At 44.9% G+C, this 143,436-nt stretch overlaps 2 protein-coding genes and 1 pseudogene across 2 annotated transcripts; all 3 read right to left on the reverse strand.

Annotated features, from left to right (window-relative positions):
* Window positions 1–20,785: 20,785 nt before the first annotated feature.
* LOC118836293 (leukocyte immunoglobulin-like receptor subfamily A member 6) lies at window positions 20,786–26,291 on the reverse strand. Its single transcript, XM_036743624.1, has 6 exons — window positions 26,225–26,291; window positions 25,877–25,912; window positions 23,722–24,015; window positions 22,274–22,461; window positions 21,851–21,908; window positions 20,786–20,928 (listed from the first exon to the last, which is right to left on the reverse strand). The coding sequence occupies exons 1-6, from the start codon at window positions 26,256–26,258 to the stop codon at window positions 20,786–20,788; spliced, it is 753 nt and encodes a 250-aa protein (XP_036599519.1). The 5' UTR covers window positions 26,259–26,291.
* An 18,646-nt stretch (window positions 26,292–44,937) lies between these two features.
* On the reverse strand, window positions 44,938–109,891 carry LOC118836294 (leukocyte immunoglobulin-like receptor subfamily B member 3). The gene is made up of 27 exons (XM_036743625.1): window positions 109,781–109,891; window positions 109,434–109,469; window positions 108,983–109,267; window positions 106,442–106,735; window positions 105,984–106,052; window positions 105,132–105,173; window positions 104,187–104,294; window positions 104,053–104,095; window positions 103,914–103,951; window positions 103,762–103,802; window positions 103,493–103,617; window positions 73,546–73,667; window positions 73,213–73,248; window positions 72,757–73,041; window positions 71,142–71,435; window positions 70,457–70,498; window positions 67,220–67,271; window positions 50,710–50,831; window positions 50,375–50,410; window positions 49,919–50,203; window positions 48,291–48,584; window positions 47,604–47,645; window positions 46,647–46,754; window positions 46,513–46,555; window positions 46,374–46,411; window positions 46,225–46,265; window positions 44,938–46,080 (listed from the first exon to the last, which is right to left on the reverse strand). The coding sequence occupies exons 1-27, from the start codon at window positions 109,812–109,814 to the stop codon at window positions 45,952–45,954; spliced, it is 3,084 nt and encodes a 1,027-aa protein (XP_036599520.1). The 5' UTR covers window positions 109,815–109,891; the 3' UTR covers window positions 44,938–45,951.
* A 29,128-nt stretch (window positions 109,892–139,019) lies between these two features.
* The window catches only part of LOC118835347, a 5,764-nt pseudogene continuing 1,347 nt past the window's right edge, over window positions 139,020–143,436 (reverse strand).

Below are 143,436 nucleotides of genomic sequence, written 5' to 3' on the forward strand. Positions count from 1 at the left end.
TAGCACAAGAAAATTGTATAAGATAGTGGTACAAGTGAAAATATATCTCCTTTGTAAAGTATCTGTAAGTTATATTAAGTTAGAATTGTCTGAGAATTTCTAGATCTGAACCAGAGAAGCAGAACTCTCTTTTACTATCAAGGGACTGGATAACTGCAATCAAGCATCTGGGATTTAAAAGTGCTGCTTTAAATGGACATTGTGAATATGTAACTGTAATTTAAAGATACCTTGTATACAAAATGTGCAATTAAGTGCTGGAGTTAAATTAGATACATTTTTAGTTCTGTTAAGAATGGTTTGTGGATTATTTGTAAATGCCATCAAAGGGACATGGCATGGCTAAAGAGTTTATAATGTTATATGTACTGTGCTACTGGGATACGAGGAATTTAATGCTAGTCAACATTGTTAATGATTGCATTACTTTGTATGGTTTATGTTTAAGCTTTCTTGGTTATCTAATGTGTAAATGTAAAACACGTGACATGCAAATTTCCCCCTCTATTGTGCACCATCTAAGTGGTTTGGTCTGTACCTGACTTTACGTAATTGTGCAGTTTTGTGAATTATGGAAAAAAAAAACTGTATTGTAATTGTTCGAACTCAGCCCTGTGTGGCTGGGATACTGAGCCATTTGTTTTATTTGTTTGAACTCCGCCCTGCGTGGCTGGGACCTATGTTGCACCTTTTTTCTCTCAATCATCAAATCATATGTGTGTCGCATCTGAGGACTGCCCCTGCTCCCGGGTGGATATCTGAGCCTATAGGAGACCTTGCCCTGCGGTTCCAAAGAGCCTGAGAGGGACAGCATCAGACGCAGACGGCTTTCTCACAGGATCCAGAACCAGAACCTGAGCAAGGACCTGCTTTTTCCCTTTCTGAGTCCTTGTATTCCCAAGACTGTTTTCCTGAGTTTTTAGTATTTTTAGCAATTATGTTCCCTCTGCTTGCTTACAATTAGTTTACAATTTCTGCCCAACCCTGGGTATATCCAAACATAGAAAAGGGAAAAACCTGACTCCACCTAGATAAGCATTTTTAGAACTTCACCCCTGAGGAAGATAGAGGTTTTTCCATACCTTAGTTGGTCTTCGGGTGAAACCTTCAGTTTGCCTTTGACCAAAAGGGGGAAATGTGGAACATTTTATACCATTTTGTATCATTTTTTAATTTCAACCAGACCCAGAGCCTGAATTAATGAGTAACTGGAAGAAGATCCAGGACCTGGGCTTCTTTGCTCAGACTCTGTAGCCCCTGAACTGAACCCATCAAGGCAGGGACAGCTCTACACCCCCTGCCAGCAGGGAGCAGTTTCAGAAGCTGAGATCTTCGTCCCTGACCCCAAAAGAATTTGGGTCCTATTTGTTTGAGGGAATATGATGAGGGCACGGTCTCTGGGAACCCCCTTGAATCTGGAGTGCAGTCCCCGGGAGGCTCCTTGGGCTCTCCTTGAGTCTTCCAACTAGGTCTGGCCTTCTCTTGGGGCCACTGGCCTAGCATTATCATTGGGCCAGGATCTCTGCCTGAGCCTTGCCCTTTATTGTTACTATCAAAATGCATGCCTTCCCCAGGCTTACCCCTGCTTAGCGTTTTGGTTGGCTCCCTCATTTTATTGCTATGCCCCATCAGGTCGTTCCTGTTTCAAAGGTTTGAATAGCTCCATAAAAAGAAGTGGGGAATGTGGTACTGGAAAAATCAGTTATCGCTAAGGAAACCCCTGAGAAACCCCAGTTTGCATAATAAAGAATGGACTCAGACCTTTTGGCATTTAGCAAATGTTCCTGGGGCTCCGTGACTCCACCAAGGAATGTCAATAAGATTATCCCAGTTAAGGATAACCTGTCAGAATCCTTGATCTGTCCCTGTGCCACCCCGCACCCTGTGACCTGGCCTGTAAGTTCCAAGAGATAATTAACCTCTATACCCTGTATTTTCTATTTAAGCTACTGCTTAACCCCAACCTAAGGTCATTTTGATTTGGGTAGCAAACCCTGAATGGTCGCCGGCTAATAAATTCTCCATTTAAAACTTATACTCTGTGGCGTGTCTCACTCGCTTTTGGTACAACACAAGTAAGTCAAATTAAGCAAAACCAATCCACGAAATGAGTGTGACCCAAAGTATGTCCTTTTCTGTACTCGGTGTCTACCACCTCTCTACCAGCACGTAGTCATAGCCTTCATCTGACCTCTTCTGAAGTCAAGCTTAGTCATTGCCCTGCTCAGAATTCTTTGGTCTTCCGTTGTTATTTTCCTTTATAATTTTAGTGTCCTGGTGCACATCATTCTCCTGGTTCTGATCGCTTTGCCCTGTGTCAGTTCATGCTACCCAGAATTCTCCAAAATCACTTTTTGTGTCATTTCTCATGGTGTAATAAGGTTCCATTATGCACATCCCTATCCCACTGTTTGCTCAGCCATTGCCCCATTGATGGGAATGCCCTTACAGACTCCCTTCCTCCCCCACCCCTCCTCTCCTGTCCTCTCCTGTCTGCTTCCTTAACCTCTATCTGCCTCTGTTTCCCAAACTGTAAAATGTTGCTAACGATAGCAGGTGTCTCCCAAGATAGTTGTGAGGATCATATGGGATCGTCTTTGTAAAGTGCTCAGCACAGAGCCTGGCACGTAGTAGGTGCCTCATAAGAACCTGTTTCATTCCTCCTCTTCCTCCTCCTCTCCTTCCCTCTCCTCCTCTGGAGGTAGGGGGGCTCTCTGGCCTCTACTACACAGCATCTCTGCCCCTCAGTGTACTGATAGACCCATCGTGGGCAGGACCCAGAGAACTCCTAGTCAGTGTTCAATGACTGGTGTGCCCCTGGGCTGGTGGCCTGGCATTGCAGGGTACATATTCTACCTGAAACAAAGGCTTCTCTGTGCCAGAGCTCAAGAGGGAGGGCCCCTATTCCCAGCAGCTTGCAGTCCTATATGCCTTTCCCCTTGGGGTCCTAACATCTGGATGTCTGGTTGACTGGGTAGGACAGGTTCTGCCCTCTGAAAGCATAGGCTGAATGGGGAGGGGCTGCCTCCTTCTGGGATTCCCTGGGCTCAGGCTGAGCTCATTGCAGGGCAGCATAAAGGCTGGGCTCCACTGGTCCAGAGTGGGGAGAGGCAGCCTCCTCTTGCGGTCCCCTGGGCTCAGGTTGAGCTCACCGCATGGCAGCATAGAGGCTGGACTCCCTTGGTCCAGAGGAGGGAGGGTCTTCGGGCCCAGCCTGGAGGCTGTGGAGGTTCAGCTGGGCATAGGTCACTTCCTAAGGGTCTTCCCTTTTGGGGTCTTGGCAGGAAGTGATGGAGGGATAGAGTGGGACATGGGGCAGGAGGGCTGAGGAGGGGAAGGACCCTGAACCCTCCCAGCTGTGTGTCCCTGGGGAAGCTTCTCCCTCCCTGCTCCCTCCAGGAGAGATCTGTGAGTGACTCACAGCCATGTGCTCTCTCTGTCTGTCTGCCATCATTCACAGCAGCATCTGGAGACAAGAGGAGAAGGCGTGAGGGGCCCGGACCCTGGCTCTGCTCAGGATCCTGGCTCCGCTCAGGACCAGGCTCTTCCCTTTGACACCCCAGGACCCCCTGCCCCTGCCCCTCTCACTCACATGGTATCTTCTCCAGGGGTGTCCCCTCTGGTTCAGAGCTGGGAGCAAGAAGGCATAGAAAGTTGAGGGGGAAGGTCTGGGAAGGTGGGCAGGTGAGGCAGGGGAGGGTCTAGGGGGAATCGGGGTGTGTCTGGGGCCCTACCTCCTGGTGGTCTTCTTGACCTCGGCCTCTCTGCCCCCATTCCCTAAGGAGAGACAGAGTCAGGATTTAGTGAGGCTCAGCTCAGCCTCCATTGGGCCCTCAGCCCAGGAGGCCCTGGTGAGGTGTTTGTGCTTGGACCCTAAATTCTAACAGCCTCTGCTTGGGTGCCTGCACCTGAACCCCAAGTTCCAAATACATCCAGTTCTCATAAACACATCTTGCTCCCAAAACATTCTAACCCAGGTTATCTCTCTCTAGCTAAAGGGCAGCATTACCCAACTTATCCCTGCTTCTTCCTCAGTAAGCAACTATGTGCACCTATAGATTGAATTCTGGATGCTGATAATTGACTGAACACTGAGTCATAACCATATTTACTATTCACTGACCTTTCTAAGGTGTATCTTAGAGATAGTATTTTGTCTAACAAGACCCTAGATAAGAAACCACATAGACATTCCCCTTTAGCCTCAACTGAGAGTGAACTTAGTGATGTTTTACAGTAAAGACCACACCCCCAGTAACCCCACTGTGGGCTATTTCTTAGAGAACTCTGGGTTCTAATAAATACTAAATGTGCATGTTCCTTTAAGAAATAACCACTCCTTGAACCCACCTTAAACCACTCCTGAATCCCACCCCAAACACCTGACATGTTCCCCCTCCCCCTTAATCCCCTATTAGCTTCTATAAAGATTCCTCCTGCACCTCTGTATGGCTGCAGGTTCCCTAAGAACTCTTGCCCTCTGTAAAAGCTTAATAAATCTTTGCCTCCTTGACTTAAAGAATGCTTGTGTCCGTGAATTCATTCCAGTTGGCCTCGCCCTGGGAACTTTGGTTTGGGATCCCTGTATCCCTGGGTTTCTTCTCCCCCTCTACATTTGTTTCTCCCTCTACAGCCCCAGCCCCAAGAAGTCACTGAGTCTGGCCTGATGCCGACAGCATCGATGGCAGAAGAGGAGGAAGAGGAAGAGGAAGAAGAGGATGAAGAAGACTGAGATGCCTGTCAGGATGCCTGCTGTGAGACGTGGGGAAGCCAAGCATGAAGCCCAAGGTGGGGGAAGAGTTAACAGGACACTGGTCTTTGGGGACCCCCCCATCCAAGGGGAAGGAGACAGAGCCCTGTGCTCAGGGAGCCTCCAACCTTACTCAGTAATTCAGTTCTCTTGTTGTTCAGTCATTTTTTAGTCCTGTCTGACTCTTCATGGCCCTATCTTGGGTTTTCTTGACAGAGATAATGGAGGGACGTGCCACTTCCTTCTCCAGCTCATTTTACAGGTGAGGAAACTGAGGTAAAAAAGGTTAAGCGACTTGCCCAGGGTCACACAGCTAGTGAGTGTCTGAGGCTGGATTTGAAGTTAGGAAGGTAAGTCTTCCTGACTCCAGGTCTGGTGCTCTGGGTCTGCACCACCTGGCTGCCCACAATTCAGGTCCGCAGGCTGTTATTAAGCTGTCTACCTGTCCCAGGCCCTGTGCTAGGCCATACCCACAGGACATAGGACAAAACAAAGCTAGCTCCTGCCCTCCCAGGGGTGACATTTTCCTGGAATGCTCTGGTACCATGTACACAAATAAATCAATGGGATCTCAACTGAGGAGTGCGATCACTAACAACTGGGGTGGGGGACAGGAAAGGCTTGTTTAGGAGGAGGCTCCTAAGCTCAGCTTGGGAGGGATCTTTGCATGTAAGAAGGAAGGGAGGAGGGAGAGCATGACAGGCAGGGGGATAACCTGGGCAAAGGCCCAGAGGTGGGAAAAAGAGAATAACAAGGTGCTGTGGGAGGAGTGGTTGGAAATGAGGGGACCCTGGATGGAGCTGGACATCCAGCCCCTGCCTCCCTCTACTCTCTGCTGGGAATGCTCCAGTTACTCACCGAATAGCATGTTCGAAGATTTAGGGCTTGGAGAGAGGGTCCCTAGGGGTGAGGAAGGGAACAGTGTTGGGGGCTGGGGAGGGGAGCCCAGAGAGGCCTGGAGGGCTGGAGGGAGTCCCAGGTGTGAGCACCAGCTCTGCCCAGACTTTCTGGGTGAGGGATATCCGGTAAGTCCCTCCTTTCTCTGGGCCTCACTTTTCCATCTGTTAAATGGATTTGTGTGTGCTGAGTGACCTCTCCTGGCCTGTCCACTTGTGAGATTTGGTGATTCTAGGATTCTCATTGTGGAAAATATTATACTATTTTATATCATTTTTGTAATTTCAATAAGACTCAGGGCCTGAACTACTTAACCAGAAGAAAAGCCTGATCCTAACAGTCTCTTTGTTCTCTGAGTAAGCTCAGAGACATCTTTATCTTGTATCAACAAATCCAGATGGAGCATTTCTTGCTCTGTCCATGGCCATTAAGGGTGAAAACCTTGACCCCAGACACTATCTTGAATTATGTGACTTTTCCTTTTCAGAATATTTTATGGGCATATACTATGTTGTGGAATGTTAATGGCCAATTAAACACAGAGATCCTGGGGTTGTAAATCCAATTGACACTTTGACAACTATCTAATTTGTTGTATTTACAATCTATTCCATTAAGGAAAATCCTCTTCTTGTATCATGGTTAAACATACATGGGGGTCATAAAAATGAGGTCATACAGGCTTGCTAGCTCTGCTAAAATAACGTATATAAGTTTTCTCATTGCTTTGTTCAGGCAGCCAGAGTTTATACTCTGACTCCTTGTACGTACAAGTAAGCTAGCTCCGCTATGCTTTAAGGGAAAATAATAAACAACATGGATTTTTCTATCACCTAGCTCTGTTGTTTCCTTCAACCAAATTTTCAGGTTTAACATCATGATCTCTCTTTTACCTCCTGTTTGGGATTTGGGGGCAGGGGAGGGAAGCAGGGAGAGGAGAAGGGTGAGGGGCTTGGGGATATTTAATCTCCCCCTTCCCTGCTGACTACACTTCTGTCATGGTTTGGCTTCCTCTTGGCTCCCCCTCTGACCTCAACCCTAGTAGATACATTGTCTGTCTGTGGGACCCACAGACCTGGACAGGTGGCAGATGGTGAGGGTGTCTAGAAGGGCCAGGGAGGAGAGTCTTCACTTTCTGCCTTCTCTGAGCAGGACCCATTGCCCAGACTCTCCATCTCCTCCCTCTGAGCCTCTTGGCTCCTGGGGTCCCCTGGGGCAGGGACCTGAGCAGGTAGGGTGGTACCTCAGGGCCAGTGATGGAGCTTAGGAGACATGGGGGAGGGGGGCGGGGCTGGGGCTCCCTCACCTGTTACCCTGAGCACCAGGGGGTCACTGGGGGCTGACCACACATGAGGGTAGTCGTGGTAAAAGCTGTAGCATCGGTAAGTCCCTTTGTGGGTAGAGTTCACAGCTGGGATGAGGAAATTGGCCTGGGAACCGCTTCCACGGGCCTGGGTCAGGTCCCTGCTGATCTCTTCTCCATCCTTGTACAGGGCATAGATGCCATACCATTGTTGTGACTGACACTGGAGGGTCATACTGTGTCCTGAGGCCACCACGGGGCTGGGCACGGCTGAGAGGGAGGGTGGAGCATACTGGCCTGAGGGAGGAGGAGGAGAGCCTGGAGTTAGGGCTGTGACCCTCCTTCTTTCAGGAGAGGGGGCAGACTTGGCTGGTGGGAGGACTTGCCTGGGCCTGCCTGGACCCTTGCCTGGGGGTGGAGATTTAGCTCATCTCTACAAAAATGAAAATATTGTAGCTTCGGAAGGAGAGGAAGGACCTTGGGTAGCTCAGGGGGGCAATGGAAAGTAGTTGGGTCAATAAGGAGAGACGGAGAGAGAGAGAAAGGGAGAGAATGAGAGAGAGAGAGAAAGACAGAGAGAGAGAGAGAGAGACACAGAGACACAGAGACAGAGACAAAGACAGAGAGACAAAGACAGAGAGAGACAGAGACAGAGAGACAGAGGCAGAGAAAAGGAAGGAAGGAGGGAGGGAGGGAGGGAGAGAGAGAGGGTGGGAGGCAGGGGGAGACAGAGAGAAGAGATAAACCAATGAGGACTGGTTGGGGGAGGGGGGAGGGGGGAGGGCAAGCACAGGGCATCTTCCTCCCAGGTCAGGGGCTGGGAGCCACATTCCTTGGTCCTTTGTCACAGAATCTCTCTCCATGGAAGTTGTGGTAGGGGTGTATTTAAGACCCATCTGTGTAATTCTGGCCAGTTATTAGCTCTCTAAAGCAGATCCTGGGGCTGGGGCAGGGCGGGGGGGGGGGGGGGGGGGGGGATTCCTCATCTGTTACCACCAGCTCCAGAGGGTCACTGGCCTCTGATCAGAAGGATGAGTGTCTGTAGAGGCAGTAGTAGGTCCCTGAATGGCTTGCTGTCACTGACGGGATGTGAAACTTGCCCTCTATTCCAGAGGGTTTCACATCCATTATCACTATCCTTCTAGACCTTTGGTCTTTCTCCAGACGGTAGTTATCAGCCTCTAAAGACCCCCGGCACCTGAGGGTCACACTTCTCCCTTGGAGCACCAAAGAACCATTCTCTGCCCTGAGGGAGGGTTTGGGGAATGCGTCTGGAAGGGAATGAGAGCTGTCAGTTGCAGGGGATCCTCTTTCTCCGTTCCCCCCCACCCCATACTGGGTCCCCTCACTTTAAGCCCTGTCAGCCCAGCCCAGATCTCCCCCTCCCTCTCCTAGGGCAGCTGTCTGCTCTGGGCAGGGAGAGTGAGGGGGGAAGTACTCACCTGCCTGTGCCCTCATCCTCTGGCTCAGACACAGCCCTGGCAGAGAAGACCCTGGTTACTCCCAGCTCCCCACATCCTCCCCACCCAACACCCCCAGACGAAGGAGACAGAACGATCAGAGCTTGGGCTTAGGGCTGGTGTGAGTGAAAGGGGCTGGATGGTGGAAGACTCTCTAAGAGCTCCAGCTTCTCCCCCCTCCTCCCCACTTTTCTGGGTGACCTCAGACTGGCCCCTCCTTCTGGGACAGCATTTCTTCCTCAACAAGATGGTGGTGGGATCGGGCTGGAGTTGATGGTGCGTACAGTCGCCTCCAATATGGGACTTTTTAGGACTCACCAAGGTACAGCAGGACAGAGAGGCTGTAGGTCATTGTGGTCCCAGTAGCTGGTGGGAGAGGGGACTGCCGACTGCCTAGGACAGTGTCTGAGTTAGAGTGGAACCAGATTGGGCTCTGCTCTGAGTTGGCCAAACCCTGAAAAGGTTCACTTTTCCTTCCTCTCTGTGGTTGCTACTTCACTGATGTCTCCATACTATGTATGAGTGAGGGGGGAGGAGGGGGTGGAGAGTCCTCTACTGCCAGAATGATGGAACAATTCTTGCTTTTATGGTGATAATTCAGGCTCCACAGCCCAGGAAAGATCCTCAAGCAAGCCTTAGCTGTCAGCTTCACAGTCCCCCTCCCCAACTTGGGAGGTGTGGGTCTCATTAGGGGCCCATGAATCTGAATCTGGTCCCCAAACCAAATCCTGCCCTGAGCTAGATTCCTGCTCCTGAGTCCTGCTGCTTTAAAATATTTTTTCTTAGTTAATTTACTTATTTTTAGTTTTCAACATTCACTTCCATAAGTTTTAAATTTTCTCCCCCTCCCCCTCCAAGATGGCCTGCAATCTGATATAGGCGCTACATATACGTTCCTATTAAACATATTTTCACATTAGTTATGTTGTATTGAAGAATTATACTGAATGGGAGAAACCATGAGAAAGAAAACAAAACAAAATAAAGCAAAAGAAAGGAAATCATTTGCTTCTCTCTGCATTCAGACTGCATATTTCTTTCTCCGGATGTGGAGGGCATTTTCCATCACGAGCCTTTTGGAAGTTAGGTCCTTGCATTGCTGAGAAGGGCTAATTCTGTCAAAGTCAGTCATCAATCAATGCGGCTGTGACTCTGTACAGTGTTCTCTTGGTCCTGCTTCCTTCACTCAGCATCAGTTCATACAAGTTTTTCCAGATTTTTCTGAAGTCTACGTGATCCTCATTTCTTACAGCACAATAGTATTCCATTACATTTGTATACCACAACTTGTTCAGCCATTCCTCAATTGATGGGCATCCCCTCAATTTCCAGTTCTTGGTCACCACAAAGAGAGCGGCTATAAATATTTTTGTACATGTGGGTCCTCAGCTCTGCTGCTTTTTACATGGGCTCAATCCCTCACCAAGCAGACAGGGATTCCTGTGTTGTGATAATGAATGAGTGAAAGCCACTCCACAGAAGAAGGGGCTGATGGGTGGGCTGCTTGGGAGCTGCTGCCTCAGGGCCCAGGGTGGTCTCTTCTGCAGTTTTCCAAGTCACCTTGCTAGCTTCAGCCCATCCTCAGCACTGCTGAGACCTCTGCCTTCTGTAGCCTGAAGGCCCTGGGACTTCCCTTCCCAAATTGCACTCAGGTTGGCAGTTCTGGCTCCCAGAACAAGGTTACTAATTCTTTAATCCCATTGCTTATGAGCCCGTCCCACCCCTCAGTGTGTTCGCACAAGTCATTTAGCAAGTTGCTGTCCCCCCCAATATCAATTAACCAAGTGACATCAGTTAGCTCCTATAGATTTCACAAGCATATATTTAGCTTTTATAAAAGGATATTTGCAGAGAATGTGTAGCAAAGCACCAAGTACAAAAAAATGCCATCCCTACTCCCAACTGGTAGGCCACTGTCTCCTCTGCACACCTACTTGGTCCTTAGAGACCCTGGCTTCAGACATAAAGTGGTTACTGGGAAAACGGTGAGCCATCTTTATTACTGTTTACATCTGGTGCTTCTGGATCCCAATGTGAGGAATGCTCACCCCTTTTCTGGTACTGAAATCCTTCTGAGTGGGCTGCCCTCTTGTCCCCATCATGGCTGATGTGAGACTCTACACCCTGTGCTTCTGGGTTAGCTGTTGGAGACACAGCTCAAGTCACAGACTAGAACCAAGGAGAGGGCGCGCGCGCGTGTGTGTGTGTGTGTGTGTGTGTGTGTGTGTGTGACTGTGTGTGAATATGTGTATATGTGTGAGACTGTGTGTGTGTGTGTGTGTGTATTAGTAAGGCAAAATTCACAATATTGATGGTGATCATGAATATGCCTGTATAGTTCAGAATGGCAAAATATGAGACTCTCTATATAAAAGGCAGAAGGAGTAAAATATTTATTCAGACACCAGAGGATCAAATCCCTAAACCAATAATTCCAATTTGACGTAGAAACAATTGTACCCCAAAACCAGTAAGTCCACTTCGATGTAACAGTAAGGAGATTAAAACACACTGTAATGGCAAGGTGCCAAGCCATCCGGTAACCTTCCCCTCTGCTAGGACCTTCAGGTAAACACTTACAATCTTAACTGTCTGCTTGCCTACATCTTCTCCTTCCACAGTTCTGAAAGCCCTTGTAGTTCTTGGAGCCCTTCCAGTTCTCCATCTGTCTTGCAGTTCTGTCTTCTTCACATCTCTCTACTCTGAGCTTAATGGCTACCCTCAGGGTATATAAACCCCTTTTAGGGCCTGTAAAGCTTCATACCTAATCAGCAAAAAGGTGCAGGCCTGGGACTTAGCACCTACCTAGAAAAAGGGTGTAGGCCTTCCTATAAACCAGCCTCCCCTAATCAAGCTTCTCTTAACTAGCTCCACCTGAGGCCTATTAAATGGGTGGGGGAAGATCTTTGATCACATTAACACCTCAGTGTAACTGTGAGTATGTATGTATGTGTGTATGTGTGTGTGTGTATGTCTGTGTATGTTTGTGTGAATGTGTGTGTGCACTGTGTGGTATGTGTTTGTGTGTAAGGGTGTGTATGTTTGTATACATGTGTGTATGTGCATGTGTGTATGTATATGTGTGAACGTGTGTATATATGTGTGTATGTACATGTGTGTCAATGTGTATGTGTAAGTGTGTGTATATATGTGTGTATGTATAAGAGTCTTTGTGTATATGTGTGTGCATGTATGTGCGTGTGTATGTATATGTGTGAATGTGTGTATATGTGTGTATGTACATGTGTGTCAATGTGTATGTGTAAGTGTGTATATATATGTGTGTATGTATACGTGAGTCTTTGTGTATGTGTGTGTGCATGTATGTGCGTGTGTATGTGTGTGTGAATGTGTGTATATATGTATATGTGTATATTTGTGTCAATGTGTATGTGTAAGTGTGTGTATATATATGAGTGTGCATATGTGAGTTTTTGTGTAACATGTGTGTGTGTGCATGTGGGGTATCTTTGTGTGTGTGTGTGTGTTCACTGTCAAACGTGTGAAAAAGGAGTCAGGAGCTCTTCCATTCCTGGACATTTCCTAAATCGTAGGGGTTATAGCATCAGTGCCTTATCTGGAGCCTTACCTCAGAAACTTACCAGAAGGGGTAATGCCCTCCCCTGCCTCAGACCTAGGATATCACCAGCCTCTTCATGGTAATCCCTCAGGGACCTAACACCCCCTGAAAGGCAGTCCCTGGAGACCCGCCTGAATAGACCCCCCTCAATGAACCAGTGAGGAATATCTCCTCTAAGCCTGGCCACAAGCAGCCCAGACCTGCCAAACCTTGGCCTGGAAAGGGCTGGGCAAGAAGGGAGTGGCCATTGGTCCAGCCCCAGAATCTGAGGGGATGCTGTAGAACAGGCTCTCAAATCAGCTACATGTTTGGCCTCTGGTCACGTTAAGCCCTGTCAGTCTATCCCAGGCCTCCCTGTTCCTTCTCCTGGGGCAGCTGTCTGCTCTGGGCAGAGGGAGTGAGGGAGGAAGGACTCAGCTGCCTGTACCCTCAACCTCTGGCTCAGACGCAGTCCTGGCAGAGAGGACCCTGGTTACTCCCAGCTCCCCACATCCTCCCCACCCAACATCCCCAGAGGAAGGACACAGAGGATCAGAGCCTGGGCTTAGTGCTGGTGTGAGTGAAAGGGGCTTGATGCCAGAAGACCCCTCTAAGAGCTTCAGCTTCTCCCACCTCCCTCCCCACATTGCTGGGTGACTTCAGACTGTCCCCTTCTCTGGGCCAAAGTTGTATATACTTGGTGTGTATCTGGCATTAGTGATATGTAAAGTCCCTTTGAGTTTGGGAGTCCCCTCTCCCCACGACCCACTGAGGTGCGGCAGGGCAGAGAGGATGGGGCTCATAATTGTGCCTGTAGATAGTGGGAGGGTAGCCCAGTGGTATATCAGGCACAGTGTGAGGCTGAGGATGTGACCGGGGTCTGCTGTGCTCTGAGTCCCTCAGGGTCCAGTTTCACTGAGAAGGTTTCCCAGCTCCTTGCTCACTGTGGTTTCCTATTGATTGCTTCATAGTGGGGGTGGTTTGGGTGCCTTGGGTGTAGAATCATGTGTCAGCATCAGGGAGGTAGGTCAGAGCAGAGCTGGGGAAGTGACTTTTGGTGACAGGTCCCACCCCATAGGACTTTGTCTGGGAGAGACCCCAGATCAGGCTCAGCCTTCCCTGACTTTCCCAGCCATGCACGACGGATGGTAGTTGGTCTCAGGGAAATCACAGCTGGCATTCACATGGTGCTGCAAGGTTTGCCAAAGTCTTTACAAAGAAGAGCTCATTGTACCATTGTAGCCAATGCTGAGAGAGGCAGGAGTTATCAATATCCTCATTTTCTAGATAAGGAAACTGAGGCAGAAGAAGTGACTTGCCCAGGGTCACATAGCTAGTGTCTGAAGTAGGATTTGAACTCAGGTCTTCTTACTCCATGTCCAGCACCATTTAGTTGTCCTAAAAGGACCTGAAAAGTCGAGGAAGAAGCTCCCCAGCACAGGGGCAGGATAGAAAAAGTCCTGTGGAGATCAGTCAACTTTTACAGTTTCTATGATGACATTTCATTGGGGGTCTGGGCTGTCATTTTTTATTTTTTTTCTAGCTTTTCAGTTGCATTCCAATTCATTGATCTATTTCTCCTTTTCTTGATGAAAGCATTTAGATATATAACGTTTTCCCTAATTTCATCCCACCAGTTTTGGACCGTCATTACCTCGGTTGTTTAGCCTGGTTGTTCTGGCTCCAGTCTCTGTCAGGGTTGTTACATTTCCTCCCTCCCTCCCTTCTTTTCTCTCTTGGTCTCTCCCTTCCTCTCTCTCTTTCTCCCTCCCTTCCTCCTTTCCTTTTTTGCCCTCTGCCTCCTTCCTTCCCTCCATCCCTCCCTCCATTTTTTCTTCTCTCCCTCTCTTTCTTCAGGTATTTTGAGGAGGTCTGGGATCCTCCCTTCTCTGCCATTAGCTTGATTCCCCACAGGCTGTCTTCCCTCCCTCCCTTCCTCTCTCCCTCTTTCTCTCCCCTCTTCCCTCTATATGTCTCCGTCTACCTCCCTCCCTTCCCCTCTCTTTGAGATCTTCCCTCCCTTCCTTTCTTCCTCTCTTTCCATCTCCCTTCTTCCCTCCCTCTCTTTCTATTCCTCCCTCAGTCTCATTTCCTTCTCATGGGTCTTGAAAAGGTTGGGGATCCTCCCTTTTCTGTCATCAACCTGATTCCCCACAGGCTGTCTTCCCTCCCTCCTTCCCTCTCTCCCTCTTTCTCTCCCCTCTTCCCTCTATATGTCTCCGTCTACCTCCCTCCTTTCCCCTCTCTTTGAGATCTTCCCTCCCTTCCTTTCTTCCTCTCTTTCCATCTCCCTTCTTCCCTCCCTCTCTTTCTATTCCTCCCACAGTCTCATTTCCTTCTCATGGGTCTTGAAAAGGTTGGGGATCCTCCCTTTTCTGTCATCAACCTGAATCCCCACAGGCTGTCTCCCTTTCCTCCCACTCTTTCACTCTCTGCTTCCCTCTCTTTCTCTTCCTCCCTCCCACTCTCTCTTTTTCCATCTGTCTCTTTCTCTCTCTCTTCCCCTTCCTCTCTATTCCTCTTTTCTTCCCACTTTCCTTTTCTACTCCTTTTTGCCTTTCTTTTCTTCTCTGTTAAGATCCTCCTAACCTGGGACTTTGGACCCTGGTGCTTTCTGTGCAGAGGCAGACCACCCAGTTCTCATGCATCTATTTCACCAAAACCCCCGGACTTCTCGTTATGCTAAGAAATGCTCAAGAAATACAAGGACAGGCTCCAATGAGTGACTTTGTCCACCCCAAAAGTGCACCAGAAGTCAGCCACCAGGTTGTTGACCCCAGGAAAGGGGGCCAGTCATTTGAGAACCAGTGATGTTGCCTGCATCATCATGAGTTCAGCCTATACTTAGATGAAATGAACTTACAGACGAAAAACGAAGTGAAGTCACTGGAGTGAAAATTTGAAAGGAGAATAAACCATCAAGAAGACAAAGTGGTGATCCTCATCTCATCAATGCACTCTGAAAACTAGCAGAGGCCAAACAAATTAACAACCCCATGTGACAGCCAGAAGTATTAGAACAAAACTGGAAGATCAAAAAAGGGAAGAAAATGTCAGATATAAAAAATTGGAAAAGAGACTAAGGAGTAAGAAAACTAGAAAAAATAGAAGAGAATCTGAAACATCTCATTAGAAAAACATCTGATCTGGAGAACAGATCAAGAAGAGACAGTAGAAGAAGTGTCAGGCTACCTGAATGTTGTGATTAAAAGTGGAATCTAGATACAATATTACAAGAAATTATTACCGAAAATTTCCCCGAAGTTCTAGAACAAGAGGGTGAAGTAGTGCAAAGGAAAATCTGTAGGTATCCTGCAAGAAGCAATTCCATTGTCCAGAAACTAAAGTCAGTATCCCCCTAGACCTGACAACTTGTATTTTAAATGAGAGAAGATCTTGGAATAAGGTATTTTAAAAGGTTGACTACCAAAAATAACATTATCTTTCAAAGCTGATAAGGAAAATGCCCCATGGATCTCTGATGGAACAGAGGACTTTCAAGTTATTTTGATGAAAAGACCAGAGATGAGTAGAAGACTGAAACAGAATCACAGAGAACTTAGTAACTGTACTGGAGCAAATTCAAATGATAAGGTAATGCTAACATTTTAATAGGAGAAGAGGAAACAAGTGTCCCTTCAGAAACTTTATGCATTCAAAGGGTTTTGAGCACATTAATAAGGAAAAGAAAACTAGAGGTTGGGATGGCAGTAGCCTGGTTCTGTTCTTAGGGTCTGAAGACGGAAAAGGAAAGGGAGGGCACAAAGAGGAATACACTGGTAAAAGAAGGAGGAAGAAGGGGGTGGACCTGGACATTTCTCATCATTGGGATATGGGAGAAGAATATGCAAAGATGGAGGAAGGAGCAGGGAGAATGGGCACCAAATGAACTTTAATCTTTTCTGAAATGAATAAAGAAGGGTGAGATACACAAATTATGGTGTAGAAATACATTAAATTTAACAGGACAAATGGGGAGTGGAAAGCAGTTAAGAGAATGGGACAAAATCACTGTAAGCAAACCATACTTGAAAGACTGAATCTGAAAGAATACATTCTCTTTCAAAACATACTGGGAAGAACACATAACCTGGAGAGGTGATTCAAAGGAAAAAAGGAAAAGCATAGCCACTAGAACCAAAGGAAGTAGAATGTGAGGAGACAGCCATCAATTGGGGGATGGCTGAAAACACTGTGATATGTATGTAAATGCAATGTGATATTATTGTGTCAAAGGAAACAAAAAAAATGATTTCAGAGAAGTGTGTAGTATGAGCTGAAGTAGAGAGAAGTGTGGAGAATGAGAACCCTTTATACCAGGGCAACAATATTTGAAACAAAAGAACTCTGGAAGATTTAGGAACTCTGATAAACGTAATGGTCAATCATGTGTCCAGAGGACGGATGATGAAACATGTTTCTCACTTCCTCACAGAGAGGCAATGGGCACAAAGCGTAAAGACATACGTTTTAGGACCTATCCATGGGGTGTGTATTTTTTATTGTCTTAGTTTATTTATTAAAAGGTATTTTTTTTCCTATTTCTGTATCTAGCTTTTTAGTTGGGAGGGAGAGGGAGTGTCAGGAAGAGAAAGAGTCAGTGAGGATGAAGCTGCAAAAAAGAGAGTCATGGTCACATTTGTACAAATGCCCAGGAGAGAAGAGAAAGAAGTTCAGAAGGAAGCACAAACAGGACGATTAGGAGGTAAAGTGTGTAAGTGACTATATTCTTAAAATAAAAAGCAAGCTCTGTGAAATGGAAGCTCATGGTTTCACATACATTCCTCTTTTGTTAACTTTAGTCACTAGGAATGTATTAGGTGTATGATAGGGAGATGCTCTTTTTTAATGCCTCAGTTCAGTTTAAAAATACATACTTATGTACACTTCCACTTACATGTGTGCATATTTACGTCCGTACACCTATGCATATACGTATATGTACATACACACGTACATGCTAACACTAAAATTCATTGATCAGGACTTTTGAGCCAGTAGGAGCAGGCTCCAGCTGCAATACTAAATCTTTTGCCTTTTGGAATATCATATTCCAATCTCTCTTTTCCTTCAGGGTTAGGAGCTGTAAATCTTGGGAGATTTTCCAGAGTTTCTGCTGTGTGGTACAGCAGAATGGAGGCTGGTTTTGGAATGGGAGGACGTGGGTTCAAATCCCAGCCTTCTCACGTATTGCCTGTGTGATCTTGGACAAGGCACTTAACCTTTCTGGGCCTCACTTTTTTCTTTTGTGTAAACTGAGGTGAATAGCATAATCAACACATTACACATGCAAGTAGAAAACAAAACATTCTACATGGTTTCTTGATATCCTAACTAACATTGCCATTGACATTGGAAATAGTCTTCATGCTGATCATTGGGAGGTGGGGGGAAATGGGGAACCTTTGCTAAAAAGAGTTTCCAAGATTTCCTGGGGATTCTTTTATTGAAAGGCATAAGCTTCACTGTAGTCACTGCAAACGTCAATTATTTGGCCTTCTGCATCTCATAGAGTATATTGGGGATACTATCAGCCCATTCATAAATGTGTTGGGAAATTTTTGGGGTGAAATCTCCTATATCTGATTTGGTATTTGGGTCTTATCACTTAAGACCTGGGTTAACTTTCATCTCAATTCCTAGTACAAATTAGGTTGGATGACAAGGCAACAAGTTTTGGCAGGGGCAGGCATAGTTAGAAAGCTTGCTAACCCTGGATAAATGAATCCTGGGACTCCACTCTGCTGGGGGACAACTTGAAATCATTGCATGTAGGAAGTCACATCCTGGAGGGGCTAATTAGGCCCCCAATACTTTCTGAAGCACGCATCTTTCCATCCCAATAAGCGTATTGCCTAGCTAAAAATAACCTCACAGTTGTCTGAAGATTCATACTGTGGAATAATCCCCTATGTAGCTTTTACAGGTAATGAAGTGGTTTGTTTTTGGGTAACGCAAAAAAAAAAATCAGCATACAATGGACATGGTTTTATCTATTGTCTTGTCAACCGAATTTGTCTTTTTCTCTGAAAGATGCCGATGTCCAGAGACCCAAGGCCCTCTTTGGATTAATCCACAAAACTCCAGCCTTCCAAGGAGACTGCAGGCAGTGTTCACTGGGCTTTGCTGAAAGACTTTATGGGCCAGGATTTCACTTTTTCATTGAGACAATAAGAAGCCTGATTCAATCAGCACCTTCTCCTTAATTTCTCCTGAGGTTCTTTCTTGTGCCAGATAGTTGCTGACCCAGTGGATAGAACTCTGGGCCTGGAGTCAGGAGCACTGGTGTCCAAATCTTGTCTTAGTTACTTCTGAGCTGTGTGAGCTTGGTCATGTCACTTAAGCTCCATCTGCCTCAGTGTGCTCATTTCTAAAATGGGGATGGTAATAGTACCTCCCCCTGGGGTTGTTCTGAGGATCAAATGAGAGCCTGTTTGTCAAATTCTTTGCCAGTCTTAAAGTGCTCTGTAAATTCTGGCTACTACTTTTATTATCTACCTGTCTGAGGCGCCAGTCTGGAGCTCGGTATTGCTCCAGTTTGGCTGGCATTGGCAACATGAAATTATGTAGCCCTACTGTGCACTGAGTCATCTTACACACAAATTCTGCCATGGACATCTGGCCTCTACGGATCTTTCTCAATGACATGCGTGAGGGGTGTACAGGACTCATTCCCGAACATCTGCTCTGTGGCTTATGAGAATCTTTCCTCTAAAATCTCATCAAAACTGTTGTCAGATGAAGTAATATGATTTCAATCATGCTGTGTAATTTTCAGTTTTCGCTGCTCCTCAACACCTTTCATTTCATGATCCCCCTAATGCTAATTCCTTTCCCCGAGATGATCTCCCCTTTATTCTTTGCACAGTTTGCTTGGACATCATTTTTTTCTTGGCCCCTGATTTTTTCCTTTGGCATTCCTAGGTCCTGGAATCCATTTTGCACTTTGGAAGCAGAAGGACCAGGTGCTAGGGCCATGATGGCAGATGAGAAAAGAACCCTGGGGATGCTTCATAGGGACATTGTCCTATGGAATGATTTGGTGTGTGCTATTGGGTTTTCATCCAAGCAGATTGTGTATATCCATAAGAATTTGTCTATCTGTGGCTCATAAGGAGGCATCTCCTTCCTTTTTCCAAGGGTGACTTTGTTTCCTTCCATGAGAGGAAGAAGGAGGTTGGGGCCAGAGGCTACTCTGGTCTCCTCAGAGAGATGGGAAAGTGGGCTAGAATTATATCTCTCCCTTCCTTTAAACATTATTAGTCTAGAGGAAATGACTTCATTTCAGGTACCCCTGGTCTCTGTCCCTCAATGGGGAAGAAAGGCCCTAAGCCTTCTACCTGAGGCTTGGCTCCCTTTCCACCAGATACCAATTCCACAATGAACAGACACAGCCAATAGCAAAGAAACTCATTTATCCAGGTGTATATAAAACAGTACTCAGAGAAGGGATCTATGGGAGAATATATGGCAGAAACAGAGTGAAGAAGTTCTTTCTCCCCTTGAGAATGAGGAACCTCAGCTCCACCAGAAGAAAGAGTCTTAGGCCTGACCCAAGGAGAAATTCCCCATAGCCCCCAGGGTAGTAAGCTTGGGATAGGGATATGATGGCGATGGTCTGATCCTCTCCTGTTGGCTTCTTCTCTGAGTCTTTCTCTTCTTTCAGGAACATGAACAGAGATTGGAATGGTACACCTTTTCTCCAGAAGCTGGACACCAGAAGAGTTGATGTCTCTTCTCTCCCCATCTCACTAACACATAGTTGACATAGGCAAGAGGCATGGAGCAAAATGTTGACCTCTGAGGAAAGAGTCTGTATGGTTGGCCCTTGGAGTCCAGGGTACCCCTCTAGGGGCAGTGTGGTGGTGATGGCCTAGGGGGACTTTTAGTGTCTGAGAGATGGAGCCCCAAGTTATGATGATGGCCAGGTATATACAGGTGTCTATGCAGATGAGTGTTCCCTAGCAAGCAACATTGATTCATTTACATTCCCAAAGGAAGGTTGACTCTGGTAGCCTCAGGAACTCTATGGAGCAAACATGCTCTTGTATACCTTAGGAAGCAGGGACTAGACATGAGAAAAGCCTGGTATCATATAGTGTTTGTAGGCCCTGCCATCTCAGGGGAAGGTGGTCCTGGGATGTGGGGAGTCTGATTTGGGAGAGGACCTGGGGGAGAAGAAAGCAGGGGGCCTGGTGTAGGTAAGGTTGTGCTTCCAGGCCTGAGAACCTGATGGCCAAAGGTCTGCAGAGGGAGGCCCAGGGAGATAGTTTCTGCCATGTTTTCTACTTACAGACATAGAAATACACACACGAACTCACATGCACACACACATACATATACAGACACATTAACACACATTTACACAGACACACATATACACACACATAGACACACAGACACAAAGATACACATACAATGGCCACTGATGGTGAAAATCACAAAACCTACAGGTGTCTATGACTTCTGAGGTGCTTTAGTATTCTGGGGGACTATTTTTTCCTGTCTCATTAGCGAGAGGTATTGTCACTGATCATCCCTTCTGGGAGGGAGAGATGGGACTGGAGTGGGGAGGAGAGAGTCAGTGTGTGTGGGGTCAGAGCAGGAGTAGTGGGGAATAGGGGGAGGCCTGGGGGAAAGGCTGGGGATCATCAGGTTGGGCCTGGGGGGAGGGCTGGGCATGATCAGCTTGGGCCAGGGGTAGGTTGCAGGGATGGTATGGTCCTTCCCTCTGTCTGGAGCTGGGCAGAAGCCCAGGCCTCAATGAGTCTTTGGGATGCACACATTCAGTGAACCCCACACTGTCTTCCCATCTGTCAGGGATTCCTGGAGCTCCTGCTCAGTGGTCCCCTCTGGCTGTGCCAGGCTTCAGCCAGCAGGACCCCAAGGAGGAGGAGAACCAGCCCAGCCAGGCTGAGGCGGATGAGGTTGCCCACAGTGTAATCCTGGGGGGCAGGACCTGGGATGGGGAAAGGCAGTTACTGGGAGAGGGACAGGACTCCCAATCTCAGGCCCCATCAAGGGAGGCCCAGATTCCTCTGCTCCCCCTCCCAGTCTCCTCATCCTCGGCCCCAGCGCAGCCCTTGCACCTGGTGACTCACTGACTGGGAGCCTGGGGGTAGGTGTGAGGCCTGGGGCTCGGGGAGAGAAGCCACCATCCCCTTGCCCCTGCCCCCAGTGCTTCCTCTGCAGGGCCGTGAGGCAGCCCCAGGCCCTTTCCTGATACCTTCACTTTGCCCTCACTTCTTCTCCTCCTCCACATCTCCTGCAGTTTTGGCACCAGCTTAGGGGAGGGGATGGAGCAGAAACCTTGTGGTGAGGACAAGAAGAGTTCAGATCCCACCTCAGACCTGTCCTCTCTGGGTGACCCTGGTCAGGTCCCCTGCACTCTCTCAGCCTCAGTTTTCTCATCTGGAAAATGGGGTTAAAAACAGCACCTGCCTCCCAGGGCTCTTGTGAGGATCCTCTGACATAAGGAGTGTAAAGCATTTAAAGGCTTTATGTAACCTGGTTACTACTAATATTGCTATCAACAAGCATTTACTTACATTTAATTACATTTAATTTTGGTCCTGCCCTCAGGGAGCTGCCATTCTAACTGGGAGAAGATCCAAAAATGGCCAGCTGGGACAAAGTACCCAGAGAGCAGGTGGCAGGTAATGTCTGAGGGAGGCCCTGGGAGGAGTGAAGGATGGCACTAGGGAAAGGAGAATCTCCTCCCAGAAGGGGAAAGAGAGCAGAGTATTGGAGGGAGGTGAGAAATCAAGGGGTGGAGAATCGTAGGCAGGGGGCACAGCCTGTGCAAAGGCCTAGAGGTGGGAGATGATGTGAGTGCATGAGGAAGTAAGAACAGAGAGCCCTCAGTGTGAGGAGGGAGATACAGCTTATCCTCAGGGAGCCCCCCAGTGTGAAAGCGGGACCGAGTTTGTGCTGAGGGAACTGCCAGTGTGAGGGGGTGACACAACCTGTCCTGAGGGAGCCCTGAGTCTTATTCAGTAATTCTGGTCTACACTCTCTTGTTAAGCACTCCTCCTGGCCCAGGCCCTGTGCTAGGTCATTCCCACAGGAAACAGGACAAAACAAAGCTACCTCCTGCCCTCCAGGGGCTGACATTCTCCTGGAATGCTCTGATACCATATATACAAATAAATCAAAGGGGTCTCATCTGAGGAGTGGCATCACTAACAACTGGGGTGGGGACAGGAAAGGCTTCTTTAGGAGGAGGCTTCTAAGCTCAGCATGGGAGGGATCTTTTCAATACAAAAGGAAGAGGTGATGAGGGAGAGCATGCCAGGTAGGGGGACAGCCTGGGCAAAGGCCCAGAGTTGGGAAAAGGAGAATAATAAGGTGCTGCAGGAGGAGTGGTGGGAAACGAAGGGTCCCTGGATGGGGCTGAGCATCCAGTCCCTGCCTCCCTCCTGTCTCTGCTGGGAATCCTCCAGTGACTCACCAAACTGTGTTTTCCCAGATTCAGGGCTTGGAGAGAAGGTCCCTGGGGATGAGGAAGGGGGCAGTGTTAGGGGCTGGGGAGAGGAACCCAGAGAGGCCTTGGGGGCAGGAGGGAGCCCCAGGTATGAACCCCAGTTCTGCCCAGACTTGAAGGGTGTGGGATGTTGGGGAAGTCCCTCCCTTCTCTGGGCCTCACTTTTCCATCTGTTAAATGGACATGTGACCTCTCCTGGCCTGTCCACTTGTGAGATTTGGTGATTTCATGATTCTTCTGATCTCTCTTCTAGCCCCTGTCTGGGTGTTATTGGCAGTGGAGAGACACAGGGAGAAGGAGGGAGGAGTTGGTGTGGGAGGGAGGGTCCCTCTGAATCCTCACAGCCCCCTGTCTTGAATGTCCCCAGGGCCTTGAGGTTCCTTCTCTGCCCAAGGCAATGTTGACATAGGAGGGGTGAGGGGTGAGGGGGTCACTGTTTTGCTTCTAGCTTACAGGGATCAGGGTTAGGATATTTGGGGGGGCCCTCTCTCACTACTGGGGCAGCCAGGGATAGGGGAAGCAGAGCCCCCTTCCACACAGTCTGAAGTATGGCTGTATGGGTGAGGGGTGGGAGGCCGCAGGGGCTCCTGGGGAAGGATAGAGAAGGCAGAGGGCTGGGGGCTGCCCTGCCCATCTCTGCTCCCCACTTTCCCAGCCCCCTTCTTGGCCAGCCATGTTCTTCCTTCTTCCCCAAGCTGATGTTTCCCCTGCTCCTGTCCCTTCCCTCCACCTTCCTCATGTCTTGGTTCTTTCTGAGAAAGGGGAACTCAGCCCTGCCATAGACAGGTGGTGGTGAGTAATAGGGGAGAGAGACCCCCACCCTGTCCTGAGAGTACGTGGTTACTCACTGGGTGGGGAGGATGTTAGAGCCTGGGGATTGCCAGGGCTTTGGGGCAGGGGAGGATCCTTTGAGGTGCCTGGAACAGGGCGAGGGGCTTGGAGGTATTTAACCTCCCCCCTCCCCACTGTCTACACCTAGGCCTGCTCTGGCTTCCTCAACCCTAGTAGACACATTGTCTGTCTGTGGGAACCACATAACTGGAGAGGTGGCAGATGGTGAGGGTGTCTAGAGGGGCCGGGGAGGAGAGTCCTCACTGTCTGCAGTCTCTGAGCAGGACTCATTGCCCAGACTCTCCATCTCCTCCCTCTGAGCCTCTTGGCCCCTGGGGTTCCCTGGGGCAGGGCCCTGAGCAGGTAGGGTGGTGCCCCAGGGCCAGTGATGGAGCTTAGGAGACATGGGGGAGGGGGGCGGGGCTGGGGCTCCCTTACCTGTGACCCTGAGCACCAGGGGGTCACTGGGGGCTGACCACTTATAAGGATGGTAGCTGTGAAAGCTGTAGCATCGGTAAGTCCCTTCGTGGGTAGAGTTCACAGCTGGGATGAGGAAATTGGCCTGGGAACCCCTTCCACGGGCCTGGGTCAGGTCCCTGCTGATCTCTTCTCCATCCTTGTACAGGGCATACATGCCATACCATTGCTGTGACTGACACTGGAGGGTCACACTGTGTCCTGAGGCCACGACGGCGCTGGGCATGGCTGAGAGGGAGGGTGGATCATACCAGCCTGGGGGAGGAGGAGGAGAGCCTGGAGTTAGGGCTGTGACCCTCCTTCTTTCAGGAGAGGGGGCAGACTTGGCTGGTGGGAGGACTGGCCTAGGCCTGTGTAGACCTCCGCCTAGAGGTGGAGGTTTAGCTCATCTCCAGTAGAAAGGGCATATCAGGGGCAGCCAGGTGGTACAGTGAGTAGAGCACCAGCCTTGGAGTGAGTAGGACCTGGGTTCAAATCTGCCCTCAGACACTTGACACACTTACTAGCTCTGTGACCTTGGGCAAGTCACTTAACCCTAATTGCCCTGTCTGCCCCCCTCCAAAAAAAAAAGAAAGGACATATCAGGACTTTGGGGGGAAAGGAAGGATGTTGGGCATCTGTGGGAGAGGGGAAGGGGAGTGGGTGAGCAAGGTGGGACAAGAGAGAGAGAATGAAAGAGAAAAAGAAGAGAGTGACACTGGGAAGGGGGAGGGGAAAACAGGGACAGAGGAAGGCAGAGTCAGAGAGGTGATAAACCAATGGGGACTGGTTGGGGGAGGCGGAAGGGCAAGGACATGGCATCTTCCTCTCTGGTCTGGGGCTGGGAGCCACAATCCTTGGTCCTTTGTTATAGAATCTCTCTCCATGGGAGTTGGGGGTGGGTGAGTATTTAAGACCCATCTCTGCAGTTCCGGCCAGGTATTAGCTCCCCAAAGCTCATCTTGGCCCCTGGGGTAGGTGTGGAAAGGACAGTAAGAAGCTTGGTTGTGACTCCTGGTTCACGTCCATCCTGGCCTCCTAAACCTTCCTGTACAAAGATCCCTTCGGATACCCAGAGGAGATTCCCCCTTTTCTCCCTGTGCCTAGGCCTGAGCTGGGGGAGGGGCAGAGCAGCAGCAGGGCCACCCTGTACTCCCTCTCTGTGCTGGGAGGGAGAGATGGCCCACCAGCCTTGTGTCCCTTCCCCAGGAGCCACCAGCTCTGTCTGGTGTCCTGAGATCCAGGCTGAGCCTCCTGCCTCCTCTCTGGCCCCAAGATGGAATCTGACTGTGGTGGTGCAGTGGATAGAGCCCTGGGCCTGGGGTCAGGAAGACCTGAGTTCAAATCCAGCCTTAGACACTTCTCAGCTATGTGATCCTGGGCAAGTCACTTCTTGTCTGTTTGACTCAGTTTCCTCAGCTGTAAGATGGAGATCATAACAGTACCTACCTCACAGGGATAATAACTGTAAAGTGGTTGGCACATAGTAGATGCTGTATAAATGCTGATTCCCCTCCCCCACCTCTGGCCCCAGAGGGAGAGCAGAGGCAGAGACAGGGGAGAAGACAGGAAGGGCAGAGGCAGAGGGATGCTTGGGGCCAGGCTGGGCTGAGGAGGAACTTAGGGGCTTCTGGGACCCAGAGCCAGCCCTGCCTGAGGGGTCTGGGGCACAGGGAGGGTCCTCACCTGTCACCACCAGCTCCAGGGCGTTACTGGGCTCTGACCAGTTAGATGAGTGTCTGTAGAGGCAGTAGTAGGTCCCTGAATTGTTTGCTGTCACTGATGGGATGTGAAACTCAACCTCCATTCCATCTGAGTTCATTGCCATGATCCTTTTCCTCTCAGATCCCTCCTTTTTGTCCAGAATGTACATATCACCCTCCCATGACCCTCTGCACCTGAATGTCACACTTTTCCCTTGGGGCACCAAAGAGCCATTCTCTGCCCTGAGAGAGGGTCCGGGGAGTGTGTCTGGAAGGAATGAGAGCTGTAAGTACCAGGGGATCCGCCTTCTCTCTGCCCCCCATACTGGGTCCCCTCACTTTAAATCCTGTCAGCCCTGCTCAGACCTCCCCCCTCCCTTTCCTGGGGGCAGTTGTCTGCTCTGGGCAGGGGGAGAAAGGAGGGAAGGACTCACCTGCCTGTGTTCTCATCCTCTGGCTCAGACACAGCCCTGGCAGAGAGGACCCTGGTTAGTCCCAGATCCCCATATCCCCCCACCCAACACTCCCAGAGGAAGGAGACAGAGGGATCAGAGCCTGGACTTAGGGCTGGTGTGAGTGAATGGGGCTGGATGGCAGAAGATCTTCTAAAAGTTCCAGCTTACCCCGCTTCTGTCACCGCCCCCCCCCCACCTTGCTGGATGACCTCAGACTGGCCCCTCCTCTGTGGGGGAGAGTTTCTTCCTCAACAAAATGGTGGTGGGCATGGGCTGGAGTTGATGGTGTGTACAGTTCCCTCCAATATGGGGCTTCTTAGGACTTACCAACGCACAGCAGGACAGAGAGGGTGTGGGTCATGGTGGTCCCAGCAGCTGGTGGGAGAAGGGACTGCTGGCTGCCCAGGACAGACCCAGTGTCTGAGGCACAGGGTGGGACCAGGGCAGGCTCTACTCTGAGTTTGTCAGACCCTGAGAAGGTTCACTTCTCCTTCCTCTCTGTGGTTGCTACTTCACTGATGTCCCCATGCTGTGTATGTGTGAAGGGGTGGGGGGACTGGAGAGTCCTCTAGTGTCACAATGGTGGAATAATTCTTGCTTTTATGGTCATAATTCAGACCCCACAGCCCAGGATAGATCCCCAGGTAAACCTTAGGTGTCAGTCTCACAGCTGCGGCCCACACTTCAGAGGTGTTGGTCTTACTAGGGGCCCATGAATCTGATCCTGGTCCCCAAACCAGATCCTGCCCTCAGCCTGAACACCACCCCCAGCTCTGCCCCTTTTTAAACTGGTCTCAATCCCTCACCAAGGAGACAGGGATTCCTGGTAATGAAGAGGTCAAAGCCACCCCATGGAAGAAGGGGCTGATGGTTGGGCTGCTTGGGGACCTGCTGCCTCAGGGCCTAGGGTGGTCTCTTCTGAAGTTGTTCAAGTCACCTTGCTAGCCTTAGCCCATCCTCAGGGCTGGTGAGGCCTCTGCCTTCTGCAGACTTAAGGCCTTGGGACTCATCCTCTCAATTATTAGTATAAACACAGCATGATGTGTTAACAAGAGCACAGACTCCCCCTTCATAACTGAACAAGGGGGGCTTGAAACCCCTGGTGTCCTCCATCATGATGCCTCCTAGCTTTCTATACCTTTGTTGATCGACTTTCAAATCAAGCTACATAATTATCATGGTCAACCTTTCTTCTTAAAATAAACTTCCTCACACCCTCTGGACGTGCTTAAACCACCTGAAACACAAGGGTAGCCAGAACAACTATCCAGGGACAGGAGGGCCTTGGATGTCCCCCATTTGTCCCCAAACTTTCTTATCTATTTTCCATATTTTCCATTAAGCCTTTATTTCTCTTTCTAATTCTTTCCAACCCACTACTCAGACTACCCAACATTACATTTCAACCATATTCCAGACTGCCCCTACTGTTGTTAAACCCTACTTTCCCAAGCTATGGGGTTAATTTCAATCCAGGGGATTCTCTTCATTATTCTGTATAAATCTGCATTGTCTATTCCCAGTCCCAATATAGGAAGAAGTTTGTGAAAAAATACCAGAGCACGCCCAGCCTCGGGGGATCCAGACAAATGTATCTGTCTCCATCCAAGATTGAGTAGAATGTGGTGGCTTCCCTCCTTTAGATTACATTATTTGCAAACTTGGGTGGAGGCTATCCAGGGTAAGGAGCTAGGCCAAATAACTCAAGTCTTGTACTTGCGTCTTATTACAGAAACTCAGAGATGTTCCAGTGTCAGTCTATTACTTAAGAGATTTAATATTCCACTGACAAAACTTATTGACCATAGAAATTTGGTATAAAAAATACATTGCCTAACTTCATGTCAATTCTAGGCATTGTGTAGATGGCCAATTACATTGGTCCAGGTTTAAAGTCAAGCAGGTGGGATATTCATACTGGAGAAATGAGTCATGAAAATCCTACCTCAGCTCATGCAAATAATCATCCTCCCAGCCTTTCCCATGAGAATACCCCCTTCACTGGCACAAATAGCAAGTTCCAAAAATCAGAGCTTTAGGTGAGTTCAGCTCTCAAGGATCATAGATCTTAGATAATAAATAGAGACTATAATCTCCCATTGGTAACAGTAAGAGAGCCAGCACAACTTGATATAACAAACATAAGTAAAATCAGATTTCCCATTAAGATAATGCAAGATAGCTCATAAATTACTACTCTTCACTAACACAACTGTATGTAAATCCTATTCTTTAAAACAAAAACAAAAGAGGTTCCTGACTTTAACCTCACAACTTAATAGGAGAATGTGGCAAGTTTATAAAACCTGGGGAATCACAGGGACCAAGGGGCTGATTGGCCTGTCCACCCTGTGATATTAACTGATATAAACTGATGTAAACCACATACTTTCTGGAACTAAGACTAATGTTTATGAGGTTGAAACAGCAACAAATCATGTATTTGAAACTTGAAACAAACCCATGACCAGTTAGGTGACTTCAGTCTTGTTTAGTGCATGAACCAGCATTTCCAAATTGCTTTGTGAAGTAAGCCATGCATTTCATCATTAACATGTTGAAATTGTGACTTTGACAATTTTCAAATCGTCTCTTTTTTTTTTATCACATCCTTTTAAAAGCTCAATTCAGATGCAACAAGATTCAGCAGAAAAATTACTTTGTCTAACACCATTTCTGGCTCACAGTGGTCACTCAAATTTTATAATATAGGAGAATTTTACAGTATGATATAGAAATATAATAATAACACAAACAATAAACCTCAGATGACATCAACTGTATTTCCAAATCATCACCCATAAAGATCATTAATAGAAGGGTAGGCTTACCAAATGCAGAGCCTGGCTGGCTTCTGTAAGGTTAATGAGATATCTGATCTTCCCTGCCCATTAAGAAGCCTCACATAGAGTCCTAATGCAGAGCCAATCAGGCTCTGGGGTACGGAGATTTTCCAATTAAGTACTGATTCCAAGCTTCTCAGCACCAATGAAGTGCTGAGTCTTTGATTGGAAACAGTATATATTGTATTGCTTGGAGGGAGAGTTGTGGGCCGAGGGAGAAGTGGAAGGAAGGAGGAACTTGTTTAGGGTAACTTAAAGAATGCTTGAGATGCAGGCACTCCCTGGTTGGTGATGAGTACCCTGCTAAATCTTACCTTCTGGTATCCTAATAGTAATGTTCCAATACATATTTTGATTTAATCTGGGATGAAGAGAGTTTTTTGGTATTTTGTGAACTGACCCAGCAGCTGCTATGGGTATTGTATTGACATTACAGCTTCTTACCTTGTACTGCCAGCTGGGCATTGCCTAGGGGCTGGGGTGTCTGATGCTAGGCCCAGTTGTGAATTCCTGTCGGCAGGGCCCAGGGTGGAGGGCAACCCAAGCCCCCCACAACTCTATAGCACCACTGTCCCCCAATCCAATCCTGGGTGGGAGGAGTCAACAAGAAAACATGGGTCTGTTTGCAATCCCCACAGTGAGATACCCTCTTGACTCAGGGGAAGGGAGTGGGTCAATGCTTGAGTGATCAGGATGGTGAAAAAATGTTTCAGAAGGAGGTGAACTCCCAAAATTACCCAAAGTCTCAGGAGTTTTCTCCTGCAATTTTAAAAATGGTCAATTTACAGACTCCTTAGTGATTAGTCTCACAACCTCCAGAATCTGTTGAGACATTTTCTGCTCTTCTAACTTTTTGCTGTAACTTCAGCCTGGCCAGAGCTGGGAGCACAGGGAGAAGAGTCTTAAGAATTTTTCTAATAAACTTCAATTCTACATGTACCCCTTAAAAACTTAGAGTGGGACATTCTATGGGGGAGTCTTGTGGCGTGGAAGGAAAGTGCCCCATTGTTCCTGTAACAACAATGTTGCTTGCTGCTACTGCGTCTGTGCAAGACCAACAAGAAGAGCACACAAAAGGGCTGCCAGCCCAGATTCTTTGGTCTGCTTTTCTAAGGAAAGCAACTTTAAGGGGTTAACAATCTTACTTTAATTAAACACACACACACACACACACACATATAATTACATATATATGTAGTATTCACTTAGTTCAGGGGAAAAGCCAGCACCCTGAACTTCAGAGCAAATGCAAACAGAAATTACAGAGGCAACATAAACAGATCAACATTTCTGCCTAACCAAATCACAATACATGGTTACCAGAGAAGCACCAACATCTGGGTTTCAAAGCTGGGAGTGGGGGGGCGGCGCTGCTTTGGCTACCCAGAGTCCCATCTGGCCAAATCACCAACACTCTTCCAATGAATGTGCCCTCAAAGGGAAACACCAACTTCAGATGTCATATACATGTCTCAGGGTCAAAGGGTGTCACAGCCATGGGACTCAAACTCATGTGAACTAGGCCTTCCCTTGCAGAAGTAGGTCATCAAAGACTCCTGATTCAATCAAAGATTCCTTAGTGCTGAGAAGAGCTCCCAAACAAAAAGTTCACTTTGATGGTCATTACATTTGAAAGGCAAGGTGCTTGATGACCTCAGCATTCCAAAAGAGAAAACAGAAAGATAGTCCCACCCTGATTACCATTACATCTTCAACCCTTTCCAGGATCCTTGGCCTTACAATCTAAATGGCCATGGATTCTGGAACAAATAGAGGCATTATAAATTGTGATCCCATCAGGGAACTAAAGCATAACATTCACAACAACATAACAAAACATATCATTCAGTATCATTCCCCAAAACACTTGTTTACAATACAAACACCATCCATCCCTAGGTTACAGCAAGTTACAATGTCTTTAGTTAATACAGAGTCTCCAAGTGAAGTCCTTCTTGAGGGTGTGTCCTTTTCCCCATACTGCCGTTGCTGGCTTCCTCCTGGCACCCTCAGGTATCATCATGCTTTAATTAGCAAAGTCCCAATGCAAACAAAGAGTCCAAATAAAGTTCTCTTGGGGCTGTGTCCTTCTCCCCACGTTGCTCCAGCTCCCTGCTTCCGAGTGCTGGCGGGCAGCTGGGCAACAAAGGCAACAGTGTGGGGTCCTTGGGGGTCCACAGCACTTCCCCCCATCCACCATAGGCAGCTTTACTCTCCCCCTGTGTCATAACCTGTCCCAGGAGAAGGCAGTAAAAAAGCACACTCAGCACCTTGCTGCAAAGTTTTTATCTTGTCTCAGGGCTGAACTCAGAGCTCCCGGGTTCCTTGTTGTCCAGCAGGAGCCTGACACTCCTGGCCTCTGCCCAGATCCCAATGCAGGCAGCTCTCTGCCTTTGCTCTCATCTCACCAAAGGAGGCTCTAAGGCAGTTCTCCTCTCTTGCTGGGTTGGTATGTGGGCAGCTCACCTCTCTTTGTCTCACTGCACCAACTTCTCTTGTCCAGTCTGTGTGAAGGCAGTTCTCCGCTCCTGTTTCAAGGCTCCACATACATACAATTACACAATCTCAGGACATTCACCCTTCCAGCACAGCCCAGAGTTGGGTTAATCCGCTCAAGCCCTGGCTCTGGCCATCCCTGCCTCCCTCAAGCCTCTGCTTGTTTTCCTCCCACAGCCTCTGCTCTGGCCCATCTCCTCTGGAATTCTAGTGAGGTAGGGAGGGGGAAGGAGAGGTTATCTCCCAGGGGCCTTGCTCTGGGCACCCAGGAAACCACTCCCCTTACTGTTACTTGTCTGTTTTCCCTCAGGCTGCTGCTCCTGGAGCTCCACAGGACCATGGCCAGCACAACTTAGACTTAGTGAGTCTCTCAGAAGTACATTCTCTCCTCACCCTGGTAACCTCACCCTTCACCCACATTGCAGAGAAACTAAAGTTCAAGCCTTTATTTTGTGATTGACTGCACCTTTTACTCAGGCAGTTTCAGGCCCTTTGAGTCTCAGGTCTATTATTTTAGTTTGTATCTCCACTCTTGGCTGCTAGGTGGCACCGCGGTGCACAGAGTATGGAGCCAGGAGTCAGAAGACTCATCTCTCTGAATTCACATCTGGCCTCAGACACTTAACTTACTACCCTTAGAAAACTGGACCCCCACAGGCTCCCAAATACCTGTGCCCCTCTCTTTCCAAACCCTGTCTCTTCCTGGGCCCTCACTGCTGCCCGATTAAGTCCATTTTTCAGAAGAGTGAGCTGGGGAGTAAAGTTTGGACCCTTCCTTTCCTCCCCCAAATCTTTCCCTGCCCATCCCCCCAGCTGCATACCCCTGAAATGCCCTCTGTCCTCCCCTCCCCAGGGCCCTCAGCTCTGTCGTCACCTTCCATGGGAGGCTTTTCCTGACTGTTATAAGCAGCTGGCAGTGAAGTGGATAGAGTCAGGAAGGCCTGGCTGTGTGCCCCTGGGCAAATCACTGCCCTTTTGTTTGCCTGTTTGCTCAATTGTAAAATGAGGTTCATAATAACATCTACTGATGTGGTTTGGGGTGTTGGGAACCCCAAAGTGTCAGGGTAGAGGGAAGGCTTCCTGGGAAGAATCAAAGCACTCAGTCTTCTTTCAGTCAAAAGAGCAAGGTTTATTGTAACACCAACAGAGCAGGCTAGATTCCTAATGATTCTGTGCCGTGACTGGGTAATATTGGTACTGACATACAAAGACAGACTGTGATAAGATCTGGATGGGATTCAGAAGTGGTAAATAGCCTGGGCTGGGCCATGTGGGCCAGAGAAAAGAGTTAAGTGATTTAGGGTGGGCTGAGAGCCACCTTGTAAGGACTGCTGAGGATCTAGGTGGGCTGGGCTGGCCCAGATGCCTCTGGGTGAGACACCAGTGATCTGGCTGCTGAAATGTATGGGGAAATTCAGGGTCCAGGTCCCATTACCCCATCACCACCACCCAGGGCTGTTGTGAAGCTCAAATGAGAGAGAAATACAGATGCTTAATGATGCCCCTTTCCCTCAGTTCCCCCCCTCACCCCAAGCCATTAGTGGCTTCTACCTCATGCTTCCATTTTATAGCTATGTATGGGGGAGCTGGGAGAGGGGGGACAGTGTCAAGGTCTCTCTTAAGACATTTGGCATTTGGTGTTTGCAGCAGTTGCCTCTGTAGCTCTCCAGCTCTGGGGCCCCTCTGGCTCTCCCAGCCCAAGCCGAAAGAGAATGGGGTGTATAAGGAGAACTTTTCAGGAACATTTCTGGCACCAAGCAAACTGCCCGTAAATGCACCCTGAGTAAAGCCCCCTGGGAAGCAGATCGATACAAAAGCCTCTCTCAAGAGTCCGCCCTCTGCTGGCAGAGTCAAGACAACTCATTACCATAGGGTGGGGTCTGTGGCTTTCCATGAAATCAGACATTATCAGAAGTCCATTGAACTTCTGATTTGCAAACTGCCCTTCCAGAGTCTGGTGCGTGCAGTTGCTCGGGACTTCCAAACAGATGTATGCTTCCAGAGTGCAGCAGTTGGTGGTTTGCAGGAGCCAAGTGAAGCCTGTTAGCCATGGCCTATGGGTCACAATCATACCCAAAGACATCCAGGTAGCGCGTGGCACACTCGAAGGCCGTGCTTCGGCTCTGCTATGATGGGAAACATTCTTCATTCTCAAAACAGGGAAAAAAAAACCCTCTTCTTCCTGTTATTGGTAGTTCTGAATGTTAGATCTTTTTTTCCCCATGAGGTTGAAAGGTACTGAAGTATATGATTGCTAATTGAAAACTAGGGGACCGAATCAGGTATTGGCAAGTTGTTTTTTTCCATTTTCATTTGTGTGTGAATTTTGAATATAAATGTGAGGGCATAAAGCATTCGTGTGGTCCAAAATGTTCCTATGAACAAGTTTCAAACATTCAGCTTTATGACAATTACAAATAAACCTGTTAAATTTTTCTGTCCAATGCCAGCATTTGGATTTTTTTAAAAAGTAACTTTCCTATTGACAGCCACTAAATGGTGTTTGTAGTATTTGTATCATACTGTAGATTCCATCCATTCACTATGCTTTTCTAACTGAGTTGTCTTACATGCAAGTACATGTTGTTAATGTCGGTCTTTTGTGCTGTTCCTCTAAGTTTGCTATTAAAATATATTAAACTAGGGGCTGCTAGGCGGTGCACCGGCCCTGGAGTCAGGAGGACCTGAGTTGAAATCTGGCCTCAGACACTTGACACACTTGCTAGCTGTGTGGCCTTGGGCAAGTCACTTAACCCCAATTGCCCTGCCTTTCCATTTCTAAAAAATATATATTAAACTAAAAAAAAATTTGGAATTGATTGTGTGACATGGGAGACACTGGCACAGGCCCCCTTAGCATGGTGTGCCCACATCAGAGAAGGTGCTGTGCTCTATCAGCAGAGCAGCATAAAAACAGCTCAAAGGAAACATGAGATGTGCCAATTTGGAGAGTTCACCCCAAATGTTCACATGGACTATTTGTGCCCGACCAGTGGGAGAGCATTTCTAGCTTGGTCTGATTTGGTCTGATCAGCCACAATCAGACACCCTGAAACTTGACTCTAGCATGGTGATGTCATTTTGGTCCTCTTAGAGATGGAAGGACAATAACCTACCATATATGGGGGAAGGGTGGCACCAGCCAGGGGGCCCCCATCGGCGGGGGGGATCTCTCTCCAGCCCAATTGAACTAATCATAGGAAGTCACTAAAAGGAACAGAGACAAGCACTGGGAAGATCTTTAAAGGAGCCTAGGCAGGACTTTGGTGAAATGTGGCTCTCTCAGTCTTGCCCCCTGGTGGCCCTTTTCAAGGCCAGGTGCCCTGAAAAAATCAAATCTGCGGGAGTAGAGTTGATTTGAGCAGTAGAGGAGAAGGTCCTGGGAGGTGGTCCTGCAGTTGCCCTGAGGTGAGAGGTGCCTTGTCCTCCTCTCTTCAGTCAGGGGTCTCTCCACTGTATTGTCTGTGTGGGGCTTCCCTCCTTACTCACTTAGAAGTTGGCTTCCCCAGGAGGCAGCTACCCCATCCTAGGAATTTGTGGAAGAGAGGAGAGGGCTGCCCTATGCATTGGCAAAGAACCATTGGAGCGATTCCCACTGGGGTTTATTGGATTCCCTGGGGCAGAACTTTCCAGTAGAAGAAAAAGGTATGATTCTTTTTTGTGGGGGAGGGTATGGAGGACCAGTATTTATGTGCTTTCCTTTTTATCCATCTTACAGTTTTCTGTAATATCACCTGTTGAATATTTCAACACCAATATATATTAATTTACCATATTGATAATTAAATGTGGAGGGAAATATGCATAATCTCAATGTCAGAAAGCTGGTGCTTAGCAGGAAGGACACCAGTATTTATTGAGTCTACTATGCGCCAGGCACTTTAGAAATATTGTCTTGTGATCCTTACAACCACTCTGGGAGGAAGGTGCTATTATGATCTCCACTTTACAGTTGAGGAAACTGCAGCAGCCCCAAGAGTTGAAGTGACTTGCCCAGGGTCACACAGTGAAGAAGTGACTGAGGCTGGATTTAAATTCTAGTCTTGATTCCAGGCCTGATGCTCCATACATTGAGCCACCTGCTGCCTTAGTGGGATAGATAGGACCACAGAGAGGGGGGATCATTAAGAGAATGCCGTTGGACTTAACCGAGAGAGTGAGGATATTTTGAAAGATAATGCAGGTAAATGTGAATTGTATGAAAACAAAAATAAAAGCCTATCTGTTTTCTGCCAATTAGTTGTGAATGTAGGCCAATGAGGAATTCCTTATGGTATAAGGGGTTGCTGGAAGTGTTTAGAGTCTAAATGCAAAACTTTTCATGGTGGAATCAGTCATGAACAGAGGGACAAATTCTTGGAATTAACCATAAAGAAAAGGCCATTTTACAAGCCAATGGTCTTCCCTGCTTCCTTCACTTCCAACCTCAAGCCCCACATTCTGCAAGAAGCCTTTCACATCCTCTTTAATGCCAACACCTTCCCTGGAGATTGCCCCCAATTTACCCTGTCTGCATCTTGTATGTACATAATCACTTGACTGTTGCCTTCCCCATTAGACTGGGTGCTGCCTTGGGGCTGGCACCAGTTCTTTGCCTTTCTTTGTATCCCAAGAAACCAGCACGGTGTCAGGCATACAGTAGGCACTTAATGACTGCTTCTTGACCTCCTGATTAGAAGTGCTTCTCCACTCCACAGCCTAAGATGTAACTTTGCAGTGCAGCCAGAGGTCCAAGTTTGGAATTTGCCTCAGGAAGGATTCATGTCCCTCTGGGGAAGAAATATGGGAGCACAACCTAGGTGTGCAGAATCCATTAAGCAACTTATTTTAGGGGCTTTTTGAAAGGGGGTATTTCCCAGGGTGGTGGAACCAGATCATCTAGGTCCCAGTTAGGCTCAGAAAACTACAGGCAAGGACCTGCCACTCCTAGGTACATCCTCCGCCCTAGGCCACCATGGACAGCTCCTGAGAGGAGGAGATGGCCCGCAGGTACAGGATTCCCTCTGCTCCCTCCCTACCCAGCCCAGTCCCTCAAGAGGAGAGCTCCACTCTGCTCTCCTCTGGTCTGCCTTCTGAATAGAGAAAGGTGAAAAGGGAAGCTCAGATGGCTGACAGTAGGTGATTATTCTCATGTACAGACTGTCACAAAACTGGCTCCACTGACAAGAGTCAGTCCTCTTGAGTTCCCTCCTGACAGCAGCCTCCACCAGCCCCCCTCTCTAGAAACCAGTCAGCAACTGCCTGTTCTCTCTTCCTTTCCTCAGTTTTCCCACGCAGGGATGAACTTTTTCCTTGCCAATGCCAACCCCCTATGTAGATCACACCCCCTTCCATCTCCTCTAGACAATTTCCTGCCAAGTCATTCCCTCCCTTCAGGAATTAATCCCTCCACATCTCCTGGCTCCTTCCCTGTTGCCCAGAAACACACCCAACTCTTTCCCAATCCTCAAAAAACAAATCCAAATCTCCCCTGATCCTACTCTCCCCTTCAGCTGTCCTCCTTTTAGAGGCAAAGTCCTGGAAAAGGCTCTTTGTGTTTATGGCTTTTCCTTCATTTTACTCTTTTTCCACCTCCTGTCTGGCTCCTGACATCATCATGCCATTGAAACTCTTCTCTCCAAAGTTGTCAGTTATCTCTCATTTGCTCAATAGAATCTCTTTTCTTGACCCTCACCCTTCTTGAACTCTCTCCTGCAATAGATGCTGTTGACCAACCTCTCCTCCCAGATGGTCTTTCCTCCCTGGGTTTCAGTGATACTGTTGCTTCTTGGTTCTCCTCTCACCCACCTCCCCATTCCTCCTCAGTCATTTTTGCAGGATCCTCATCCATATCATGTTCTTGGACTCTGTCCTTGGCTCCTTCTCTTCTCTCTCTGCACTCTCAGTGATCTCCTCAGCTCCAAGTGTTCATTTGGCATCTCAATGCCTATGCCCCCCAGGTCTATATGTCTAGCCTCATTCTCTTTCTCGAGCCCCAGAGCCTCATTACCAGCTGCCTTTGGACATTTCTATCTGCATGTCTGTGACCATCTCCAACTGAACCTGGACAAAACAGAGCTCATTGTCTCACCTCCAGACAAAGGGCCTTATTTCCGTGGAGGGCACCACCATGCTCCCAGTCGCCCAGGTTGACCACCTCAGGGTCTTTCTCCATGTCTCACTCCCCCTGGCCCTCGATGTCCAGTAGTTTACTTAGGTTTTTTTTTTCCAATTCTCATTCCATTACATCTCTCTCCTCCACCCCTACCCACCCCCATTCTTGGCAGTCACAATTCACATTCAGTGCAGGTCCTGATCTCTTCTCACCTGGATGATTTCAATAGCCTCCTAATTGCTCTCCATGCCTCATGTGCACACCCTCTCCAATCCATTCTCTGCACAGCTTCTCAAGTGGCTTTCCTATAGCTGAGGTTTGTCTAAGGTATTCTTCAAGGTTTTTTTATTTTTCAGGCTTGGAACTTTATTTTGTTTCTAGTTTCAAATCCTCTCCCTTCTGTGCTCTTCTTTCTGTACCCAGTGGAAAAGCAAGAAAAAGAAAGCCCATTATAATATGTACAGTCATATGAAACAAATCCCCATTTTGACCATGTTCAAAAAAAAACAAGTTGAGAAAATCCCTTTTGAGTTGTTCTCTGAGCCCATCAGCTATCTCTAGAAGGGAATAGCATGATCCCTTACAAGTCCTTTGGAATTGTGGTTGGAGTTGGTTGTTTATGCAAGTTCCTGGCTTTCTCCTAGCTTTCTTCATCTTCTGTCTCCCATTAGTTGCTGCTGCTCTAGAATCCAAGACAAACTCCTCCGTTTGGCATTTAAAGCCCTTCAAGCCCTGGCTGTTATTGACTTTTCCCTCCTTGTTGGAATTCTCTCTCCACCTTAAATACTGTAGATCAGTCAGATTGTCTCTCTTGCTGTTCACACACCAAATTCCATTTCCCTTCTCTGCCCCTTTGCACAAGACACTTTGGGAGGTAAATTCAATAAAGGTAAACTGAGGTAATAATCCAAGCAAAATCAGTTTTTTTAACCAGTGATGTGTATAACTGTTATCAAAGCTGGTCATATTGGCCAGTAACCCTAATGAGAAGGGAGGACTCGCTTTATTGACTCACAGAAAAGAAGAGTGTCTTGTGGAATATGACAACTGGTTATAGCTGCACTAGGAAAAGTGGGTTGGGACTCAGGCGTGGTTAGTCTTTCTGACAATGAAGGAATATGGGACCCATCTACCACTTGCAATCTTTGCTAGAGGATCAGAACTATCAGACTCCCTGTTCCCTTGGAAGAGATAAAAATCTCCCCCAATTGCATGAGGACAGGTAAGGACAGGTGCCTTGTCTTTTTGGGGAGGGCCCCAGATGAGCTGCTTGGAGCTTATAGACAATAAGCAGGTGTCCCAAGGGCTAAAGGCATGAATGATAACAACTTTCTTTTAAACTAACTGGGGGAAGGGCTTGGGAGCTGCATTCCAGAGCTTAACTCAAGGACAGAGAAATGTGTTTGAGAAGTCATCCAGAATGAGGCAGTAATACACAATAAGGTTAATTACAAAATAGAATCAAGTATTAAATGATAAATGATAAATATGATAAATACTATAAATGATATAAAATATAAAAATGATAAAATGATAACTAATTTGAATTTCCTTACTGGGCTCCATCTATGGAAGGCACTCTGTCCACACCTCATTTCTCCCCTGCCCCCGAATTTCTAGTTTCCATCAAAGCTCATCACAAATTGTATTTCTTCTATGGGGTATTTCATGGTCCTACCAGCTGCTGAAACATATCTGGATTTGTTTTATATACAGTGTGTATGTAAAGGAGTATCCGTTTGGATCTCAGCAAAGCTGAGAATTGGAAGGGACAAAAGATACAGACATGGAAACAGAAGAGAGAATCCCTTACCACAGTCCCTAGGACATAGTAAGCACTTAAGAAGTGTTTATTGATTGATCAATTGTCAGATATAAAGGAGACACTATATGTTTTAAGGAAAAAAATCCTCATCCCCATGAATTGTGATCAAGAACAAGCTTTCACTGCAATATACCTGGAGAGATTGAAAATGAAAGTCAAGTCACAGCTAGGTGGCACAGTGAGTAGAACACCGGCCCTGGAGTCAGGAGGACCTGAGTTCGAATACTGCGTCAGACACTTGACACATGCACTAGTGGCGTGACCTTGGGCAAGTCACTTAACCCCAATTGCCCTGCCAAAAACAAAAGAAAAGAAAATGAAAATCAAACTAGACTTCCCCCCCCTCAAGGAATAAGTTTTATACAGAGATTTATATACAGGCACATGGATAGAGATGGAGGGGGAATCAGCATTTGAATAGTGCCCACTATGTGCCAGGCATTGTGCCTAGCATTCATGATAAAAAAAGAAATAAAGGCAATCCTTGCCCTCAAGGAGCTTACAATCTAATGGGGGAAAGGACATGCAAACCAAATGATACCAATTAGCATTAATGGGAAATAATCAACAGAGGGAAGGCACTAGAATTAAGAGGGGTTAGAGAAGGCTTCCTGTCAACGATGGAATTTTAATTGGGACTTAAAGGAAACCAGGGAGCAGTAGGCAGAGAGGAGAAAGGAGAGCCTTCTGGGTGTGGGAGATCTGCCAGAGAAAGTGAAGAAAGATGGAGGGCCTTGTTTGTGGAATAACCAGGAGGTCAGTGTCACTGGGTGAAAGAGTCTGTGGGTGGAGAGGTGGAAGAAGACTATAGAGAAAGGAGGGACTAGGTTAGCAAGGGCTTTGAATGCCAGAGGATTTTGTGTTTGATCCTGGAGGCAATAGGGAGCCACTGGAGATAATTGAGTAGGAGGGTGACATAATCCCTTTGGTGGTGGAGTAGAAGATGGATTGGAGAGGGCAGGGACTTGATTCAGGGAGATTCCCCAGTGAGCTATTTCACCATTTATCCCCATTTTTCATTTGAGGTGATGGAGGTAGGCAGAAGTAAAGTGACTTTCCCAGGGTCAGAGAGGTAATAAGTGTCTGAGACTGGATTTGAACTCAAGTTTTCTTGACTCCAGGCCCAGTGGTCTAACCCCTGTGCCACCTGGCTGGCACAGATGTGCTATTGCTATCAGTTTAGGAGATGAATTTATAGCTTTGAGATGAATGAAAAGCCCAAGAGACAGGGTATTAATTATGCCTAGCAAATAATTAATAAATTGAAGTCAGTGGTTCCTTCAGAAACCAAAGATGAATCATTGAGATTATCCAATGCTTAAGTACCCTTGGAAGAGTGGGTGTGCTTGACAAGCAGAAGTCAACTCTGATTGGTCAACAATTAATGAGAGAATCAATATTGTAATGGAGTTGGGCTTATTCTAATGTGGGGCTGGGAGATGGGACTCTGAGCCTGTCACTCTTGGACAAAGAGACTCATGTCAAACCAGATGGCGTCTACCTCAGCAATCTCGACACAAGGATCTATCTCCACCTAGAATGCTTAGGTTGAACATAATGGGCCAGAATTCACCTAGATTAGATTCTTTTTACCCTTTAATCAGAAATAAGCTCTCCTAGTTGTGAGGAGTCTCCCCCAAGATTGAGAAGAATGTCTCATTTTCAGCCCTGTCCTTCGCAAGCACTGTACTTTGAAAAAGAAAATAAAAAGGGAAAAAACCTGAATTTCCCCACTATTAATAAGTGGTTATTGACTTCTCCATCTTGTGTACCTATCCTATTCCACGGAGCCACAACTCTGTTTCTTAGCCAGTACCAGGTAGTTTTGGTGACTGCTACTCTATAATACAGTTTAATATCTGGTATGGCTAGGCCACCTTCTCTAGCATTTCTTTTCATTAATACCCTAGATATTCTAGACCTCTTGTTCTTCCAGATGAATTTTGTTATTATTTTATCCAGCTCTGTAAAATAATTTTTTGGTAGTTCAATTGGTATGGCACTGAATAGATAGATTAATTTAGGTAAAATTGTCATTTTTATTATATTAGCTCGGCCTAACCATGAACAACCAATATGTTTCCATTTATTTAGATCTGACTTTATTTGCATGAAAATTGTTTCATAATTATGCTCATATAGGCCCTGGGTTTGTCTTGGCAGATAGACTCCCAAATATTTTATAGTGTCTACAGTAACTTTGAATGGAATTTCTCTTTCTATCTCTTGCTGTTGGGCTTTGTTAGTAATGTATAGGAATGCTGAGGATTTCTGTGGGTTTATTTTATATCCTACAACTTTGCTAAAGTTGTTTATTATTTCAAGTAGTTTTTTACTTGATTCTCTAGGATTCTCTAAGTAAATCATCATATCATCTGCAAAAAGTGATAATTTAGCTTCTTCTTTTCCTATTCTAATTCCTTCAATTTCTTTTTCTTCTCTTATTGCTACAGCTAATGTTTCACCCCTGATCTTATTGGGAATGCATCTAGCTTATTCCCATTACAAATAATGCTTGTTGATGGTTTTAGGTAGATGCTATTTATAATTTTAAGGAAGGCTCCATTTATTCCTATGCTTTCTAGTGTTTTTAATGGGAATGGGTGTTGTATTTTGTCAAAGGCTTTTTTCTGCATCTATTGAGATGATCATATGGTTTTTGCTAGTTTTGTTGTTGATATGGTCAATTATGATAATAGTTTTCCTAATATTGAACCAGCTTTGCATTCCTGGAATAAATCCTACCTGGTCATAGTGTATTATTCTGGTGATAAGTTGCTGCAATCTTTTTGCTAATATTTTATTTAAAATTTTTTCATCAATATTCATTAGGGAAATTGGTCTATAATTTTCTTTCTCTGTTTTGACTCTACCTGGTTTGGGTATTAGTACCATATTTATGTCATAAAAAGAATTTGGTAGGACTCCTTCACCTATTTTCCCAAATAGACTGCAAAGTATAGGAATTAGTTGTTCTTTAAATGTTTGATAGAATTCACACGTCAAACCATCTGGCCCTGGAGATGTGGATCAGTGGAATAGGATAGGTACACAAGATGGAGAAGTCAACGACTATAGCAATCTACTCTTTGATAAACCCAAAGAGGTCAGCTTCTGGGCTAAGAATTCACTATTTCACAAAAACTGCTGGGAAAATTGGAAGATGGTAGGGCAGAAACTGGGCATAGACCAGTATCTTACACCACATACCAAAATAAAGTCAAAATGGGTTCATGATTTAGGAGTAAAGGCCGATACTATAAGTAATTTGGGAGAGCAAGGAATAGTTTACTTATCAGATTTATGGAAAAGAAAAGAATTCATGACACAACAAGAGATAGAGAGCATTACAAAATGCAAAATGGATAATTTTGATTATGTTAAATTGAAATGTTTTTGTACAAAAAAAGCCAATGCAACAAAAATTAGGAGGGAAGCAGAAAATTGGGAGAAAATCTTTACAACTAGTCTCTGATAAAGGCCTCATTTCTAAAATATACAGGGAACTGAGCCAAATATATAGGAATACAAGTCATTCCCCAATTGAGAAATGGTCAAAGGATATGAACAGGCAGTTTTTAGAGGAAGAAATTAAAGCTATCTATAGGCATATGAAAAAATGCTCTAAATCACTACTGATTAGAGAAATGCAAATCAAAACAACTCTTAGATACCACATCTTTCCTGTCAGATTGGCTAAAATAACAAAACAGGAAAATGATAAATGCTGGAGAGGGTGTGGGAAAATTGGAACATTGTTACATTGCTGGTGGAGTTGTGAGATGATCCAGCCATTTTGGAGAGCAATTTGGAACTATGCCCAAAGGGCTATAAAAATGTTCATGCCCTTTGACCCAGCAATCCTACTTCTAGAGTTGTATCCCAAAGAGATCACACAAGTGGGAAAAGAACCCATATGTACAAAAATATTTATAGCGGCTCTTTTTGTGGTAGCTAAGAACTGGAAATCAAAGGGATACCCATCAATTGGGGAATGGCTGAACAAGCTGTGGTATATGAAGGTAATGGAATACTATTGTGCCATAAGAAATGGGGATGATACAGACTTCATAACAACCTGGAAAAACCTACACGACATAATGCTGAGTGAGCAGAGCAGAGCCAGGAGAACATTATACACAACCAGAGATATATGGATTCTGTGAGGACAAACCCTGACAGACTTTGCTCTTTTCAGCAACACAAGGTACAAAGACAACTCCAAAGGACTCACGATGGAGAATGCTATCTACATCCAGAGAAAGAACTATGAAGTATGAATGCAGATTGAGGCACACTTCACGCTAGCCCTACCCCCCCCCCCTTTTTTTTCTTTTTCTCTCTTTTGTTTTTGTTTTTGGGTTGGTTTTTTTTTTTGGTCCTGTTTCTTCTTTCACATGATTCATTTCATTGATCATAGTTCTTCTCCATAACTTGACTAGTGTGTAAATTAATTCAATGTGAAATTATATGTGGAAGGTATATGGGACTCCATGCCGTCTTCGGGAGGGAGGGGGGGAGGGAAGGAAAAAAATCTGGAACTCAAAATTATGTAGAATCGAATGTTGTATACTAAAAATAAAAAAATTAATAAATAAAAAATAAGTGGTTGTTAATTATAATTTCTCTCACTTTGTAGAAAAAAACCAAGCCCAGGGTATCTATCACCAGAGGAAAGGAATATTAAAGAGAGTACAGTTATACTGACTTCCTTGAATTATGTTCTATTCTGGTTCTGAGCAAGTTGTAGCATGGTTAGGGCAAAGAACCTCTTGAAAGATACACACACATACCTACATATACATACAGATACACACAGATGCATATACATAAACACACACACACATAGGTACATACATACATATTTATAGACAAACACACATGTACATTAATTATTTTTCCATGAAGCTTTCTGCTACCTTTCCAATGTATAAATTTTCTTGCATAATCCAGAATTTGAGGTCCTGAGTTCCAGAGATGTGAGTTCCCTTGGCCCTGTGTCCTGTACACATATGACTCACTACCATTGTGTCCTAAGCTTATTTCCACTCTTCCACTCCCCCCACGAGACCCCTCCCAACACCCCATGGACTCTGTGTGTATTTGTGAGAGAGTGAGTCCCTACCTGTTTTTGAGAAATACTCCATAAAGACTGTTCATGCTCTGCATTTGAGTAAATGCCTCTCCTAAAAAGCCAGAAGAATCTGTTGTCTGATTTTGAAGGGAAAGCACACTGGTGGGGGCTTTTAAGCTCTAATGGTGGGGGGATAGCTCCCCTCAGGGTCATCCATTGAACCAGAGGTAACAGTCCTCCCTCTGGGGATCTAACCAGCCAGTTCTAGTGTGAGATGGGAGAGTAAGGCAAGAGATACAGGGGGGGCTTTGGTTTCATGACCAGAACTCAGTTGACATAGTCACCAAATATACCAGATAATAAAGTATCAATAGGTTTTTGACAAATCTATTTTATTTTTTAAATTTCGAACTTAAAGACTAAAGGGAAGAACATTTGCATATTCCCAGCAGAACCAAAAAAGAGGTTCCTTTGTGAAATTGTGAATCTCCATTTTATTGTTTTCTTTGAAAAAAATGCAATCAGTTCCACACATTGTTTGCAAAGCTGACCTGCCTGCCTAGCTTACTTCAGATCTGCTCACTCTGTTTTTCTATACGTTTTGAACAATGGGCTCTATTTTTTTTTGTAGTGTCTCTATTGCAGTAATGATGTGCCCCTCCCCCACCCACCCCTTCTTCCCAAAGCCCCTCCCAAATAGAAAAGACAGAGAAAGAAAAAAGTTACAACTTTGTATCAAGTAAGTCAAATTAAGCAAAACCAATCCATGAAATGAGTGTGACCCAAAGTATGTCCTTTTCTGTACTCGGTGTCTACCACCTCTCTACCAGCACGTAGTCATAGCCTTCATCTGACCTCTTCTGAAGTCATGCTTAGTCATTGCCCTGCTCAGAATTCTTTGGTCTTTCGTTGTTATTTTCCTTTATAATTTTATTGTCCTGGTGCACATCATTCTCCTGATTCTGCTCGCTTTGCCCTGTGTCAGTTCATGCTACCCAGAATTCTCTGAAATCACTTTTTGCATCATTTCTCATGGTGTAATAAGGTTCCATTATGCACATCCCTATCCCACTGTTTGCTCAGCCATCGCCCCATTGATGGAAATGCCCTTACAGACTCCCTTCCTCCCCCACCCCTCCTCTCCTGTCCTCTCCTGTCTCCTTCCTTAACCTCTATCTGCCTCTGTTTCCCAAACTGTAAAACGGTGGTGACGATAGCAGGTGTCTCCCAAGGTAGCTGTGAGGATCATATGGGATCATCTTTGTAAAGTGCTTAGCACAGAGCCTGGCACATAGTAGGTGCCTCGTAAGAACCTGTTTCATTCCTCCTCTTCCTCCTCCTCTCCTTCCCTCTCCTCCTCTGGAGGTAGGGGGGCTCTCTGGCCTCTACTAAACAGCATCTCTGCCCCTTAGTGTACTGATAGACCCATCATGGGCAGGACCTAGAGAACTCCTAATCAGTGTTCAATGACTGGTGTGCCCCTGGGCTGGTGGCCTGGCATTGCAAGGTACATATTCTACCCGGAACAAAGGCCTCTCTGTGCCAGAGGTCAGGAGAGAGGGCCCTTATTCCTAGAAGTTTGGAGTCCTATATGCCTTTCTCCTTGGGGTCCTAACATCTGGGTATCTGCCTGACTGGATAGGACAGGTTCTGCCCTCAGAAAGCAGAGGCTGAATGGGGAGGGGCTGCTTCCTTCTGGGGTCCCCTGGGCTCAGGCTGAGATCACTGCAGGGGAGCATAGAGGCTGGACTCCCCTGGTCCAGAGCGGGGAGTGTCTCCAGCCCCGGCCTGGAGGCTCTGGAGATTCAGCTGGGCGTAGGTCACTTCCTGAGGGTCTTCCCTTTTGGGAGCCTGGCAGGAGGAGATGGAGGGTTGGAGTGGGACATGGGGTAGGAGGGCTGAGGAGGGGAAGGACCCTGAACCCTCCCAGCTGTGTGGCCCTGGGGATGCCTCTCCCTCCCTGCTCCCTCCAGGAGGGATCTGTGAGTGACTCACAACCATGTGCTCTGTCTGTTTGCCATCATTCACAGCAGCATCTGGAGACAAGAGGAGAAGGCATGAGGGGCCAGGACCCTGGCTCTGCTTAGGACCAGACTCTTCCCTCTGACACCCCAGGCCCCTCTGCCCCTGCCCCTGTCACTCACAAGGTGTCTCCTCCAGGGGGATCTCCTCTGGGTCAGAGCTGGGGAGCAAGAGGGCACAGAAAGTTGGTGAAGGTCTGGGAAGGTGGGCAGGTAAGTTGGGAGAGGGTCTAGGAGGAATTCAGGTGTGTCTAGACCCTACCTCCTGTTGGTCTTCTTGACCTCGGCCTCTCTACTGCCATTTCCTGTAAGGAGAGATAGAGTCAGGCTTTAGTGGGGCTCAGCTCAGCCTCCACTGGGCCCTCAGTCCATGTGGCCCCAGCCCCAAGAACTCACTGAGTCTGGCCTGATGCCGACGGCGTCTCTGGCAGAGGAAGAGGAAGAGGAAGAGGAAGAAGAGGATGAGGAAGACTGAGATGCCCGTCAGGATGCCTGCTGTGAGACCTGGGGAAGCAAAGGATGAAGCCCAAGGTAGGGGGAAGAGTTAACAGGACATTGGTCTTTGGGGACCCCCCATCCAAGGAGAAGGAGACAGAGCCCTGTGCTTAGGGAACCTCCAGACTTACTCAATAATTAAGTTCTTTTTTTGCTCAGTCATTTTTAGTTATGTCTGACTCTTCATTGCCCCATTTAGGGTTTTCTTGGCAGAGATACTAGAGTGTTTTGCCATTTCCTTCTCCACCTCACTTTACAGATGAGGAAGCTGAGGTAAAAAAGGTTAAGTGACTTGCCAAGGTCACACAGCTAGTGAGTGTGTGAGGCTGGATTTGAAGTCAGGAAGATGAGTCTTCCTGAGTCCAGGTCTGGTGCTCTGGGCCCTGCACCACCTGGCCGCCCACAATTCAGGTCCACAGCCTGTTATTAAGCTGTCTACCTGGCCCAGGACCTGTGCTAAGTCATACCCACAGGACATAGGACAAAACAAAGCTAGCTCCTGCCCTCCTGGGGCTGACATTCTCCTGGAATACTCTGGTACCATGTATACAAGTAAATCAATAGGGTTTCATCTGAGGTGTAGGATTGCTAATACCTGGGGTGGAGGACAGGCAAGGCTTCTTTAGGAGGAGGCTCCTAAGCTCAGCCTGGAAGGGATCTTTGCATTGTAAGAGAAGGAAGTGAGGAGAGAGAGTATGCCAGGCAGGGGGACAACCTGGGCAAAGGCACGTAGGTGGGAAAAGGAGAATAACAAGGTACTGTGGGAGGAGTGATGGGAAATGAGAGGACCCTGGGTGGGGCTGGACATCCAGCTCCTGCCTCCCTCCACTCTCTGCTGGGAATCCTCCAGTTACTCACCAAATAACATGTTTGAAGATTTAGGGCTTGGAGAGAAGGTCCCTGGGGATGAGGAAGGGGGCAGTGTTAGGGGCTGGAGGCCTGGAGGGAGCCCCAGGTGTGATCCCCAGGTCTGCCCAGACTTGCTGGGTGAGAGATGTTGGGCAAGTCCCCTCCCTTCTCTGCGCCTCACTTTTCCATCTGTTAAATGGATGTATGTGTGCTGAGTGACCTCTCCTGGCCTGTCTATTTGTGAGATTTGGTGATTCTATGATTCTTCTGGCCTCTCTTCTAGCTCCTGTCTGGGATTTGGGGGAAGGGGAGGGAAACAGGGAGAGGAGAAGGGTGAGAGGCTTGGGGATATTTAACCTCCCCCTGCCCTGCTGACTACACCTCTGTCATGGTTTGGCTTCCTCTTGGCTCCCCCTCTGACCTCAACCGTAGTAGACACATTGTCTGTCTGTGAGACCCACATACCTGGACAGGTGGCAGATAGCGAGGGTGTCTAGAAGGGCTAGGGAGGAGAGTCTTCACTTTCTGCCTTCTCTGAGCAGGACCCATTGCCCAGACTCTCCATTTCCTCCCTCTGAGCCTGTTGGCCCCTGGGGTCCCCTGGGGCACGGACCTGAGCAGGTAGGGTGGTACCCCAGGGCCAGTGATGGAGCTTAGGAGACATGGGGTAGGGGGGCAGGGCTGGGGCTCCCTCACCTGTGACCCTGAGCACCAGGGGGTCACTGGGGGCTGACCACACATAAGGGTAGTCATGGTAAAAGCTGTAGCATCGGTAAGTCCCTTCGTGGGTGGAGTTCACAGCTGGGATGAGGAAATTGGCTTGTAAACCCCTTCCATGGGCCTGGGTCAGGTCCCTGCTGATCTCTTCTCCATCCTTGTACAGGGCATACATGCCATACCATTGCTGTGACTGACACTGGAGGGTCACATTGTGTCCTGAGGCCACCACGGGGCTGGGCATGGCTGAGAGGGAGGGTGGAACATACTGGCCTGAGGGAGGAGGAGAGCCTGGAGTTAGGGCTGTGACCCTCCTTCTTTCAGGAGAGGGGGCAGACTTGGCTGGTGGGAGGCCTTGCCTGGGCCTGCCTGGACCCTTGCCTGGGGGTGGAGGTTTAGCTCATTTCTACAAAAATGAAAATATCGTAGCTTTGGGGGGAGAGGAAGGACTTTGGACAGTTCTGGGGGAGCAATGGAAAGTAGTTGGGTCAATAAGGAGAGACACAGAAAGAGAGAGAGAAAGGGAGAGAGAAAGGGAGAGAGGAGAGAGGGAGGGAGACAGAGAGGGACAGAGAGACAGAGCGAGACAGAGAGACAGAGAGAGAGAAAGAGAGAGAGAGAGAGAGAGAGGCAGAGGGAGATAGAGGACAGAGACAGAGAGAAAAGATGAGCCAATGGGGACTGGTTGGGGGAAGGGGAAGGGCAAGGACAGAGCTTCTTCCTACCTGGTTGGGGCCTGGGAGCCCCAATGCCTGGTGCTTTGTAACAGGATCTCTCTCCATGGGAGTTAGGAGTGGGGGTGTATTTAAGACCCATCTCAGCAGTTCTGATCAGTTATTAGCTCCTTAGCTAAGGCAGAGCCTGGCTCTCATTTTAGCCCCTGGGCTGGTCCCTGGGCAGGGGTGGGAAGGACAGTAAGAGGCTTGGTTGTGACTCCTGGTTCACTTCCATCCTGGCCTCCTAAACCTTCCTGTACAAAGATCCCTTCAGATACCCAGAGGAGATTCCCCCTTTTCTCCCTGTGGCTAGGCCTGAGCTGGGGGAGGGGCAGAGCAGCAGGGCCACCCTGCATTCCCTCTCCTGGCTGAGAGGGAGAGAGTCTCCACCAGCCCTGTGCCCCCTCCTCAGGAGCCACCAGCTCTGTTTGGTGTCCCGAGACCCAGGCTGAGCCTCCTACTTCCTCTCTGGCCTCAAGATGTGATCTGACTATGGTGGTGCAATGGACAGAGGCCTGGGCTTGGGGTCAGGAAGACCTGAGTTCAAATCCAGCCTTAGACACTTCTCAGTTATGTGATCCTGGGCAAGGCACTTTCTGTCTGTTTGCCTCAGTTTCCTCAGCTGTAAGATGGGGATCATAACAGCACCTACCTCACAGGGATAATAACTGTAAAGTGCTTGTCATATATTAGGAACTGTATAAATGCTGATTTCCTCCCCCCACCTCTAGCCCCAGAGGGAGAGCAGAGGCAGAGACAGGGGAGAGGACAGGAAGGGCAGAGGCAGAGTGATGCTTGGGGCCAGGCTGGGCTGGTGAGGAACTTAGTTGTTTCTAGGACCTGGAGCCAACCCTGCCTGAGGGGCTTAGGGCTTGGAGGGGGATTCCTCACCTGTCACCACCAGCTCCAGGGGGTCACTGCGCTCTGACCAGAAGGATGAGTGTTTGTAGTGGCAGTAGTAGGTCCCTGCATCATTCATTGTCACTACTGGGATGTGAAACTTGCCCTCTATTCCAGAGGGTTTCACATCCATTGTCACTATCCTTGTAGACCTTTGGTCTTTCTCCAGACGGTAGTTATCAGCCTCTAAAGACCCCCGGCACCTGAGGGTCACACTTCTCCCTTGGGGCACCAAAGAACCATTCTCTGCCCTGAGGGAGGGCTTCGGGAATGTGTCTGGAAGGGAATGAGAGCTGTCAGTTGCAGGGGATCCTCTTTCTCCGTTCCCCCCCACCCCATACTGGGTCCCCTCACTTTAAGCCCTGTCAGCCCAGCCCAGATCTCCCCCTTCCTCTCCTAGGGCAGCTGTCTGCTCTGGGCAGGGAGAGTGAGGGGGGAAGTACTCACCTGCCTGTGCCCTCATCCTCTGGCTCAGACACAGCCCTGGCAGAGAAGACCCTGGTTACTCCCAGCTCCCCACATCCTCCCCACCCAACACCCCCAGACGAAGGAGACAGAACGATCAGAGCTTGGGCTTAGGGCTGGTGTGAGTGAAAGGGGAGGATGGTGGAAGACCCTCTAAGAACTCCGGTTTCTCCTCCCTCCTCCCCACTTTTCTGGGTGACCTCAGACTGGCCCCTCCTTCTGGGACAGCATTTCTTCCTCAACAAGATGGTGGTGGGATCGGGTTGGAGTTGGTGGTGCGTACAGTCCCCTCCAATATGGGGCTTTTTAGGACTCACCAAGGTACAGCAGGACAGAGAGGCTGTGGGTCATGGTGGTCCCAGTAGGTGGTGGGAGAAGGGACTGCCGACTGCCCAGGACAGTGTCTGAGGCACAGGGTGGGACCAGGGCGGGCTCTGCTCTGAGTTGGCCAAATCCTGAGAAGGTTCACTTCTCCTTCCTCTCTGTGGTTGCTACTTCACTGATGTCTCCATACTATGTATGTGTGAGGGGGGAGGGGGGTGGAGAGTCCTCTACTGTCAGAATGATGGAACAATTCTCGCTTTTATGGTGATAATTCAGGCTCCACAGCCTAGGAAAGATCCTCAAGCAAGCCTTAGATGTCAGCTTCACAGTCCCCCTCCTCAACTGGGGAGGTGTGGATTTCACTGGGGGCCCATGAATCTGACCCTGGTACCCAAACCAAATCCTGCCCCTCAGTCGTACTGCTTTTTATTTTTTTTATTAGTTAATTTATTTGTTTTTAGTTTTCAACATTCACTTCCATATGTTTTAAATTTTCTCCCCCTCCCCCTCCAAGATGGCCTGCAATCTGATATAGGCTCTACATATATGTTCCTGTTAAACATATTTTCACATTAGTTATATTGTATCGAAGAATTATACTGAATGGGAGAAACCATGAGAAAGAAAATAAACAAAATAAAGCAAAACAAAGAAAATAGTTTGCTTTTCTCTGCGCTCAGACTCCATATTTCTTTTCCTGGATGTGGAGGGCATTTTCCATCACGAGCCTTTAGGAAGTCAGGCCCTTTCATTGCTGAGAAGGGCTAATTCTGTCAAAGTCAGTCATCAATCAATGTGGCTGTGACTGTGTACAGTGTTCTCCTGGTCCTGCTCCCTTCACTCAGCATCAGTTCATATATGTCTTTCCAGATTTTTCTGAAGTGTGCCTGCTCCTCATTTCTTATAGCACAACAGTATTCCATTACATTTGTACACCGCAACTTGTTCAGCCATTCCTCAATTGATGGGCATCCCCTCAATTTTCAGGTCTTGGTCACCACAAAGAGAGCTGCTATAAATATTTTTGTATTTGTGGGTCCTTATGTGGTACTGGAAAATCAGTTACTGTTAGGAACCCCTGAGAAACCCCTAGCTACTGACAAGAACCCCCAGAAAGAATGGACTCAGATATCTTTGGCATTTAGCAAATCCCCTGGGATCTGGTGGCTCCTCCAAGGAATGTCAATAGATAGGACCATCCCACTGAGAGATAACCTGGCAGATCCTTACTAGCAGATATCCCTGGGACTCTGTGACTCCACCAAGGAATGTAAATGAAATTATCCCACTAGTACGATAACCTGACCTAATCTTTTGATCAGCCAGGACCTTTGTTCCTCTTCCCCCCACTCTGTACCCCCATATCCTATATAAACTACCCTTTGCTTCAACACATTTGCCATTGATTTGTGGTGCCGTACCCTGATGGCCGCCGGCTAATAAATTCTCCACTTAAAACTTATACTCTGTGGTGTGTCTCGCTCGCTTCTGGTACAACACTTAGCCCCGCTGCTTTTTACGTGGGCTCAATCCCTCACCAAGCAGACAGGGATTTCTTTGTCCTGATAATGAATGAGTGAAAGCCACCCCACAGAAGAAGGGGCTGATGGGTGGGCTGCTTGGGAGATGCTACCTCAGGGCCCAGGGTGGTCTCTTCTGGAGTTTTCCAGGTCACCTTGCTAGCTTCAGCCCATCCTCAGCACTGCTGAGGCCTCTGCCTTCTGTAGCCTGACGGCCCTGGACTTCCCCTCCCAAACTGTACTCAGGTTGGCAGGTCAGGCCCCTAGGACTCGGTTACCAATTCTTTAATCACATTGCTTATCCCTCCCCCCCCACCAGTGTGTTCCCACAAGTCATTTGGCCAGTTGCTGTGCCCCCAATGTCAATTAATGAGATGATATCAGTTAACTCCTATAGATTCCACAAGCATTTATTTAACTTTTACAAAAGGACTGAGAATGTGTAGCAAAGCACCAAGTGCAAAAAAATCCTGGTTCCCCACCCCCAACTGGTAGACCACTGTCTCTTCTGCACTTGTACTTTGGCCTTAGAGACACTGGCTTCAGACATAAAGTGGTTACTAGGAAAATGGTGAGCCATCTTTATTACTGTTTGCACCTGGTGCTTTTGGATCACAACATGAGGGATGCTCACCCTTTCTCTGGTACTGAGTGGGCTGCCCTCTTGTCCCCATCATGGCTGATATGAGACCTCACACCTCTGTGCTGCTGAGTTAGCTGCAACTCTTGTCACAGGCTTGGGGAGTTAGAGCCAAAGAGGGTGTGTGTGTGTGTGTGTGTGTGTGTGTGTGTGTGTGTTCACTCTCAAACGTGTGAAAAAGGAGTCAGAAGTTCTTCCATTCCTGGACACTTCCTAAATCGTAGGGATTATAGCATCAGTGACTTATCTGGAGCCTTACCTCAGAAACTTACCAGAAGGGGTAATGCCCTCCCCTGCCTCAGACCTAGGATATCACCAGCCTCTTCATGGGAATCTCTCAGGGACCTAACACCCCCTGAAAGGCAGTCCCTGGAGTACCCGCCTGAATAGACCTCCCTTAATGGACCAGTGAGGAATATCTCCTCTAAGCCTGGCCACAAGCAGCCCAGACCTGCCAAACCTTGGCCTGGAAAGGGCTGGGCAGGAAGGGAGTGGCCACTGGTCCAGCCCCAGAATCTGAGGGGATGCTGCAGAACAGGCTCTCAAATCAGCTACATGTTTGGCCTCTGGTCACGTTAAGCCCTGTCAGTCTATCCCAGGCCTCCCTGTTCCCTCTCCTGGGGCAGCTGTCTGCTCTGGGCAGGGGGAGTGAGGGGGGAAGGACTCACTTGCCTGTACCCTCATCCTCTGGCTCAGAAACAGCCCTGGCAGAGAGGACCCTGGTTACTCCCAGCTCCCCACATCCTCCTCACCCAACATCCCTAGAGGTAGGAGACAGAGGATCAGAGTCTGGGCTTAGTGCTGGTTTGAGTGAAAGGGGCTTGATGCCAGAAGGCCCCTCTAAGAGCTCCAGCTTCTCCCACCTCCCTCCCCACATTGCTGGGTGACTTCAGACTGTCCCCTTCTGTGGGACAAAGGTGTATGTACATGGTGTGTATCTGGCATTAGTGATATGTAAAGTCCCTTTGAGTTTGGGGATCCCCCACCCCATGACCCACTGAGGTGTGGCAGGGCAGAGAGGATGGGGAGTATTATGGGGAGAGGATTATGAGTAATTGTGCCTGTAGATAGTGGGAGGGTAGCCTAGTGGTATATCAGGCACAGTGTGAGGCTGAGGATGTGACCGAGGTCTGCTGTGCTCTGAGTCCCTCAGGGTCCAGTTTCACTGGAAGGTTTCCCAGCTTCTTGCTCACTGTGGTTTCCTATTGATTGCTTCATAGCGGAGGTGGTTTGGGTGCCTTGGGTGTAGACTCATGTGTCAGCATCAGGGAGGAAGGTCAGAACAGAGCTGGGGAAGTGACTTTTGGTGACAGGTCCCACCCCATAGGACTTTGTCTGGGAGAGACCCCAGATCAGGCTCAGCCTTCCCTGAGTTCCCCAGCCATGCACAATGGATGGTAGTTGGTCTCAGGGAAATCACAGCTGGCATTCGCATGGTGCTGTAAGGTTTGCCAAAGTCTTTACAAAGAAGAGCTCACTGTACCATTGTAGCCAATGCTGAGAGAGGCAGGAGTTATCAATATCCTCATTTTCTAGATAAGGAAACTGAGGCAGAAGAAGTGACTTGCCCAGGGTCACATAGCTAGTGTCTGAAGTAGAATTTGAACTCCGGTCTTCTTACTCCATGTCCAGCACCATTTAGTTGTCTTAAAAGGAACTGAAAAGTCGAGGAAGAAGCTCCCTAGCACAGGGGCAGGATAGAAAAAGTCCTGTGGAGATCAGTCAATTTTTATAGTTTCTATGATGACATTTAATTGTTGGTGTGGGGTGTCATTTTTTTGTTTTTTTTTTCTAGCTTTTTCAGTTGCATTCCAATTCATTGATTTATTCCTCCTTTTCTTGATGAAAGCATTTTGATATATAACGTTTTCCCTAATTTCATCCCACCAGTTTTGGACCATCATTCCCTTGGTTGTTTAGCCTGGTTGTTCTGGCTCCAGTCTGTGTCAGGGCTGTTACATTTCCTCCCTCCCTCCCTTCTTTTCTCTCTTGGTCTCTCCCTTCCTCTCTCTCTTTCTCCCTCCCTTCCTCCTTTCCTTTTTTGCCCTCTGCCTCCTCCCTTCCCATCCCTCCCTCCATTTTTTCTTCTCTCCCTCTCTTTCTTCAGGTATTTTGAGAAGGTCTGGGATCCTCCCTTCTCTGCCATTAGCTTGATTCCCTATAGGCTGTGTTCCCTCCCTCCCTCCCTCTCTCCCTCTTTCTCTCCCCTCTTCTCTCTATATATCTCCCTCTACCTCCCTCCCCCTCTCTTTGACATCTTCCCTTTCCCTCTTCCCCTTCCTTCCTCCCTCCCTTCCTTTCTTCCTCTCTTTCCATCTCCCTTCTTCCTTCCCTCTCTTTCTGTTCTTCCCTCAGTCTCATTTCCTTCTCATGGGTCTTGAAAAGGTTGGGGATCCTCCCTTTTCTGTCATCAACTTGAATCCCCACAGGCTGTCTCCCTTTCCTCCCATTCTTTCTCTCTCTGCTTCCCTCTCTTTTTCTTCCTCCCACTCTCTCTTTTTCCATCTGTCTCTTTCTCTCTCTCTTCCCCTTCCTCTTTCTCCCTCTTTTCTTCCCACTTTCCTTTTCTATTCCTTTTTGCCTTGCTTTTCTTCTCTGTTAAGATCATCCTAACCTGGGACTTTTGACCCTAATGGCTCCCGCACAGAGGCAGACCACCCAGTTCTCATGCATCTATTCCACCAAAACCCCCAGACTTCTCATTATGCTAAGAAATGCTCAAGAAATACAAGGATAAGGTCCAATAAGTGGCTTTGTCCGCCCCAAAAGTGCACCAGAAGTCAACCATCAGGTTGTTGACCCAAGGAAAGGGGGCCAGTCATTTGAGAACCAGTGATGTTGCCTGCATCATCATGAGTTCAGCCTATACTTAGATGAAATGAATTTACAGATGAAAAATGAAGTGAAGTCACTGGAGTGAAAATTTGGAAGGAGAATAAACCACTGAGAAGCCAAAGTGGTGATCCTTATCTCATCAATGCACTCTGAAAACTAGCAGAGGGCAAACAAATTAACAACTCCATGTGACAGCCATAGAACAAAACTGGAAGATTGAAAAAGAGAAGAAAATGTCAGATATCTATAAAAAATTGTAAAAAAGATCAAGGCATAATGAAACTAAAAAAAATAATAGAAGAGAATCTGAAACATCTCATTAGAAAAACATCTGATCTGGAGACAATAGAAAAATTGTCAGGCTACCTGAATGTTGTGATTAAAAATGGAATCTAGATACAATATTACAAGAAATTATTACCGAAAATTTCCCCGGAGTTCTAGAACAAGAGGGTGAAGTAGTGCAAAGGAAAATCTGTAGGTATCCTGCAAGAAGCAATTCCATTGTCCAGAAACTAAAGTCAGTATCCCACTAGACCTGACAACTTGTATTTTAAATGAGAGAAGATCTTGGAATAAGGTATTTTAAAAGGTTGACTACCAAAAATAACATTATCTTTCAAAGCTGATAAGGAAAATGCCCCATGGATCTCTGATGGAACAGAGGACTTTCAAGTTATTTTGATGAAAAGACCAGAGATGAGTAGAAGACTGAAACAGAATCACAGAGAACTTAATAACTGTACTGGAGCAAATTCAAATGATAAGGTAACGCTAACATTTTAATAGGAGAAGAGGAAACAAGTGTCCCTTCAGAAACTTCATGCATTCAAAGGGTTTTGAGCACATTAATAAGGAAAAGAAAACTAGAGGTTGGGATGGCAGTAGCCTGGTTCTGTTCTTAGGGTCTGAAGAGGGAAAAGGGAAGGGAGGGTACAAAGAGGAATACACTGGTAAAAGAAGGAGGAAGAAGGGGGTGGACCTAGACATTTCTCATCATTGGGATATGGGAGAAGAATATGCAAAGATGGAGGAAGGGGCAGGGAGAATGGGCACCAAATGAACTTTAATCTTTTCTGAAATGAATAAAGAAGGGTGAGATACACAAATTATGGTGTAGAAATACATTAAATTTAACAGGACAAATGGGGAGTGGAAAGCAGTTAAGAGAATGGGACAAAATCACTGTAAGCAAACCATACTTGAAAGACTGAATCTGAAAGAACACATTCTCTTTCAAAACATACTGGGAAGAACACATAACCTGGAAAGGTGATTCAAAGGAAAAAAGGAAAAGCATAGCCACTAGAACCAAAGGAAGTAGAATGTGAGGAGACAGCCATCAATTGGGGGATGGCTGAAAACACTGTGATATGTATGTAAATGCAATGTGATATTATTGTGTCAAAGGAAACAAAAAAAATGATTTCAGAGAAGTGTGTAGTATGAGCTGAAGTAGAGAGAAGTGTGGAGAATGAGAACCCTTTATACCAGGGCAACAATATTTGAAACAAAAGAACTCTGGAAAATTTAGGAACTCTGATAAACGTAATGGTCAATCATGTGTCCAGAGGACGGATGATGAAACATGTTTCTCACTTCCTCACAGAGAGGCAATGGGCACAAAGCATAAAGACATACGTTTTAGGACCTATCCATGGGGTGTGTATTTTTTATTGTCTTAGTTTATTTATTAAAAGGTACTTTTTTTCCTATTTCTGTATCTAGCTTTTTGGTTGGGAGGGAGAGGGAGTGTCAGGAAGAGAAAGAGTCAGTGGGGATGAAGCTGCAAAAAAGAGAGTCCTGGTCACATTAGTACAAATGCCCAGGAGAGAAGAGAAAGAAGTTCAGAAGGAAGCACAAGCAGGACGATTAGGAGGTAAAGTGTGTAAATGACTATATTCTTAAAATAAAAAGCGAGCTCTGTGAAATGGAAGCTCATGGTTTCACATACATTCCTCTTTTGTTAACTTAAGTCACTAAGAATGTATTAGGTATATGATAGGGAGATGCTCTTTTTTAATGCCTCAGTTCAGTTTAAAAAAATACATACTTATGTACACTTCCACTTACATGTGTATATATTTATGTCCGTACACCTATATGTATACGTATATGTACATACACATGTACATGCTAACACTAAAATTCATTGATCAGGACTTTTGAGCCAGTAGGAGCAGGCTCCAGCTGCAATACTAAATCTTTTGCCTTTTGGAATATCATATTCCAATCTCTCTTTTCCTTCAGGGTTAGGAGCTGTAAATCTTGGGGGATTTTCCAGAGTTTCTGCTGTGTGGTACAGCAGAATGGAGGCTGGTTTTGGAATGGAAGGATGTGGGTTCAAATTCCAGCCTGCTCATGTACTGCCTGTGCGATCTTAGACAAAGCACTTAACCTTTCTGGGCCTCATTTTTTTCTTTTGTGTAAACTGAGGTGAATAGCATAATCAACACATTACTCATGCAAGTAGAAAACAAAACATTCTACATGGTTTCTTGATATTCTAATTAAACTTGCCATTGCCATTGGAAATAGTCTTCACACTGATCATTGGGAGGTGGGGTGAAATGAGGAACCTTTGCTAAAAGGAGTTGACATGATTTCCTGGGGATTCTTTTATTGAAAGGCATAAGCTTCACTGTAGTCACTGTAAACGTCAACTATTTGCCTTCTGGATCTCATAGAGTATATCGGGGATACTATCAACACATTCATAAATGTGTTGGGAAATTTTTTGGGTGAAGGTCTCCTATATCTGATTTGGTATTTGGGTCTTATCACTTAAGACCTGGATTAACTTTCACTTCAATTACAAATACAGATTTAGTTGGATGACAAGCCAACACGTTTTGGCAGGGGCAGGCATAGTTAGAAAGCTTGCTAACCCTGGATAAATGAATCCTGGGACTCCACTCTGCTGGGGGACAACTTGAAATCCTTGCAGCTTGGAAGTCACAGCCTGGAGGGGCCAATTAGGCCCCCAATACTTTCTGAAGCATGCATCTTTCCATCCCAATAAGCATTTTGCCTAGCTAAAAATAACCTCACACCTGTCTGAAGATTCATCCTGTGGAATAATCCCCTAGGTAGCTTTTACAGGTAATGAAGTCGTTTGCTTTTGGGTAAGGAAAAAAAAAATCAGTATACAACGGACATGGTTTTATCTATTGTCTTGTCAGCCAAATCTGTCTTTTTCTCTGACAGATGCCAATGTCCAGAGACCCAAGGCCCTCTTTGGATTAATCCATGGAACTCCAGCCAACCAAGAAGGCTGCAAGAAGTATTCACTGGGCTTTGCTGAAAGACTTTATGGGCCAGGATCTCACTTTTTCATTGAGACAATAAGAAGCCTGATTCAATCAGCACCTTCTCCTTAATTTCTCCTGAGGTTGTTCCTTGTCCCAGATAGTTGCTGACCCAGTGGATAGAACTCTGGGCCTGGAGTCAGGAGCACTGGAGTCCAAATCTTGTCTTAGTCACTTCTGAGCTGTATGAGCTTGGTCATGTCACTCAAGCTCCATCTGCCTCAGTGTACTCATCTCTAAAATGGGAATGGCAATAGTACCTACCTCTGGGGTTGTTCTGAGGATCAAATGAGAGCCTGTTTGTCAAGTTCTTTGCCAGTCTTAAAGTGCTCTGTAAATTCTGGCTACTACTCTCATTACCTACCTGTCTGAGGCGCCAGTCTGGAGCTCGGTATTGCTCCAGTTTGGCTGGCATTGGCAACATGAAATTATGTAGCCCTACTGTGCACTGAGTCATCTTACACACAAAATCTGCCATGGACATCTGGCGCCTACGGATCTTTCTCAATGACATGCGTGAGGGGTTTACAGGACTGATTCCCCAACATCTGCTCCGTGGCTTATGAGAATCTTTCCTCTAAAATCTCATCAAAACTGTTGGCAGATGAAGTAATATGATTTCAATCATGCTGTGTAATTTTCAATTTTAGCTGCTCCTCAATGCCTTTCATTTCATGATCCCCCTAATGCTAATTTCTTCCTCAAGGTGATCTCCCCTTTATCCTTTCCACAGTTTGCTTGGACATCATTTTTTTTGGCCCCTGATTTTCTCCTTCAGCATTCCTGGGTCCTGGAATCCATTTTGTACTTTGGAAGCAGAAGGACCAGGTGCTAGGGCCATGATGGCAGATGAGAAAAGAGCCCTGGGGATGCTTCATAGGGACATTGTCCTATGGAATGATTTGGTGTGTGCTATTGGGTTTTCGTCCAAGAAGATTATGTATATTGTGAAAAATATTATACTATTTTGTATCATTTTCTAATTTCAACCAGACCCAGAGCCTCCATTAATGAGTAACTGGATGAAGATCCAGGACCTGGGCTTCTTTGTTTTGTCTAAAAGTTTGCTCAGGTAATAAATACCCTTACCTCTGTCAACAAGGCCAGATTAGACTGACCTAAGGACATTACCCTAACTCCAAGAGAGATTACCTTGCTTAATATTCTACAGGTATATACTATGTTATGGAATGTAATGAGACACAGAGACGCTGGGCTGTAGTTTCAACTGACTTTTGTCAACATCCTTTACAACTCTATTCCATTAAGGAAAATCCTCTTCTTGTATCATGGTTAAACATACATGGGGGTCATAAAAATGAGGTAATACAGGCTTGCTAGCTCTGCTAAAATAACGTGTATAAGTTTTCTCATTGCTTTGTTCAGGCAGCCAGAGTTTATACTCTGTCTCCTTGTACGTACAAGTAAGTTAGCTCCGCTATGCTTTAAGGGAAAATAATAAACAACATGGATTTTTCTATCACCTTGTTCTGTTGTTTCCTTCAACCAAATTTTCAGGTTTAACAGTTATGGTGCCGTGACTTGGATGGAAATGATGGAAACGGGACAATGTAGCCCAACCTTGCCAATGCTTTTGGGCACCATAGGATTAATTTTTCCTGGAATTTTGGCCTTGACAAGGTAGGGTAAGTTGTCTCTCTTCCCAGCTTCCAAAAAGAACTCCCACAAAATTGGTTGAAGTCTGGAAATTCCCTTTAAGCTAGCTCTGGGGGCAGGGATCAGATCTGCAGGCAAACGCACATAGATCCCCTGGAAACACTGATTGATCTAGAAAATTAACTATGGATCAGTCAAAAAGTAGATTTAGAAGTCCAACCGTTCCTCCACTCCCTTTCTTCCTTCCCTTGGAGGCCCTGATCCTGGGGAGAAAAACTGCTCTTTGCTTTTTCCCTCCCCTTCTGCCTCCCAGGAAAGGCTCTGATCCAGAGGGAGGTAACTCTGTTCTGCTTCCTCCATCTCCCCTTTCCCCCTTCCTAAGTGATAGGATATGGAGAGTCAGAAAAATCAGGAACGCCAAGGCTTCCCCAAAGACTATAGGGGTGCTAATAGCTAACTCATGAAAGCTTCTAATTCTCTGTTGTTTAAACTCTGAGCTCAGTCTGTATTTGTTCTGTATTTGTTTTGTTAATTGTCTGTTAATTGTGTGAGAGCATGTGCTGTGAAATGTCTATACTTTGGTAAAATCTGAAACGCAGGTAGCCAGAGAATTCTAAGGCTGCAGTTAGGGAAACAGAGACTCTTATTTTTTTTTCAATGTTTGGTCTGGCCAACCAAACTTGAAGAAAAAAATAGAGCTGAAACATTTTAGCATATTCTGGGATTGATTATTCATTAAAAGTTTGGAAATTGGTTAGTTGGAATTTTGGGAGAGAGAACTCCTGAGACTATAGATCACTCCAGGACCTCTCACTCTTGCTGAAACACCCTCCCAATGCTGATCACCTAGGTGAAGTTTACTTGAGTTACAATCATTGAAATCTTTCACCATTGTTGTCTGTCTCTGACCCAGCCAGAGCTGCAGTAAAAGTTAGAGCAGCTGAACAAACTCCTCTCTTCCCAGATCAGATTAGGGGAAGAGAATGCAGGAGAACTGTAGGGAAAACTTAAATCATCTTTCCCCACCTGGCAAAAAGGAGGAGAAGGACAGAAGTTCACAGACTGACAGTATTCTGACAGTCCTGTGCCCCTGGGTACCTTTGTAACCCATCGTTTTTGGCAAAGTTTGGAATTGTCACCCAGGTCCTATGAATTCTGCCCACTCTGTCCCCAGCAGCTGCAAACCGCCCTAGGCTCAGTAACTTCTGCAGTTGTGGGGAAAGGGCGAGGTAGATGGATTTGGACTTTCTGACTCCCAGAATTGTCACCACTGGGATACTAGCTTCTGCTCTAGGTAACTTCATACTTCTGTATTCCAATTGCAAAACTGTATTTTAATCTCTGTTTGACCTGTTTCCTGATTTGTAAAGGGAAAAATAGTAATGATGGTTGTTACGGGATCAAAATGGTAATGATTGTAAAATGCTTAACATACAGTCTGGTATATGTTAGATACAACATTATTATTATCTCTCTCTGATTTAATGTAATTGTTAACCTTTGAAGTGGTTTTTAAATACCAAAAGTAATAAGCTGAATAATTTCTATATGTGGTAATCTGGAATTACAATTGATGTCATCTGAAAATTATTGTTTCTGTATTTCTAAACTTGCATTGTGTTCCCAAAATTCTCTTAGATTGTGAAATTTGAGAAGACCATTGTGTGGTAAGAAATGATATTATAGCAATTTTAAGCTGATTTTGATATATGTGAGTTGGGTTTTCAAAGGGATGTGATAAAATTTGGAACTGTTATATGTGGTTATAATAAGAAATAATACTGATATTTAACCATGAGAACAGACTTTCTGTGTGAAAAATTTTCTATTATGAGAATATATCTGGTGATTTAAAGTTATAGTTTCAAATGATGAGATGAAAGATTCTCTGTGCATGGAGATTTAGAAATGTGTTCACCTAAATTGATAAATGGGTTGTTTCAAGTTTTAAAATGCATAATTATGTTTAGGGCGCTGTTACATTTCTAAATTGTGTGATTTGACAAACAGATGTATCAGCAATATTGAAGAATGTGGTAATCTTTTACAATGCTAAGAGTATTGGGCTTAGAAATTAAAATGTTACCACTAGTGAGTAAAATAATTCCTCTTATAATCTGGATGTTGTTAGATTAAGAATTGTAGTTAATTAAGAAATTGAGGTTATTAACTGAAACAAGAACTTTTGAAACCATCTAGTCATGAATTCTTATCAATCTTGTGTGGTTTTCTGTGTAGAGGAATTCTTATGGAAAAAGTTTTTAAAGTCCTGGTAAATGTTATTATTGTGATAAGGCTAATTAATTGAGGATGTAATTTAGAGAAATTAAGTGTCCTCCCATTATAACACTTTTTGACTAAGGAACTTTGTAATATCTAGGAATTCTGGGCAATATTTGAGAATGAGGACATTTGGCACCAACTTAGTTAATGAATTCCAGCGTTTAAGGGTTAATTTGCTTTAAGGAAAAAGAAGGAGATGTCTATCATTTTAAAAATATATATTTATATATGTTAATCTGGAGGTTTATGGACTAATTTGTGAATGAATCCAAATGTTTAAAGGTTATTTTGCTTTAAGAAGGGAAAATAGTTTTGAAAATGTTCTGTAAAATCTTTTTGTATAATTTTAGAAGGCCTGCTGAATTTCCACCTGTAAGCCAATTGGTTGCAGTTCAAACTTATTGTGAGTTCTCGGAGTTTCTGGGTGAGAACCTTATTAGAATTATTGGAATCTATAGAACCCTTGGGAGGGAGGTTGAAGGCCATTCAATGTCTTATTCAAGGTTTCTTTTTGAGTAAGGAGGTTGGAAACCACAGTCTGAATTCCTTACTCCTGCCCGCCCTTAGTTTAGATAAGAAGAAAAGAAAATTCACCTTAGCCCACCTGTCAGAAGGGAAGGAAAGGGGAGGGGCAACAATTACTGGGATTTGAGTTTTTACTGAAAGAAAGAACAGTAGGGGTCAGAAGCCTAAAAAAAACCTGGCTTTTTAAAGTCAGCAAAAGTGATGCGTTTTTAGGATAAGATTGGGTTTCGAGGAGGATGTGGGTCTTAGGATATAGTTCTTATTAGTGAATCTTGCCTTCTGATGGAAAAGAACCCACCCTCAGGGGGAGATGAGATGGCAGATCTCTCTAATAAGTGTTCCTTTCTTTTAGAATGAGTTATCACGAAAAACAATTTTTTTTCTTTTTTTTTGTGTGTGTCTTTGTGTGTTTAAGAAGCTGGAATGGGATTCCAGTATACACAGTTATGTCAGTAGAAGTATTAACTTATGAGTTGTTTTGTCTTATGGTTGAAATGTAAAGGGACACTGAGTAATAGGTTTGAAAGATTTGGAAAGGTAAATAAAAGCTTGACGGGATACGAAAGGCAGATGAGAAAGTTTGGGGACAAATGGGAGTTAGCTGAGCCTCCCCTGTCCTGAGAATGATAGTTTCAGATGGTTTTAGCACATTGGGAAAGAGTGTGAGGAAGTATTTAGAAGCTGGAAATGTTATGTAGCTTGATTTGTTAATTATTAGCTCAATGAAATTTGGGACAGTCATATCTGAAGGATATTTATTTGCTATTTAAGATTTTATGGGACTATAATTTAATATTGTTTTAAGCTCTGATTACAGGTTAGGTCACGTGAAGCCAGTAGTAGTATGGCGGACATTGCAAGCTGAGAACTTGAAAGGTCTGTGCCTGGGAAAAAGTCTTGAAGACGACCTTGGACACAGCCTAGGTAGGATCTTCCTGACTCTGTTTCCCAATTCTGCTATTTCCTTTCTGAAAGGGAAAATCCCCACCTGGTTACTCCTAAGCCCTGCTTTCAGCACCTGGTGACTGTAAGATTGGCTATCAGATATGACTCATGCCTGGAATCAAACAGAGCTAAGGAAGTTCTTTCCTTCTGTTAAGATATATGACATAGTCCCTCTTTCCTTTCATAGCAAATTTATATTATCAGGAAGTTTTGTAAGCACAATGCTGAATCTATTAGGTAATAGATGGATATTGGAATATCTCTGAGTTATTATAATAGGATACAGGAATGAATAGCTTACAATTTTAACCTATGTGCATGACCAAATAAAGATCAGAAGGATATAGAGATAACATCCTCCAAAAGGAGGAAATGATCAGACACAGTAATAAGACAAAGATGTAATGTGATAAATGTCTAATTAAATAGGATAGCAAATTTTGAGAGGAAAAGGCAATAGGATCAAATTGATTCCTCTAAGAATTATATACAGATGTGTATGATTGGCTCCAAAATTTAGCAGTCATGGAAATTCAAGCTAATAAGTGTGTTTTGGTAGTAAGATCTTAAATTTGGATTTTTGCACAAGGAAATTGTATAAGATATTGTTACAAGTGAAATTGTATCTCCTTGATTAAGGTATCTGTCTGATAATTTTAAAAGGAAGATGAGTTCAATTTATGGTTGGACCTTTATATTTTAAAGGATTCTTATACCAGGTACAAAATTTAGGTAAGGACAGAAACAGTAGATGATATATGAACTGAAATACTCTGAAGTTAAAAGGAGAACCAAATTTAAGTGATTAAGTTATATTAAGTTAGAATTGTCTGAGGATTTCTAGATCTGAACCAGAGAAGCAGAACTCTCTTTTACTATCTAGGGACCAGATAACCACAATCAGGCATCTGAAAAAAGATTTCGTTGCTTTAAATGGACATTGGAAATATGTAACTGGGATTTAAAGCTACTTTGTATTTGTACTGTTTGAACTTAGCCCTGAGTGGCTGGGACGTATGTTGTGCTGTTTTTCTCTCAATTATCAAATCACATGTGTTCTGGGAGCTCCTGTCAGATCTGACTACTTCTACAGCTGCCAACTTGTGGATATGGACTACTTGATCCTTCTATCACATCTGATGATTGCCCGTGCTCCTGAGTGGACATCTCAGCCCATAGGACACCTTGCCCTCCAGTTTCAAAAGAGCCTGAAGGGGACAGCATCAGACGCAGGCAATCTTCCCAAGGGCCCGGACCAGAACCTGAACGAAGAACTGCTCTTTCCCTTTCTGAGTCCGTTGCGTTCCCAAGACTGTTTGTTTGTACCTTTGGTGTCTTTAGCTTATTTTACTTAGGTGTTCTAGTTTCCCCATTATGCTCCCTACTGATCCCCCTTGCAACTTCTTCCCCCTGCTTGTTTACAAGTAGTTTACAATTACTGTCCATCTCTGGGGATGTCCAAACACAGAAAGAGAAAAAAAACCTGAATCCACCTAGATAAGGATTTTAAGAACTTTTACCCCTGAGGAAGACAGAGGTTTTTCCATACCTTAATTGGTCTTCAGGTGAAGCTTTCAGCTTACCTTTGACCAAAAGGAGGAAATGTGAAAAATATTGTACTATTTTATATCATTTTCTAATTTCAACCAGACCCAGAGCCTGAATTAATGAGTAACTGGATGAAGATCCAGGACCTGGGCTTCTTTGTTTTCTCTAAAAGTTTGCTCAGGTAATAAATACCCTTACCTCTGTCAACAAGGCCAGATTAGACTGACCTAAGGACATTACCCCAACCCCGAGAGAGATTACCTTGCTTAATATTCTACAGGTATATACTATGTTATGGAATGTAATGAGACACAGAGACGCTGGGCTGTAGTTTCAACTGACTTTTGTCAACATCCTTTACAACTCTATTCCATTAAGGAAAATCCTCTTCTTGTATCATGGTTAAACATACACAGGGGTCATAAAAAATGAGGTAATACAGGCTTGCTAGCTCTGCTAAAATAACATATATAAGTTTTCTCATTGCTTTGTTCAGGCAGCCAGAGTTTATACTCTGACTCCTTGTACGTACAAGTAAGCTAGCTCTGCTATGCTTTAAGGGAAAATAATAAACAACATGGATTTTTCTATCACCTAGCTCTGTTGTTTCCTTCAACCAAATTTTCAGTTTTAACAATATCCATAAGAATTTGTCTATCTGTGGCTCATAAGGAGGCATCTCCTCCCTCCCACCTCCTTTTTCCAAGGGTGACTTTGTTTCCTTCTAGGAGAGGAAGAAGGAGGTTGGTGCCAGAGGCTACTCTGGTCTCCTCAGAGAGATGGGAAAGTGGGCTAGAATTATATCTCTCCCTTCCTTTAAACATTATTAGTCTAGACGAAAGGACTTCGTTTCCGGCACTCCTGGTCTCTGTCCTTCGATGGGGAAGAAAGGCCCTAAGCCTTCTATCTGAGGCTTGGCTCCCTTTCCACCAGATGCCAATTCCACAATGAACAGACACAGCCAATAGCAAAGAAACTCATTTATCCAGGTGTATATAAAACAGTACTCAGAGAAGGGATCTGTAGGAAAATATATGGCAGAAACAGAGTGAAGAAGTCCTTTCTCCCCTTGAGAAGGAGGAACCTCAGCTCCACCAGAAGAAAGAGTCTTAGGTCTGCCTGAAGGAGAAATCCCCCAAAGCCCCCAGAGTAGTAAGCTTGGGATAGGGACACGATGGAGATGGCCAGATCCTCTACTGTTGCCTTCTTCTCTGAGTCTTTCTCTTCTTTCAGGAACCTGAACAGAGGTTAGAATGGTTCACCTTTTCTCTAGAAGCTGGACACCAGAAGAGTGGATGTCTCTTCTCTTCCCATCTCAGTAATGCACACCTCACATAGGCAAGAGGCATGGAGCAAAATGTCGAGCTTTGAGGAGAGTCTGTATGATTGGCCCTTGGAGTCCAGGGTACCTCTCTAGGGGCAGTGTGGTGGTGATGGCCTAGGGGGACTTTTAGTGTCTGAGAGATGGAACCCCAAGTTATGATGATGGCCAGGTATGTACAGGTGTCTATGCAGGTGAGTGTTCTCTAGCAAGCAACATTGATTCATTTACTTTCTCAAAGGAAGTTTGACTCTGGTAGCCTCAGGAACTCTATGGAGCAAACATGCTCTTGTATACCTTAGGAAGCAGGGACTAGACATGAGAAAAGCCTGGTATCATATGGTGTTTGTAGGCCCTGCCATCTCAGGGGAAGGTGGTCCTGGGATGTGGGGAGTCTGATTTGGGAGAGGACCTGGGGGAGAAGAAAGCAGTGGCTCTGGTGTAGGTAAGGGTGTGCTTCCAGGTCCTGAGAACCCAATGGCCAAAAGTCTGCAGAGGGAGGCCCAGGGAGATAGTTTCTGCCATGTTTTCTACATAGAGACATACAAATATACGCACAAACTCACATGCATGCACACATACATATACAGACACACTAACACCCATTTACACAGACACACACATACACACACATAGACACACAGACACAAAGATACACATACAATGGCCACTGATGGTGAAAATCACAAAGCCTGCAGGTGTCTATGACTCCTGAGGTGCTTTAGTATTCTGGGGGACTATTTTTTCCTTTTTCATTATCAAGAGGTATTGTCAATGATCATCCCTTCTGGGAGGCAGAGATGGGACTGGAGTGGGGAGGAGAGAGTCAGTGTGTGTGGGGTCAGAGCAGGAGTAGTGGGGAATAGGGGGAGGCCTGGGGGAAAGGCTGGGGATCATCAGGTTGGGCCTGGGGGGAGGGCTGGGCATGATCAGCTTGGGCCAGGGGTAGGTTGCAGGGATGGTAAGGTCCTTCCCTCTGTCTGGAGCTGGGCAGAAGTCCAGGCCTCAATGAGTCTTTGGGATGCACGCATTCAGTGAACCCCACTCTGTCTTCCCATCTGTCAGGGATTCCTGGAGCTCCTGCTCAGTGGTCCCCCCTGCGCTGCCAGGCTTCAGCCAGCAGGACCCCAAGGAGGAGGAGAACCAGCCCAGCCAGGGTGAGGCGGATGAGGTTGCCCACAGTGTAATCCTGGGGGGCAGGACCTGGAAGGTGGAAGGGCAGTCACTGGGAGAGGGACAAGACTCCCAATCTCAGGCCCCATCAAGGGAGGCCCAGATTCCTCTGCTCCCCCTCCCAGCCTCCTCAGTCTTAGCCCTAGCCCAGCCCGTGCACCTGGTGACTCACTGACTGGGAGCCTGGGGGTAGGTGTGAGGCCTGGGGCTTGTGGGGAGAGAAGCCAGTCTCTTCTTGCCCCTGCCCCCAGTGCTTCCTCTGCAGGGCCCTGAGGCAGCCCCAGGCCCTTTCCTGATACACCTTCACTTTGCCCTCACTTCGTCCCCTCCTACATCTCCTGCAGTTTTGGCTCCAGCTTGGGGGAGGGGATGGAGCAGGAAACTTGTGGTGAGGACAAGAAGAGTTCAGATCCCACCTCAGACCTGTCCTCTCTGGGTGAGCCTGGTCAGGTCCCCTGCACTCTCTCAGCCTCAGTTTTCTCATCTGGAAATTGGGGTTAAAAACAGGACCTGCCTCCCAGGGCTCTTGTGAGGATCCTCTGAGATAAGGAGTGTAAAGCATTGAAAGGCTTTATATAACCAGGTTACTACTAATATTGATATCAACAAGCATTTACTTACATTTAATTACATGTAATTTGGACCCTGTCCTCAGGGAGCTCCCATTCTAACTGGGAGAAGACCTGACAATGGCCAGCTGGGACAAAGTACCCAGAGAACAGGTGGCCAGTGTGGAAAATATTATACTATTTTATATCATTTCTAATTTCAACCAGACCCAGAGCCTGAATTAATGAGTAACTGGATGAAGATCCAGGACCTGGGCTTCTTTGTTCTCTCTAAAAGTTTGCTCAGGTAATAAATACTCTTACCTCTGTCAGCAAGGCCAGATCATTAAGGACATTACCCTAACCCCAAGAGAGATTACCTTGCTTAATATTCTACAGGTATATACTATGTTATGGAATGTAATGAGACACAGAGACGCTGGGCTGTAGTTTCAACTGACTTTTGTCAACATCCTTTACAACTCTATTCCATTAAGGAAAATCCTCTTTTTGTATCATGGTTAAACATACATGGGGGTCATAAAAAATGAGGTAATACAGGCTTGCTAGCTCTGCTAAAATTACGTATATAAGTTTTCTCATTGCTTTGTTCAGACAGCCAGAGCCTATGCTCTGACTCCTTGTACGTACAAGTAAGCTAGCTCTGCTATGCTTTAAGGGAAAATAATAAACAACATGGATTTTTCTATCACCTAGCTCTGTTGTTTCCTTCAACCAAATTTTCAGGTTTAACACCAGTAATGTCTGAGGGAGGCCCTGGGAGGAGTGGAGGAGGGCACCAGGGAAAGGAAAATCTCCTCCCAGAAGGGGAGAGAGAGTAGAGTATTGGAGGGAGGTGAGAAATCAAGGGGTGGAGAATCGTAGGCAGGGGGCACAGCCTGTGCAAGAGCCTAGAGGTGGGAGATGATGTGAATGTGTGAGGAAGTAAGAACAGAGAGCCCTCAGTGTGAGGGGGCGGGACACAGCCTGTCCTGAGGGAGCGAGCCCTGAGTCTTATTCAGTAATTCTGGTCTACACTCTCTTATTAAGCACTCCTCCTGTCCCAGGCCCTGTGCTAGGTCATTCCCACAGGAAACAGGACAAAACAAAGCTAGCTCCTGCCCTCCAGGGGCTGACATTCTCCTGGAATACTCTGGTACCATGTATACAAGTAAATCCATGGGGTTTCATCTGAGGTGTAGGATTGCTAATACCTGGGGTGGAGGACAGTCAAGGCTTCTTTAGGAGGAGGCTTCCAAGCTCAGCCTGGAAGGGATCTTTGCATTGTAAGAGAAGGAAGTGAGGAGAGAGAGTATGCCGGGCAGGGGGACAACCTGGGCAAAGGCACGTAGGTGGGAAAAGGAGAATAACAAGGTACTGTGGGAGGAGTGATGGGAAATGAGAGGACCCTGGGTGGGGCTGGACATCCAGCTCCTGCCTCCCTCCACTCTCTGCTGGGAATCCTCCAGTTACTCAACAAATAACATGTTTGAAGATTTAGGGCTTGGAGAGAAGGTCCCTGGGGATGAGGAAGGGGGCAGTGTTAGGGGCTGGAGGCCTGGAGGGAGCCCCGGGTGTGAGCCCCAGATCTGCCCAGACTTGCTGGGTGAGAGATGTTGGGCAAGTCCCCCGCTTCTCTGCGCCTCACTTTTCCATCTGTTAAATGGATGTGTGTGTGCTGAGTGACCTCTCCTGGCCTGTCTATTTGTGAGATTTGGTGATTCTATGATTCTTCTGGCCTCTCTTCTAGCTCCTGTCTGGGATTTGGGGGAAGGGGAGGGAAACAGGGAGAGGAGAAGGGTGAGAGGCTTGGGGATATTTAACCTCCCCCTGCCCTGCTGACTACACCTCTGTCATGGTTTGGCTTCCTCTTGGCTCCCCCTCTGACCTCAACCGTAGTAGACACATTGTCTGTCTGTGAGACCCACATACCTGGACAGGTGGCAGATAGCGAGGGCGTCTAGAAGGGCTAGGAGGAGAGTCTTCACTTTCTGCCTTCTCTGAGTAGGACCCATTGCCCAGACTCTCCATCTCCTCCCTCTGAGCCTGTTGGCCCCTGGGGTCCCCTGGGGCAGGGACCTGAGCAGGTAGGGTGGTACCCCAGGGCCAGTGATGGAGCTTAGGAGACATGGGGTAGGGGGGCAGGGCTGGGGCTCCCTCACCTGTGACCCTGAGCACCAGGGGATCACTGGGGGCTGACCACACATAAGGGTAGTCGTGGTAAAAGCTGTAGCATCGGTAAGTCCCTTCGTGGGTAGAGTTCACAGCTGGGATGAGGAAATTGGCCTGGGAACCCCTTCCATGGGCCTGGGTCAGGTCCCTGCTGATCTCTTCTCCATCCTTGTACAGGGCATACCTGCCATACGATTGCTGTGACTGACACTGGAGGGTCACACTGTGTCCTGAGGCCACCACGGGGCTGGGCATGGCTGAGAGGGAGGGTGGATCATACCAGCCTGGGGGAGGAGGAGGAGAGCCTGGAGTTAGGGCTGTGACCCTCCTTCTTTCAGGAGAGGGGGCAGACTTGGCTGGTGGGAGGCCTTGCCTGGGCCTGCCTGGACCCTTGCCTGGGGGTGGAGATTTAGCTCATCTCTACAAAAATGAAAATATCGTAGCTTTGGGGGGAGAGGAAGGACTTTGGACAGTTCTGGGGGACCAATGGAAAGTAGTTGGGTCAATAAGGAGAGACACACAGAGAGAGAGAAAGGGAGAGAGAAAGGGAGAGAGAGAGAGAGAGACAGAGACAGAGACAGAGAGACAGAAAGACAAAGAGAGAGACAAAGAGAGAGAGAGAGAAAGGCAGAGGGAGACAGAGGACAGAGGCAGAGAGAAAAGATAAACCAATGGGGAGTGGTTGGGGGAGGGGGAAGGGCAAGGACAGAGCTTCTTCCTCCCTGGCTGGGGACTGGACGCCCCAATCCCTGGTGCTTTGTAATAGGATCTCTCTCCATGGGAGTTGGAAATGGGGGTATATTTAAGACCCATCTCAGCAGTTCTGATCAGTTATTAGCTCCTTAGCTAAGGCAGAGCTTGGCTCTCTTCTTAGCCCCTGGGCTGGTGCCTGGGGCAGGTGTGGGAAGGACAGTAAGAGGCTTGGTTGTGACTCCTGGTTCATTTCCATCCTGGCCTGCTAAACCTTCCTGTAGAAAAATCCCTGGGGATATCCAGAGGAGACACCTTCTCCCCTCTCTGTGCCTAGGCCTGAGCTGGGGGAGGGGCAGAGCAGCAGGGCCACCCTGCATTCCTTCTCCTGGCTGAGAGGGAGAGAGTCTCCACCAGCCCTGTGCCCCCTCCTCAGGAGCCACCAGCTCTGTCTGGTGTCCCGAGACCCAGGCTGAGCCTCCTACTTCCTCTCTGGCCTCAAGATGTGATCTGACTATGGTGGTGCAATGGACAGAGGCCTGGGCTTGGGGTCAGGAAGACCTGAGTTCAAATCCAGCCTTAGACACTTCTCAGTTATGTGATCCTGGGCAAGGCACTTTCTGTCTGTTTGCCTCAGTTTCCTCAGCTGTAAGATGGGGATCGTAACAGCACCTACCTCACAGGGATAATAACTGTAAAGTGCTTGTCATATATTAGGGACTGTATAAATGCTGATTTCCTCCCCCCACCTCTAGCCCCAGAGGGAGAGCAGAGGCAGAGACAGGGGAGAGGACAGGAAGGGCAGAGGCAGAGTGATGCTTGGGGCCAGGCTGGGCTGGTGAGGAACTTAGTTGTTTCTAGGACCTGGAGCCAACCCTGCCTGAGGGGCTTAGGGCTTGGAGGGGGATTCCTCACCTGTCACCACCAGCTCCAGGGGGTCACTGCGCTCTGACCAGAAGGATGAGTGTTTGTAGTGGCAGTAGTAGGTCCCTGCATCATTCATTGTCACTACTGGGATGTGAAACTTGCCCTCTATTCCAGAGGGTTTCACATCCATTATCACTATCGTTGTAGACCTTTGGTCTTTCTCCAGACGGTAGTTATTAGCCTCTAAAGACCCCCGGCACCTGAGGGTCACACTTCTCCCTTGGGGCACCAAAGAACCATTCTCTGCCCTGAGGGAGGGCTTCGGGAATGTGTCTGGAAGGGAATGAGAGCTGTCAGTTGCAGGGGATCCTCTTTCTCCGTTCCCCCCCACCCCATACTGGGTCCCCTCACTTTAAGCCCTGTCAGCCCAGCCCAGATCTCCCCCTCCCTCTCCTAGGGCAGCTGTCTGCTCTGGGCAGGGAGAGTGAGGGGGAAAATACTCACCTGCCTGTGCCCTCATCCTCTGGCTCAGACATAGCCCTGGCAAAGAGAACTCTGGTTACTCCCAGCTCCCCACATTCTCCCCACCCAACACCCCCAGACGAAGGAGACAGAGGGATCAGAGCTTGGGCTTAGGGCTGGTGTGAGTGAAAGGGGCTGGATGGTGGAAGACTCTCTAAGAGCTCCGGTTTCTCTCCCCTCCTCCCCACTTTGCTGGGCGACGTCAGACTGGCCCCTCCTTCTGGGACAGTATTTCCTCAAGAAGATGGCGGTGAGGTCGGGTTGGAGTTGGTGGTGCGTACAGTCCCCTCCAATATGGGGCTTTTTAGGACTCACCAAGGTACAGCAAGACAGAGAGGCTGTGGGTCATGGTGGTCCCAGTGGCTGGTGGGGGAAGGGACTGCCGGCTGCCCAGAACAGTGTCTGAGGCACAGGGTGGGACCAGGGCGGGCTCTGCTCTGAGTTGGCCAAACCCTGAAAAGGTTCACTTCTCCTTCCTCTCTGTGGTTGCTACTTCACTGATGTCTCCATACTATGTATGAGTGAGGGGGGAGGAGGGGGGTGGAGAGTCCTCTACTGCCAGAATGATGGAACAATTCTTGCTTTTATGGTGATAATTCAGGCTCCACAGCCCAGGAAAGATCCTCAAGCAAGCCTTAGCTGTCAGCTTCACAGTCCCCCTCCCCAACTTGGGAGGTGTGGGTCTCATTAGGGGCCCATGAATCTGACTCTGGTCCCCAAACCAAATCCTGCCCTGAGCTAGATTCCTGCTCCTGAGTCCTGCTGCTTTAAAATATTTTTTATTAGTGAATTTATTTATTTTTAGTTTTCAACATTCACTTCCATAAGTTATAAATTTTCTCCCCCTCCCCCTCCAAGATGGCCTGCTATCTGATATAGGTGCTACATATACGTTCCTATTAAACATATTTTCACATTAGTTATGTTGTATCGATGAATTACACTGAATGGAAGAAACCATGAGAAAGAAAACAAAACAAAATAAAGCAAAAGAAAGGAAATCATTTGCTTCTCTCTTCGCTCAGACTCCATATTTCTTTCTCTGGATGTGGAAGGCATTTTCCATCACGAGCCTTTTGGAAGTCAGGTCCTTGCATTGCTGAGAAGGGCTAATTCTGTCAAAGTCAGTCATCAATCAATGTGCCTGTGACTGTGTACAGTGTTCTCCTGGTCCTGCTCCCTTCACTCAGCATCAGTTCATACAAGTCTTTCCAGATTTTTCTGAAGTCTACGTGATCCTCATTTCTTATAGCAGAATAGTATTCCATTATATTTGTACACCGCAACTTGTTCAGCCATTCCTCAATTGATGGGCATCCCCTCAATTTCCAGTTCTTGGTCACTACAAAGAGAGCTGCTATTAATATTTTTGTACGTGTGGGTCCTCAGCCCTGCTGCTTTTTACGTGGGCTCAATCCCTCACCAAGCAGACAGGGATTTCTGTGTCCTAGTAATGAAGGGGTTAAAGTCACCCCACAGAAGAAGGGGCTGATGGGTGTGCTGCTTGGGAGCTGCTACCTCAGGGCCCAGGGTGGTCTCTTCTGGAGTTTTCCAAGTCACCTTGCTAGCTTCAGCCCATCCTCAGCACTGCTGAGGCCTCTGCCTTCTGTAGCCTGAAGGCCCTGGGACTTCCCCTCCCAAATTGTACTCCGGTTGGCGGGTCAGGCCCCCAGGACTCGGTTACCAATTCTTTAATCCCATTGCTTATGTGCCCATCCCACCCCACTGTGTGTTCCCACAAGTCATTTGGCCAGTTGGTGTGCTCCTAATGTCAATTAATGAGATGATATCAGTTAACTCCTATTGATTCCACAAGCATTTATTTAGCTTTTACAAAAGTATATTTACTGAGAATGTGTAGCAAAGCACCAAGTACAAAAAAATCCCATTTCCCCACCCCAAACTGGTTGGCCACTGTCTCTTCTGCACATGTACTTTGGCCTTAGAGACACTGGCTTCAGACATAATGTGGTTGCTGCGAAAATGGTGAGCCATCTTTATCAGTGTTTGCATCTGGTGCTTTTGGATCACAACATGAGGGATGCTCACCCTTTCCCTGGTACTGAAATCCTCCTGAGTGGGCTGCCCTCTTGTCCCCATCATGGCTGATATAAGACCCCACACCTCTGTGCTGCCGAGTTAGCTGTTGGTGATGCAACTCTGGTCACAGACTTGGGGAGCTAGAGTCAAAGAGGGTGTGTGTGTGTGTGTGTGTGTGTGAATATGTGTGAGATTCTGTGTGAGGCAAAATTCATGATATCAATGGTGACCATAAATATGCCTGTATAGTTCAGAATCACAAAATATAAGGGACTCTCTATATAGAAGGCAGAAGAAGTAAAACATTTATTCAGATACCAGAGGATCAAATCCCAAAACCAATAATTCTAATTTGACATAGCAACGATTGTATCCCCAAAATCAGTAACTCCACTTCAATGTAACAGCAAGGAGATTAAAACACAATATTGTAGCAAGGAACCAAGCCATCCGGTAACCTTCCCCTCCGCTGGGACCTTCAGGTAAACACTTACAGTCCTAACTGTGCGCTTGCCTGCATCTTCTCCTCCCATAGTTCTGAAAGCCATTGCAGTTCTCAGAGCCCTTCCAGTTCTCTCTCTGTCTCTCCCTCCCTTCTAGTTCTCCTTCTCTCTTGCAGTTCTCCCTTCTTCGCAGCTCTCTGTGCTCTGAGCTTAATGGCTACCCTCAGGGTTCCACCCCATTTAGACATCGAGGGATTCACACCTAATCAGCAAAAGGTGCAGGACTGGGACTTAGCACCTACCTAGAAAAAGGTGTGCGCCTTCCTATAAACCAGCCTCCCCTAATCAAGCTTCTCTTAACTAGCTCCACCTGAGGTCTGTTAAATGGGTGGGGGAAGATCTTTGATCATGTTAACACCTCAGTGTAACAGTGAGTTTGTATATGTGTGTGTGTATGTGTATGTCTGTGTATGTTTGTGTGAACGTGTGTGTGCACTGCGTGGTATGTTTGTGTGTACAGGTGTGTATATGTATGTGTGAGAATGTGTGTGTATGTATGTGTGTATGTACATGTGTGTCAATGTGTACGTGTAAGTGTGTGTATATATTATGTGTGTATGTATATGTGAGTCTTTGTGTATATGTGTGTGTGTGTGAATGTGGGTATGTATATGTGAGTCTTTGTGTATATGTGTGTGTGTGTGTGTGTGTGTGTTCACTCTCAAACGTGTGAAAAAGGAGTCAGGAGCTCTTCCATTCCTGGGCACTTCCTAAATCGTAGGGGTTATAGCATCAGTGCCTTATCTGGAGCCTTACCTCAGAAACTTACCAGAAGGGGTAATGCCCTCCCCTGCCTCAGACCTAGGATATCACCAGCCTCTTCATGGGAATCCCTCAGGGACCTAACACCCCCTGAAAGGCAGTCCCTGGAGGACCCGCCTGAATAGACCCCCCTCAATGGACCAGTGAGGAATATCTCCTCTAAGCCTGGCCACAAGCAGCCCAGACCTGCCAAACCTTGGCCTGGAAAGGGCTGGGCAAGAAGGGAGTGGCCATTGGTCCAGCCCCAGAATCTGAGGGGGTGCTGTAGAACAGGCTCTCAAATCAGCTACATGTTTGGCCTCTGGTCACGTTAAGCCCTGTCAGTCCAGCCCAGGCTGCCCCCCCCTCCTGGGGCAGGTGTCTGCTCTGGGCAGGGAGAGTCAGGGGGGAAGGACTCAGCTGCCTGTACCCTCATCCTCTGGCTCAGAAACAGCCCTGGCAGAGAGCACCGTGGTTACTCCCAGCTCCCCACATCCTCCTCACCCAACATCCCCAGAGGAAGGAGACAGAGGATCAGAGTCTGGGCTTAGTGCTGGTTTGAGTGAAAGGGGCTTGATGCCAGAAGACCCCTCTAAGAGCTCCAGCTTCTCCCACCTCCCTCCCCACATTGCTGGGTGACTTCAGACTGTCCCCTTCTCTGGGACAAAGTTGTATATACGTGGTGTGTATCTGGCATTAGTGATATGTAAAGTCCCTTTGAGTTTGGGGGTCTCCTCTCCCCATGACCCACTGAGGTGTGGCAGAGCAGAGAGGATGGGTTCATAATTGTGCCTGTAGATAGCGGGAGGGTAGCCCAGTGGTATATCAGGCACAGTGTGCGGCTGAGAATGTGCCCGGGGTCTGCTGTGCTCTGAGTCCCTCAGGGTCCAGTGTCACTGAGAAGGTTTCCCAGCTCCTTGCTCACTGTGGTTTCCTATTGATTGCTTCATAGCGGGGGTGGTTTGGGTGCCTTGGGTGTAGACTCATGTGTCAGCATCAGGGAGGAAGGTCAGAGCAGAGCTGGGGAAGTTACTTTTGGTGACAGGTCCCACCCCATAGGACTTTGTCTGGGAGAGACCCCAGATCAGGCTCAGCCTTCCCTGACTTCCCCAGCCATGCACAATGGATGGTCGTTGGTCTCAGGGAAATCACAGCTAGCCTTTACATGGTGCTGCAAGGTTTGCCAAAGTCTTTACAAAGAAGAGCTCATTGTACCATTGTAGCCAATGCTGAGAGAGGCAGGAGTTATCAATATCTTCATTTTCTAGATAAGGAAACTGAGGCAGAAGAAGTGACTTGCCCAGGGTCACATAGCTAGTGTCTGAAGTAGGATTTGAACTCCGGTCTTCTTACTCCATGTCCAGCACCATTTAGTTGTCCTAAAAGGAACTGAAAAGTCGAGGAAGAAGCTCCCCAGCACAGGGGCAGGGTAGAAAAAGCCCTTTCGAGATCAGTCAATTTTTAATTTCTATGATGACATTTCATTGGGGGTCTGGTGTGTCATTTTTTGTTTTTTTTTTTTTCTAGCTTTTTCAGTTGCATTCTGATTCATTGATCTATTCCTCCTTTTCTTGATGAAAGCATTTAGATATATAACGTTTTCCCTAAGTATTTCTTTGAATTGCATCCCACCAGTTTTGGACCGTCATTCCCTTGGTTGTTTAGCCTGGTTGTTGTGGCTCCAGTCTCTGTCAGGGCTGTTACATTTCCTCCCTCCCTCCCTTCTTTTCTCTCTTGTTCTCTCCTTTCTTTTCTCTCTTTCTCCCTCCCTTCTTTCCTTCCTTTTTTGCCCTCTCCCTCTGCCTCCTTCCTTCCCTCCCTTCATTTTTCCTCCCCCCATCTTTCCTCAGGTATTTTTTTAATTTGTTTATTTAACATATTCAGTTTTCAGCATTGATTTTCACAAGAGTTTGAATTACAAATTGTCTCCCCATTTCTACCCTCCCCCCCACTCCAAGATGACTATATTCTGGTTGCCCTGTTCCCCATTCAACCCTCCCTTCTGTCACCCCACTCCCCTCCCATCCCCTTTTCCCTTCCTTTCTTGTAGGGCAAGATAAATTTCTATGCCCCATTGCCTGTGTATCTTATTTTCTAGTTGTATGCAAATTTTTTTTTGTTTTTGAACATCTGTTTTTAAAACTTTGAGTTCCAAATTCTCTCCCTTCTTCCCTTCCCACCCACCCTCCCTAAGAAGTCAAGTGATTCAACATAAGCCACATGTGTATCATTATGTATAACCCTTCCACAATACTCATGTTGTGAAACACTAACTATATTTTGCTCCTTCCCAACCCATCCCCCTTTATTGAATTTTTTCCCTTGACCCTGTCCCCTTTCCAAAGTGTTTGTTTTTGATTACCTCCTCCCCTCATCTGTCCTCCCCTCCATCATCCCCCCCCCTTTTTTTATCTTCTTCCCTCTTCTTTCCTGTGGGGTAAGATACCCAATTGAGTATGTATGGTATTCCCTCCTCAGTCCAAATTTGATGAGAGCAAGATTCACTCATTCGGCCCTCACCTCCCCTCTCCCCTCCTCCCACAGAACTGCTTCCTCTTGCCACCTTTATGCAAGATAATCCACCCATTCTATCTCTCCCTATCTGCCTCTCTGAATATATTCCTCTCTCATCCCTTAATTTTATTTTATTTCTTTTAGATATCTTCCCTTCATCTTCAACTCACCCTGTGTCCGCTCTCTCTGTCTATATATATATATATATATATATATATATATATATATATATATATATATATATATATACACATATATGTGTGTGTGTGTGTATATATATATATACATACATACCTATATACATACATGCACATTCATATATATACATGTTAAACCTGAAAATTTGGTTGAAGGAAACAACAGAGCTAGGTGATAGAAAAATCCATGTTGTTTATTATTTTCCTTTAAAGCATAGCGGAGCTAGCTTACTTGTACATACAAGGAGTCAGAGCATAGGCTCTGGCTGCCTGAACAAAGCAATGAGAAAACTTATATACGTAATTTTAGCAGAGCTAGCAAGCCTGTGTGACCTCATTTTTATGACCCCATGTATGTTTAACCATGATACAAGAAGAGGATTTTCCTTAATGGAATAGATTGTAAATACAACAAATTAGATAGTTGATAGAGTGTCAATTGGATTTGCTACCCCAGGATCTCTGTGTTTAATTGGCCATTAACATTCCACAACATAGTATATGCCCATAAAATATTAAGATAAGAAAAAGTCACATAATTCAAGATAGTGTCTGGGGTCAAGGTTTTCACCCTTAATGGCCATGGACAGAGCAAGAAATGCTCCATCTGGATTTGTTGATACAAGATAGAGATATCTCTGAGCTTACTCAGAGAACAAAGACTGTTAGGATCAGGCTTTTCTTCTGGTTAAGTAGTTCAGGCCCTGAGTCTTATTGAAATTACAAAAATGATATAAAATAGTATAATATTTTCCACATTTCCTCCTTTTGGTCAAAGGTAAGCTGATAGCTTCACCTGAAGACCAATTAAGGTATGGAAAAACCTCTATCTTCCTCAGGGGTAAAGTTGTAAAAATCCTTATCTAGGTGGATTCAGGTTTTTTTTTTTCTCTTTCTGTGTTTGGACATCCCCAGAGATGCACAGTAATTATAAACTACTTGTAAACAAGCAGGGGGAGCAAGTTGAAAGGGGTATCAGTAGGCAGCATAATGGGGAAACTAGAACACCTAAGTAAGATAAGCTAAAGACACCAAAGGTACAAGTAAACAGTCTTGGGAACGCAACGGACTCAGAAAGGGAAAGAGCAGTTCTTCGTTCAGGTTCTGGTCCGGGCCCTTGGGAAGATTGCCTGCGTCTGATGCTGTCCCCTTCAGGCTCTTTTGAAACTGGAGGGCAAGGTGTCCTATGGGCTCAGATGTTCACTCAGGAGCACGGGCAATCATCAGATGTGATAGAAGGATCAAGGAGTCCATATCCACAAGTTGGCAGCTATAGAAGTAGTCAGATCTGACAGGAGCTCTCAGAACACATGTAATTTGATAATTGAGAGAAAAACAGCACACCATAGGTCCCAGCCACTCAGGGCTAAGTTCAAACAGTACAAATACAAAGTAGCTTTAAATCCCAGTTACATATTTCCAATGTCCATTTAAAGTAGCACTTTTTTCTTGAATCCCAGATGCCTGATTGTAGTTATCTGGTCCCTAGATAGTAAAAGAGAATTCTGCTTCTCTGGTTCAGATCTAGAAATCCTCAGACAATTCTAACTTAATATAACTTAATCACTTAAATTTGGCTCTCCTTCTTTTAACTTCAGAGTATTTCAGTTCATATATCATCTACTGTTTCTAACCTTACCTAAATTTTGTACCTGGTATAAGAATCCTTTAAAATATGAAGGTCCAACCATAAATTGAACTCATCTTCCTTTTAAAATCATCAGACAGATACTTTAATAAAGGAGATACAATTTCACTTGTAACAATATCTTATACAATTTCCTTGTGCAAAAATCCACATTTAAGATCTTATTACCTAAGCACACTTATTAGCTTGAATTTCCATGACTGCTAAATTTTGGAGCCAATCATACACATCTGTATATAATTGTTAGAGGAATCAATTTGATCCTATTGCCTTTTCCTCAAAATTTGCTATCCTATTTAATTAGACATTTATCACATTACATCTTTGCCTTATTACTGTGTCTGATCATTTCCTCCTTTTGGAGGATGTTATCTCTATATCCTTCTGATCTTTATTTGGTCATGAACATAGGTTAAAATTGTAAGCTATTCATTCCTGTATCCTATTATAATAACTCAGAGATATTCCAATATTCATCTATTACCTAATAGACTTAGCATTGTGCTTACAAAACTTCCTGATAATATAAATTTGCTATGAAAGGAAAGAGGGACTATGTCATATATCTTAACAGAAGGAAAGAACTTCCTTAGCTCTGTTTGATTCCAGGCATGAGTCATATCTGATAGCCAATCTTATAGTCACCAGGTGCTGAAAGCAGGGCTTAGGAGTAATCAGGTGGGGATTTTCCCTTTCAGAAAGGAAATAGCAGAATTGGGAAATAGAGTCAGGAAGATCCTACCTAGGCTGTGTCCAAGGTCGTCTTCAAGACTTTTTCCAGGCATAGACATCCACCTTTAAGAATTCTCAGCCTGTAATGCCTGCCATTCTACTACTGGCTTCATGTGACCTAAACCTGTAATCAGAGCTTAAAACAATATTAAATTGTAGTCCCATAAAATCTTTAATAGCAAATAAATATCCTTTAGATAGGACTGTCCTAAATTTCATTGAGCTAATAATTATCAAATCGAATCAAGCTGCATAACTTTTCTGTCTTCTAAAATACTTTCTCACACTCTCAACTTAACTGAAACCATTTGAAACTATCATTCTCGGGACAGGAGAGGCTTAGCTAACTCCCATTTGTCCCCTAACTTTCTTATCCTATTTTCCTATTTTCCCTCAACCTTATTTTACCTTTCCAAATCAGTCTTCTTTACATTTCAACCATAAGACAAAACAACTCATAAGTTAATACTTCTACTGACATAACTGTGTATACTGGAATCCCATTCCAGCTTCTTAAACACACAAAGACACAAAAAAAAGAAAAAAAAAATTTGTTTTTCGTGATAACTCATTCTAAAAGAAAGGAACACTTATTAGAGAGATCTGCCATCTCATCTCCCCCTGAGGGTGGGTTCTTTTCCATCAGAAGGCAAGCTTCACTAATAAGAACTGTATCCTTAAGACCCACATCCTCCTCGAAACCCAATCTTATCCTAAAAACACATCACTTTTGCTGACTTTAAAAAGCCAGGCTTTTTTTTAGGCTTCTGACCCCTACTGTTCTTTCTTTCAGTAAAAACTCAAATCCCAGTAATTGTTGCCCCTCCCCTTTCCTTCCCTTCTGACAGGTGGGCTAAGGTGAATCTTCTTATCTAAACTAAGGGTGGGGAGGAGTAAGGAATTCACACTGTCGTTTCCAACCTCCTTACTCAAAAAGAACCTTGAATAAGACATTGAATGGGCGCTTCTATAGATAAGCATTAGTTCTATTAACTAAGTTGGTACCAAATGGCCTCATTCTCAAATATTGCCCAGAATTCCTAGATATTACAAAGTTCCTTAGTCAAAAAGTGTTATAATGGGAGGACACTTAATTTCTATAAATTACATACTCAATTAAATTAACCCTATCACAATAACAAAGTTTACCAGGACTTTAAAGAGCTTTTTCCAGAGTAATTCCTCTACACTGAAAACCACACAAGATTGATAAGAATTCATGACTAGATGGTTTCAAAAGTTCTTGTTTCAGTTAAAAACCTCAATTTCTTAATTAAGTACAATTCTTAATCTAACAACATCCAGATTATAAGAGAAATTATTCTCTAACAGCACAGGTAATGCGATGTTAACCAATTTGTATATAATAACAAATTTAGAAATAAGTACACCACAAGCAATTATCATGTACTTAAAACTTGAAACAGATTCCAATTAATTACCAATCTAGTGATCATAACTGAGTTGGATAAGCAAATCAAATCTGATTCCTAACCACTAGTAGTAACATTTTAATTTCTAAGGCCCAATACTCTTAGCATTGTAAAAGATTACCACATTTTTCAATATTGCTGTTACATGTTTGTCAAATTACACAATTTAGAAATGTAACAGTGCCCTAAACACAATTATGCATTTTAAAACTTGAAACAACCCATTTATCAGTTAGGTGAACATATTCCTAAATCTCCTTGCACAGAGAATCTTTCATCTCATCATTTGAAACTATAACTTTAAATCACCAGATATATTCTCATAATAGAAAATTTTTCACCCAGAAAGTCTGTTCTCATGGTTAAATATCAGTATTATTAATTATTTACTTGTTATAACCACATATAACAGTTCCAGATTTTATCACCTCCCTTTGGAAACCCAATTCACATATATCAAAATCAGATTAAAATTGCTATAATATCATTTATTACCACACAATGGTCTTCTCAAATTTCACAATCTAAGAGAATTTTGGGAACACAATGCAAGTTTAGAAATACAGAAACAATAATTTTCAAATGACATCTATTGCATTTCCAGATTACCACATATAGAAATTATTCAGCTTATTACTTCTGGTATTTTAAAAACCACTTCATAAGTTAACAATTACATTAAGTCAGAGAGAGATAATAATAATGTTGTATCTAACATATACCAGACTTTATGTTATGCATTTTACAATCATTATCATTTTGATCCCATAATAACCATCATTACTACTTTCCCTTTAAAACTCAGGAAACAGGTCAAACGGAGAATAAAATACAGTTTTGCAATTGGAACAAGAAGTGTAAAGTTACCTAGAGAAGTTACCTAGAGCAGAAGCTAGTATCCCAGTGGTGACAATTCTGGGAGGCAGAAAGTCCAAATCCATCTACCTCGCCCTTTCCCCACAACTGCAGAAGTTACTGAGCCTAGGGCAGTTTGCAGCTGCTGGGGACAGAGTGGGCAGAATGCATAGGACCTGGGTGACAATTCCAAACTTTGCCAAAAAGAATGGGCTACAAAGGTACCCAGGGGCACAGGACTGTCAGAATACTGTCAGTCTGTGAATTTCTGTCCTTCTCCTTTTGCCAGGTGGGGAAAGGTGATTTAAGTTTTCCCTACAGTTCTCCTGCATTCTCTTCTCCTAATCTGATTTGGGAGGAAAGGAGTTTGTTTAGCTGCTCTAACTTTTACTGCAGCTCTGGCTCGGTCAGAGACAGGACAATGGTGAAAGATCTCAATGATTGTAACTCAAGTAACTTCACCTAAGTGATCAGCAAGAGTGAGCTCCTGGAGGGATTTTACAGTCTCAGGAGTTCTGTCCCAAAATCCAACTAACCAATTTCCAAACTTTTAATGAATAATCAATCCCAGAATATGCTAAAATGTTTCAGCTCTATTTTTTTCTTCAAGTTCGGCTGGCCAGGCCAAACATTGAAAAAGGAAATAGAGTCTCTGTTTCCCTAACTGCAGCCTTAGAATTCTCTGTCTACCCGCGTTTCAGATTTTACCTGGTATAGACATTTCACAGCACACGCTTTCACACAGACAGTTAACAGACAATTAACAAAACAAATACAGAACAAATACAGACTGAGCTCAGAGTTCAAACAACAGAGAATTAGAAGCTTTCATGAGTTAGCTATTAGCACCCCTATGGTCTTTGGGGAAGCCTTGGCGTTCCTGATTTTTCTGACTCTCCATATCCTATCCCTTAGGAATGGGGAAAGGGGAGATGGAGGAGGACTAGGACAGATAAAGGAAGGTGAGGAGTAAGGATAAAATGCATTTATCCTCCCCATAATCGGAGCCTTCAAGGGAAGGAAGCAGGAATAGGGCAGAAGGCAAAAACAGAGCCCTTAAGGGAAGGGGGAAAGGGGCGGGGAGGGAACAGAGAGAGGAGGCAACGGTAGCAGAACAGAGTTACCTCTCTCAGGATCAGAGCCCTTCCTGGGAGGCAGAAGGGGAGGGAAAAAGCAAAGTGCAGTTTTTCTCCCCAGGACCAGAGCCTCCAAGCGAAGGAAGAGAGGGAGTGGAGGAACAGTTGGACTTCTAATTCTAGTTTTTGACTGATCCATAGTTAATTTTCTAGATCATTCAGTGTTTCCAGGGGATCTATGTGCGTTTGACCGCAGATCTGTGTTTTACCACAGATTTGATCCCTGCCCCCAGAGCTAGCTTAAAGGGAATTTCCAGACTTCAACCAATTTTGTGGGAGTTCTTTTTGGAAGCTGGGAAGAGAGACAACTTACCCCACCTTGTCAAGGCCAAAATTCCAGGAAAAATTAATCCTATGGCGCCCAAAAGTGTTGCCAAGGTTGGGCTGCATCGTCCCGTTTCCATCATTTCCATCAGAAAGTCACGGCACCATAACTGTTAAACCTGAAAATTTGGTTGAAGGAAACAACAGAGCTAGGTGATAGAAAAATCCATGTTGTTTATTATTTTCCCTTAAAGCATAGCAGAGCTAGCTTACTTGTACGTACAAGGAGTCAGAGTATAAACTCTGGCTGCCTGAACAAAGCAATGAGAAAACTTAAATACGTTATTTTAGCAGAGCTAGCAAGCCTGTGTGACCTCATTTTTATGACCCCCATGTATGTTTAACCATGATACAAGAAGAGGATTTTCCTTAATGGAATAGATTGTAAATACAACAAATTAGATAGTTGACAGAGTGTCAATTGGAATTACTACCCCAGGATCTCTGTGTTTAATTGGCCATTAACATTCCACAACATAGTATATGCCCATAAAATATTAAGATAAGGAAAAGTCACATAATTCAAGATAGTGTCTGGGGTCAAGGTTTTCACCCTTAATGGCCATGGACAGAGCAAGGAATGCTCCATCTGGATTTGTTGATACAAGATAGAGATATCTCTGAGCTTACTCAGAGAACAAAGACTGTTAGGATCAGGCTTTTCTTCTGGTTAAGTAGTTCAGGCCCTGAGTCTTATTGAAATTACAAAAATGATATAAAATAGTATAATATTTTCCACATACATAAACATATATATGTATATATGCATATTCCTTTCAGGTACTATGATATTGAGGTCTCATGAATCATACACATCATCTTTCTATGTAGGAATGTAAACAAAACAGTTCAACTTTAGTAAGTCCCTTATGATTTCTCTTTCTTATTTACCTTTTCATGCTTCTCTAGATTCTTGTGTTTGAAAGTCAAATTTTCCATTCAGCTCTGATCTTTTCACTGAGAAAGCTTGAAAGTCCTCTATTTTATTGAAAATTCGTATTTTGCCTTGGAGCATGATACTCAGTTTTGCTGGGTAGGTGATTCTAGGTTTTAATCCTAGCTCCATTGACCTCTGGAATATCATATTCCAAGCCCTTCGATCTCTTAATGTAGAAGCTGCCAGATCTTGGGTTATTCTGATTGTGTTTCCACAATACTCAAATTGTTTCTTTCTGGCTGCTTGCAATATTTTCTCCTTGATTTGGGAGCTCTGGAATTTGGCGACAATATTCCTAGGAGATTTCTTTTTGGGATCTATTTGAGGAGGCGATCGATGGATTCTTTCAATTTCTATTTTGCCCTGTGGCTCTAGAATATCAGGGCAGTTCTCCTTGATAATTTCTTGAAAGATGACATCTAGGCTCTTTTTTTGATCATGGCTTTCAGGTAGTCCAATAATTTTTAAATTCTGTCTTCTGGATCTATTTTCCAGGTCAGTGGTTTTTCCAATGAGATATTTCACATTGTCTTCCATTTTTTCATTCCTTTGGTTCTGTTTTATAATATCTTGATTTCTCATAAAGTCACTAGCTTCCACTTGCTCCAATCTAATTTTTAAGGTAGTATTTTCTTCAGTGGTCTTTTCCATTTGGCTAATTCTGCCTTTCAAGGCATTCTTCTCCTCATTGGCTTTTTGGAGCTCTTTTGCCATTTGAGTTAGTCTATTTTTTTTTGTTTGTTTTTTTGCTTTTTTGGCAGGGCGACTGGGGGTTAAGTGACTTGCCCAAGGTCACACAGCTAGTACATGTGTCAAGTGTCTGAGGCCGGATTTGAACTCAGGTCCTCCTGACTCCAGGGCCGGTGCTCTACTCACTGCGCCACCTAGCTACCCCCTGAGTTAGTCTATTTTTTAAGGTGTTATTTTCTTCAGTGTATTTTTCAGTCTTTTTTTGGATTTCCTTTAGCAAGTCATTGACTTGTTTTTCGTGGTTTTCTCACATACTTCTCATTTCTCTTCCCAATTTTTCCTCTACTTCTCTAACTTGCTTTTCCAACTCCTTTTTGAGCTCTTCCATGGCCTGGGACCAGTTCATGTTTTTCTTGGAGGATTTTGGTGTAGGCTCTTGCACTTTGTTGACTTCTTTAGGCTGTATGTTTTGGTCTTCTTTGTCACCAAAGAAAGAATCCAAAGTCTGAGACTGAATCTGGGTGTGTTTTCGCTGCCTGGCCATATTCCCAACCAGCTAACTTGACCCTTGAGTTTTTCAGCAGAGTATGACTGCTTGTAGAGTAAAGAGTTCTATGTTCCATGTTTTGGGGGGATGTGCCAGCTCTGACACCCCAGCACTCCTCCTTCCCCAAGAACCCCCAACCCGGACTGGGCTTAGATCTTCAGCAGGCTGTGCACTCCTGCTCTGATCCGCCACTTAATTCCTCCCACTAGGTGGGCCTGGGGCCAGAAGCAACAGCAGTTGTAGCTGCCCCACCTCCGCTGCCCCGGGGGCGGTGGCCGAACTGTGAACTCCTTCCACTCCTGCAGCTTTTCCCACTAACCTTCTCTGCTGTCTTTGGTGTTTGTGGGTTGAGAAGTCTGGTAACTGCTGCAGCTCACTGATTCAGGGCGCTAGGCCCTGCTCCGCCCAGCTCCTGGTCTGGTTGGTCCGAGCAGCTCACGCTGGGCTCTGCTCCGCTCCCAGCTCCCAGCTCCCAGCTCCGTGTGGGATAGACCTCACCCAGAGATCATCCAGGCTGTCCTGGGCTGGAGCCCTGCTTCCCTTTGCTGTTTTGTGGGTTCTGCAGTTCTAGAATTGGTTCAGAGCCATTTTTTATAGGTTTTTGGAGGGACTCGAGGGGGAACTCACTGCTTTCCAGCTGCCATCTTGGCTCCACCCCCTTTCCTCAGGTATTTTGAGGAGGTTTGGAATCTTCCCTTCTCTGACATTAGCTTGATTCCCCACAGGCTGTGTTCCCTCCCTCCCTCTCTCTCTCTCTCTCTCTCTTTCTCTCTTCCTCTTTCTCTCCCCTCTTCCCTGTATACATGTCCCTCCACCTCCCTCCCTTCTCTCTCTGAGATCTTCCCTCTCCCTTTTCTCCTCCCTCCTTTCCTCCCTTTCTTCCTCTTTTTCCTTCTCCCTTCTTCCCTCCCTCTCTCTCCATTCTTCCCTTGCTCTCATTTCCTTCTCAGGGTCTTGAAAAGGTTGGGGATTCTCCCTTTTCTGTCATCAGCTTTAATCCCCACAGGCTGTCTCCTTTTCCTCCCACTCTTTCCCTCTCTTTTCCTTCCTCCCTCCCACTCTCTTTTTTCTATGTGTCTCTTTCACTCTCTGTTCCTCTTCCTCTCTCTTCCTCTTTTCCTCTTGTAACAACAGTGTGGCTTGCTGCTACTGTGGCTGTGTAAGACCAACAACACCAGCACACAGGAAGGCTGCCAGCACATGTTCTTTGATCTGCTTTTCTAAGGAAAGCAACTTTAAGGAATTAACAGTCTCACTTTAATCAATTTATATATAAATTCACTTAGTTCAGGAGGGAAAGCCAGCACCCTGAACTTCAAAGCAAATAAAAATAGAAATTACAAGCAGAAAACATCAACAGATCAAATAACACAAACTGGTAGACAGGCTTTTAGCTACCAGGGAAGCACCAACATTTGGCTTTTCAAGCCAGAGTGGGCCTCCTTAACAATGGCTACCCAGAGTCCCCTCTAGTCAAATCACACAACACTCTTCCAGTGAGTGAGAACCCCAAACAAAAACGTTAACCTCTGAGTTTATGTACCTTATTCAGGGTCAAAGGGTGTCACAACCATGTGACTCAAAACCATGTGAAGTTTCTTCAGGCATCACAACCATGTGACTCAAACCTCTGTGAACTAGGCTTTCTTGTTTCTTAAGCAGATCATCAAAGACACCCGGATTTAATCAAAGAAACAAGGCACTTGATAACTTCAGTGCTCCAAAAGGGAAAACAGTAAAAAAGTCCTACCTTAATTACCAATACACCTCTCTCTTTCCTTTTCTATTCCTTTTTGCCTTTCTTTTCTTCTCTATGTTAAGATCCTCCTAACCTGGGACTTTTGACCCAGGTGGCTTCTGAACAGAGGCACACCACCCAGTTCCCATGCATCTATTCCACCAAAACTCTTGGACATCTCATTATGTTAAGAAATGCTCAAGAAATACAAGGACAAGCTCCAATAAGTGACTTCATCCACCCCAGAAGTGCACCAGAAGTCAGCCATCAGGTTGTTGACCCTAGGAAAGGGGGCCAGCCATTTGAGGACCAGTGATAGCGTAGGCCATGAACCTAGCCTCCCACTGTGACCTGAGGTCCATGTATCCACCAACTGGATATGGCAAGAATGGAGGGATCCTCATTCTCTCCAGAAAATTTAAGGATGGCAGAAAGCCACAGGGCAGGGCCTTTGGCAGACCCACGGAGCAATAGAACCCAGAAGGGGGCTACAATGTTCACACCAGGCACTTCAAGGCTCCTAGGTTTCTAGTATACTATCTGGGGATCCCCAGGGGGCCCTGATGAGCCAATCATCAGAAGATGAAAAATCCTTTCGACCCTAACCTGGGAATTTGGAGATCAGTGCAGAAATCCAAGGGACAAAGGATAAGATAATTTGGGCTGACTGCTCCAACCAAGAGCACACTGAAGAGTAGAGGCTGGCCATGGAAGAAAGTCCCAGTTTGAGAATTAAATCTGGAAAGACGAGAAAGGTAAAGTAAGCTGAGCAAAATAAAAATTAGTGTATATCTAAAGATGTCCCCAAAGAAGGAGAAACTATATATATATATATGTATATGTATATGTGTGCATGCATGCACGCGTGCGTGTGCGTGTGTGTGCATGTGTGTGTATGCTCATCATGCTGGGGGGAGGAAAGACTTTCCACAAGACTTCATGAATACCTATACTTAAATGAAATGAAATTAGAGATGAAAAATGAAATGAAGTCACTGGAGTGAAAATTTGGAAGGAGAATAAACCACTGCGAAGACAAAGTGATGATCCTTATCTCATCAACATACTCTGAAAACTAGCAGAGGCCAAACAAATTAAAGACTTCATGTGACAATCAGAAGTATTAGAACAAAACTGAAAGATCAAAAAAGAGAACAGAATGTCAGATATCTATAAAAAAAATTGGAAAAGAGACTAAGGAGTAAGAAAACTAGAAAAAATAGAAGAAAATCGGAAACATCTCATTAGAAAAACAACTGATCTCAAGAACAGATCAAGGAGAAACAATAGAAGAATTGTCAGGCTACCTGAAAGTTGTGATCAAAAATAGAATCTAGGGGGCAGAGCCAAGATGGCAGTTGGAAATCAGGGACTTCCTTAAGCTCCCCATTCCAGGTCCTTCCAAACACCTATAAAAATGGCTCTGAACAAATTCTAGAGCTACAGAACCCATGAAATAGCAGAGGGAAGCAGGGCTCCAGCCCAGGACAGCCTGGATGGTTGCTGGGAAGGGTCTATCGCATGGAGCTAGGAGTGGAGGGGGGTGGACTGGATAGGAGGGAGCAAAACATAGTTAGTCTTTCACAACATGAGTATCGTGGAAGGGTTTTACATAATGATACACATGTGACCTTTGTTGAATTGCTTGCCTTCTTAGGGAGGTGTTTCCACAATCTGGCTAGCAGCTTCTGTGGGGGTGTAAGATCCACCCACAGCTATCATTCAGAAAGCAGCATGCTGGGAAAGCACAGGTTCTTTTGATCTGCCTTAATAAGGATAGCAAGGTTAAAGGGGTTGACAAGTTTACTTTAATTCAGCACACAGATGCATTCACTTAGTTCAGGGGAAAAATCCAGCACCCTGAACTTTAGAACAAAATACAAACAAATTACAAATATCAACAGACAGACCCAATACAATTCATAGTTACCAACATCTAGGTTCAGCCTGGGAGCTCAGAACAAGGGCTGGCTCAGAGTCATGCGCCACCGCTGCTGAAGTGTCTGCCTTCATAATACAGGAGTGTGGGTGGGGAGGAAAGAGAGGAGAGAATTTGGAACTCAAAGTTTTAAAAGCAGATGTTAAAAAAAAGGTTTTTTTGCATGCAACTGGGAAATAAGATATACAGGGAATGGGGCATAGAAATCTATCTTTTCCTACAAGAAAGTAAGGGAAAAGGGGATGGGGGGGAGTGGGGTGACAGAAGGGAGGGCTGACTGGGGAACAGGGCAATCAGAATATATGCCATCTTGGAGTGGGGGGGAGGGTAGAAATGGGGAGAAAATTTGTAATTCAAACTCCTGTGAAAATCAATGCTGAAAACTAAAAATATTAAATAAACAATTAAAAAAAAGAAAAAGTAAATAGGTAAAGAACTCCTAATGTGGAAGAAGATGGTGAGAGGTGTGGAATCCTTAGGGTTTCAATGACAGATTGCAGGTAATATAAAGAAGTAGAAATGTAGAATTATAACTCAGTTCTATATTATGCATTCTCTTTTATTGTAGTTGAATCATAGTGTCCTAAATAACATGAATTTTGTCACTTTTGTATAAATCTAAAAAGGAAAAATGACAGTAAAAAAATAGAATCTAGATACAATATTACAAGAAATTAAGGAAAATTTCCCTGAAGTTCTAGAACAAGAGGGTAAAGTAGAGCAAAGTAAAATCTGTAGTTATCCTGCAAGAAGCAGTTCCATTGTCCAGAAACTAAAGTCAGTATCCCACAAAACCTGACAAATTGTATGTTAGATGAGTGAAGATCTTGGAATATGGTATTTCAAAAGGTCGAGTATAATCTGACAAGGAAAATCCCACATGGATCTTTAATGGAACAGAGGACTTTCAAATTATTTTGATGAAAAGACCAGAAGTGAGTAGCAGGCTGAAGTAGAATCACAGAGAACTGAGTAAATGTATTTGAGCAAATTCAAATGATAAGATAATGCTAACATTTTAATAGAAGAGGAAACAGGTGTCCCTTCAGAACCTTCATGTATTCAAAGGGTTTTGAGGACATTAATAAGGAAAAAAACAGAGGCTGGGATGGTGAAAGAGAGGAAAAAAAAGGAGGGGATATAAGGAATACGCTGGTAAAGGAAGGAGGAAGAAGGCAGTGGACCTTGCTATTTCTCATCTTTGGGATGTGGGAGAAGAATATGCAAGGATGGAGGAAGGGGCAGGGAGAATGGACATCAAGTGAGCGTCAGTCTTTTCTGAAACGAATAAAGAAGGGTGGGATACACAAATTATGGTATGGAAATACATTAATTTTAACAGGGAACAAGTGGTGAGAGGAAAGGAATTAATGGAATGGATTAACCTTAGGGACTGTGAAAAATATTATACTATTTTATATCATTTTTAATTTCAAGTAGACCCAGAGCCTGATTTAATGAGTAACTGGATGAAGATCCAGGACCTGGGCTTCTTTGTTCTCTCTAAAAGTTTGCTCAGGTAATAAATACCCTTACCTTCGTCAACAAGGCCAGATTAGACTGACCTAAGGACATTACCCTAACCCCAAGAGGGATTACCTTGCTTAATATTCTACAAGTATATACTATGTTATGGAATGTAATGAGACACAGAGACTCTGGGCTGTAGTTTCAACTGACTTTTGTCAACATCCTTTACAACTCTATTCAATTAAGGAAAATCCTCTTCTTGTATCATGGTTAAACATACATGGGGGTCATAAAAATGAGGTCATACAGGCTTGCTAGCTCTGCTAAAACAACATATATAAGTTTTCTCATTGCTTTGTTCAGGCAGCCAGAGTTTATACTCTGACTCCTTGTACGTACAAGTAAGCTAGCTCCGCTATGCTTTAAGGGAAAATAATAAACAACATGGATTTTTCTATCACCTAGCTCTGTTGTTTCCTTCAACCAAATTTTCAGGTTTAACAGTTATGGTGCCGTGACTTTCTGATGGAAATGATGGAAACGGGACGATGCAGCCCAACCTTGGCAACACTTTTGGGCGCCATAGGATTAATTTTTCCTGGAATTTTGGCCTTGACAAGGTGGGGTAAGTTGTCTCTCTTCCCAGCTTCCAAAAAGAACTCCCACAAAATTGGTTGAAGTCTGGAAATTCCCTTTAAGCTAGCTCTGGGGGCAGGGATCAGATCTGCGGTCAAACGCACATAGATCCCCTGGAAACACTGATTGATCTAGAAAATTAACTATGGATCAGTCAAAAACTAGAATTAGAAGTCTAACCATTCCTCCACTCCCTTCCTTCCTTCCCTTGGAGGCTCTGTTCCTGGGGAGAAAAACTGCACTTTGCTTTTTCCCTCCCCCTCTGCCTCCCAGGAAAGGCTCTGATCCGGAGGGAGGTAACTCTGTTCTGCTTCCTCCATCTCCCCTTTCCCCTTCCTAAGGGATAGGATATGGAGAGTCAGAAAAATCAGGAACGCCAAGGCTTCCCCAAAGACTATAGGGGTGCTAATAGCTAACTCATGAAAGCTTCTAATTCTCTGTTGTTTAAACTCTGAGCTCAGTCTGTATTTGTTCTGTATTTGTTTTGTTAATTGTCTGTTAATTGTCTGTGTGAGAGCGTGTGCTGTGAAATGTCTATACTTTGGTAAAATCTGAAACGCAGGTAGCCAGAGAATTCTAAGGCTGCACTTAGGGAAACAGAGACTCTTATTTTTTTTTTCAATGTTTGGTCTGGCCAACCGAACTTGAAGAAAAAAAATAGAGCTGAAACATTTTAGCATATTCTGGGATTGATTATTCATTAAAAGTTTGGAAATTGATTAGTTGGAATTTTGGGAGAGAACTCCTGAGACTGTAAAATCCCTCCAGGAGTTCACTCTTGCTAAAACACCTTCCCAATGCTGATCACTTAGGTTTACTTGAGTTACAATCATTGAGATCTTTCACCATTGTCTTGTCTCTGACAGAGCCAGAGCTGCAGTAAAAGTTAGAGCAGCTAAAACAAACCTTTCTCCTCCCAGATCAGATTAGGAGAAGATAATGCAGGAGAACTGTAGGGAAAACTTAAATCATCCTTTCCCCACCTGGTGAAATGGAAGAGAAGGACAGAAATTCACAGACTGACAGTATTCTGACAGTCCTGTGCCCCTGGGTACCTTTGTAGCCCATCCTTTTTGGCAAAGTTTGGAATTGTCACCCAGGTCCTATGCATTCTGCCCACTCTGTCCCTAGCAGCTGCAAACTGCCCTAGGCTCAGTAACTTCTGCAGTTGTGGGGGAAGGGCGAGGTAGATGGATTTGGACTTTCTGCCTCCCAGAATTGTCACCACTGGGATACTAGCTTCTGCTCTAGGTAACTTCACACTTCTGTGTTCCAGTTGCAAAACTATATTTTACTCTCTGTTTGACCCTGTTTCCTGAGTTGTAAAGGGAAAAATAATAATGATGGTTGTTACGGGATCAAAATGGTAATGATTGTAAAATGCTTAACTCTGGTATATGTTAGATACAAAATTATTATTATCTCTCTCTGATTTAATGTAATTGTTAACTTTTGAAGTGGTTTTTAAATACCAAAAGTAATAAGCTGAATAATTTCTATATGTGGAAGTCTGGAAATACAATAGATGTCATCTGAAAATTATTGTTTCTGTATTTCTAAACTTGCATTGTGTTCCCAAAAATTCTCTTAGATTGTGAAATTTGAGAAGACCATTGTGTGGTAAGAAATGATATTATAGCAATTTTAATCTGATTTTGATATATGTGAATTGGGTTTTCAAAGGGATGTGATAAAATTTGGAACTGTTATATGTGGTTACAACAAGTAAATAATTAATAATACTGATATTTAACCATGAGAACAGATTTTCTGTGTGAAAAAAGTTTTCTATTATGAGAATATATCTGGTGATTTAAAGTTATAGTTTCAAATAATGAGATGAAAGATTCTCTGTGCATGGAGATTTAGAAATATGTTCACCTAAATTCATAAATGGGTTGTTTCAAGTTTTAAAATGCATAATTATGTTTAGGGCACTGTTACATTTCTAAATTGTGTAATTTGACAAACAGATGTATCAGCAATATTGAAAAAATATGGTTTTAAAGGCAATAATCTTTTCCAAGTATTGGGCCTTAGAAATTAAAATGTTACCACTAGTGATTAAAATAATTCCTCTTATAATCTGGATGTTGTTAGATTAAGAATTGTAGTTAATTAAGAAATTGAGGTTATTAACTGAAACCAAAACTTCTGAAACCATCTAGTCATGAATTCTTATCAATCTTGTGTGGTTTTCAGTGTAGAGGAATTACTCTGGAAAAAGCTTTTTAAAGTCCTGGTAAACTTTGTTATTGTGATAAGGTTAATTTAATTGAGTATGTAATTTATAGAAACTAAGTGTCCTCCACATTATAACACTTTTTGACTAAGGAACTTGTAATATCTAGGAATTCTGTGCAATATTTGAGAATGAGGACATTTGGCACCAACTTAGTTAATGAATTCCAGCATTTAAGGGTTAATTTGCTTTAAGGAAAAAGAAGGAGATGTCTATCATTTTAAAAAATATGTATTTATATATGTTAATCTGGAGGTTTATGGACTAATTTGTGAATGAATCCAAATATTTAAAGGTTATTTTGCTTTAAGAAGGGAAAATAGTTTTGAAAATGTTCTGTAAAATCTTTATGTATAATTTTAGAAGGCCTGCTGAATTTCCATCTGTAACCCAATTGGTTGCAGTTCAAACCTATTGTGAGTCCTCGGAGTTTCTGGGTGAGAACCTTATTAGAATTATTAGAATCTATAGAAGCCTTGGGAGGGAGGTTGAAGGCCATTCAATGTCTTATTCAAGGTTTCTTTTTGAGTAAGGAGGTTGGAAACCACAGTCTGAATTCCTTATTCCTCCCTGCCCTTAGTTTAGATAAGAAGATTCACCTTAGCCCACCTGTCAGAAGGGAAGGAAAGGGGAGGGGCAACAATTACTGAGATTTGAGTTTTTACTGAAAGAAAGAACAGTAGGGGTCAGAAGCCTAAAAAAAACCTGGCTTTTTAAAGTCAGCAAAAGTGATGCGTTTTTAGGATAAGATTGGGTTTCGAGGAGGATGTGGGTCTTAAGGATACAGTTCTTATTAGTGAAGCTTGCCTTCTGATGGAAAAGAACCCACCCTCAGGGGGAGATGAGATGGCAGATCTCTCTAATAAGTGTTCCTTTCTTTTAGAATGAGTTATCACGAAAAACAAATTTTTTTTTCTTATTTTTGTGTCTTTGTGTGTTTAAGAAGCTGGAATGGGATTCCAGTATACACAGTTATGTCAGTAGAAGTATTAACTTATGAGTTGTTTTGTCTTATGGTTGAAATGTAAAGAAGACTGATTTGGAAAGGTAAAATAAGGTTGAGGGAAAATAGGAAAATAGGATAAGAAAGTTAGGGGACAAATGGGAGTTAGCTAAGCCTCTCCTGTCCCGAGAATGATAGTTTCAAATGGTTTCAGTTAAGTTGAGAGTGTGAGAAAGTATTTTAGAAGACAGAAAAGTTATGCAGCTTGATTCGATTTGATAATTATTAGCTCAATGAAATTTAGGACAGTCCTATCTAAAGGATATTTATTTGCTATTAAGATTTATGGGACTACAATTTAATATTGTTTTAAGCTCTGATTACAGGTTTAGGTCACATGAAGCCAGTAGTAGAATGGCAGGCATTACAGACTGAGAATTCTTAAAGGTGGATGTCTATGCCTGGAAAAAGTCTTGAAGATGACCTTGGACACAACCTAGGTAGGATCTTCCTGACTCTATTTCCCAATTCTGCTATTTCCTTTCTGAAAGGGAAAATCCCCACCTGATTACTCCTAAGCCCTGCTTTCAGCACCTGGTGACTATAAGATGGGCTATCAGATATGACTCATGCCTGGAATCAAACAGACCTAAGGAAGTTCTTTCCTTCTGTTAAGATATATGACATTGTCCCTCTTTTCTTTCCTAGCAAATATATATTATCAGGAAGTTTTGTAAGCACAACGCTAAGTCTATTAGGTAATAGATGAATACTGGAATATCTCTGAGTTATTATAATAGGATACAGGAATGAATAGCTTACAATTTTAACCTATGTTCATGACCAAATAAAGATCAGAAGGATATAGAGATAACATCCTCCAAAAGGAGGAAATGATCAGACACAGTAATAAGGCAAAGATGTAATGTGATAAATGTCTAATTAAATAGGATAGCAAATTTTGAGGAAAAGGCAATAGGATCAAATTGATTCCTCTAAGAATTATATACAGATGTGTATGATTGGCTCCAAAATTTATCAGTCATGGAAATTCAAGCTAATAAGTGTGTTTTGGTAATAAGATCTTAAATGTGGATTTTTGTACAAGAAAATTGTATGAGATAGTACAAGTGAAATTATATCTCCTTTGTAAAGTATCTGTCTGACGATTTTAAAAGGAAGATGAATTCAATTTATGGTTGAACCTTCATATTTTAAAGGATTCTTATACCAGGTACAAAATTTAGGTAAGGACAGAAACAGTAGATGATATATGAACTGAAATACTCTGAAGTTAAAAGGAGGAGAGCCAAATTTAAGTGATTGTACTAAGTTATATTAAGTTAGAATTGTTCGAGAATTTCTAGATCTGAACCAGAGAAGCAGAACTCTATTTTACTATCTAGGAACCAGATAACTACAATCAGGCATCTGAAAAAAAAATTTTTGTTACTTTAAATGGACATTGGAAATATGTAACTTGGATTTAAAGTTACTTTGTATACAGATTGTGCAATTAATTGCTGGAATTAAATCAGAAACATTTTTAGTTTTGTTAAGAATGGTTTGTGGATTATTTTGTAAATGCCGTCAAAGAGACATGGCATGACTAAAAGTTTATGATGCTATATGTACTGTGTTACTGGGATACAAGGAAGTTTATGATGTTCAACATTGTTAATAATGATTGCAATACTTTGTATGCTTCATGTTTAAGTTTTCTAGGTTATCTAATGTGTTCTGGGAGCTTCTATCAGATCTGACTACTTCTACAACTGCCAACTTGTGGATATGGACTCCTTGATCCTTCTGTCACATCTGCCCCTGATCCTGAGTGGACATCTGAGCCCATAGGACACCTTACCCTCCGGTTTCAAAGAGCCTGAAGGGGACAGCATTGGACACAGGCAACCTTCCCAAGAGCCCGGACCAGAACCTGAATGAAGAACTGCTCTTTCCCTTTCTGAGTCCGTTGCATTCCCAAGACTGTTTACCTGTACCTTTGGTGTCTTTTGCTTATTTTACTTAGGTGTTCCAGTTTCCCCATTATGCTCCCTACTGATCCCCCTTGCAACTTGCTCCCCCTGCTTGTTTACAAGTAGTTTATAATTACTCTCCATCTCTGGGAATGTCCAAACACAGAAAGAGAAAAAAAACCTGAATCCACCTAGATAAGAATTTTAAGAACCTTCACCCTTGAGGAAGATAGAGGTTTTTCCATACCTTAATTGGTCTTGAGGTGAAGCTTTCAGCTTACCTTTGACCAAAAGGAGGAAATGTGAAAAATATTGTACTATTTTATATCATTTTTAATTTCAAGTAGACCCAGAGCCTCCATTAATGAGTAACTGGATGAAGATCCAGGACCTGGGCTTCTTTGTTCTCTAAAAGTTTACTCAGGAAATACCCTTACCTCTGTCAACAAGGCCAGATTAGACTGACCTAAGGACATTACCCCAACCCCGAGAGAGATTACCTTGCTTAATATTCTACAGGTATATACTATGTTATGGAATGTAATGAGACACAGAGACGCTGGGCTGTAGTTTCAACTGACTTTTGTCAACACCCTTTACAACTCTATTCCATTAAGGAAAATCCTCTTCTTGTATCATGGTTAAACATACATGGGGGTCATAAAAATGAGGTCATACAGGCTTGCTAGCTCTGCTAAAATAACATATATAAGTTTTCTCATTGCTTTGTTCAGGCAGCCAGAGTTTATACTCTGACTCCTTGTACGTACAAGTAAGCTAGCTCTGCTATGCTTTAAGGGAAAATAATAAACAACATGGATTTTTCTATCGCCTAGCTCTGTTGTTTCCTTCAACCAAATTTTCAGGTTTAACAGGACAAAATCTCTTTCAAGACATCCTTGTAAGAAAGAGATTCAAAGGAAAAAAGGAAAAGCATAGCCACTCAAAGAAATTAGAATGTAAGGAGATGGCCATCAATTGGGGAATGGCTGAAAACACTGTTATATGCATGTAAATGCAATGGAATAGTATTGTGTCAAAGGAAACTGTGGAAAATATTATACTATTTTATATCATTTTTAATTTCAAGTAGACCCAGAGCCTCCATTAATGAGTAACTGGATGAAGATCCAGGACCTGGGCTTCTTTGTTCTCTCTAAAAGTTTGCTCAGGAAATACCCTTATCTCTGTCAACAAAGCCTGATTAGACTAACCCTTGTTAGTCATTAAGGATGAGACCCTAATCCTAAGAGAGATCACTTTGCTTAATATTCTACAGGTATATACTATGTTATGGAATGTAATGAGACACAGAGACGTTGGGTTGTAGTTTCAACTGACTTTTGTCAACTTCCTTTACAACTCTATTCAATTAAGAGAAATCCTTGTCTTATGGTCAAACATACCTGAGAATCATAAATTTAAGTAACATGCTGAATTGTGATTGTTCTAAAGAATATAAAACCTGTTCATGTTTCTGTACAAGTCAGTCAGACATTCTCTGGTTCAATCTCATACATGTATGTTTGTTGGCTATGCTTATGGGAATTAATATATAAATAATACAATTTTTCTATTATCTAGTCTGTTGTTTCCTTTAACCAACATCCAGGTTCACAAAACGAAAAAAAAAATTATTTCAGAGAAGTGGGTAGTATGAACTGAAGTAAAGGGAAGTTAAGGAGAACAATTTGTACTAGGGCAACAAAATTTGAAACAAAAGAACTCTGTAAGATTTAGGAACTCTGATAAACATAATGGTCAATTATGTGTCCAGAGGATGGATGATGAACCATGTTTCTCACTTCCTTGCAGAGAGGGAATGGGCACAAAATGTAAAGACATACATTTTGGGACATGTCCATCAGGTGTGTATTTATTTTTATTGTTTTTGCTTATTTATTAAAAGGGTTTTTTTTTTTCCTATTTCTGTATCTAGCTTTCTAGTTGCGGGGGAGGGTGTCAGCAAGAGAAGGAGTTACTGCTAATGAAGCTGCAAAAAAGAGAGTCATAGTCACATTTGTACAAATGCCCAGGAGATAAGAGAAACAAATTGAGAAGGAAGCACAAAAAGGACCATTAGAAGGTGAAGTGTGCAAGTGATCACGTCCTTAAAAAACCAACAGGCTCTATGGAATGGAAGCTCATGGTTTCACATACATTCCTCTTTTGCTAACTTAAGTTATTAAGTGTGTATTAGGTATATGATAGGGAGATACTCTTTTTAATGCTTTAGTTCAGTTTTAAAAATACATACTTCCGTACACACCCACTTATATATGTATATATTTATGTGTGTACATATTTACACACGTACATGTTAACACTAAAATTCAGTGATCAGCTCTTTTGAGGCAGTAGGAGCAGGCTCCAGCAGCAATACTAAATCTTTTGCCTTTTGACATATCATATTTTGATCTCTACTTTCTTTCAAGGGTAGGAGCTGCAAATCTTGGAGGATTTTCCAGAGTTTCAGGATAGAAGATGTAGAAAATATTATACTATTTTATATCATTTCTAATTTCAACCAGACCCAGAGCCTCCATTAATGAGTAACTGGATGAAGATCCAGGACCTGGGCTTCTTTGTTCTCTCTAAAAGTTTGCTCAGGTAATAAATACCCTTACCTCTGTCAACAAGGCCAGATTAGACTGACCTAAGGACATTACCCTAACCCCAAGAGAGATTACTTTGCTTAATATTCTACAGGTATATACTATGTTATGGAATGTAATGAGACACAGAGACGCTGGGCTGTAGTTTCAACTGACTTTTGTCAACACCCTTTACAACTCTATTCAATTAAGGAAAATCCTCTTCTTGTATCATGGTTAAACATACATGGGGGTCATAAAAATGAGGTCATACAGGCTTGCTAGCTCTGCTAAAATAACATATATAAGTTTTCTCATTGCTTTGTTCAGGCAGCCAGAGTTTATACTCTGACTCCTTGTACGTACAAGTAAGCTAGCTCCGCTATGCTTTAAGGGAAAATAATAAACAACATGGATTTTTCTATCGCCTAGCTCTGTTGTTTCCTTCAACCAAATTTTCAGGTTTAACAAAGAGAAGCTAATCCTGCTGTGTGGTACAGCAGAACGGAGGCTGACTTTGGAATGGGAGAACATGGGTTCAAATCCCAGCCTTGCCGTATCCTTACTACCTGTGTGACTTTGGAAAATATACTTAACCTCTTCGTGCCTTAGTTTTTTCTTTTTTGTAAACTGAGGAGAATAGTATAATCAACACATTACACATGTAAGCAGAAAACAAAACATTCTACATGGTTTCTTGATATCCTAACTAGACTTTCCATTGTCTTTGGAAATAGGCTTCAGGCTGTTCATTGGGAGGTGTGGGGAACTGAAGGACCTTTGCTAAAAAGAGTTTACAAGATTTCATGGGGATCCTTTTTTTGAAAGGCATAGGCTTAACTGTAGTATAGGGAAACATCAGTGGCCTTCTGAGTCTCATAGAGGATGTTGGGGATACTATCAACACATTCATAAATGTGTTAGGAAATTTTTTGGGTGAAAATCTCCCATTTCTGATTTGGTATTTGGATCTTATCGCTTGAGACTTGGGTTAACTTTCACTTCAATTCCAAATACAAATTAAGTTGCATGACAAGGCAACACGTTTTGGCAGGGCCAGGCATAGTTAGAAAGGGTACTGACCCTGGATAAAGGAATCCTGGACTCCACTCTGCTGGGGGAAAACCTGAAATGCTTGCAGCTTGGAAGTCACATCCTGGAGGGGCCAATTAGGCCCCCAATACTTTCTGAAGCATGTATCTTTCCATCCCAATAAGCATTTTGCCTAGCTAAAAAATAACCTCATGGCTGTCTGAACGTTCATACTGTGGAACAATCCCATATATAACTTTATGAATGGTAATGAAGTGGTTTGTTTTTGGATAAGGAAAAAAAATCAGCATACAACGAACATGGTTTTGTCTATTGTCTTGTCAACCATATCTGTCTCTTTCCCTGACAGATGCCAATGTTCAGAGACCCAAGGCCCTCTTTGGATTAATCCACGGAACTCCAGCCTTCCAAGGGGACTGCAGGAAGTGTTCACTGGGCTTTGCTGAAAGACTTTAAGGGCCAGAATTTCACTTTTTCATTGAGACAATAAGAAGCCTGATTCAATCAGCACCTTCTCCTTAATTTCCTCTGAGGCTGTTTCTTGTTCCAGATGCTTTCTGGCCCAATGGATAGAACTCTGGGCCTGGAGTCAGGAGCACTGGAGTCCAAATCTTGTCTTAGTCACTTCTTAGCTGTGTGAGCTTGGTCATGTCACTTAAGCTCTGTCTGCCTCAGTGTGCTCATCTCTAAAATGGGGATGGTAATAGTACCTCCTCCTGGGGTTGTTCTGAGGATCAAATGAGAGCCTGTTTGTCAAGTTCTTTGCCAGTCTTACAGTGCTCTGTAAATGCTGGCTACTACTTTTATTAGCTACTTCAGGACTTCTTAAACTGTGGGTCTCATAAATGAATGGGGGGGGGGTCCGGAGAAATTTGGCAACAGTATAAAGTTTCTGAATGTACAATGCCCAAAAACAAATCCAAAATCAAATGCTAATGAATCTGAGGTGTTTCGGGCATCACTTGCCATGTGGCATCGCGTAACTTCACTGCAGCCTTGTCTCTGTACACAAAACATGTGCACTCTGCACTGTACGTACTCTCAGGCCATGCAATGTCGACAAATGCTGCCAGACACCTCGGCTAGGATTCGAGTCTATGGTGTGTTATTAATTACAGTGTTTTTACTGTATGTACAATGCTCTGGCATTACACAGGGCACATTCTCCCTGAGGAAAATGCTTCTCTGTGTCACAGATCATAAGAGAGGGCCCCTGCTCCCAGTAGTTTTCAGTCCTTTCCGCGCTTCCCCTTGGGGTCCTAACATCCGGATGTCTGGCTAACTGGGTAGGACAGGGTCTGCCCTCAGAAAGCAGAGGATAAATGGGGAGAGGCTCCTTCCTTCTGTGGTCCCCTGGGCTCAGGCTGAGCTCACCGAAGGGCAGCATAGAGGCTGGGCTCCCCTGGCCCAGAGCGGGGAGGGTCCTTGGCCCCAGCCCAGAGGCTGTGGAGGTTCAGCTGGGCATAGGTCACTTCCTGAGGGTCTTCCCTTTTAGGAACCTGGCAGGAGGGGAGGAAGGGATGGAGTGAGACATGGGGAAAGAGGGCTGAGGAGGGGAAGGACCCTGAACCCTCCCAGCTGTGTGTCCCTGGGGAAGCTTCTCCCTCCCTGGTCCCTCCAGGAGAGAACTGTGAGTGACTCACAGCAGTGTCCTCTGTCTCTCTGTCATCATTCACAGCAGCATCTGGAGATAAGAGAAGAAGGCATGAGGGGCCAGGACCCTGGCTCTGCCCAGGTCCAGGCTCTTCTCTCTGACACCCCAGCACCCCCCCCTGCCCCTTCCCCTCTCACTCACATGGTGTCTCCTCCAGGAGTGTCCCCTCTGTGTCAGAGCTGGGGAGCAAGAAGGCATAGAAAGTTGGGGAAAGTCTGGGAAGGTGGCAGGTGAGGTGGTAGAGGGTCTAGGGGGAATCGGGGTGTGTCTGGGGCCCTACCTCCTGGTGGTCTTCTTGACCTCGGCCTCTCTACTGCCATTCCCTGTAAGGAGAGACAGAGTCAGGCTTTAGTGGGGCTCAGCTCAGCCTCCACTGGGCCCTCAGCCTAGGTGGCCCCAGCTCCAAGAACTCACTGTGTCTGGCCTGATGCCGACAGCGTCGATGACAGAGGAGGAGGAAGAGGAAGAGGAAGGACAGGATGAGGAAGACTGAGATGCCCGTCAGGATGCCTGTTGTGAGACCTGGGGAAGCCAAGAATGAAGCCTAAGGTAGGGGAAAAGTTAACAGGACACTGGTCTTTGGGGACCCCCCATCCAAGGAGAAGGAGACAGAGCCTTGTGCTCAGGGAGCCTCCAGTCTTACTCAATAATTCAGTTCTCTTGTTGTTCAGTCATTTTTAGTCCTGTCTGACTCTTCATGGCCCCATCTGGGGTTTTCTTTGCAAAGATACTGGAGGCGTTTCCTGTTGCCTTCTCCAGCTCACTTTACAGATGAGGAAACTGAGGTAAAAAAGGTTAAGTGACTTTCCCAGTGTCTGAGGCCAGATTTGAACTTGGGTCCTCCTGACTCCAGGTCTGGTATTCTGTGACCTGCACCACCTGCCTGCCCACAATTCAGGTCCACAGCCTGTTACTAAGCTGTCTACCTGGCCCAGGCCCTGTGCTAGGTCATACCCACAAGAAATAAGACAAAACACAGTCAGCTCTTGCCCTCCAGGGGCTGACATTCTCCTGGAATGCTCTGGTGCCATGTACACAAATAAATCAATGGAGTCTCATCTGAGGAGTGGGATTGCTACTGCCTGGGGTGGGGGACAGGAAAAGCTTCTTTAGGAGGAGGCTCCTGAGCTCAGCCTGGGAAGGATCTTTGCATTGTAAGAGAAGGTAGTGAGGAGAGAGAACATGCCAGGAAGAGGGGACAGACTGGGTAAAGGCCCAGAGGTGGGAAAAGGAGAATAACAAAGTACTGTGGGAGGAGTGGTGGGAAATGAGATGATTCTGGATGGGTGGGCAGACCATGCCTGGACATTCAGCCCCTGCTTCCCTCCAATCTCTGCTGGGAATCTTCCAGTTACTCACCAAACTGAGTGTTCCCAGATTCATGGCTTGGAGAGAAGGTGCCTGGGATTGAGAAAGGGGGCAGGGTTAGACCTGGGCAGAGGAGCCCATAAAGGCCTGGAGGGGGCCCTGGGTGTGAGCCCCAGCTCTGCCCAGACTTGAAGGATATGGGATGTTGGGCAAGCCCCTCCCTTCTCTGGGCCTCACTTTTCCATATGTTAAATGTGCATGTATGTTCAGTGACCTCTCCTGGCCTGTCCCCTTATGAGATTTGGTGATTCCATGATTCTTATGACCCCTCTTTTAGCTCCTCTCTGAGCATTGGGGATAGTGGAGAGACACAGGGAGAAGGAGGGAGGAGCTGGTGTGGGAGGGAGAGTCCCTCTGAATCCTCAGGTTCCCCTGTCCTGGCTGTCCCCAGGGCCCTGAAGTTCCCTCTCTGCCTAAGGCTCTGCTGCATCAGTGGGAGACAATGTTGGGCAGAGAGGGGTGAGGGTATCTGGGGGGGGGCCCTCTCTCATCACTGGGGCAGTCAGGGATGGAGGAAGCAGAGTCCCCTCCCCCACAGTCCCAGCTATGGCTGTGTGGGTGAGGGGTGGAAGGCCTCTGGGGCAGAGGAAGGGCAGAGAAGGCAGAAGGCTGGGGGCTGCCCTGTCCATCTCTGCTACCCACCTCCCCATCCCCCTTCTTGACCAGCCATGTTCTTCCTTCTTTCCCAGACCAGCGTCTCCCCTGCTCCTGTCCCTTCCCTCCAGCCTCCCCATGCCTATGTTCTTTCTGAGAAAGGGGAACTGAGACATGTCCTAGACAGGAGGTTGAGATTAATAGGGGAGAGAGACCCCCACCCTGTCCTGAGAGTAATTGGTTACTCACTGGGTGGGGAGGATGTCAGAGCCTCGGGATGTCCAGGGCTTTGGGGCAGGTGAGGATCCTTTGAGGTGCCTGGAATAGGGAGAGGAGAAAGGTGAGGGGTTTGGGGGTATTTAACCTCCCCTGTCCTGGAAGGCCACTCCTTAGGACTGCTTTGGCCTTCTCTTAGCTCTCCCTTTCACCTACTCAACTCTCTTTCCTGGGACCTAGTAGACATATCGTCTCTCTATGGGAAAACATAACTGGACAGGTGGCAGATGGTGGAGTCTAGAGGGGCCAGGGAGGAGAGTCCTCACTTTTTGCATGCTCTGAATGTGACCCATTGCCCAGACTCTCCAACCCCTCCCTCTGAGCTTCCTGGCCCCTGGGGTCTCCTGGGTAAGGGCCCTGAGCAGGTAGGTGATGCCTCAGTGAGGAGCTTAGGAGGGATGGGGGGAGTGGGCAGGCTGAGGCTCCCTCACCTGTGACCTTGAGCACCAGGGCATTGCTGGGGGATGACCATTCATGAGGGATGTCATCTTGAAAGCCATAGCATTGGTAAGTTCCTCTGTGGGCAGAGGTCCCAGAAGAGACATGAAAGGTAGCCTGTGACCCCATTCCATAGATCTGGGCCATGCGGCGGGTGATCTCTTCTCCATCCTTGTACAAGACATACATGTTATACCAACCCTCTGACTGACAGTGGAGTGTCACATCATGTCCTGGGGACACCACAGAGCTGGGCAGGGCTGAGAGGGAGGGTGGATCATAGAGACCTGGGGGAGGAGGAGGAAGAGAACATGGAGTTAGGGCTGTGACCCCCCCTTCCTTCAGAGGAGGGGGCAGAATTGGCTGGTCAAAGAATTGCCCTGGGCCTGCCTAGACCTCTGCCTGGGAGTGGAGGTTTAGCTCATCTCCAGAAAAAGGGAAATATCACAGATTTTGGGGGAGAGGAAGGGCCTTGGACAGCTCTGGGTGGGAAAAGGAAAGTGCTTGGTTGGGTGGATGGAGGTAGTGAGAGACAAAGAGAGGAGAGGGACTGAAGGAGGTGAGACACACACAGAAACAGAGAGAAAGAAGGAAGGAGGGTGAAAGATTTGAGTAATAGAGGAGTGAGGGAGAGAGAAGAAAAGAAGGAAGGAGGGAAGGAAAGAGGGAGGAGAAGGGAGAGAGAGAGACAGAGAGGGACAGAATGTAATAACAATGTTGCTTGCTGCCACTGTGGCTGTGTAAGGCCAATAACACCAGCACACAGGAGGGCTGCTAGCACAGATTCTTTGATCTGCTTTTCTAAGGAAAGCAACTTTAAGGGGTTTACAATATCACTTTAATTAAATATACAGTCAGCACCCTGAGAAAACAGAAATAGAAATTACAAGCAGAAATTACATAAACAGAGAAAATAAACACCAATCAACAGACAGGCGACTATCTGTCTGACCATAGCAATACATACACAGTTATCAGAGAGAGAAGCACCATCTGGGTTTTCAATGCTGGGAGGGCTCCTTAATGGCTGTCCAGAGTCTCCACACTAGCACTCTTCTAATGAGTGCGCCCCCAAAGCAAAATGCTAACCTCAAAGCATATATACCCAGGTTTGGGCCCTGGGGCTTAGTGCCTACTTAGTAAAAGGGTATAGGCCTGAGGCTCAGCATCTACTTAGCACAAGAGTGTGGGAAAGATCTTTAATCATTAGCACAACATGGTATATATCATTTCCAATCAATGACTCTTGATTCAAAGGCAAGACTCAAAAGCACTTGATTGCCTTAGTGCTGAGAAGCCCTCCAAAACAAAGGACAACAAAAAGTCCCACCCTGCTTGCCATTATACAGCGAGAGAGACAGAGAACAAAGGAGACAGAGACAGAGAGTATCACACATAGAGAGATACACACACATACAGAGACAGATACAGACAAAGAGAGACCAAGAGAGACAGAGAGAAAGACAAAAGTATGGGAGGGAGGGGAGACAGAGAGAGAAAGAGAGAGGACAGAGACAGAAAGAAGGAGGGAAGGAGAGAGAGAGACAGAGACATAGAGGAGAGAAGGTTGGAGGCAGGGGAGACAGAGACAGAGAGAGACAAATAGGGGTCAGTGTGGGGTAGGAAAGCATAGACATGGCATCTTCCTCCCTGGTCCTGGGCTGGGAGCCCCAATCTCTGGTCCTTTGTCATAGAATCTCTCTCCCTGGGAGTTGGGGGTGGGGACATATTTAAGACTCATCCCTGCAGTTCTGGCCAGTTATTAGCTCCCCAAAGCAGAGCCTAGCTCTCATCCTGATTCCTGGGTTAGTCCCTGGGGCAGGTGTGGGAAGGACAATAAGAGCCTTGGTTGTGACTCCTGGTTCACTTCCATCTTGGCCTCCTAAACCCTCCTGTACAGAAAATCCCTGGGGATATCCAGAGGAGACCCCCCTCCCTTCCCTGTGCCTAGGTCTGAGCTTGGAGTAGGGGCAGAGCAGCAGCAGGGCCACCTTACATTCCCTCTCCTGGCTGAGAGGGGGAGAGTCTCCACCAGCCCTGTGCCCCCTCCTCAGGAGCCACCAGCTCTGGCTGGTGTCCTGAGACCCAAGCTGAGCCTCCTACCTCCTCTCTGGCCCCAAGAATGGATCTGACTGTGGTGGTGCAGTGGATAGAGCCCTGGGCCTGGGGTCAGGAAGACCTGAGTTCAAATGCAGCCTTAGACACTTCTCAGCTATGTGATCCTGGGCAAGTCACTTCCTGTCTGTTTGCCTCAGTTTCCTCAAATGTAAGATGGGGATCATAACAGCTCCTACCTCACAGAGATAATAACTGTAATGTGCTTGGCCCGTAGTATGTGCTGTATAAATGCTGATTCCCCTCCCCCCACCTCTAGCCCCAGAGGGAGAACAGAGGCAGAGACAGGGGAGAGGACAGGAAGGGCAGAGGCAGAGGGATGCTTGGGGCGCCAGGCTGGGCTGTGGAGGAGCTTAGAGGCATATGTGACCCAGAGCCAGCCCTGCCTGATGGGCCTGGGGCACAGGGAGGGTCCTTACCTGTCACCACCAGCTCCAGGGGGTCACTGGGCTCTGACCAGAGAAATGAGTGTCTGTAGAGGCAGTAGTAGGTCCCAGCATGGTATGCTGACACTGATGGGATGTGAAACTTGGCCTCCATTCCATCTGAGTTCACTGACATGCTCCTTTTCCTCTCAGATCCCTCCTTTTTGTCCAGAATGTACATATCACCATCCCATGACCCTCTGCACCTGAAGGTCACACTTTTCCCTTGGGGCACCAAAGAGCCATTCTCTGCCCTGAGGGAGGGTCTGGGGAGTGTGTCTGGAAGGAATGAGAGCTGTAAGTTCCAGGGGATCCCCTTTCTCTCTGCCCCCCATACTGGGTCCCCTCACTTTAAATCCTGTCAGCCCTGCTCAGATCTTCCCGCTCCGTCTCCTGGGGCAGCTGTCTGCTCTGGGATGGGGGAGCAAGGGAGTGAAGAACTCACATGCCTGTGCTTTCATCCTCTGGCTCAGACACAGCCCTGGAAGAGACCACCCTGATTAGTCCCAGATCCCCATATCCCCCCACCCAACACTCCCAGAGGAAGGAGACAGAGGGATCAGAGCCTGGACTTATGGCTGGTGTGAGTGAAAGGAACTAGATGGCAGAAGATCCTCTAAAAGTTCCAGCTTACCCCCCTTCTGTCACTCCCACCCCCCACCTTGCTGGGTGACCTCATACTGGCCAGTACTCTGTGAGGGAGAGTTTCTTCCTCAGCAAGATGGTGGTGGGGTCAGGTTGGAGTTGAAGGTGTGTACAATCCCCTCCGACATGGGGCTTTTTAGGACTCACCAAGGCACAGCAGGACAGAGAGGGTGTGGGTCATGGTGGTCCCAGCAGCTGGTGGGAGAGGGGACTGCTGGCTGCCCAGGACACTGTCTGTGGCACAGGATGGGCCCAGGGCAGGCCCTGCTCTGAGTTTGTCGAACCCTGGGAAGGTTTACTTCTCCTTCCTCTCTCTGGTCCTGAGTCCCCGCCCACCAGCAGCCACACACATTTTCTGGAACCTGACAAGATTCCAGGAAGGCTGTAGAAGTTCTGGGTGGGCACCAGGCAAATGTGAGCTAGAGCTTGGCTGTTGCTGATGACCCTCTGTGGCTGGCATGCCCAGTTCTTTCACCTTCTTTCAGATGTGCCCTGAAGCTCATGCCAGCCTGTCTTTTCTGGGCAGAGGAAGAGGAAATGGGGATTTTTGGGGGGATGGTGGTGAAGGTATATCCACATCCAGCTTCCCTTTCTTTGTCCCATGACCCAAAGGCTCTTTCCCCATCAGCACTTCCGAAAGGGGATGGGGCCCTCCGGACTACCCTGTTATGTCACCAGTGCTTCATTTCCCTCTTGCCAGGAGGGCCTTGGACACTGAATCCCACACCTCCATTTTATAGGAGAGGAAACTGAAGCCCTCTACAGGCTGTGAGTTTTCCTGAGTCATGGAGTGAGTGTTGGGCAAAGCCAGGGATCCAAGAATGGCACAGAGGCCCCTCCTGGGCTCTTTCCCCTTCTCGAGTGTCGACATTGCAGCTGATCTCTGTTCTGACTCTAGGGGCCCGTATTTTCCCCTTTTCAACTCCACATATTAGCCCACATCTTCCTCTTTCCCTGAGTGATATCATGCTAGTTTATAGAAATTGTTCCTGTCTTACAAGGCCAGCAGGGTATGAGTTAACCCCCTCCACTCTCAAAATCTCAGCTGGGATTGTTGGAAGGGAAGAAGCCACGTTGGAGACAAGGACCATTTTGAGTTAACTTGGTCCCCAGGCGGATTGTCCTGTGACCAGGTGTAGGCCCTTGGGTCAAGAAGCTTATAAACGTGCTTTTTAGGACTTCAGTGGGATGCTTAAGAGTCCTCAGGGGCACTTTATTACTGACTCCTTTTAATTTCCTGACCTGGAACTTCCTCTGTTTTTTTTGGGGTGAAGAACTGCTCTCACTCCGCAAGAACTGTTTTCACTTGGGAGTATTTTTATATGTATATTTTATTAAAGGCAGGATTATTTACATCCTGATGATCATTTTCACCACATGCACAACCTGGAATGGGACACCTTTAAGCCAAATTTGGCATCTTGCTCGACTGGGAGCTCCCTCAAGACTCAACAGAGGGCTTGTGTCTCTTTCCCCGCCTTCCTCCTCAATGCTCCTCATAGGACCTGGGGCTCTTTCCTCTTCCTTCTCAGGACCTAGTGCAGGTTTCTAGGTCTCCTTCTTCTCTGTCCCATCAATGCCAGCACACGGCCAGAACCCTTTTTTCTCTCTTTTCTCAGTATCCAGCACATCCTGTCAGCATCCTACATAGGAGCTCATTCTATTTCTCTTCTGTCCCCTGAATAACTGGTCCAGGGCTCCTGTCTCCTTCCATATTGGTCTTCTAAGTGTCTTGTGCTGGCTTGTTATAAGTTTCTCTTTCTCAGTCTGTCCTCAAGGACCAAGAGCATTAGATTCCAACACAGTGGCTTCCCCAGCTGCTAGACCTGGCCAAGGATGAGCTACTAGGTTGCTTCAGCATAAATCAAGATGAAAGGGTCCTAGGACAGAAACATTTGATCTAATTCTCTTATTTCCTTCCCCTCATTGTATCTCAATCATTCCCAAAGCATTGGGATTTAGTGCTGAGGGTCATATCAGGAAGTAGGGGGAGATATACGGGACCTCTGTAGCAGAGATAGTTGGTGCTGCTTTCAAGTTATCTACAAGCAATTATTAAGTACCTACTATGTGCCAAGCACTGTGCTAAGTCAGGATGATATCAAAGAAGACTAAAAACAGTCTATAACCTCAAGGAACTCATGGTCTAATAGGGGAGACAACAGGCAAACAACTGTGTACAAACAAGCTATAGACAGGAGAACTTGGAGATAATTTCAGAGGGGATGGCATTATCATTAAGAGGACTGGGAAGGCTTCCTGCTGAAGGTGGGAATTCAGTTGGGACTTGAGGATCCCAAGGAATAAGGGAGTCTAGGACAATCTTGGCATTGCTGCTCCCCCAGAGTGGCTCAGGCTCCCACTGCCCCTGCTCTGAGTTGGATTACCTGTAGTCAAGTGAGATCAGAGGTCTCATCAGGCATCAGCAAAACCACCACCTTCCTGAGCTCTGGTTTGTACCAGACCCCATGCCACGAGAGGATCTTGCATCAGCCCTACTGGAAGTATGAGCTAAACATCTTATGGGAACTCCAGAGTTGCATGGCCATAGGGAACTACCCAAACTGATCCTGTGAGTTTCACTGAGCCTAGAACTCCTTGGTTCAGATCTCTCCTCTGTCTGGGGCACAATACCCTTCACACACTCTCTGATCCAGGGAAAGCTGCTGATGAGCCCTCGTCTAAACTCTTCCTGCTCATCTCTTTGCCTTTCCAAAAAGGTTCCCCTCCCACCTTTACTCTTAGAATCCCTAACATTTCTCCAAGTGCTGGCTATTTTCTCCCTCCTACATTCAGTCTTGGGTAAGGGCCTATTATGTACCAGGCACTGTCCCTCAAACTTCAAAGTTAGAGTAAAACAGTTTACTTAGATTGAGGAAAATGCACCTGAGGAAATTCTTCAGTCAAGCACTCCCATTACCTGAGGCTCAAATAGGTGGGACGATCTTTGCCCAATCCACAAATCCGGTCAGATCTGGATTCTGCCATTCCGGGCATTAGCTATACCTAATGGCATTGTCTCATCTGTAAAATGGGTAAGCACACCATCTAGGTGTATGGCCCTTGAGCAAACTGAAAGCAATCCAGAAATGAGCCTTCATTTAGCCTTTCATGTTTTCCTATTGAGGATGTGGGCATGCCTCTTAATGCCTCCTGGAGAATAGGTTTCCTTGATGCAGGCTGAATTGGCTGGCTCCCAGAATTGTGGGACAGAGGGCAGTAGAAAGAGCTACACCTTCTGGCTCAAAAAAGCATGGGACAAATGCTTACTGTAAGAAATGATTGGACTTTTGTTTCCACAGAAATCATGTAATACATGACTTATGAAACCTAGGGATCCATACACACCAGAAAGATTTTTGAATTGCTGCGAAGGCAGGAAAATAAATTGATTGTGGAGAAAGTAGTGGGAGGATGTTGATTAAACATTTCACTGATCAGATTATTCAGTGAGAGCAAACATTCTATCCTTTGTTCTCTAAGTAAACCCAGGAATTGCCTCTCAACCCTGTCAACCACCGGGGCCACATGAAGCTAAGAGCATTCCTTTGCCTATGACCCTTAAGGATGAGACCTTTAACCTGAGGCACTATCTTGAATAATGGGCCTTTTCTTATCTTAATATTTTATGGATATATACTATGTTATGTCATGTTAATGGAAAAGGAAACATGGATATCCTGGGTTGTAATTTCAATTGACACCTTGTCAACTCTCTTATCTTATTGTATTTACAACCTGTTCCATTAGGAAAATTCCTTTCTCATGCTATGGCGATCATAAAGTCTGAATGATGCAGACATCCTGAGTTGAGAATAAAAGCATTTATGGCTTATTATTCCTTTACTAAATAAAGTATAAAGAAAATGAGGATGGGGGGGTGGTTGAAACATGAAATGCAATTAGGGTCAGAGTCCCACATGTGTGTGTGTTGGGGATGGGGTGGGGGGTGTTTAGGTGTTTTTGAATAGGCTGTGAATCCAAACAGGGGAGGGAAATTCTAATTGGGAACAGGCAATAAATAGCCTTGTATTTGTCTTAACAGGTGTGCTCCCTTAAGGAGTTACCCATTTGCAAGAATATTAAAAAAAAATCTTTCCTGGATTCACTAATGACCATGTGGAGTTTTTGGTAAGACAGTTGCTTCCAACACTCATCCTTTCTTTATCTTTCTCTGGGTCGCACTTCTAACTCACCTGCACACTCTCTACAAGGTCCCCTAAATTTTTTCACCCTAGAAGCTTACTCCAATCACCTGTGGCTCCAAGCAGCCATAGCATGTGCAGTGGCCACACCCTACTAAAACCATCTTGTCAGGTGGGCTAAAGATTGAAGGTAACTGACAGGCTTAAAATCTGTTGGTGAGTTGTGGGGGTACTTACTCAAGCATTTGAGCCCTTGTGGCATGAGTGGATGCAATTCGTTCCAACAACCATGAAGGTTGCTGAAGCAGGCACTGTGGGGGGCTTAGGGCTTGGTGAGACATTGAAGAAGCCAAGGTCATCCACTGCATCCTGAGCCATTGTCAGTCCCCCTGACTTTGCCTTGCTGCTGGACTCTCTGGAAGAGAGAGAGAGGCAGATGACTGTGCAACTCTGCTTTTCTTAAGTCCAATTCATGGGCATTTCATTGGTTCTTTTTGAATGGAAGGACAAAAGGCAACACTCCACCTCTGGACCTTACATATTGGAAGTATCCTCCACCCCTTCAACTTCTCCCTCTGATTGGCTGGTTTCTCCCTGAAGCTTCATTTTCAGGAGGACAGATGCCCACACCAGCAAAGTACCTGGCACACTATAGGTACTTGATGTATAAATCCTTGTTGACTTGGCTTGCCTAGACTTGGCTCCCCTATTCTCAGGAGCCATTAATGGTTTCTTTGCATAACTCCAGTCCCCAAGCCCATTGGTTTTGGCCTCTTTCCTTTTTGTTGGAGATCAGTGCACTGCACCAGTGAGGGGATGGGGTAGAATTATAGAGAGAGGAGAGTATAGAGGTTTGCTTTCTTGATCATTAGATCAAGGGTCTCTTCAGTCTCTGGCTTATATTTTGGACATTTCTGGCTTCCAGCCTTGGTAGAGAAGATGGAAGAGGTCAGCCCCACTTTAGGCTGCTGAAAGGGGAAAAACTCTGGAAGAAGTTGACTTGAGAGGAGCCAATAGTCTCTATCTAGATGAGATTCAAATAGACTAGTCAATGGTAAACCCATTATCTCAAGTACCACTTAAAATCACTTTAGAAGACAATGAGATTCAAGTCTGGTCAATGAAAGAAACTAACAAGTGCCTTTCCATCCCAGGGAAATGGGCTGGACAATGGAATGATGATGTGCCTATATAATTCTGGAAACTCTGAAATACCCCCACCTTGCTTACAAGTCCCTGGTTACCTCATCTCCCCACCCATAGCAGCTTTTCTTCTATAAGAATCCCTAGCTTCTCCTGGCTGGTGGCCATCTCCCTCAAGTGGGGGTCATCTCCCTTAAGGGGCATCTTTCTGAAGCAGTTGTCTCCCTTGGGGGGCTGCCTCCCTTAGGAGACTGTCACCCCCCTTAAGGTGGGGTCTCCCTTGAGCTATGTCTCTCTTAAGGAGCAGAGGAACCTGCTTGGTGTGTTGTGCTACCTGGAATAAATGCCTTTACTTGATTTGGAGACAGCCTGAGTGAATTTGTTCCAGACGATCCATATACCATGCACCTCAATGTTTTGTGATGCCCCTGAACCTCAATAATGTCCCTGCTCTGTTTGGTTACTCTAGAGACTTTGGGAAGATTCTCATTTGGGTGAGATCTGGGACTCTCTTTCTTTTTCTTGAGCTGAGTTATCTCTCTTCTAATGGGAGAGCTCCTTCACTCTTTAAGGGTTGTTGGCAGCAGGGGTGCGGGGGGGGGGGGGAGGAGGGGGTGGGGGAAGAGGCTAGAGATGTTGATCCTGCCTCCCTTTGAGCCACAAAAATGACACTTCAGTGCTACATGGAGGAATCATCCTTTGCCACATGTAGGAGCTCTGTCCATTGCTGGTCTGGAATGAGTGCAACTGGGAATTGTTTTTTTTTTTTGTGAACAGCTTGGTTTACCATATGTACTTGTAAGCTGAAATATGGAAGGAGGATTGTTTCCTAGATGAATTTTCTTTTAGTGACAATGAATCATGACACCATCTTCTTTCCTAATTTTGCTTAACCTATTGCTCTGAAATGAGACAGTGCAAGCATATGAAGCAAAGGATCCCTGTAAGTGTTGAGGTTGGGCAAACATGTGTTTTTAGGAGTGCTCAAAACCCCAAAATACCAACATGTTGGGTCCTGCTCAAATGAATTTGACTCAAGCCTTCTCACAGCCAAAGAAAAACAAAATTTATTACAGATTCACCATACTGGGTAGTCTTAAGAAATCTCACCATTTGTGACACTTGTTTTCACAAGCAGGCCAGATTCAACCTGAGGTAGATTGAATCTGAGCACCTTCATGGAGGCAAGATGAGACTTATATACAGAATGATTGTGGGAGGGACCTAGGGTGGTTTTGGGGTGATGGGAGGAGGGGTTTAGGGAGGGTCTTGAGGAGAGGTCTAAGGAGGAGCTTGATGGGACTGGGATGAGGTCTTTCAACCTGAAAGTTTGGTTAAAGGAGGCAACAAGCTAGGTGATACTCAAATTCATGTTTTTTATTTCCTTAAAGCTAGTGCATACACACATATATGAAGCTAGACAAAATCTGACTGCCTGAACAGAAGAATGAGAAGGTTTAAATACGTTTTTAGAACAGTCGCAACTCAGCATGTCTGTGTTACTCAATTTTATGATCTCCATGTATGTTTAACCATGATACAAGAAAAGGACTTTTTCTAAATTGAATAGGTTGTAAATACAATAAGATAAGAAAGTTGACAAAGTGTCAGTTGAAACTACAACCCAGCATTTCTGTGTTTAATTTACCATTTACACTCCATAACGTAGTATATGCCCATAAAATACTAAGCAAGATTGTTTCTCGTGTTAAGGGCCTCATCCTTAATGGCTAATAGACAGAGGAAAGAATGCCCTTAAATCGGCCCGATCTGGTCTTGTTGACCTAGAAGAGGTATTCTCTGAGTTTACTCAGAGAACAAAGAGGTTGTCAGGTTCAGACTCTTCCTCTGGTTAATCAGTTCAGGCTCCCTTACTGAAGTTACTAGATTGATATTAAATGATTATCAGGTCAGACTCCAGGAACCAAGAGAATGGGATTAAGGATGGGAAGTAGCTGAAGGCTACCTGGAGATAACAGACAGTATAGGGCTAGGCTAGTTTAAGGGTAACAGATTTGGGGATAGACACTTTAACAAGATCAAGTGTGGAAACTAGCCAGACAATACAGGGCTAGGCTAGGTTAAAAGTAACCTAGAGATTTGGGCCTAGCCATAATGAAAGGCTTATGGCCTCAGGCAAAAGCCTCATCAAATGGGAAGATTCAAGGAGAATTCAAGGGGACTTCCAGATCCTAAACCCCATCATAAGGAAGACCAACAGAAAACCTATGTTAGAAACTGTAAGGTATGATTGAATTTTGTTTCTGCAAAGATTATATGAAAGTATGATTTGATGCCATATTGAAGCTAATTATAAGAAATCAAACTGCTTTTTGAGGCAGTTGAAGAGTCTGGCCCTTGGAAAATCAGCATATCTAAAAGGCAGAGTCCTCTCTTTGTTCTAAGGAGGCCTGTTCCTGTATGGTTAAGACTCAACCTAGACTCAGTATTACATAATGGGTCTTTTATCATTGACATCCTGGGTTTGAATCTCCAAATCCATGCTTTTGTCAGTTCTCTTTAGCAATTGAGAGAGATCCTTTCTCATGCCATCTGATGCAGACAAACTGAAACTAAAAATATAAAGAATAAAGTATGTGTGGATGAGAAGGGGGGATTGAAATGTGGAGGTGAAAAGATGTAATCAAGGGGTGGGGTTCAGTGAACCTCAAAATGCTGACCAATGGGGTTTAAAGCATGAAATTCAAATCTGGAGGAAACAAAAGAGCTTTGTAACTAACTTGAGGTATGCTTGTGTCAACAAAGAGGCCAAGTCAACCTGAAAATATGACATGAAATAAAATCTTTTTTTCTAAGTTCACACATGGCCAGGTAAAATTCTTGCTATTTCTAACAGAAACATACTTAGTCTAGGAATAAACAGTACTCATTGTTAAGCCAGGAAGGTTTTCATAATATTTTACATTTATTCTTTCAGAATAAATGAGTACATCCCCTGAATGGAGTACAGGAGAGTACAAGGACTCAGACGAATGCCAGTCCTTTTATTGACTCCCAATTTGAATCTCTCACTTGGCTCTTTATTGGCCAGATGCAACTCCTTGAACTGGCCATGTCATGTCCCCCTCAAACAGCTCATTAAGCATGTGTACAAGCTTCTAACCCCTCACCAATCAGAAGGCTGGCTCTGGTGGATCACAGCTGTGATTAGAACCAGTCACCTGACTTACATTCTGCTAAAGCTGGGGGCAGTACTTTTAATCCTGTGCAAACAAAACTCCTCCTTTCATTTCCCACAATTTCCTTCTCTTTTCTTTTATCCAAATTTTTGTTTCCACATCTTTAATACTCCCTTACTTTCTTTCTCATATGAATTCTTTCCATTAACCATCATCCCTTCCGGCCAGAAACGCTTCTGGCCAGAAACGCAGGTCTGCATCCTCTGGACTCTCACTAAATAAATTTTCCTTCATATCTGCATCTCAGTGTCAAGTGTGTTTCTAACACCTTCAGTTCATACCTGCCCCTCAGGGTTGCTGGCATCATGGATCAGTGGCTCAGACAGCCTTCCTTGATATCCACACCTGGAATTAGACTCAGAAAAACAGTCAGTTAACTGTTCCACTAGGTTTTTGAATAGTAAATTCCAATAATCAGTTTAAGATATGACTATAATTTCACATTGGCTAAGGAACATCTTTAAAGTGAGCCCTAAACAGCTTGCATGCATTTTTGTACTTCAGTTCATAAAATCAAATTTTCCTATTAAGATCATAAGTTACTGCTCTAGTAGATTTGCATATATTTCCCAAGCTTCTAATGAGATACACTTCAATAATTGAGCCATATTAATATGACAATATAAATATTCAAACACTGACTTTATCTTATGTTTTAGGTCATGGAATGAATTAAAATCAAAACAGACATTTAACTTTTTACATCAATGCAAAAGTATTCCACAAGTTATCTCCCTCTAAGAAATTTGCACTGAAATTCTTTCCCCCAAACTGAAGATGTCTCTGATTTAGTTCCAGCAATTAGTTACATCATTTGTATTAATACCCAATTACTCTTACATCATTTTGAAACATTTAAGGACTTTATTCCATATAGATACACAGTAATTTTAAATCCTTGCCTTAGTCTAGGGGATAATGATTCAACATTGTGTTTGTATCTTTATTTCTTTTTCCTTTTATCTAATTATCCCCATAATATTTAGGAAGAATGTTATCTTTCACATGACTATACAAGAGTACAATTTACCCAATTATTTGAAAACAGCAAGATTTCACATTTTTTGCATTAATCAAATATTCCATTCCCCCCACCCCATAAAACCTTCTAGGCCTTTGGATACTACAACTTCACTTCAAAAACTAACAAACTCTGACAGAGACTTTTCCTTTTGTCACTAACTACTTGTTTTGATTACAGAGACCTGTCAACAAAAGGAAAAGAAAACATCTCAGCCTTCCACATGCATCATGTCCTGTTTTCTCTTGAGTAACTAATGGCATCTCCCTGAGAGGGTGGGTTCTTTTGTATCAGATGGCAAGCCTCATCAGTCAAAACTTTACCAGGACCCACATCTCAAATTCTAATTTTAAAATATGTCCTAGGTCAGTTACTAGAGATCATTTGCAAATTTTCAGCTAATCAAGCTCCCCGTCTAGGAACTCCATATACAAAAGTTTACCAATTTGATACATTTCAATATGATTGGAAGCACTTTACACAGAGACTACAGCTCTGACAAAGCAAGTCCACCCAAGTCTGAGGGCCTCCTGCTTTTTAGCCTTCTGTGGCTTTGTAGCCTACGCTGCTTCCAGGATTTCCAGCCCCAGAGACCCAGGGTTATTACCTGAGGGGTCTTCTCTGTAGCTGCTGACCATCCCCCCTCCTTTCCTTTGGCCATGTGGGAAAAGGTAAAGCTCTCTCTTCTTATCTAGACTAAGGAGGGGAGGGGGAGTGCGGGAAGAGAGTGAGGAGACTGTAAGGATGCTGTTTCTAAAAGAAAATCTTTGGCACTCCCAACTTTTTAATCTGAAGGTGTCCCAAAGTCTCCTTGCATAGAATTTCCTGTTTCTCCACCCCCATCCTGGGTCATAAAATTTCCCTGTCTTCCTTAGCTTGTGCCATCACCTTTCCTCATCCTGTTCTGTCTCTTAACTGCCTACATAAGCATATCTTCCAGATTTAGTTTCCCTTACTGATGACACAGTGTAGTCATACAAATAGTCACACAAATCCTGACCGTCTTGCCCCATACCCATCAGGGTTATTTCTTCCTCCAAGATTAAGGGGGTATAGGTGCATATCCAACAATTAGTCCAATTAAGATGTGGCTGGCATTTTCCATCAAGTGCACATAAGAATTGAGTGCCTCTGATTCCCCCAAACTCAAGGGCATGAAACAGGGCAGAAAGCACTGAAAACAAATGCGTGATAGGTTACAGGTGAAGGATAAGGTCCTTATTATTAGAGTCAAATAAACTGGTGACCATGGGCCACTGATTGGTATTGGGGTCTTTTTTAGTCTAACTGGGTCCAGGAGCTGATCAGGGGTTGTGTCCTCTGTTGGACTGAGGTCAATCATGGCAGACTTCCCATGGGAGAGATATATCCAGGTATTACAGTAATTAAAGTGGGACTTTTTTTTTTTTTACTGTTTTCTCTTTTGGAGCACTTATTTAATCAGGAGCCCTTGATGAGTCTGGCCTTTGTCTCTTTGATTAAATCAGGGATTTTCGATGACCTCCTTGTGTCAAGGGAAAGCCTAGTTTACATGGGCTTGAGTCACATGTTTGTGATGCCAGATGCTTTTAGGTCATGTGGGTTTGAGTTGCATGCTGTGATGCCTTTGACCCTGAACAGGATATAAAAACTCAGAGGCTGGCACTTTTCCTTGAGGGCTTTCACTCAGTGGAAGTGTGTGACTCTGGGCAAGGTGTTGTAACTGCCCTGCTCCCCGGCTTTGCTAACCCAGACCCACTGGTTCTTCTCTGGTTACTGAATTGTGATTTGCTCTGTTTATATTGTCTCTGTTTGTAATTTGTTCATATTTGCTCTGAAATTCAGGGTGCTGGCTTTTCCTCCCAAATTAAGTGAATGACATTTGTATGTTGGGTTAAAGTAAGATTGTTAACCCCTTAAAGTTGCTTTCCTTAGAAAAGTAGATCAAAGAACTTGTGTTAGCAGCCCTCTTGTTGTTGGTCTTATGTGGGTCTTTCACCCCCACAACAGCTGCTAGCTGAATTGTTGCTACACCAGGTCATCCACTTGGCAATCCACTTGGCAACCTCGGCGGCAGCATGGATTGTCAGCAGGATCTGGAACAGCCCATTCCAGGGGGATTGGAGACTAAATATCTTCCTGACATTGTGGATCCATAGTAGTCTCCTGACTTGCATGCATGTACCATCTCTTCCAAAGGCAGAGTTTGCATCAAGATTGCCCCCTTCCAGACCTGTGAAAGAAAACTGAGGCTATTTTAACTATTTCTTGGCACAGTTTTTTCAAAAGGTTTTTAACTTCCTCATTTAGTCACTCAACTCCCCCGATGATGTAGTGATAAGGAATGTGTAGGCTCAGAGTTATCCCAAAACACTTGGAAAGTTGCTTAGTTATTTCTATAGTAAAGTATGGTGTTGGTCACAGTCAATAGTGTATGGCAGGCCAAACTTTGGTATTATGTCCGTGATCAGACATCTTGCTACAATGTTTGATGTTGGCACATGTCATTGGAAAAGCTTCAACCCAATTGCTCAATTGGTCTTGGCATACAGAAACATATCTGTAGCCCTGAATTAGTGATAATTCCATAAGGTTAATCTGTGAATGTTCAAACGATAGGGCTTCCTACTTCCTACACGCTTTGGTCACAGCTTTCTTTATTGAACAGTTAAACTGTTGACAAGAGAGGCAAGTTGAGACCACCTGATGGGCCTCTGCACAAATACCAGGGGCAAACTGACTGCAGTACAAGGGGCTTGGTTCTTAAATTGGGATCAGTTCAAGCAGAAATAACAAGCAGCTTATAGAATAGGTATCATGTCCACAAAACATACAGAACATTTTTTAAAAAAGCAAAATTACAATAGAGTGACTAAAGAGATGCAATACAGCTGTAGCTTTAGGGGTGTCAAGTCCTTTGACAGCGTCCATGATCTTCTGGTGTCTATGGATGGATCAGGGTAGGTTTGTGGAGGTAATTCCTTGACCATCTCCAGCTTCCAGGTCACTTATAGAGATTATCTAGTAATATTGCTAAAGCCTGCTAGTGATGATACTTACTAGAATTTAGTAACACCCAACAAAATCTAATTACATTGGCTTCTAGTAATTAGTTCATAGGATGAAAACCGATTCAGTCCTTATGCAGATGCCCCTATAAAACACAGAGTCAGGAAGAATATCAAAGTAGGTTACTCAGTAAGGCACTTTTAAAGTTCCATCCTATTATAGCAATTCAGAAGAGCTGAGGTATTGCAACAACAACATTAATTATATTTTTAAAAATTACCTGACAGGGTTAGGGAAATTTGCTATGAAAGGAAGAAACATGGCTGTACCGGTATCAAGACTGTTCCTCTAGGCCTAAGCCCAAGGGCACAGAATGACTTAGCATGGGTATAAAGCATCCTTAGTTCTGTTAGATTTCAGGTAAGAGTAATAGGTAACTTTTTGAAAAAGCCAATCATATAGTAATGTTGTACCAGTAGCCCTGAGTTTATGGAGAAGATCTCTCCCAAGAAGTGGGTATGGGCACTCAGGCATGACAAGGAAAGAATGGGTTACTGTTCCTTTGCCAAGGTTGACCACCGTATCGGTGGTCCAAGGGAAAAATGCAGCTTGTCCAGTAGTGCCCTGAACAGATGTAGATCGGGCTGATAAGGGGCCTAATGGGGCCTTGAGCACAGAATGGGCAGCCCCTGAATCGATCAGAAAGTTAACTGGATGTCCCCCAACTAAAAGCTGAACCCGGGGTTCCCTAGAACCAGTGGGGGTGGAACCCGGGCACCCCTACACTTGATCAGTCATGACCAGCACCGAGGGAGGGTGAACCTTCCTTCAGGGACACTCGTTTTTCCAGTGGCCAATATCCTTACAATAAGCACACTGGTCCTTTCTTTGGCGGCCGCCAGGAGGGGGCCGATTTCCCTTTTCCCCCTTCCCGTCCAGCGACTGGAGGGCTGCAACCACAATTTTAGCACACTGCTTACTAGTCACATCTGCAGGGGTGTCCCTATTGCAAAAAACCTTCAGAGCTATTTCCACTAACTGAGATATGACCATTCCTTCAAAACCCTCCTGTTTCTGGAGTTTTTCTGGATGTCTGGGGCTGATTGGGTGGCAAATGCCACATTAATAGCCCTCCTGTTTTCCGGGGCCTCCGGGTCAATGGGACTGTAGGTCTGGTAAGCCTCATATAACCTTTCCAAGAAAGCTCCAAGAGCCTCGTTGGGTCCTTGCCTAATTTCAGAGATTTTAGTAAGGTTTTTTGGCTTCCTGGCAGCTGATTTCATGCCCTGAAGTAGATACTTATGGTAATTGCTAAGGGAGTTGAGGTCCCACCTACTGGCCGGGTCCCAGTTGGGGCAAGTAGAGGGAAAAGCTTCCTCGACCTCATCCTGGTGGTCCTTGGGGCAACCCCCAGTGGCTCCCAGCATGGCCCTTTTCGCCTCTCGTTTTATCCTATCTCTCTCTTCTGTTGTAAACAAGGCAGTAAGAAGTTGCTGACAATCGTCCCAGGTGGGGCGATGAGTCTGAAAAACAGACTTGAGCAGGCTAATAAGGGCCTGGGGTTTTTCAGAGAAGGGTGGGTTCTGAGTTTTCCAATTGTAAATGTCACTTGATGAAAAAGGGACATATATCAAGGAATAAGTCCCTTCTGGCCTGAGAGTCTGTCTGAGAGGCAGAATGGGGGTTGAATCTGGGAGTATGGTAGGGGGATTGGTAAAAGAAGTGGCCAGGGCATAGGGAACCCCTCCCTGGGTGCAGGATGGAGATAGAGTGGGGAGCGGGTCCGGAGTTGAGGTGTCAGAGAACCTGGAGAACTTCACATTATCGGGAAGGGGAGGGTAGAGTCCCTTTCTCGGGGATCGGTTGGGACCTATGGGAGATGAATGGGAAAGGAGATAGGGTGGCAGGTTGGAGGGGGAATCTTTCGCTGGGATTTGGGAAATAGGAGGAAGATCAGAGGTACAAGCTAAGGGAGGCTCCATATCTTCCGGAGGTGCCTGGAAAATGGGAGCCTCAGGATGTTTCTGGACCCCTTTTGGAATTAGGGGTCGAGCAACCAATATTCTAATACCATTTTGAAAAGTACAGGTTTTCAACCAAGGAGGGGGATATGTGACTAGTTGCAACCATATATCAATATAAGGATACTGATCCGGGTGTCCTGGATCCCCTGTTATTACTTGGTGTACCGCCCCCACAACCCCTTTATCTAATGTTCCCTCTGGGGGCTATCCTACACTGAAGTTTGGTCACTCAAGCCTACATAAAGTTGACAGTTTTCTCTTGGTGACTTTAACACCGTATCCTGAATGAACAAATGTATCAAAATGGAATAACATACAATCTAATGGAGTCTGGGGTTTAGAGGCTGATTTTCCCATTCTTATTCACTAAGACAAACAACAGGAAGACTGGAAGCAGATGGACAGAGATAAATGCCAGATTCCGTATTTACAGGTAAACAGAAGTTATCAGCCTAACTGAGAGGAGGTGTTTCAGCAAGAGTGAGCTCCTGCAGTGATTCTACAATTTCAGGAGTTCTTTCTCTCACTCTTTCTTTCTCTCACCCTCCTTCCCAAAATCACACTAACCAGTTTCCAAACTTTCAATGATTTAAACCCAGAATTTGCCAAAATTTTAATTTTATTTCCACTGTAGTTCCATGTTGACCAAACGGGAGCCACAAGGAAAGGAGTCTGTTTCCCTAGTGGCGGCCTGATATCTCTGGCTGCCTATGTTTCAGATTTTTTTTAACAGAACATAGACATTTCACAATTTTGACATAGACACACGAACAGAGACGAACTCAAAATGTAACAAAAAAAAAAAAACACAGTGTGGATCAAATTAAAGGCTAAACAGGTCCCCTCAGAGGAAAGAAAAGTGAACCAAATTTCCTCCTTAGGGTTAGGACCCTCAATCTCCCCACACCCCAACACAAAACAGAAAACCAGATGGCATGAGTTGATTGAAGGCTAAACAGGTCCCCTCAGAGGAAAGAAAAGTGAACCAGGTTTCCTCCTTAGGGATAGGACCCCCAATCTCCCCACACCCCAGCAGGAAGAGGCTGATGTCTCAGCTCTTCCAACTCTGCCCACCTTCCCCTCGTCAGGGGTGTCGTGGTAACAGAGACCAGAGTGGCTAGCCCAGACCAGAAAAACTTACCTCTAGAGGTCTGAAAACCAGAATTCTCCATAGGCCTAAAAGGGACAGGTCAGCAAAGAACCCATTCTCCGAGACCGTCACCCCACATCAGAGTCCTAGGAAAAGAAATCCCCAGGAGCCGGCCCTCTGAAGTGAGAGAAGGTGGGTCGGGGGCAGAGACTCCCTGTTGAGGTCCAAAATTCTGTGTGTGTCTCCAGGGTGGTAACACGTAATACCACCTCATCTCGCTGGGGCCTCCAAAATGTTGTACCAGAAGCGAGTGAGACAAGCCACAGAGTATACGTTTTAAATGGAGAATTTATTAGCTGGCAGCCATCGGGGTACTACAACCACAAATCAATGGCCCCGTGTTGGGGTGATGACTTGACTTATATAGGATATGTGGGGGTACAGTGGTTAATTATCTCCTGGAACCTACAGGCCAGGTCACAGGGTGGGGGGAACAGGAACAAAGGTCCTGGCTGATCAAAAGATTCAGTCAGGTTATTTGTGGGATTAAGTGGGATAATCTCATTGACATTCCTTGGTGGAGTCACGGAGCCCCAGGGATATCTGTTAGACAGAAAGGGTCTGCCAGGTTATCCTGGGATGGTCCTATCTATCTACATTCCTTGGAGGAGTCGCAGGGCCCCAGGGATATCTGCTAAATGCCGAAGAGATCTGAGTCCATTCTTTCTGGGGGTGCTTGTCAGTAGCTAGGGGTTTCTCAGGGGTTCCTAATTTTCCCAGTATTACAGTAAAGTTCCAGGGCATCATAGCCGGACTCATGATTAACAAGGTGGGAAACATTCCTGTTCAAAAAGAAAATAACACAATGTGGAAACTGAGTCAAGAAGATCTTGCCTTTGCCTATGCCAGGTCATCCCCTCAACTTTCTCAGATGCAGACATCTACCTGTAGCAGTTCTGGGATCACACTCCTTTTGATCAGCTCATGTCATTTTTCTTGAATTGTGGGTTACTGACTTGATAATTCAGACATTTATATCTGATTCCAAAACTCAGAACAATAAAAAATTATGGTCTCAAGAGATTTTACCTCAGATACCAAGTTTCACTAATCATTGCTTAGGAGTAAATTTAGTTATAATTATTTCTGTCATGTTGTTGCAATAAAAAGTTTACCCAGCCTTTCAAAAAAAAATTCACTCAACATTCTTTTCTTCTTTTTCTGTCTTTTCTTTTTCTTCTCAAATTTAACTCATCCTGGTGTAAAAACCAATCATTAGAAATTAAGAAAATAACTACATTCTGGAATTCCACATAGATAGGGAATGCATGATCATTCACCCAAAACCAAGAAAAACACTGGTTACTTTTAGGTATAATTTCATAATTTTCATATTCACAAATCATCATAAAATCACTTCTATATTGTAAGCAAACCTGTAAGTTCCCTCCTCCCCTTTGCCAGGGGGTATTTGTGATGGAAGAGGGGATCCCATTTTTTCAGTAAACCAATTCATTGTTTTGGAATTTCACAATATTTAGTAAGTTCTTTCGAAGGGCTGATAAGATTTTACGACCTTGACCAAACAGATGGTCTAAGGAATCTGACAAGTTTATAAATAAGGAGATTTTACAAGGTCTCTCTCTCTCTCTCTCTCTCCCGTGTAATAATTGTTATTCTTCCCTTTAAAAATACTCAATTAACTACTTTATAAGTTCTAACATTATGACAGTAGCCTCTAATAACTTCATAATTTCACAGCAGTCATCTCAAAAGAGTAGTTAAGTTCTCCAATGATACAATTGTATCATTCTCTTAACAGTGTTTCTTATGCAATGGTTTTCCAACATTCACAATATAATAGAATTTAGAAACATAATAACATGCACAATATTACGGACTTAAAACATGAAACAAACTTACTGCCAGTCAGATGACATATTTCAGTTAAATGCATTTTTGAATTATCTTACATAGAAAATAACTTCATTTTATCACTTTTGCTTCTCTATACTGATTGCATTAAAAATCAATATAGAGTAATTTTGATACAACTATACTTTAAAAAACTTAATTCTGGAGTTTCTAAATATATTGCCTGAATTACAAATATTAAGTATCTTGTCCATTAAGGACTGATTTACTTACAGAGGGTCAATCACAATTATCCTAATAGAAGAACACATCTCACTTAAAATGAGACCAGAATGAATTTAATCATATCCAGATCCATATGTACAAATAATATCACACAGAATCTCAGTAACCCATATGCTGCTAAAACTTCCTATCCCTAGGTACTCTATTGCCAAAGATTTAAAGTGGCAGTCTTGTATTTTCAGCCCTCTCTCAGAGTCTATGAGGATTTTGAATTCCTCACATAACAACTAAAATATATTCCCCCAATGGTCCTTCAAAGACAAACTTTTGGTATGCTATTCTCAAATAATTCCATGTTGCAAATATATTACTATAGTTTACATATCATAAAAAATAACTTGCATTTTGGGGGTGCTGGGAACTCGGAAATGCAAGGGTACAGGGATAGGGTCTGCCTTGAAAGAATTCAACTACTGAAGCCTTCTTTGAGTTCAAGTAGGGAGTTTGTTATGATACAGGTTGGGGTGTGCAAGATTCCTAGTGAGTCTGTGCTGTTTGTGATACTAATCTAAGAGGGCCAGATTTTAAGAATCTGTGAATTTGATGAGGGTAAAATTGATTATTTTATACAGAAAGACTGTGGGAAGATCTGGATGGGATTAAGGAATGGCAAGTAGCCTGAGGTGGGGTCAGGTGTAGACAATGGAAGGAGTTAAGTGGCAGGAGAACCCCAGTGAAAGGGCAGTTAAAAAGATTATTGACTGGGATGGGCTTGATACTTCAGATGAATGCCAGAGATCTGGCTTCAGGGGCTTTGGGGTCCAGGTCCCAAAGACATGTTTTGTTCCTTTTAAGGGTCTATCATTAGTGCCCTATCATAACCACATAACATTTCTCCTATTCTTCTTATCTCAATAATATCAAAATCTCCCTAAAACTGCTTTTTTCCAAAATCCAAATCCTTGACTTTCATACCCTCCATTCACCCTCAGTGCAAACAAACTTCAGCCTTTTAAAAGAAAAGACTTTCTATCCATTCTCCTCTCACTGTGAATATTCATCTGCAGTATTCAAAGAGGAAGTTTGGTTGTTCTAGCTCCCAAGGGAGGGACAAAGGGCTGCAGGGCAGGTTGAGTTGGGTTGGGATGGTTGTTCTTATGAGGGTTCCTTGCTGATAATCTGGGGGATGCCACATCTTAGTTCCCTGCAAACTCTCTTTAAATGTCCTTCTCTTGTACAGTAAAACAAAAACAAACAACCACACTGGGTTCCCTTTGGTTTTCTAAATCTCACTTTCTCATCCTTACTCTCTCTTCCTCTGGATTCCTGCATGGTCCCCTTCATGGGGGTTACCAAATATTTACTTCCTTAATTTTGTCTTCCTTCTCTGATTATGCCCTACAAAAGTGGTCCTTAAGGTTGCCATGGGTTTTGCTTTGAGAAATCTGGATTTTATGGCCATGGTAATGAGGGTAAGTCTTAGTTTGAAAGTTCTGCCCAACAGTACCTATAATCCCATTGCCTAGGCTCTTGACCTTCAAATCTATTTTCTTCCCCCAGAGGTCTTAATCTGACAAAATTTGTTTCCCATTATCGTCTAAGTACTGAGTCCAGTTGCTGCTGAGATTTATCACTTGGGTTTTGCACATTCCTCGTTGTACTGGCCACTTTCCCTTGTCCCAAACTTTAATGGCTTGCCTAAGCAGGAATCAGCAGGAAGCTGACTCTGTCCCAGTCCCAGAATGATATTGGTATCCCTTGACTGTTCTGTCTCTTGGTGACCTTGTGTTAGGCAAAACCAGCTACTCACCACTGCCCTTTTCTTCGAGCATACAGCTTTTCTTTCTTTCTTTCTTTTTTTTTTCATTTCTTTATGCACAAGCAAGAGAGAATCAGTTTTGGGTTTGGGACCTATTTTGCCTTATCTTTCCTGAGTTCCTTCATGGCTGACTGACTGACCTCTGGGATAATCCATTCCAACCTGAGGTCAGACAAAGGTCTGAATGCTGGCTGCAGAGTGAGGGTGACCCCTATGTAGTTGGTTGTCAGCATTTAAGTTGAAAGAAATCTTAGTTTGGGTCTCACCCTGGTCCATAAGGCAAACCCAGGAAAGGAAAAGTACAAAGAATTTTATTCGCATACCAAGGAAGCAATTGTTGACTGCTGCTTTTACAGACTGAAGTGAACAACTAGGGGCAAAAGTATGTTGATTGGTACATGTTGTTAAACCTGAAAATTTGGTTGAAGGAAACAACAGAGCTAGGTGATAGAAAAATCCATGTTGTTTATTATTTTCCCTTAAAGCATAGTGGAGCTAGCTTACTTGTACGTACAAGGAGTCAGAGTATGAACTCTGGCTGCCTGAACAAAGCAATGAGAAAACTTAAATACGTTATTTTAGCAGAGCTAGCAAGCCTGTATGACCTCATTTTTATGACCCCCATGTATGTTTAACCATGATACAAGAAGAGGATTTTCCTTAATGGAATAGATTGTAAATACAACAAATTAGATAGTTGTCAAAGTGTCAATTGGATTTGTAGCCCCAGGATCTCTGTGTTTAATTGGCCATTAACATTCCACAACATAGTATATGCCCATAAAATATTAAGATAAGGAAAAGTCACACAATTCAAGATAGTGTCTGGGCTCAAGGTTTTCACCCTTAATGGCCATGGACAGAACAAGGAATACTCCATCTGGATTTGTTGATACAAGATAGAGATGTCTCTGAGCTTACTCAGAGAACAAAGAGACTGTTAGGATCAGGCTTTTCTTCTGGTTAAGTAGTTCAGGCCCTGACTCTTATTGAAATTACAAAAATGATATAAAATAGTATAATATTTTCCACAATGTGATCATGAAGAGATGGGATTAGAATAGTCCCCACCCCATTAGGGATCATAGGGAGATGGATTAGTGCAGTTGCTCAAGAATATTTCTGCAAGTCATTATGGATGATAGAAAATTCTTTGAAACCCAAGGGTGAACTGAAAATATCAATATGCTATCAGTCGAGGTACATTCCCCTCCATCTACTTGTGCAGAATCTCAGGAAATGGAATTTGGAAAAACAAAAAGACCCATCCACGTGGGGTGAAGATGCATTAGATTTGTGTTTAGACAATTACCCAGAATTAAACATGAAGGTGAAGATACCGGAGAATCAACATTTCATGCTGAGGGTAATTCTGCCTTCAGAATCTGCATATCAGTACTGTTGCAAACTCTTCTATTTTTCCACCAACCCCCCAGCAGTCTCTGATATTAAGGATCTTCCAGCTCTACAACCCAGGGCTGTGGGAGCAATACGAAAGGCAGAAGGCAAAGATGAAAGTTCACAAGGCTGTTCCCACTTCCCTGGAACATCATCCCTTTCGTGAAAGCACCATGAGCCTTGAGGATCTGGCAGCTGATGGACTGGACTCTAAATTAAGCAGATATGATGGCACCTTGGGCTATGGAACCTTCTTCTTCTTGTGCGCCTCTTTGATGAGATCAGTTTATAACCCTGATTTGGGTGTGTCATGGTGCTGGCCAAAGTATTGTTTGGAAAAAGTGCTGTTGGAGGACTGCCTGGGGTGGTAGAAAACTCATCCTTGTTTTAAAGTGCTGATGTTCGTGTTCATGCTATGGAGCCTGAAGGCTCTATCTACCGTTTAAGCCAGATGGCCAGCAGTTTGATTCTTGTGTGAACAACACAGATATGCCAACTCTTTGTTGTATTCAAGGAAGAGGATAGCTCCCCCCACTTCATCATCTTGTATGAGCATTTCAGGGACTCAGTCGATTTAGGTTTTTTTTTAGTTTTTTTTTTGCACTAATGTTGTATTTAATGGTGATGTGATACAAGTACAATATCTTACTAGATTGAGCTGATAGATGTTTAAAAGACGATCATGTTTAGACATTAAGCAGCCTCACAGTGGAGAGAGTATTTTAGGCTGCTAATACTATAGAAAATTCTCTAAAAGATAGGATGGAGTTTTATTTAGCATACTAGGGAGGGGGCTAGAGTTAAATAGCGAGTCCCAGAAAATGGTTGTCCTCATTTGGAAAACAGAAAAAAAAATTGTTTGGTCCTAGTCATAGTTTCATCCTCTACAACATATTTGTTAGGAAGAAACAGGAAACTTATTGCTTTTTCAAGCTATTTGCCATGCAGTAAAGGCTGCAGTAATCTTACTGAGGTATTTAAAAATTCAAACCACTTCTCTCCCCTTAGTATCTACACTGTCTGTTTGCCCTGTATCTATAACTGAAAAGCAGATGTTAATTTTGTATTCTCTTCCCATTCTGTGCAGACCAGCCCCTTAGGACCTTCTTTCTAAAAACTTTTAGATCTTACATGTTTTTAAAAGCGTGGTGAGAAGAACAGAGAAAATATAATCCCCCTCCCCACCCCCCGCCCTGCCACCCAGAATAATTAGACTTTGATTCCTACAGGATTAGACTTCCTACAGGCTGGCTGCCCATGTACCCAAAGTCTAAGCAAGGTTTTAAGTGTGGGGTCAGTCAGACTAACTCTGCGCAAGTTACTGACTGCACAGATACATTTATTGATAGGGCATATTTCTTTAAAGTCGGAATGCTACCATATATAGAAATCAACAAGTCCTTCAGAGTTGTCTAAGCATTCACAACTGATCATCTTAAAATATTACTGTTACTGTGTATAGTGTTCTGGTTCTACTTGTTTTACTTTGCATCAGTTCAAATAAGTCTTTTCAGGTTGTTCTGAAATTTACCTGCTCATATTTCTTATAGCACAATAGTATTCCATTACATTCATATACCACAACTTATTCAGCCATTCCTTAATTGATGGTCATGCCCTTAATTTCCAGTTCTTTACACCAGAAAAGAGCTGCTATCAATATTTTTGTGTATGTGTGTGTGTGTGTGTGTGTGTGTGTGTGTGTGTGTGTGTATGTGTGTGTGTGTGTGTCTTTTCCCTTTTTTAAAAATCTCTTTTGGAATACAGACCTAGTGGTGGTATTGCTGGTGCATGTTTGTTAATGAGCCTTTGTTTTATTTAGGTTTGGTTACCTGGGATGGCAGAAAACTCATTCTTGTTGTTTTAAAGTGCTGATGTTTATGTTTATGCTATATAATGACAGGTTTTGGACCTGCCCCAGCTGATCTTTGCAATGGACTGCAAAGAGTTTCAGCCTAGGGGAGGAATGTAACCTGAGTTCCAAAGCCCATTCATATGTGACTCTTTCCTTGTTTGTGGGGACAAATGCCTTGCCCTGTGTGAGAGGATGGCTGGAGGTGGGAAGAACCAGAGAGAGGATAGATCTTCAGTTTTCTGCCAGCCATTTTAGGTGCTTCAAGAGAGAAGATACGCAAGGCCAATTCCATTTCAGGTTGTTGAAGGAAAAGACTCTGAGAAGACCATAGAGGAGCTGTCCCTGTCCCCAGAGGGGGACTTTGGGGCATTTTGCCTTGGTTTAGATCTGTGATCCTCTTTCTTGGTAGAGCTGAGTTATGTTGCTGCCATTGGGAGAGCTCCTTCTCTCATTATTGTCTGGTATATATTCTGGTATATATTTTCCTATGTATACTTTCTTTGATTTCAGCTTTGCTATGATGTGGATAAATGAATTTCTTTGCTAATTGGTTTGTATGTTCATTGTAGCAATGGTGTTTGGTGGTAAGGGAGTCAAGCCTTAGATATAGAGCCTTGGGTCCTCTTTTCCCCCTTATTAATGAAACAATGATCAGAAGTTAGCTTGAACCTGAAAACATATCCTTAGACTAATATTTAAGGGAGCAGATAGACATACTTTTAGCCTGTTACCCCTCTCTCTGAGGAGAGCAGAGTGGTGGTCTCTGGTCTGTTTCCTTCTTTCTCTCCTGGTAGGAATGACCTTTGGAGGGGAATTGGGGAAGGAGAGGTTGGCCACTTCCAATGACAATGCCATGACACATGTGAGGGACAGCCTTACCACATTTGCATTATTTGCTGATACTGCCAGTGGTGGGTATGTGCCTGGACTATTGCAATCACTGTTGGGGGGGGGTGCGTTTGCTTGCCTCAAGTCTCTCCCCATTTCAGTCCATCCTCCATTCTGCTGTCAAAGTGATCTTCCTAAGCTCCAGGTTTGCCTATGTCACTCCCATATTCATCAGTTAGGGGATCCTTGCCCTAGTCTGGTCACAGCCCTAATGACTTCAAAGTAGAAATCCTTCCTGAGCTGATTTGAAAGAGGAGAGTAGGGCATTGTTTTGGAAGTGATAGTTAAGAAAAGACTGATAGAGGCTTCTCTTTCAGATTAGTCTAAAGACTTTAGACTAGAATAATTTTAAAATGTTTTCTCGATATTTGGAAGAGGGGGTACAGGGGAAGAAAGGCATGTTCTGTCTGCTTCCACATATGTAAAGGAAAGGACAGTACCAGGGGCTCATGAGCAACAAAAGAGAGCAGGAGGAATTTGGTACCTCTAGGTGCCTCTAGCACCTTGAGAGGGGTTGTTTAATTCCGTGGTGGTGGTCCTTCTCTAGGAACTTGGTGAGAGGAAAGAGGAACTACATTGGGGTGGCCATCTATATGCATGCTACATAGCAAAAGAGTTGTGGTTTGTTATTCATTCTCGAAGAAGACCATAACATCAGGGAGATGAGGACATGACTCACAATGGGTGGTGATTTGAGTGAGAGGGCTGTGCAAAGTCACTAGCCTCACTTTCTCCTCTGGACACATCTGGGTCCAGTGACCGGATATCAATCAGGACAACTGGCGATGACTCAGATATAGCAAAAGAGACAGACTAGACAGTTCCTCTGACTTCAAACCTGGAGTTCTCACCACTTCCCCACCCTCACTGGTAAATGCTTAGATAAATCCATGTTTTTTCTGTGTTGTTCTTGACTCTGGTGCCAACATGAAAGGGCTTGTCCTTGTCTCTGTCTTCCATGCCTCTATCTATCCCTCTCTGCACCCCTTTCTCTTTCCCTCTCTGTGTTTCATTCATTCACCCAAGAAGCATTTATGAAGTGCTTGCTATGTTGTGTTCTGGGGAGATGATAGCAAAACCGAAACTGTTGTTTTTGTTCTGAAGGAGTTGACATTATTACACTTTTCAGTCTCCTTGTGATCTCCTTTCTGTTCTTCTCCGGGTCTTCTCAAGCTATCATCTCTGCTCTGACTTCCCTTTCATCCATTCACAATCTCCACACAAAAGATAACATGTTCAACATTAAACTTTATTTTGCTCCATATGTCTTGTTCTATCCCTGTTACTGCCTTGTAAAATCCCAGCCCTCACCATCTGTCTCCTGCTCCTACTCACACGTAGCTGAATGGAGCTGAAGGAAGTCATAAAACTGTGATATCTAAACATTTTTGTTATCCATCGTCAACTGGGCTCTCACTGCAGCAAGGCAATCCTTTTATTCCCTTCTAATCTATTCTATATTACATCTCTCTCCGAGGCAGTCCCAAATCTTCTCTCTTTTCTTTCCTCAAGCCTCCTCTATCCCTAGTCATCTCAGTAGAGGACCAACCTGTACTTTGTTAAGAAATTAGGGGCACTTTGCCCTGAGTTTCCTTCTTGCCCTTCTTTTTTTTTGGAGTGGGGAAGCCAGGGCAATTGGGGTTAAGTGACTTGCCCAAGGTCACACGGCTAGTAAGTGTGTCAAGTGTCTGAGGCCAGATTTCAACTCAGGTCCTCCTGACTTCAGGGCCAGTGCTTTATTCACTGTGTTGCCCTTCTACTAATCTCAAAACTCCTTGTCATCACCAGCTCCTTGAGAGTGTGGATTGTTTATTTTTCATCTTGTATCCTAAGCACCTGGCACAGTGCCTGCTGCAAAGCTGGTGTTTAGTAAATGTTTGTTGATCAGTTGACTGATCATCTGTGTCCTCTCCTCTTTTACTCTGGTTTCTTATGAAGAAGAGGCCCATTTTCTCACATGCCATCACTTCTCATTTCCTCTGGCTCAATTCCCCCCAAATCACTTCCTTACCTCTCTAGTTTTCAGTCTGTCCCAACTTACTGATTTCATTCCTGTTACCTGAAAGCAAACCTAATGCACCCACTCCTGAAAGAAAAATCCCTCACTTCACCCTAGCATTCCTTCAAGCTATTGTTTTAATTCTCTTCAGTATTAGCATGGGGTGTGAGAGAAGATACAGAAGGTGAGGGAAGTTCTAGAGAGGGTAGATGGAGCTACAGGGTCATCAGAAGAGATACAAGGTGTAATAGATGGTTAATATATGTAATAGATGGTTAATGTATGAAAGAAAGAGATCTAAGGATGAAGGGAAGATTGCTATGGAATTGGAAGATGAGAGGATGCAGAGGAAAGGATGGACAGGGTTTTCTTCAGACCTGGTTGGGGTTGAATTGAAGAGGATGAGGATAAAAAAACATGAGGAGTAAGCAGGGAATAGTTTTTTTTTACTAAATAGCAGCTGACTAATTATTTCAAGGGATAAGGAGGAAAACAGGAAAAGCCATAGTGTAATAATGGATAGCAGATGGTAAGAGGAGCTCACAGTGCTCAAAGGTGGTTGCAGAGAGAGCTGGTCCAGGTCTGGGTCTGTTCCTTCATCCAGGAGGCTGGGGAAGGAGATGAGGCATTGGGGCTGGACAGTGATCTCCCTGGTAAGCAGAGACGGGTTGTCAGGCCTGGGCAGAGCCAGGGTCCTGGCTCCTCATGCCTTCTCCTCTTGCCCCCAGATGCTGATTTAGGTACATTCTAATCTGGAACATTTCCAATATCTGTTTACTGTTTTGCTTGGATAAATATGATTACTAGCTGTTCGCTATTTGTGATGTCAATTTGTGTGACCAACATTTGGTGGGAAGGAAGCAAGCTGGTTAGTGTAAGCTAAGGGCTACCCCACTCTCCAAGAACAAAGAAGGAAATGGTTTCCTTCTCAATGCAGAGTCTTACATCTAGACAAGATATATTTAAGGGGAGGAGTAAATAGATATAATAGTAGCCCAATATCTCCTCTCAGAGTCCAGAGATAAGAACACTTGGTGTTCTTGGGGGCACTTCAGGGGCTTGCCTATCCATTCAGGCATGGCTATTGGCTCTTCCCCTCTCCTAATAGGTGGGCCAAGCCTAAGGTCATATCTATCCATGCTTCCACCAAAACATGTTAGACAACTTATATGCACATACATATCTCATGTGAGACAGCCCATCTACAGGAATATAATAATAATTCTGGTGACTCTGGGTTCAGCCTCCCCGCCACCCCCATCTTCAATCTTAGGCATAGTTGCTTGGTTTCTGTGTACAGTATCTTCTTCATTAAAAAGGTCACTTTTTGAGCTCAGACTATCTGGGTATTTACTGGCACACAGTCTTTTTGTTTTAAAGTCTTTTTAATTAATTGCTCATTGTTACCTAGCTCTTACACCTTAGAGAGTCCAACCAGCCAATTAATCAATCAATGAACATTTTGTAGTGCCTACTATGAGCCAGGCACTTCACTGAGTTAGGCTCTGGGGATACAAATGCAATTCCTGCTCTCCAAATACTATTAAAAAAAGTTTTAGTGAGGACGATCCCAGACACTGTCTCTTCTGCCCCAAATTTCACTTGTAGAGACTCTCATGGCAAGGAAAAAAGGGCTAGCTATAAAACTTATAGAAAATGATGGTCCACACCTCTTGGGAGGTTAGACATGGACACAGAAAGGTCAGTAGGTCACAAAAGCACCAGATGTTTGACCTATGGCTGGGCTTTGCAGGAGAAGTGATTACTCACTTGGCTTGAAGTTGCTCTAGTCAATGAACAATAGCCAATGTTTCTTTGAACTGCATTAGAGCTCTTTGACGAGAAGACACCCTGTGAAATTGGTGGAGCATTAGTTTGAGAGTTTAAAAAAAATTTTAAGCTGAATTTAAAATTTGACTTTAAGTAACAGAGGTAAAACAAAATGATCTCATTCCACTGAGGGGAAAAACAAACAAACAAAGCTAATTCAAGGAGATTGGAAGCTTTGTTTATCAATATTCTTGGAATATTCTGATGGTCTAGGAGGCACTTACCACCAGCCTCAGGGTAACAGAACATGACTGCTATCTTACTGGCAAAGGGAGATATTCCAATTTGCCCATCCCCTGACATCCCAGTTCACTAGAAACAGCCTTATTGTGCTCAGTTACAGGGTTGCTTGTCTTGTTGGGTCTTGGGTGACACAGCGTAGGGGAGAAAGACACACCTTTCAGGTAGACACCAATTTCAGAGGTAGGTACAAAATAGTTCCAAGAAGTCTCAGGTTTCCTCTTAAAGAGGGGTAGTGGTGAAAAAGGTACCCAGTGTACAATAGGAGCTGAGTATGGGAAGGTAGTTTATTCCTACACAGAAAGAAATGCTAATCATGGGAGAATCACAGCACACAAGTGCAGAACTAATTGGAATAACAAGATTCAGCAGTAACTTATAACATAACTCCAGTTAATCAGGAGGAAGACTAATGCTTAAATCTTACTGCTACATAAAACAGCTTCTTAATGAGCTATTTGTCATTTCACCTGTCTGGCACTGCCCTGTACCATCCAAATACACTGCTGCTAAAAGCTTGCTGTCCAAATGGCCAAACTGGGTCAATCCCCATTGCAGTGGCTATTCTTTCTGATTCAGTACCATCCTTTGTTTCATCGGCATCTGGGACCTCCAGGCTTTTCAGAACTCATGAGATTTCCATTAGTCCTGGACCAGGTCATCCTAGAATTCTTGCCTAATGAATAAACAAACCAACCAGAAAAGGCAGGGGCAGCCATGTGCTCATGGCTACATGTAGGCCAGGTAGAAGACACAACATTCACTCCACCCCTTGCTTAAGTGAGGGTAGTCAGAAGGATTTAAATTAAATAGCAACTTTTAAAAAAATCTTTTTTTATAATAAACTCTTGTGGTCACTGTGTAGTTTGCCTATCTAATGTAAATAGAGGATGGGCCAGAGTAGATATTTTCCCATAATTCTCATGAATTAGAGTGCCATTAGTTGCATACTCTTGGATCAATACTGAATCAGGCCCAGCACCTGTTGCTACCAGGGGTCACAGAGAGCCTAGGCTATCGGAGAGGGAAGAGTTTAAGCTCAGAGCTTATAGGTAGGCATGCAGTAGATAGAGTACCAGGACTAAAGTCAGGAAGACCTGAGTTCAAATCTAACCTCAGGTACTTCCTAGTTGGGTGACCCTGGGAAAGTCATTTAAGTTCCATTTGTTTCAGTTTCCTCATCTATAAAATAGGGGTGAGACAGCACCTACTTTCCAGGATTGTTGGTGAGGATCACAATGAGATAATATATGCAAAGTGCTTAGCACAGTTCCTGACATATTAAGTGCTATATCGACGTTAGCTATCGTCATCATTGTATTATTCCTGTTTCGCTTCCTCTGGTGAGCAGTGGGGTGGTTGGTGGCTTGAGTGTAGACCCACTCAGTAGGCAGATTATCTTATACTTCCTTACTGGTGAATTCATTGATAAGCTGGAAGCCTGTTAATTAATTTTTTTTTGGTAGGTTGCAGAAAGTGGAAGATGAGCTCATGTAGGCTACTGGTGCTACCTCTGAGACCCACCAAGGACAGACACACACAGCCTGGCTGCTGCCACAACAGGAATCAATTTACTGGGTACTTACTATAATGGGAAAAGATCTACCACCTGGGTCAATGTTTGGGACAGGCTCTGCCCTCAGAAAGCAGAGGCTGAATGGGGAGGGGCCTCTGCCTCCTGGAGTCCCCTGGGCTTGGGTGGAGCTCACCGCAGGGCAGCATAGAGGCTGGACTCCCCTGGTCCAGAGAGGGGAGGGTCCTCGGCCCCACCCTGGAGGCTGTGGATGTTCAGCTAGGCGTAGGTCACTTCTTGAGGGTCTTCCTTTTTGGGAGCCTGGCAAGAGGGGAGGAAGGAATGCAGTGGGACATGGGTCAGGAGGGCTGAGGAGGGCAAGCCTGTCCCTCCCTGTTCCCTCCAGGAGAGATCCATAAGTGACTCACAGCAGTGTGCTCTGTCTGCCTGTCATCATTCACAGCAGCATCTGGAGACAAGAAGAGAAAGCATGAGAGGCCAGGACCCTGGCTCTGCCCAGGACCAGGCTCTTCCCTCTGACACTCCAGGTCCCCCTGCCCCTGCCCCTCTCACTCACATGGTGTCTCCTCCAGGGGAGTCCCCTCTGGGTCAGAGCTGGGGAGCAAGAAGGCACAGAAAGTTGAGGTGGAAGGTCCAAGAAGGTGAATGGAATCACTGAAGAGGGATTCAGGGGGAATCACTGTATATCTAGGGCCTCTACCTTCTCAGAGTCTCCTTAATTTCTGTCTCTTTGTCCCTTGTCTCTGCAAGGAGAGTCAGGGTCAGACTCTGAACCCAGGGGGTTCAGCCAGTGTCCCATTGGGCTTTTGGCCAAAGTCATCCCAAGCCCCAAGAACTTACTGACTCTGGCCTGACTTTGGCTGCAGCATTGAAGGAGGAAGAAGAGAAGGAAGAGGAAGAATAGGATGATGGATGCTAAGATGCCCATCAGGAGATTTGCTGTAAGCCTAGGGAGACCTTGGTGTGGAGATCAAGGCACAGGGGACAGTGTTAACACTATCATGGTACTTGGCAGTGTATCCTCCCCATTGTGAGTGGGGGTGGGAGGATTCAGTCCCCAGTTTGAAGGAGGAGTTAGCAGTTCTTTTTAGGTTCCCTTTCTTTGGACAACCCCCAGAGTGGGGATAGGCAGAGGAGGTGTTCAAGGGGAAGTGATGGGTAATTAAGGAAATTCCAGGATTTGGGGGGGGCAGGGAGGAGGGAGAAATCAACCCTCAATTAACATCCATCTCAAGGCCTCCCTTTCCAGGCTGGTATGAGAATCTTCTATTTACTCATCAAAGAGCAGGTCAGAATGCTTTGGAGTAGAGGTTCCTGGGAATGAGGAAGGAAGTATGGTTAGGGAACCAGCAGGGCCAGCATAGAGACTGCCTAGTCTGGTAGTCAGGAGACTTGGGTTCCATTGACTGGATGACAAGTCTGGACCCATTTTTGGACCTCACTTTTCCATTTGTAAAAAAAAGGTGGGAAGGGGAGGGGCTGGACTCCATCATCAATGGCCTGACATTGATGTGGTCTGATTCCTACAAGTACTTATTCATTTATTCGTTCCTTTTCCAAATTTTTCTTCTATAGCTCTCATTTCTTTAACAATTTTTTTCCCTCTAGTACTCTGATCTAATTTGGAAAGACATTTTAAACTCTGTTTTTAAAAATTCTTGCTTCATTTCTTCCAGAGATTCTTGTTGTCCAAGATGTGTTTTTCTCTGAGGTTTTATAAAATGTTTTGGAGTCAATCTATTTTTCCGAGTTTCTGTCTTGAGTCTCCCCAACACCATAATACATTTTTATGTATTTTTGTTTGTTTCCTTGTCCATTCTTCTGGCCCATTTTTTTGGACTTCAGATTTAATGTTAGAGCTAGGCTCTGCAACCTTTTAGAGGGAAGGTCTGGGTTGATCCTAACGCTGCTTTCTTGGAGTGTTGAGTATTGACAGATTCCAAGACCTTGGAGACAACTAATGCTGGGGTGGGGAGCTACCAGCTTTCAACACTCCCCAAGTCTGTTCCAAGGCAAAGTCTGATCACTGTCCCACTGGTCTGACCTCTGCAAGTTCTTGAGCTGGATTTGGGTCTGAGCAAAAGACCTGTGGGCTTGCCCAGTTTGGAGTTTCAATAGATGCTGGAATCCACCCCTGTCAGCCAGCTGGGAGGTTCTGCTGGGTCAGAACGACACAGCTGTTGATTTCTCCTTGGCCCAGGATTCCTGTTCTGGTTATTCCACTGTGGGTTTCAGACTGGGCTGGAAGCTGGTGCTCCACCCCTGGTGCTTCTGAACCTGCTCCTCACTCAACACCTAGATGAGGACCTGTCTTCCATCATCCTGGGGGTGGGTGACCTCTCTGGAGAGCCCTGGGTCCATGATCCAGCACGAGGTAGTGAGGAACAGAGCTGCTGGTTGGCAGCTGTTCCTGTACCTCACCTGAGTTTAGACCCCTCTGAACTGGATCTGAGACCTCTTCTTTCCCTTGTACCCAGTCTCTTCCTGTGTTGGAATGTTCCGTGCATTTCACTCCTGGCCTGACCTGTCCCCAGTGTCCACAGACCTCTCCATCCATTTCTCTGTGTCAATCTAGGCCAAAAAATCACTCATTTTACTTCTTCTAATTGGTCTGCCATCTTGGTTCTGTCTTCTCTTGAGTTCTAAACCTATGTCACTACCTGCTATTGGACATTTTGAAGCGAATATCTGACAAGCACCTCATCATCAACATATCTGAGACAGATCATCTGCTTTATCCCTCAATCCTCCCTTCTTCTAAATTTTCTTATTCCTGTGGAGGGGACCACCCTCCTCCCCATTGACCTGAGTCACAACCTCATCTCTTCCCTCTTCCTCACCCTGTGCATCCAAATAGCTGTCAAGCTTTGTTCTTTCTACCTCATCCCCTTCTCCCCACTCACCTAGCCAGGCTCTCATCACCTCTTGACTGGATCCTTGGGTTGGTCTCCCTGCCTCAAGTCTCTCCTTTCTCTAATCCACCCCCTTTGGCTGCTAAAGTGATTTTTCCCAAGTATAGATCAGACATTCTCCTCCCTTACTCATTAAACTGCTGTTTCTCCCTATTATCTTTGGGATCAAATTTAAACTCCTCTCTTTGGCACTTAAAGCTCTCTATAGTCTCTCTACCCTCGCTATAATCAGGTCAAATTATCCTTATTACTCTTTCTGCCATAGGACCCTTCATCCCCTGCCCGTGTCCTTGGGCAAAGGCTGTTCTTGACTCCTGGAATGTTCTCCTTCCTCACTTCTACCTCTTATACTCTCTAGTTCCTTAGAGGCGGTCCAAGAGCCAACTTCTTAATGAGGACTAATGCTCTCTTTTCCCAGCTAATAGTCACCTCCCTTCCAATTCCCTTGTCTTTTATTATGTATATATTTTACATATTCGAGAGGCAGTGTGGAATGGTGGGAGAGGGCTGGCCTCAGAGCCAGGAAGATCTGTGTTCAAGTCTTGACTCTGAGTCTTCCTGGCTGGGTAACCCTGGGTAAGTCACTTAATGCACTCAGTGCTTCTAGCAACTCTTTGTAGACTAGAAGCTGTAGAGAAGGTGGCAACCTGCACTGGTAAAGGATATTTCCTCATCTGGGAGCTCTCTATACCAATGAAATCATAGGTTTAGTCTTCACTGCCTTGCTCAATGCTGTTCCTCCCTCCTCCAGGGTTTTACCCAAACACCTTCCTCCTAACCCTTAGAGGACCGGATCTCCCTTCTCTCTCCCCAAATCTCCTGGGACCCTTTCTTCTGCTCCGTTGGGCTCCCTTGGGACAGGGTTCTGTCCCTGGGACAGAGAGGGGCACTGAAGATGGCTGAGACCCACCCCTTCCCCATTCCCAGACACCCAGTTTGGGTTGCGGTTACTCACGACTTGTCGGATCTGGTTCTCTGGGAATTGGGAAGCTGCAGTCTTCAGGAGTGTCTGGGACTGTGGTAAGAGGACAGGCAGCCTAACTTGTCCTGCCTTCCCCCTCCCCATCCAGGCTGTCCCTCCTGAATCTTCCTGTAAGTTCCCCCTTTCTTGGTCCCATTAGATACCCTATCTTCTCCTGGGGGAGCAAGGAGGAGAGTAGGGCAGGTGAGGTGTCCTCCACCCACCCTTAGGCTGTTAGACCCTGTTCTCTTTCCCTTCTCTCTTCCCTGTTTCCTGCCCAGGATGCCCCTAGGAGTCCTGGGGCACAGTCCCCTAACTCCCCAGGGCTGAGCATAGAACTGCCAGTCTGGGGCCAAAGATAGCTAGGGGGCATTGGGAGAGGATAGGAGAAGGGGCCATGTTGGGGATGTCTCACCTGTGATCCTGAGGACCAGGGGTTTGCTGGGGGCTGACCACACATACGGGAAGTCACTAAGAAAAGTGTAACATTGGTAAGTTCCCCCATGATCAGCTGTCACAGCTGGGATGGAGAAGTTGGCCCCAGTCCTCCATTCATAATGAGGGGTCACCTTGTCTACTTGGTCTTTAGACATCATGAAGCCATCCAGGTCATATAAAGACTGACAGTGGAAGGTCACTGTCTGCCCTGGGGCCAC

This window comes from Trichosurus vulpecula, chromosome 2, assembly GCF_011100635.1.
Source record: "Trichosurus vulpecula isolate mTriVul1 chromosome 2, mTriVul1.pri, whole genome shotgun sequence".
Taxonomy (NCBI): domain Eukaryota; kingdom Metazoa; phylum Chordata; class Mammalia; order Diprotodontia; family Phalangeridae; genus Trichosurus; species Trichosurus vulpecula.

What these genes read in the sequence shown, in the direction of transcription:
- LOC118836294 (XM_036743625.1), bottom strand. Translation starts at nt 109,814, where the DNA reads ATGACCCACACCCTCTCTGTCCTGCTGTGCCTTG. An exon ending in TCTGACATCCTCCCCACCCA is followed by an intron (nt 105,174 to 105,983) that starts GTGAGTAACCAA and finishes TCTCAATCCCAG; the next exon opens with GCACCTTCTCTCCAAGCCAT. An exon ending in ATCTTCAAACATGTTATTTG is followed by an intron (nt 67,272 to 70,456) that starts TTGAGTAACTGG and finishes CCTCTTGCCTAT; the next exon opens with GTGAGGTGTGCATTACTGAG.
- LOC118836293 (XM_036743624.1), bottom strand. Translation starts at nt 26,258, where the DNA reads ATGACCCACACCCTCTCTGTCCTGCTGTGCGTTG. An exon ending in CTCTGTCCTGCTGTGCGTTG is followed by an intron (nt 25,913 to 26,224) that starts GTAAGTCCTAAG and finishes CCTCTCTGCCAG; the next exon opens with GGCTGTGTCTGAGCCAGAGG. An exon ending in CCTGGTGCTCAGGGTCACAG is followed by an intron (nt 22,462 to 23,721) that starts GTAAGGGAGCCC and finishes CCTCATCCCCAG; the next exon opens with GGACCTTCTCTCCAAGCCCT.